Source organism: Triturus cristatus, chromosome 12 (assembly GCF_964204655.1).
Source record: "Triturus cristatus chromosome 12, aTriCri1.1, whole genome shotgun sequence".
Classification (NCBI taxonomy): domain Eukaryota; kingdom Metazoa; phylum Chordata; class Amphibia; order Caudata; family Salamandridae; genus Triturus; species Triturus cristatus.
The window spans coordinates 69238907-69383085 of NC_140595.1; the positions used below are offsets into that span (position 1 = coordinate 69238907).

Below are 144179 nucleotides of genomic sequence, written 5' to 3' on the forward strand. Positions count from 1 at the left end.
AACACTGCTCATGGCAGCATGGTGAGAGAGGGGAGGGGGGGGTTAGCCATTAGAGGTGTTGGGCTCACCTCAACTTAAGGTCAAAACAACCTCCGAAACTCGGAGAGGTAACCCGCCGCAGCTGGTCCGTATGACCCCTTAGACAGACTTCGACGGAAGTAATTCCGCCCCCACCCCCCGCACAGCGCCGCCTCCTCCCACGGACACCGAGCATCCACCCCACAAGGGAAACCTGAAACAACTCCCACACCGCTCAATGCCCACTCGCCAAAACCCAACGCAATCACTCGACCACAGAGAAATGCAGGGGTCAACAATGCCCGCAACTTAACCAGTGCCAGATCAGGGGCCCCACCGCATGCCCCGAGGGGACAAAGGGTGGCATTCGAATTAGCGACAAACCGGCAGAGTGGCACCCTTATAGCGGAGGGACTCACCGCCAAATGCCCTGCAGGCACCCATGAACGCGACGATGCATGGCTCACGACGATAAATCACGACGCCAGACAACCAGTCGAGACGGCTTGTCCGGGGCGCAAAAGAGGAAGGACAGAGGGTGGAGGAGGCCTATATACCTCCCCCCCCGTTCCTCGCGCCCCGGAAATGACACGCCCTGCGCGCCGCCGCCACAGGTTGCCTGAGTAGGGGGACACCTTCTCGAGGGGTCCCCATAATCAGAGGAAGAGGGGTGGGCTGGTGCCTTGCTGGCACTAGAGGCCCGCCCTTCTAGGGCACCCTGCGGGCGCCAGGGCAGGCGCAATCCTGTGATTCTGGGCAAATCACTTAATCTCCCCGTGCCTGAATGTGTAATGTAAATACGGTGCTCGTGTAAAGCGCTCCAATACCTTCGGGTCGAGTTCGCGCTATATAAATATGAAAAAAAAAAAGTCAGGGGTAGATCCCGCTCGCCGCATACCAAATCATAGGCCAACTTGGGCCCGAAGGTGCGCCAGAAGGACCTGGCGGGGTACCAAAGATGGTGTTTAAGGCATATTTCAGCTCTTGTTTGCTGATTGCCTGGATAAGTCGGGACGTATCAGTCAGCACTGGAATCTGTTCCCGAAGTATGGGAAATGAGTCCTTGGCTTAGTGGTGCCTGGGGTGTCGTGAGACTCCGAATTATGGGTGAGTGGCAGGACGATGAGAGCCATGTTTGGACCCCTTGCGATTCATTTTCGCACAGCACTCCAACAATGCTGATTTGCGTTTGGATCCAAGACACCAAAGACAGACGTCATGGGTGCCTGTCACCGATATCTGACAGTCTCCACGCTACTTAGACCTGAATTTTTAGGCTGGAGGCACGACTGCAGACTTTAGATGGAATATTTTAGAGAGAAAATTCTGTGAGATTGACTGTATTCAAGAAGCTTTGGACCCATATCATAAGATATGGAAAAAAAGGAACTGACAGTGCACCAAACTGGTGCATATATGGAGCCCCAACATCACAGGGCTGGATTAAATGCGGAGCTGCATCACACCATCTGTTGACAATCAAGGGAATGGCTAGTAAAAAGTTTCCTGATTCAATCTGACGCCAGGGGGAAATTCACAAGGTGAGGAATTTGCTATAAGACGTCTATATCAGATATGTTGCTCCTTGCTCAAATTAATGAAAATACAGCCAGCCTACACATCTGATAACTTGTCCTGTAAAGTATCAAAGTCATGGTCTCTACACCAGGGCATAAACATCTTCCAGCGCCTTCAATAAGTAGATGTGGTTGTGTCGCGTAGGTTGCACAGATCAGATCCACCATTCAGATGGCAAATCGAAACGACTCAGTTTTTGTTGAATCTCCACTCATGGAGGTGTAGATTGTGGATCTGGGCGTCAGACCTTGCCCTGTTGCTGAGACAGGAAGTCCACCTGAAGTGGTAGCTGGACCAGAGGGCATATGCTCAGACATATTTGTACACACTCGAAGACTTGGGCCCAGCCTCTCATGACTTTTGTCAGACCTTGAGACGGGTGAGGTAATGGTAGTAATTTGTTCAGCAAGCCTGTGGTCCTTTACGGACTCCTAATGATGATCTTGGTGGAAACTCCAGCACACAGCATCCTCGATAATGCATGTTCTCAAAGTTAGCAAAAGGATCCAGTCAGGAACAGCCTGCAGGTGTCCTAAGCCAGCACAGGAGGAAGGCGCTGTTCGTAATCCACCAGCCAACACCTGTTCAGTTTGTCTACTTGAGAGTTCAGAGACTCTGCCAGTTGGTTGGTCACCAGAAAACTCATTTTCTGATCCACCTAACTCTGGCTGTGTACGCCCTTCTGCACAGGATCCAAGACTTCACCGCCTTCTTGTGACAGCGCCACATAGAAGTCATGTTGGCCATGAAGGCCTCCATTTGATAGTCAGTAGGAAGGGGATGTCAGGATAGCTTGAAGCTACGACAGGTTGGAGACCACAGGCTTCTGATGCACCTCTCGCACATCAACACCCTCCAACTCAGAGATGATACATCCATTACTATTGGGGGTTCTGGGCTGGGTAAGTAGAGGGGCCTGCTGCAGGTCAGGTTGGTGTCCACTTCCTACCACTGAGGGTCCAGCACCATCTCCTTTGGGATACAAATTGTGTTGGACAGACTTACTCTATGCTGTGCCCACTGGCACACAGGACGAAGATGCAGCAGGCTAGGAGCCCATGAAGCCTCAGTGCCATCTTCATTGGTTCTCAGATTGAGCCTGAAACATCGGGGGGTCATATCCTGAGTGTATCGGATTAGTTGTGCTCATGGAAAGGCCTTGAATGCCACTGATCCACAAGAGACCCTATAAAGTGAACCCTCCGTAAGGACAGTGTGCAACCATCATCCGGAGGTTGACTGTGACTGCCTGACAACTTTGAGAAGCCAGTCATCGAGGTATGGGAAAACATGTATCCCTGACATGAGAAAATAAGCCAAGATCACTGACATCACCTTGGTGGACATCTGACTGGGCGAGGTGAGGTCAAATAGTAGGAAGTGTTCCGAACTCACCTGAATAACCGGTGATATCAATGGGACTGTACAACAGGTGTGTCAGGAATCCCCTCCCGCACATGGATTCCCTCCCACGATGCCACTTCCGTGAACCTGGTGCGCTTGGAGGAGAGCGGACTACAACTCCCAGAATGCCCTCCGGCAACAATTGCCTTATGCAACTCAAGAGTTCTGGTTACATAACACCAAGGGTAACGCCTAGTTTTCATGTTATGCAACTCAAGAGTTCTGGTTGCATAACACCAAGGGGAACGCCTAGTTTTCATGTTATGCAACTCATGAGTTCTGGTTACATAACACCAAGGGTAACGCCTAGTTTTCATGTTATGCAACTCAAGAGTCATGGTTATACAACGCCGAGAGTACTACTTAAGGAGAAGATCACTGGGACTCGGCGTCGGATATTCTGATCTTTGCAGGAGTACCTGGTTGAGGTACACGGACCCGTTGGTGAGTTGAGCGGCGGAAGGAACATTCTAAGGAGCGGAGGAGAGGTGCTGGTGTGTACTTCCTGCCCGTGTCCTGTCCCGTTCTGAGAGCCGTATTCAACGTCATTGGGCACAAGTCCCGTTGGTAGAGCCGAAGCACCCAACGGCCTGACAATTTGGAGAAAACGAGGTTGGTGCGAGCCGAAGCTCCCAACCCTCGTTCCTTGGGTAAACACACGCTTATAGCTAAGACGCTATCCAGGAGGTGTTTCCGCATCTTAGCCATCAACACTCGTAGGAGAACTGGGATAGGTAGAGCGGCTGCTCCCATCCATTCTCTGCGCCACCTTGGGTATCATCACTTAAACCCGGATACAAGAGACGCACACTAGGAGGTGTTCCCAGCGTCTTTGTGTTGTGACAGTACTCTGGGGGATACTGGTAGGTTTGTCCCAACCCCGAGAAAGCCAGGACGTTACAAGGTGTATGAAAACAAGTGTCCTACAACAAAGGGCATTATTCAGAATGAACACGAGTAAACATTTTGAAATGTGTCCTTCCGTAAAAAGGCATTTGGAGGCTGGAGTTTTATGATGGCACGGAGTACTTCATCTTTCGTGGGTATGAGGAAGTAGCGGGAATAGTTCCCCACTCCCACCCATTTCCAACTCTTACACTAGAAGTCTCTTGATGGTACACTACGTGCATGAGATAGGTAACATGGTCTGTGTAAACTATTGCTACAGGGAATGTTGAGTTCGATGAAATGTAACTATCTGTAATACCCATCAATCTGAGGTGATGGATTTCATGCGGGGAGGAAAATCATATCCTAACCCCCTACCTGTTGAGTGCTCCTGAAAGACCGAATTAGAGCAGCTTGTGCGTTTATGTCACAGTGGAGGAGGTAGAAGATTGTTGGCCTTGTTGATAAGGATGGTTTGGCCACAAAAGGCTTGAGTAGGTGTTGAACTGGCTGCCGTTGTCTGTATGCCAGTTCCTGTGAGTAACCCCTGAACGTCTAGTCACCGTTCAACTGACTTGGGAGGCTGAGCATGGTCTTGTCCAAGTGGCTGTCAGACTTCCATAAATGGCTCATTGAAGGGCACAGAGGCTGAAGAATTTCAGTCAACAGATTGGACTTTCTTTCAACAGTGGTCAGTTGTAGGTTAGGTCTTCCAATGCCCTCACCACTACGACTGAAAAGGAAGCGCTTTCTCAGTTGGTGTACCAGATGGATATTCTAACTCCCTTCCTGGAAAGGTATTCAACCCACTAGCATTTTGTAGGTCTGAAAAGGAATACTGCATTGGTGTAAAGAGTGCCGAATAAATTGACCGCTTCCCATCTTCGTCGTGGAGAATGATTTTAAGCTCTTGAACCACGTCCAGATCACAGCTGAACATGGCCTCCAGCCTCTGATAGTATTGGTGTTGTGGAAGGCGCTGTGGTTTGTGTTCTAGTGAAGTTGGTTGCGTCTTGGTTATCTCATAGCATGACACAGGCCTGTTGCGGGTAGATATGGGCTTGAGGGCTGATCCATCACTGGGATAGTCGGCAGCACGCTGGCACACAAGCAGAAGAGACCATGTGGTCCTTAGGACTGAGGTAGAGGTCTGGACCATTTTACAAAGGGGTCAAGGGCTGATCCATCACAGGAACAGTTGACAGTGGGGCTGGCAGGGATGCGACCTGTTTGTCCTTGGCGCTGGGGTAGAAGTCTGTATCTATTTTGCCAAGGGGTCGGGAGTAGACCTGGTGTGGTTACTCTTCGCCAGGGAGAGAAACTGCCAATGGATGTGTGAATGGTAGCACCGGCAGCTACATGCTGTCCAAAAGTGCTCCAGGGGAATCAGCAGCATCTTGAAAACTAACATCATGGCCTCCTTGAAGGTCTCTATCTGCTGGGTGGTCAAGACAGCCCAGAAAATTCAGGGTGCGCAGTCTCAGAATGAGCTAGAAGTTGGAGGACACTTGAGGAGAAGGGCCCTTAAAGTGACAACTGCAAATCCTTACCAAACTTAAAATGGGGTGCTAGATTTTCTTGTGTACCAGGGACATTGACTTACTTTATGGCTTTGAGTGGGACAGAAATTTTGCACTCGCACAGCCCTGTGACTTAGGAGGGAGGAGCAGAACCGCTGCTTCAAATGCTACCTCTTCTTGTGCTCTGCTATTAAACTTTGCTACCTTCATTCTGAAGATCTTTGGGGCATCATGGCACATTTGTCACATGACTTCAAGTGATGGCAGGAGCCCAGGCACCAGGGACGCATGTCATGAGTGTCCATGACCGACATCACTGGCATAGCTTGAATTCTTACATTTTGGGACAAAACATACTTTATCTATGGTACACTTTATTGAAATTTGGGCTAATCGTACAACCAACAAAAATGGGAGTAGAGCTCTGGATCTGCGGAGGGCTCAGAAAAGAAAGGACCTGACAGGGCACAGGGATGGACCCTATATACAGTTCTGCTAAGTCACTTTGTTTTAAAGCATTCAGGATTCGATCTGGAGCTTGGTAACATTAAAAAGGTAGAATAAAAGTAAATTGATCTGTCATTAGAAGTATCCATCAGAACAGAAATGTAATATATCACTGTATCATTGATGCAGTGTCTTTTCAAACCTGTATACCAGAATAAAACGTGTTTGACAAAAGAACATATCTAAATATTTACACAAACACATCTACAATACTTTATTTTCAGTTAATTATGTTTGAAATTTTACAGTTCCTTGTCCGATCTACTCTTACCTCCTTAAAAACAATGTTGCTACAACTAGCTCCATTTTAATGTGAAGTGGCTACAGATTAGACTTATGAAGTGCCTGCCTTTAGTAAACCACCTCCCACTGTGATTGCTATGAGGGACAAACAACTGGAAAATCCACACAAAGGAATGATGGAAATGGAAACAGGAAATCACACACCAGAAATTATTACAAGTAAATGGACTTGGACCAAGCCCCATCCTCCAAAACAATCAGTTCAGTGGAATGAGTTCAATTGCTAACAGTCAGAAGAACTATGAGGATACAGGAAAAAGTTCCTGTGCTGCATGTTTGACCCACCACTCATCCGGTAAAGGCGTTTGCTTAGCACACTGTACATTTCATATAGGGAGGCAGAAGGGAATGGTACTCAGCCACAAACTCCAACTACCCTTCCCTTCTATCACTGAATGCTTTGCCAGCTGCCGTCAGTCTCCTACAACCATAGTTGCCCATTAAAACTGAACAATATTCTATTCATAAGTGAACAGAGAAACTTATCTACTACATTTCTTAATTTTGGGAAATGAAAGTGCTTTACGACAACTGTGATGAAAAAAGATCAAGCAGTTTGGTTAATTGTATCGTTTTATTTTATCATATACACTTTTGAATTCCATACTGAGCAAAACATATAAAAAAAATTGTATGTTCACATTTCATAAAGTGCTTACATGAACTAAGTTGACAAAAACAAAGTCTATGTCATGAAAACAACATGGGTACAGCGCTGTAACAAATTATTAGCAATTCTCACTACCGGTTTAATCTGGTGCCTAGAGGACATGGAAAGATGCCAGGCTTTTTAACTCTAACTAGATAAATTGTGAGGCAAAAGGGAGGGATAGGGTACATTTATTTTAATTTAATTACTCTGACTTTATTCCCAGGAGCAGTGCACCCTGTCTACTAGTGAAATCTTCGTTCAATGTGGATGTCATCACTGGTTAACAGTTTTATTTCCTGGGAGGTAGAAAAGGACAATTGACAGTTACATTTTTTAAGCTTATCCAACCGGCAACCAAAGATTCTGTGATGAATGTTCAATGGATAAAATTACACGTTCAGCTGCCCCTACAGTATAGGGATCCCTGATGTCTGCCTTTTACATGATCCCAAACTGTGTTGATGACTGCCAGATTCTATAATGTCTTTGTGGAAAAGAAAAAAGATTCTTAAACATCGTTATTTTCAGCCTAGAGAGGGGGTCCACTTTCTGTTGTTTCAAGGTATACATCACAAATTGATTTACATCTTTTGACGGGTGATCTGAATGACATTTGTGAAACTATTATGATTTATTGGGGGAGATAAAGATAGCTCTGCCAATTTCAAAGAATTAGTCTGCTATCAATAAGAATAAGGCATACAGATGTACTATTATATAATGTGGATATCCTATTCAAACCAACGGCAGCCTCTCTGCATCCAACAGGAATCAACAGATTTTACTTGACAGTATTTCCTAAATGTTTAGACCCAAAATCTTTAATAATGTATGTATGCTGAGTCCGCCAACCATCAGACTCAAAATTTATATAGAAGTAGGTAGTGAATTTTAAGGCATCTCTGAGAATGACATATAGTAAAGCACATGTTCAGAAAAACACGTCTTTGGGCAAGGAGCCAACGCGTACATGAATAAACCTTGCTTTCAAACAGCAAACGCAATGTTAGACTTTGTGCCAAGCAACCAAACATTTTAATGCATACTCTGTTCCCAGTACTCAGAAGGCATATCTGACAAAATGTGGAAAAAGATCCCTTCTGTTTTACTTGTAGCAACTGTAGGAGAAGCCTATGAACAAACAGGTTCATTTCAAGAAATATTTATGACATCAGAACATGTATTCTGATGTTCTGTACACAAACCTTCGGTCACTAAATCACCATGACATCAAGATAATTGCTAATATAATTGAAAAAACAGGTAATTCACACATTTTTCTTTAAAAAAAACTATGCATGTCCACATGGCATGTGGGTAGAACGTTAACTGCCATTCTGCAACCAACTGAAGTTCTTTAATTGTCATAGTGGAACCCGGAAAAAACTGTGAGGATCAGAGGTCTAAAGCTTCCATTCATTCTTCATCATGACTACGAAGTAGCCGTCATTGTCGATAGAGGCGCTCACCCCACTGTAATAATTCATGAACTCCTCAGATGTCACCTGTGGTAAGAAAGGAAACATCCAATTGTAAATTTGACAATGGTGAACATATTTGAGAAAAGAATATATGCCATTTGCATGAGGGATGTATAATTTGTCTCAAGCAGAACATTTCTAAAAGCAAAAGGGAAAATCACTTTGGAAAGTGCATTATTCATTTTTACTACGGTGATCTGGATCCAGTTGGACTTGGGCATGCTCTTCAAACAATGATACTACCAACGCATCTCCCATATTTTCAACAATGCCGTAATTGATCAAAGTTTTAAATTTAAATCGATAGCCAATGGAAAACTCCACCTAAAGAAAAATGGTCCATATTGGTGAGTAGATCGAGAACAGATGTTCTACACTCACAATTATTGAACAGAAGGCTACTGGCACTTATACTCAGGGATGCTTTTAAGTGCTGTGCCATTTTTTATTTTACAAATTATTCCACCCGACATGCATCAACCCAGTGATAAAAGCAACAAATATATTTTGAGAATTGAATTCTGGCTATAATATTTGAAAACAGAGTGATTTAAATTGCCTTTACTAATGTGTATCAGAAAATGAAATGAACACTATTTGTTCATATTGCATAACAAAGAAACTCAGGACAACATACGATGGCTTAAAGGAAAACCACCAATCCTCATCAGGTCATTTGATGGGTTTGAGCATGTAAGATCAGTAGCAATGATCTGTGTACTCTTGCTAAGCAAAATATAACACTTTGATTTTTTATTAATATAAACATACAATTCTTGTTCCTGGTCAAATGAGAGTGAAAGCAACATAAAAATGCAAATAATCAGCCCATGATGTAATCCACATAATTGTACTAGGAAACAATAAAGCGCAAGTAGTTATCAATTAACGCACCAATGATGGCTAGCATTCATTTAAGAGTAAAGTGAGATTTTGTTAAAATAGATATAAAGATGACACAACTATTTGTGTTTGTGAGATCAATTGAATGTCTAAAGATGGCAAAATTCTATGCTGAACCTACCAAAAGGCCAAAATATTTTCAGGTCTCACAAAAAAGCACATTTTTGGGTTCCCATCTGGTGTATATTTGGTGACATAATCAGCTCTCTGCCTGACATTCATTTTTGTCCTATTTTTCCGCCAAACAAAAAAATGTGGAAATTGGATTGACTTTGTGTATATTGATTCATCAATAAAATATTTAAAATTACTTCATTAATCATGGGTCTATTGTTATAAGAAAAGGAATTTTGTAAATAAATTATAATCTTTTGATAGAGCTTTAAAACTTTTGGCAAGATAGTATTTTTTACACCTACAATCAGAACCATGTTAGAAAATTGAGGATGCTGATATATAGTCTAGTAGTTAAGCTACTTGCTGTGTATTATTAATTGGCAAAAAGGCTGATTAGGACTATTAGGGCTACTATTATCAGAGTCATGAATTAGAAAGTTAATGTCCAATCTGGGTACATTGTAGGACGTCTTTTTGGGATTAGCAGTGTATTTTAAAATGAGTGCATTTTGCTTTGTACTCTTTACCATAGCTCTCATATTTACATTGTTGTAATACAATGTCAACGGCTCTACCTAGTCAATATTGAAACCTGGCGGACACTGGGAATAGTGCAACATCACTGCAAATGGCACACCATATAGGCTGATAAACGACAGTGAAAGGGAAATCATTGTTTTAAGTCCTATCAAATGTTGAAATCCAGCTAAACCATTTGATTACATACACACCCTCTATCAGGCATAGATTGTTTTAGGCCAAAGGTGTTCACTTCCCCCAGAAGAAGGCTTGCTATAGATCCTCCTGTTTCATGCTGTAATACCCCATTCTCTAAGTTTTGAAGGAACAACGTTTAAATGAGTAGCAGGAGGTTTTTCCTAGTGAGGTGGACCACTGTGAATTGTAACTTGTTTATGCACAGCATATATCCTTTGCAGCAGTAGAGTTGGAAAGCTTACAGGGCCCTAGTTTAAGCAAAGGAAATGGGCCCCATTTCCCCAGGTGGGTAGTGAAAAAAAGTTCCTATTAAGTGCACAGAGCCCCTGACACCAGGTGCATTACTAATTTTTTTTTAAAAAACTTGTTTTTATTGGCATTTGTTAGTACAGTTGTTACATAGCAATATTGGATCGCAGTGTCATTAAGTACATATTTCCAGTCAGGTGATATCCATCTTGACAGTTATAATTACTTTTACTTTAGTTATATGCAATGTAACAGGTGTTTGCCTTATCATGGAACAAACCAGGGAGGGGGAGATCAAACTAGGGGTTGTCATGGACTATCAAAGGGGGCCAGCCGAACCATATCACATGCGGTTCGTCAGGTAACTGGTGAAGCAACACAGTGGGAACCCCTGGCAGAGGGTATGATTATACCAGGTGCATTACTGATAGCAACATCCTTCGAAATGTGACTCTAAGGAGGTGCCAGATGCTTCAGAACGCATGTTGAATTATGTTTGGGATTGATTTAACTTATTGGAGTTTTTTTTAATAAAAAGAAAACCTTGTAATCAAAGTTTCAAGTGTCTTTTAGAAATGTACTTTTGTAACATTTCAGACACTTTGGGAGTACGGCAGTATGCAGTTCCACGTGTCAGAGCTTTGGGATTTTCACCTAAGAATCAACAAGTCTGTATAAACTATATATTTTAATGTTACTTACCCTTTAAGAATATGTTTGTGGCAAGAACTGATGTTGATTCACTTGCTTACCATAAGTCTGCCATCTAGTGTTGGGCTTGGAAGTGTGCAAATTGTTTTTTTTCAAATAAGTCTTTTGAGTCACAAAGTTCCCCCTCTTGCTTACAATGCGCATGGTCCTCGACTCCACTGTTAGCCTGTTTTCCGCTTGGCGGGTGAGAATGCAGTGTAAAGGATGATGTATCCTAGTGAGGTGACCAAGGAAATATAATGTAAGTACGATGAGTACAAACTCCACAGGTTTCCAGTGAGGAGGGCAGGCACATGTGAATCGACAGCACTACATGCCACAAACAGATGCTTACAAGGTAAGTAACATTCACCGTTTGATAGCATATGTGGCTGTAGATACACATGCTTAGCATAGACTGTAAGCAGTTCTCCTCCCAAAGTGGTGGCTAACCTATGAGGTGGGTATTTGCTTGAAATAATGAGCAAGAACCGATTGGCATACATTGGCTTATTGACCATGATTTCTACACATTAATGTTAGGTAAATGTGTGTGGTGTGATCCATGTAGCTGCCTTACATATGTCAGCCATGGGTATATTTCCTATGAAAACCATGGTAGCCCCTTATTTGCAAGAAGAGTGTGCTTTTGTAGGGATAGGAAGAGCTTGTTTAGCTTTTGCTTAACAAGTTTGGATACATTTTACAATCCAAAGTGATATGCCTGATTTAGAAATTGCTATTCCTCTGTGTGGCTTGTTGAATGCAAGAATGAGTTGTTAGAGTCTTTTTGAATGGTTGAGTTCCATCACTATCATACACAAGTGCCCCTTTTACATCTAGTGTGTGTAAAGCTTTTTCGGCAACTGAATCGTGTTGAGGAAAGATATTGGCAACTCAAAAGATTGGTTCAAGTGCAATTGAGATAGTACCTTTAAAAGGAATTTAGGGTTGGTACGTAGTACCACCTTGTCTTAATGAAGCTGGAAGAATTGGCTTCTTGAGTTAATGCCCGAAGCTCACTGACACGTCTGAGTGAAGGGATTGCAATGAGAAATGCACCTTTTCATGAAAGGAGCTGGTGAGGGCATTTGTGGAAAGGCTCAAATGGGGGTCTCCCATTAACCTTGTTAACACAATGTGGGGATTCCAACCTGGAGTGGGAGATACCCTGGGCGGGATAACCCATGGGAGGCCCTGTAAAAAAGCTTTCATTACAGAGACCCTGAAGCTAGAGGTGGGTTCTCTATTTTGTAGATATGCGGCAACTGCAGTTAAGTGTATCTTTATGGAAGTGAAAGCTAAACCTGAAGTTTGTAAATTCAGCAGGGAACAGACAATGTACTGAGCCTGTGCTGTTAATGGGTTAAAATCCTTTGAATGGCAATAGTGTAGAAAGTATTTCCACCTGGCCGCATAACAGGCTACAGTGGTGGGCCTTCTGGATTCTTTTAGACTCCATGCACTCTTGGGATCAATTCAAATATCTGAATTCTAGGCCAAATCGCAAGATTGAGAGATCTGAGGTTTGGATCCATACTGCTTCCTGGTTTTGTGTTAGAAGGTCCGTCAGTTGGGAAGTATCTGGTGTGGAACCACTAAGACTTCTAATAGTGTGGTAAACCATGGTTGCCTGACCCCTGTGGGAGTCACTAGGATGAGGGTCAGAGACATCTGCCGTAGTTTGCCCACCACATATGGAAGCAGTGGAAGAGGCGGAAAAGCATAAGCAAATATCCCTAATCAGCTCATCCATAGTGCGTTGCCCTTGGACTGTGAGTGTTGGAACTTGGTGGTGAGCTTGGGCATTTGGCGTTTTCAGCTGTGGCGAAGAGGTTTATGTCTGGGTGACCCCACTGTTGGAAGAACGGGTGGAAGATCAGTGGGTAAATCTCCCACGTCTGTACTTGTTGCTGTCTCCTGCTGAGGAAATAAGCAAAATCATTGTTAGGCCTCAGAAAATCTACTTGCCCACTTGCTGTGGCGAGTCAGATTTTATAAGGTCGAGCTATTTATAGGACCTACTTGTCCGTTCTGGCGAGTGAACTTAAACTGGAATGGAACAGGTGTTCTGTTCACTCAGAAAGTGAATGAGCAATAAAGATGCCTTTAACTCTTGTTTCTATCTTGACACACTTGCTGTCTGTTTAAGGACAGATGGCAAATGTTAGTTTGTCTTTTTACTAATTCCTGCTTATCTCATCCTGGAAAATTGTGTTTACTTTTCTTTTTCTTATTACAGTTAGAAGTGTTTGTCAATTGATCTATCTCACAATCTGGATCTGGATTTATTACCAGCTTATCCTTTGAGAACGTAAGAAAGAGATCCTTAGTGCATGCAGCTCATTAAGTTTTCACGAAGAAGTCAAGGCAATAAGAAGCAGTTTTCTAGGAGGGGAACTTGCATTCTGCCATGTGAATAGGTGTAAACACTAGTGCCATGAGGAGTCTAAGAACTGTGTTGAATTCTTGAGGGACTGGTGGCCAGCACAATGGAAGTTAAGTTTGAAATAGCTTTTTTTAAATATATTGTTTGATAATACTTTGATAGAGGATAGATGGACGGCTGAATTTGAACACTGAAGCAAGATGCACGTTGACAAAAGCGTATCTGAGGCTGCATTTAGCGATATGCATTTCACAGGGCACTATAAGATGAGGTTGCTAGTTCTGCTAATTTAAACTTTGTTCAGTGCACTGGATGCAGTAGTGTTTCAGTTGGCGTTGCATGTCCTGGCAGTGGATAGAGAAAATGCTTTTATCTATACCTCTCTGCAGTCTTGTAAAGTTGTTGTAGAATTCATATAGAATGGAGGCCACCGATGATGTTCAGGAACCTGATTGTTTGGGGCAATTTGTCCTCCTTACCCATATATAAGAACTTTCAGCTGCACAGAAGCAGAACTAGAACAAGCATTGGCATAGCCAATAGGTCTTGCCTTTGGGACCATATAAGTGTTTTGCCAGACCCATTGGCTTTGCCAGACTCTTTGTTTTACCCTATGGTCACAGGTTTGAAATCTGATGGGCCGTTCAGCTTTCCATCCCTCCGAGGTCAATAAAACAAATATCATTAACATCTGTTATCTATCAAGCACACTAAAGGTCTCCACGTCAATGGATGTGTGTTCTATAAATATGCCTTTTACATGTAAAGATAGAGATAAGACCAAAGAAAAAGAGTTGTTCTCATGCTTAAGAAATCGTGGAATATATTCTTAAAACCATTGAATAATCAAAGAAGATGGGGAGAAGGAGGTAAGACTAAAGAAACAGTGCAAAGAAATATTATCTGCGGTTTTATTTTTCGTAGAGAGGGGGTTGACTGCGCCTTATATGAAGACACCAGAACACACTAATCCGACGGAACTAAACATTGTATCTATTAGTGCAGGGTGCTCATATCAGTCAATGCTATTTTATAAATGCGAACTCTTTATCGTGTCTTTCTACAACGAAGCCCGTGCCCCGCACCCATGGAACAATGTGGCACTAGTCTAGAAAAACAGCACCACACTGCACAGGCAGGAGCGAGACTAGACTAAAAGACACTGCACTGAACAACATGGCGCAACAGACTTGACAACATGATGACACTATCTGGCTTGACGACAGGTACGCGCTGGGCGAAACTAACGGCCAAGTTAAAATGTTGAGAAAGCTCCTAATACAATACCTCGAGACTGACAAAGCACATAGGTACGTAGCTGTTCTTAGAACAGCAGGTGCAGTGGCACTGGGGCGTAAAGTGCCCATCTCACGTCAATTGACACTATTTTATGCGCTCGCACAAGGAGGTGGAGGTCCAATTTTCTCCTGCTTGCACTAGGGCCCATGGTGGCCCACGGAAAGCAAAAAAGCAAAAAGCATTTGCAATGCAATAGGTCTCGCATTTGTCAGAGTTAGACCTATTGGCGTTGTAAATAACAATGCCTTTTATCTGTGTTTTGGTTTGGAGTGTAGTGGATGTATGAACATAGACACAGTTGCAGCACTGCCTAGAGGGCTTAGAATGAGGAATTACCGATGAGACCAGAGAAGCAGGTAGCAGCAATATGTAGAGGACTTAGAATGAGGAGTTATCGACGGGATCAGAGAAGCAGCTAGCAGCACTGTCTAGAGGACTTAGATTAAGTATTAACCATGGGGCCAGAGAAGAAGCTGCAGCACTGTGTAGAGGACTTAAATTAAGGAATTACCGATGAGACCAGAGAAGCAGGTAGCAGCACTGTCTAGAGGATTTAGAATGAGGAATTACCGACAGGCCCAGCTCATTTCATGAAGATATAGCCCGTGGTGCCCCATTTCCTTTCCCATGCACTTGACCGATTGATAAACCGAGAGTTTTACTGAGCTGCTTGTGCAAAGACTGCGGGGTATATTTACAAGCCCCATGCACCGCCAGTGCAACACTAGCTGTTGCCCTCCCAATCGCTCCTTTGTCCTCAGTAAAGATTGACAGAGATCCCTGCTGCTCCAATCCTTAAAAGACGATATGCACAGGGTCCTGATATGGGTAACTTGTTTACAATAGGGTAGACCCAATAGGGTCTTCAATTATGATGAAAGCCCCAGACCCTTTTGGGCTAAATCAGGAGTGTCCAACCTTGCCTAAAATGAGAGCTACTTGTAATCAGGGAAAAATCATCCTGAGCTATAAACAAATTTGATAATTGTGACACCAGTAACTACTCCTGATAACATTACAGTAGTGACCACGTCACAACAGCATATCAATAGTGATCCTCCCAGCGCTTCAGACCAGCAGAGATGTCAGGAAAAGCATTATCATTGTGAATGTCTAAACTTGAATAATAAAATACCAACCTGAAACAGCAAGTGCTCGCTAGTACAAAGGACAAGGCCACAGCAATACATCTTCCTAACTCAACCTGAATTATTATTCAAAAATCAACTTAAAACGTTTTAAAACGTATATTTTTTTTATCAAATACGACTTTTCTTTTTGACTTAACAAACTCACTCTTCTAAAGAAAAGCTTGTCTGTCTGAAAGAAGCATACGTTTTTATTAATTACTTAAATATACATGTGCCTCACATAGAGGCTCTGCCCTAGATGCCCAGGTATTACGATCAAATGATATGGATGTCTACAATAATCCCATGAATTCCTAGAGTACGGCAGTAATGTCCACCATTATGCCAGGCCCACTCTTGTGCCAAGGTTATACATAATAATGACCAGGATGAACACAATATTTCACTATTGGCCACCATTATGCCAGGGATGGCTACAAGTCGTTAGATGATGGTCACAACATACAAAAAATCGCTGCCAGTATCCCACACAAGACCAGAATGCCTAAAATATGTGAAGGGTGACAGCTATTATCTCACGGTCACAGTTATGCCAGGATTGGACACAATAGTGCCAGAGATTAACCTCTAATGATGGAGGGGTACCATAAACATATGGTGTTCTTAGGAGCAACACCATCTGTCAAGGAGGAATACAATGCAAGGCACAGAGGAATACACAAATACAAAAATGTGTACACATGCATACACACCAAAGCATGTGCATTTCAACACACAAATGTGCACTCATGCATGTATGTACATCCACAACCATTATCCAGGCCTTGGAAAGGAGAGGCATTCTTAACTGTCTCCGCTGTAAATCCTCCCAGTCTCCTCGGCTCCTGGTCTGCTGATGCACTCAAATCACTCACCTCGACTCTGGCGTCTCTACTCCAGCATTTTAGTGACTCCACTCTGGTTACTGCTGTCACTGTCATTGCCCCTATTTGTTGTTACCCCTTACGAGGAGGCAGCCATAGCGAAGTCTACGACTGGCATTTAGTTAATTTTAGATTGAGATGGTGTCCATAATAACACCATCTCAACTTTAATGCTCCTTCATTAAGCTGATTGAGTCCACTCAAAGCAAAGATATATAGTATGAGTGAGGAGCCAGCCTTATGATGAAGCGTGCCATGCTAGCGTGACTGAGGGCTTTGCGTCCTTTATGTAAACAAACACCACATACTGACCAGGAGAGTAATATACACACACAAATGAGGGTTTCTTCATTTTATTCCTTATTTGCTTTTCACTGGACTATCAATTGTGGTTATATATTGATAAATTGTAAAGGGATTGCCTTAGGCAGAGAGCCAACAGGTAGCTTTGCATAGACAGCATTGCACAGCCAGTCCTTCAAGCTGCCTCACACCAGCAGTCCTAGTGACAATTGTGTGCAAACGTGGCCTTGTGCACCAATGCCCGAGCAGCCCTAAGCCCTCTCTGCTATCCTTGCACACTTCTGGCAATAAAGACAACATTGCGCTCTGCCAGTCCAGCAGACGGCCAGCACTCGTCAATACCAGCCATTGCCCCTTCGCAATGCCGGCGGGTACAGAGCCTGCCAGTCACGCATAATACCAGCCATGAAACGTTTACTGTGACAACACCCTTGCACTATACTAATCGTGTTGCTTTCTAGTCCTGCGCTTCCCGTCAGTCTTACAAAGAGACAGGCCTTTAGGCAGCCTCATGCCTGCTAGCCTAGCGCATTGCCAGTTCTGTGTTGTCTGTTCACTGTCAACTATGACAGTTTTAAAAACATCTAAGCGCCTGCCTGCCCTGCAGACTTTATGAAAGCCCTGCACCTTGGGCATGTAAATGACTACGTAAACAAACCGTGTGAAGAACGGCGGCTGAATAGCACTATGACCTCTTGGCTTTCACAACAATAGCGTTTTGACCTCATACTTTGTTTTTTGCAGTTCTATTTACATAGCGTGAACTCGACCCGAACGCTTTACATGAGCACCAGTTACATTATATAAGGACACAGGAATATTTTTTGGAGGCACGGGAAGATTAAGTGATTTACCCATAATCACAGGATGTTACTTACATTTTGCCACACAAAAATACATATCCCTGAAAGCAGAGTGACATTGGCTATCTAAAAACAGCAGGAAAAGTGTACGGTGCTGCACATAACATGGGACCTGCATAGGATCACAGCACAGAGCAAATGAAGAGAACTTATTACGCAAGTGTTTTAGCAGCATTTCCTTCTTTTGTTATCATTTTAAAGCGCTATTATCTCTGCTGAAGAAGCAATTCACTTGAATGAGGGATGGATGTTGAACAAATGTAGTGAGCCAGTCACAAATGAAGAGGGAAGCAACAATGCAACTTTGAGCAGCTGCGCAATGGGTGGTGAAGGTTAGCTGCTGATGTCACAGGCTCATACAAAGTGGCGCAAATTGTTTTAACATTCAAATGTATCACAACCTTACCTAATACTTTCACTCGCAAGCAGCATTGTGGAACTTATGTGCACAGCGTGAAATCATGTTGCATTAATTTCTAGGAGTTTGTTTAGAGGAAACACTGATGTTAACCTCACAATCTGGAGAGAGTAACCCGAGAGTGCACTTACCCGGGAGTGCACTTACCGGGAGTGGTGCTTGCGTGCGCAGTCTTCACTTTTCAACCACTGCACTCATGTTTGTGGCGCGTCGCTGCTCGCTCCCGCAAGGTGGATGCAGCCACAAGCCACAAGTGCAGTGCTTGAAAAGTGAAGACCGATGGCTAAAGGCCCTCCTAAGCAGTGCATGCGCACTGCCTAGGCGAGACCTAAAAATGAAGAAATTTGATGTTCCAGTGCTGCAAGCTCTAGACTACTTGCCGAAAATTGAGGGCATTTATGTGAAAACTATTTTCAGTCTCTGACCATATTTCTTGTGTCCTCAGTTCTTACATGTGACCACGCATCCTTCACTTGACATATTTTTTGTAAGTTTAACTATGATTCAGCAGACCGTTTGTAAGATGTATGGCATTCTACACATCAATGCTTGTTTTCAATAGTATTTATTTTATTTATTTATTTATTTGAAAAGTTTTATATAGCTCTGGCTAAACCCGGAGGTATCAGAGCGCTTTACATGGGGAGGTACAGTTGCATTAAAACATAGTTACATAGTTACAACAGTTTCAGGTACGTAGTTACTGGAGATACAAGAGTTACAAAGGGATGGCTCCGGTATGGGGAGGGAAAGGCTGACAGGGGAGAGAGATTCGGTGAAGAGAGGGAGGGAATAGAAGAGGAAGATAAGGAGTGAGGGAGGACAGAGAGGGCAGGGGTAGGAAAACACAAGGGGGCGACAAGAGAAGGAACAGTGTCTGACGATCGGATGGGTAGGTGATGGCCAAGGGGGAAACCAGAGCCAACTCCTCAATAGCTGCGTAGGGCAACTCCACCGGTCATCAGCTCAAGGTTGCTCGGTCGCCAAAGTACATCAGAGGGTTAAAGTATCAGCCTGGAAGAGATTATCAAAAGGTTTCAAGGAGAGCGCCTTTCACGGTGTGAGGTGCTGTGTTTCCAGCGATAATGGGAACATTCCCAGAGCTCCGCTATGTGAAGAATCCCTTAACACTGTGGACTCTCTCAGAGGGGTGTCTGAGACTCCAGGCCATGAATGTAAGGATTCCTCTCCAACAAGGGGAGAAGGAATGCTTTGGTAAGGGGAACATTCAAGGAGGCCAATTAAGGCCTTTTTCTGCTATGTGTGAAACCCTTAACACTGTTGACTCTCTCAGAGGGGAATCTGAGACTCCGGGGCAAAAATGCTGGATCCCTCCCCAACAAGGGGAGAGGGAGTGCTTTGGCAAGGGGCACAAACATGGAGGCCATTTAGGGACAGTTGGGCGGTAGGGGAGGACTAATACAGCAGACAGGGGGAAATGAGAGTAGGTACGCTAGTACAGACGCCTACTGCCCTAGAGCAGCTAACGATGAAGGTAGAAGGGAAAAACTATGAAAATAAAATAAGTAGTCTGCCGAACGGAACGTAGCTTAATCAAAGTCAATAACCCTCATGGACTAAAATGGGAGGGCATAACTGGCACCTCCTCAATCCATTATACTACCGCCTGCCTCAACTGAACAACTAATTCCTGCTGGATGGATCTAATCCGGAGACTGCAGTGAGAGGTAAGCAAAATGTAGGATGCCATGAGCCCTAGAAATGATTTGTACAGCCTCATTGGAACAATGGAGAGTACTAAAATGGTTGCAGCTAGATCACCAGTTTTACAACTCAAGCAAAACAAACTCTTGCCCTTGCGGAGTGCCGAGCATGCTCCAAGCTAAGTCAGGGTAGTTTCCTGAAAGATTCGGGTTAAGTCGTGATAAACTCCATTAGTTAGAATAATATTAGAAAGGTGGTCATTCATTATGCTGCTTCTGGCTGTGGACCTTTTTAATAAGCAAGATTTTTCATTACAGCCAATGTTGAGTAGGTCAACTGTAACTGGCTCTAGGCATTTCGTGAAGACTTTTGCAGCTGTTCTGACAACAAATTGAAGGCTTTTGGAGTTAGTGCTGCCCAGCTACAGCTAATTCAGATACTGCCTGATGTCTAATGGTGTGGTGAGTAGGAATATGAAAATAAGCATCTGGGATATCTAGAGATATCAGTAATTCCACTCCTTGTAGTAGAGGACCTCCTGAACCGTAACTATCTGGAAGTACTATGACCTAAGAAACTTGTTAAACTTTCGAAGATCAAGGATGTGTCTCCAGCTGCCTCTTTCTAACCAAGAAAAACATGAAGTTGAGGCCTTGAGTGTATTGAAGTTTCAGCACTTTCTCTATCGCACTTTGAGGAAGCGTTCTAGAATTTCTTGTTTCTATAGCTGGAAATGATCAAATGATGACGACTCTCCACAATTGACCGTCAAGACGGCGCTTTCCAGGATGTGTCCACAATGCACTATCACAATTAACCCAACCATCAGACGTGATCTTCTCCCATTCCACAGCAAAATCTCAAATGTTCCATTGCACTGGGTTGCAGGCAGTAGTTGGAAGTCTTAATTATGGGTGTTTAGACCTCGAGCCTGAGAAGTTCCTTTTCTCATTTGCAAAGGCTTTCTGTAGTTTTGTTGCTAAGTCCTGGCTTACTCTTTATCATTGTAGGGTTTAATGTATTGACCATATTATCTGTTCCGAGATTAAACTGTGAACTCCTGGAGCCTTGAAATTCAGAGAATTTGTGAAACTGCTGCAACCCAAGGAGAATGATGTTTCTGTTTTGAAGCCCTCTAGTCCCTCATCTATAGTCTTGCCGAAGACTGTCTGGCCATCAAACACATTTACAGCACTTTCCCCTTTACCTTGGGGTGAAACAAAGTAAATTCTTATGCCGACCTTGCTGACAGAGGAGTGCTTCTTCACGTAAATGGCAAAGCCTACATTGGACACATCCATGGCAGCATCAATAACTTTATCTGAGGCCTTTATTCCTTTCCTCATATTTGCTTCAGCTGTATTCCATTTGTTTTCTGGTAGGAGCTCTAGGGGTAGGGTAATGTACCTTGATTTCTATAGTTTGTAGCAGCCCAAGATGGATCTAGCATTAACCGCCCTGATAGACACGGTAAATATGAAACTATTTGTCCCAGTAGTTAATACTTCTATATTCCATATATGGAGGTGTGGTGGTGGGCTTCATCAGGTTCCCCAATCTTTGCTGTACTGCCAAAGCAATTACAAAGTCCTGGCATAGATAGCCCGATGGGCAGGCTGGGTGTTGTATCTGCAGCACTAAAACATCGAACAACATCTGAAAAGGTAAACACCGTCTTCATAAGCTTTACCACCTCTTGCAAACAAAGTGAAGGATAGGGATGTAGGAGAGTAGGGTCTGCTTTCTATGTTCACCCCCACTTTTTGCTTTTGCTTTACTGGTTTTCGACTTAGATGTGGCTGTGGGCCTGCTAACCAGACCCACAGCCCTGCTGTTCTCTCTCTAAATTGATACTATGTACTTTAGGTGCATGACCCATTTGGATAGGATCACCTTATTGGTCCCTGTACAGTGTACCTTAGGTACCCAGGGCATAGGTGTACCCTAGGCCTACCAGGGGCTGCAGCATGTATTATGCCACCCCTGGCCTGGCCTTCCATTATGACACAACTGGCTGATCACTCAGCTGGGGCAAGGTTGTGTAATCACTCCTTGCTTAGGTGTAGTATTCCTATACCTAACTTACATATAGACACATGTGTACCTATCAGCCACTCCTATGGCAGGCCTTAACAATCCTGGAGGCAGAGTGCTTGGTAACATGTGAGATGGTGCTCTAGCATGAGCTGAGCCTGTCTGCAGCTTTCGGAACCATGTCCTTATAGCTGTTCTATGATATAGCCTACCATATACTCTTAAAGTGCCTTATAATCTTAAACGGTTATGGTAACTAAGGTTTGGCTTTATCAAAACATGTCGTGTAAGGTGTCTAACACTTTGGAATAATACCCCCATCCCATTTCTGGGGATGAGGATATTATCCCTCCCTTCTAGAGGGAGAAGACATGTTGTAACCTACTTACCCGGTTAAAGTTAACCAGAGCCCCAGCATCACAAAATGGATGCTGCTGCCACAGACACGAGTCTGACCTCCTGCTGCTGGGAGTGATCCCGGCAAGGGAGGCTTTGACAATAGGTTTCCTATCCTTGGGAGGTGCGAGCACCACCCCAGACAGGCCTTAGTGTATTGGGGCAGGGAGGGATGAAAAGAATGAGACATGCCTGGGGCACACAAGGTGTCCCGTGCATAGTCCAGTTCAAACCGGTGCTGGGGCACTCCAGCCCCAGTCCTGGCGCGAAACTGGACAAAGGGAAGAGGGTGTAACCACCCCCCTCCCAGGTCCCACCCATAAGGCGTGACCTAGCAGGTAACCCAGCCCCCCAGGTTAGTATAAGAGTGGTAGCTGGGCCCCAGGAGATTAGATTATCCTGAACCTGCAACTTGAACAGAAACTCTGGACCTTCGACATTCGACGAAAGAAGAAGACTAAAGAATCTCCCTTGTGGCCAAGGAGTGGCTACCCTGTGCAAACAGGCACCATCAAGAGACTACCCTTTGCTTTGCTGAAGTTCTACGAGGGACCGACTGCAGAGCCCGACCAGAGCCTTGACTTCCAGACTTCTCCGACCCTGATCCACATCCACAGCCGAGCTGAGATCCGTGGAGGCGACGAGAGACGTGGGACCGGCTACCTGGGAAAAGTGGCTAGTATCTTCCAGCGCAGCTTCTGAGGCACCCTCGAAGTTGTGCACCGGGGATTGAGAAGCCCCAACCCCAAGCACCATCTGCACCGAAGATCAGCCCCCCACACTCCACGAGTCCTGCGTGGGGCCCTTCTGCATTTTCCTGCTTGCCGCGCCTGTCCGGTTGCTTGCCCGTTGGCTAGTGGCCTCTGTGACGACGCATCCTGAAATCTTCACTGCTGGTTTGGCTCCTCCAGACTGGCTCCCGCTTCCTTGCAAAAGAGAAGCACCCCAGACCTTCCTGGTCTGCACCAGAAGCAAGTCCTCCGTTCTTCGTGGGTTCCGCTTGCCAAGGCTTGCTGAGTCCTAGTTCGACTTCGACGCCGCCGACAGCAAGAGCCTTCGGGGGACAGCTCGCCTCCTGGTCCTGGTCGTCCTCGACGTCTCCTGGTCCCCGTGGCTGCAGCGACAAGCTTCACCTTCACCTGCAATCTTCACGACATCGCCTGGTTCCTTCCTGGTTCCACGTGGTCACTGGCTAGTGACCTTGACTCTGTCCCTTCTGCTTGCAGGTCTCCTCTCTTCTTGATCCCAGCCTTGGGATCCACCGGACACTCTTCACTGACTGCCTGTCAGCAACCTTCCTTCAGGCATCCATAGAAGTCCACAACGAAACCCGACGCAAGTTCACACCTATGCACCCGCAGCCCGTGGGCTAGGTAACTTGGGTACTTCGGTGCTCACAAGGGTAGTGACTATCCTAGGGTCTAGTTTCCGAGTCTCGACTCTCTAGCTGCTTCAGAAGTGTCCTTAAACTGTTAATTTCTAACTGCTAGTAATTCTATCGACTTTTACGCATTACGCGCGAGTGTTTCCACTCTGCACCTGAATCCCGTGGGCCTCCCACTTCCTAACTGTTGCTAGTGTAGTGTAGCCCCAGCGATTCCCTAGGCCTATCCTATTTCCGTGACAGTGGTCCTTATACCACTTCTTTAGTATATGGTTTGCGTGGCCCCTAGGGCCTAACTGTATTACTTACCTGTGTGACTTAATGTAGGCTTAAATAAGACTGTGTTGTACTTACCTCTAATCTCATAAAGAGTGCTGAGGGTTTGTCTAGAATAAATACACTTTATTTTATATATATATCTGTTGTGGTGTCCTTTCATTTGGTATTCAAGGGATTATATATGGTATCACAGCTGGCTTCACATGCCATTCAGAGTTTAGCCTAAGACTGCTCTTGTCCATGCTACCACTAGGATAGCTGGTCTATAAGGTTGACTTTACAACCAATCACCATAAGGGTTGTTTGGACTGATATAAGGTGTACACTAGAACTAGTGACATCATACATCAGGCCAACTTCTCACAAGGGATAGCTTTTGTGGATTTGTTAGGTTGTTCTGTAAAATCATATAAGAAACATGGTGGTTGTTCTGTTGATGTCACGGGATGGCTAAAGTTCTTCACTGCTCTCTCCAAAAGAGCAGGTAACTTGGATATGTCATCCAGTGGACCATCTTTTGCAGTAGGTGCCTACTGAGCACTGTCCGTTCTGTAAGTCTCCTCATAATCTTTGGTTTGAGGTTCCTCATCCTAGTCATTTTCAGTTCCAAATTATCATTCACTCCTCAATTTCATAAACCGTATCTTTGATGTTCCCTTCAGCGAGACAAAGAGGTGGCATAGGCTGCCGTTGTGGAAGGAGTAGTTTCTTTTCTGTAACTCCAGTTCTGTAGTAGGGGTATCTCTGTTATAGTCATAATCTAGTGAATAGTCCCGCCCATGTGCGCGGACCCCGGAGCAATAAAAATAATCTCTTAAATTGTCAAGCCATGCAGACCTGCAGCTACACTTAAGAGAGAATTCAAAGACAGATAATGCAGCCTATATCCACAGGCTACACTGTCCAGTACTTCAACTAGAAAATTCCACCAACATCCACAAACAGCACTGCCTGCCCAGCTTTTTCCACAGAGAAAAACCTGCCTCCACCAGCAAAAGCCTCTGGAATGATAGAGAGGGAGGAATGGACAGACAAGCCCCATAGGCTGCCATTATGTGGCTCAGAACAGGATACTGTGCCTTTAAGAAAGCTTTCCAGAACTTTTCCAGTATCCCAGAATGCACAGCAGGTCCCTTCTACTTTCAGTTCTTTTTTAAGGCGTAGCACGCCAGACCTGTAGCATTCCTTATATTAACATTCATCTCTCCACCGGGGAGGCGGGCGGGCGCTTATGACTATAACAGAGATACCCCTACTACAGAACTGGAGTTACAGAAAAGAAACTACTCCTTCTGTAGTAGGGGATCTCTGTGTATAGTCATAATCTAGTGAATAGAATGGCAAGCCCATCCCCACACAAAAACGGAGGTGGAGAAGATTACAAAATAATACCACTACTGTGCGAACAAATTTCGCAGCGAAGCCTGCCCAACCTGAGCATCTGCCCTGGCATCCCTGTCCAGACAGTAATGCGCAGCAAAGGTATGGACCGACTTCCAAGTGTCCGCCTTGCAGATTTCTGCAATCGGAACATTACGCAGCAAAGCAGTCGTGGCAGCTTTGCCCCTGGTGGAATGAGCCTTAGGTTTACCACCTAAGGTCTTATTAGCCTTTTGGTAACACAATTGTATACAGGACACAATCCACCGAGAGATGGACTGTTTGGAGGTAGCAAGACCGGTCCTGACTGATCCATAATTGATAAACATTTGGTCTGACCTACGAATATCTTTGGTCTTATCAAGATAAAACTTCAACACCCCCCTAACGTCCAGGGAATGTAGAGACCTTTCCGCTGGAGAAGAGGGATTCTGAAAAAAACGTAGGTAAAGTTAAGGTCTGGTTGACATGAAAATCAGATATAACCTTAGGAAGAAATTTAGGGTGAGTACGCATTACAACCTTAGCAGCATGAAATACAGTATAAGGTTCTTGGCAACACAACGCCTGAAGTTCACTCACCCTGCGGGCCGATGTAATGGCCACTAGGAACACCGCCTTTCAAGACAGGTGCTGTAACGAAGCCTTGTGAATAGGTTCAAAAGGCTCCTTCATCAATCTGGACAGCACCACATACAATTCCCATGAAGGCGAGGGAAGTCTGACAGTAGGAAACACTTTCTTCAAGCCTTCCAAAAAAATCCTTGATGACAGGGATCTGAAAGCAAGGAAGCCTGTGAAGGGCATTTCCTGTAAGCAGTCAAAGCAGCGAGATGGACCTTAATGGAATGGAAATTAAGGCCAGACTGCGCCAAATGCCAAAGGTATGTAAGGATAACATCTTCCTTACATGTCGTCGGGTCAAAGTGCATGGACTTGCACCAGATGCAGAATCTCTTCCACTCGTTGCTGGTAGATTCAAATGTCCACATTGCACAATCTCAGGAGCCATGCCGCCAAACTCAAAGACGAGAGGTTGGGGTGCACCAACTGCCCCTCGAACTTCGTGATAAGGTCCGGCCTGCACGGCAGCCGTATGTGAGGACGGAGAAACCGGTGAAGCAGTCCGTGAACCACCACTGTCTGGGCCATCCCGGGGCAATCAGGGTCATCCGCGCCCCAGACTGGGACAGCTTGATGAGCACCGCCGGAATCAGGGGAATGGATGGAAGAACGTACAGAAAGCTGTTCGACCAGTCGATCCATAGCGCATTCCCCAGCGTCCCCCGCTGGTAGGACCTAGATGCGAAGTCTCGGCATTTGCTGTTTGGCGGTGGCGAACAGATCTACGTCTGGAGTCCCCCACCTTGCAAAGACGTCCCCTAGTACTTCGTCGTTTTTGACCCATTCGTGGTTTTCCTGAAGTAGTCTGCTCAGTGCGCCCGCCTGAACATTCTGCACACCCGGCAGATGCGTGGCCGTAATTGTCAGTCCTCGGGCCAGAAGCCAGTGCCAGATCGACTGTGCCTCCTGCGACAGAGTGCGTGATCTCGACCCCCCCCTGCTTGTTGAGGTAATACATCGTGGTTGTATTGTCTGTCTGGACGAGCAGCGAGTTGGTCTGGAAGGACGGATGGAAGGCCTTCAATGCCAGGTAAACGGCTCTGAGTTCCAGGTAATTCATGTGGTACGTCGACTCCAACGGGGACCACTCTCCGGAATGCGCTCCCCAGCCATGGAGCGACGCATCCATCACGATACTCTACGTGGGAATGTTCTTGTGGAAGGAAACCCCCCTGAGGAGATTTTCCGCTGAACACAACCACTTCAGCGACTGAAGAGCATGCAGAGACAGCCGTATCTCGTCGTCCCAAGAACCTGTCCTCTGATCCCACTGATCCTCAAAGCACTCCAGCAGTGGTCTCATGTGCAGCCGTGCGTGAGGAAGATACATGATGCCATCGATCCCAGCAGCGAAGACACTTCCTCACTGTTGTCGATGGAGCGGTCATAAGGGCCTGAGTCTTCCGAAGGAGTGACAATCGTCTCTCCTCCGAAGGAGACACGCTTACTGACAGCGTAGAGATGGAGGCCCCCACGTACTGTATGCACTGGACCGGCGTCGGGACAGACTTGGACATGTTGACGTGCAACCCCAGCTTGAGAACTCGAGCCTTCCGAAGGATCGAAGAGTGTCTCCCCTCCGAAGGACACACATTCGTTGAGCCAAGACAGACCTCGTGAGGTTGGTGCGGAGGCCCAAACGAAGTAAGAGAGAGAAAGTCCGAGTGAAATGCAGGCGCGCTACCTGAAAGTAGCTGCCTTGACCAACCAGTCGTCCAGAAACGGATAGACAAAGACACTGTTACTCTCATATGCGCAGCCACTACGTCCTTGCGTATGGAACATTCCGAGGTGTTGACTTCAGGCCGAAAGGAGGCACAAAGCAATGATAATGGTCGTTGCCCACTGTGAAAAGCAGGAACTCGCGATATTTTCCCCGCCAGGGGTACGTGAGAATCTGCGGCCTTCAGATCTAATGCGCATAGTCAGTCTCCCTGATGAAGTTGAGGGGAAATCTAATGCAGGGACCTCCACCGGAATTTATTACTCTTTGACCCCACGAGTCAGCTTGTCGCACGCCGAACACGGGTCCAAACTCGGTCATGTCTCCCTTGCACACTAGAAGGAACAGTGAGTACCATCCCATTCCATTCCATTCCGTCCCAGAGGAGCCGATTCTATCTTCCTTTACTGGAAGAGGGTGGTGGCCTCCTTCTACAACTCGCGCATGTAGCACGATTGAGTTGGAGGGAGCGCTGGAGGAGAACTGGAAGAGTCGCACGATATTCAGCACCTGAATGATTCAATGGCGAGACCGCAGAAACAAAATCTGGGAGGCATAACGCCGCTGGAAAAGGCGGACGGCCTTAAGCCGTTCTCCATGCCCCTCCAAACCTACAGCCTTCAAAGCCTCTGCCTCGGCCTTCATTCGGGCCACCTCGCTATCCGCATGGGAGCAAAAGAGTTGCGCCAGAGAACGGGAGATTAGAAACACACTGCTGTGCCGCAGGCTTCAGAGATGTCAGACGAATACAAGTATGTCGCCGTAGAACAAAACCATGGCAACGCCCGGGCTTCGCCTGAAGCTAAATATCTGCTGCAGAGCCGAAGAATGTATATCCGCAATCATCAGGCCCTATAGACTATCCCTGTCTCTGGGCAGGAGATCCACACTTTGGTGAAGGAACTCACACAGGGATTTATCACAACGGCCCAGCAAGAGGTTTCATCTGTAGAGTCTTACACATCACTGATGTCAACTATACAGGAAACTCCGAAGCCAGAACCTACTGGCCGGTGACGGTGAACGAAAGTCAAGTACCACACACCAGTGAACAACCCGCTAATGGGGAAATCCGTAAGAGCAGGAGAGCACCTCTCCATACTCACGTAAGATGCATCCCTGACATGCCTGACCCGAGACCTTCCATAACGGTGACGACGGGACATTATGGAAGACAGCGGAGTCCATGGGACCGACGCCCCAACACGAGACCTCGTTCTAGGGACATCAAAATTCCACAGGAGGGGATCGCCGGCTGAGGAGCCACAGGCCCCTCGGCGAGTGGGAGATGAGCCGGAGATGAGCCGGTACGCAGACACTCCCAACTAAGCGAAGGGACCAAAGTCCCTCGCTTCTGAGCGGACCACGTGTAAGTAGCCCCAGACTCCGAAGGGTTCCTCGGCGTCCATCCCCAGCTCAGCGTCGAGAGTCGACGTTGCCGGGAAAACGAAGTTCCCGCCTATGATGATAGGCTCACTACGGAGCGAGGTCCAGAACGGGACCTAGACATCGAGCGCCAGTAATGACCCCTCAACGTCACCCATGACATCACCATCACTGGGACGACACCATCACTGCGACTTCGCCATCACTGCAACGTCACCACCACAACGGTGTCGAACATCACTTCACTGCGCCTCGACGTCGAGCATCACTGCGCCTCGACGTCAAGCATCACTGCGCCTCGACGTCAAGCATCACTGCGCCTCGACGTCAAGCTTCGCCTCGACGTCAAGCATCGCCTCGACGTCAAGCATCACTGTGTCTCGACGCCAAGCATCACTGCGTCTCGACATCAAGCATCACTGCGTCGCGACGTCAAGCATCACTGCGTCTCGACGTCAAGCATCGCCTCGACGTCAAGCATCGCCTCGACGTCAAGCATCGCATCGACGTCAAGCATCGACGTCAAGCATCGACGCCAAGCATCGACGTCAAGCACCGCCTCGACGTCAAGCATCACCTCGACGTCAAGCCCTCGACGTCAAGCATCTCCTCGACGTCAAGCATCACCTCGACGTCAAGCATCACCTCGACGTCAAGCATCACCTCGACGTCGAGGCCTACTCCTTGACGTGGGCTTTTGATGTCGCGTCGACCGGAGTCCTGGGTCGACGGAGAGCATATCGGTGTCATACCTGCTCTCAACGTCACCGTCCTCGATGCTGACCGGAATCGCGTCGTTTTAAAGTCGTGTTCCTACTGGGGAAAACCCCCGAGGACACAGCATGGGACGTGGTACAGGACCTACCCTCTCCTTACCCAGAGGCTGAAGAAGATGCCTAGACAGGTGTCAAAGACAGAAGACACAGGCAAGCACAGAAGACAAACTCTGTGAGCTTCAGCTTTGGCCTTTATTTCCTACCGCAGTCAAAGCACTTGTCAGATTGTATAGAGACAAGAAAACTGCAGAAATTCTGCCAAAAAACCACAGCAGAATGTAGATAAAGGCCAAAGACGTCGAGTGAAACTTCAAAAATCCAGAAAAAAAAATCACTAAAAATGAATTAAAAGCTCAAAAAATGAAGAGCTAATGCTCCAGGGTCCTGCTAGCAGGAGCCGGAAAAAAGAACTGAAAGTAGAAGGGACCTGCTGTGCATTCTGGGATACTGGAAACGTTCTGGAAAGCTTTCTGAAAGGCACAGTATCCTGTTCTGAGCCACATAATGGCAGCCTATGGGGCTTGTCTGCCCATTCCTCCCTCTCTATCATTCCAGAGGCTTTTGCTGGTGGAGGCAGGTTTTTCTCTGTGGAAAAAGCTGGGCAGGCAGTGCTGTTTGTGAATGTTGGTGGAATTTTCTAGTTGAAGTACTGGACAGTGTAGCCTGTGGATATAGGCTGCATTAACTGTCTTTGAATTCTCTCTTAAGTGTAGCTGCAGGTCTGCATAGCTTGACAACTTAAGAGATTATTTTTATTGCTCCGGGGTCCGCGCACATGGGCGGGACTATTCACTAGATTATGACTATACACAGAGATCCCCTACTACAGAAGGGGAGGTTTCTAAGGTCAAAGTGGCTGCATTTGAGGAGGAGTAACTGGAGATTGTTGTACATGACAACAGACTGACTGACAAGAAGCATAGGTTGCCGTTAGAATGCAGTTGGATTTGTCAGCTTTGCACATAATTATTACTTCATCTGCTGGAAAGGCTTAAAGAAATCTCCTATGACATGTGCCATCTGTAGTACGCTGTGATAGTGTACACGCTTGGGATGCTACCACTCGTAAGGTGGTTCATAGTCATTATACCTCCATGGGTCATAAGGACCCTTATCTGAACAGTGGTACTCCTCATGTGGTGGGTCAGACTACTATTCTGGAACGTACTGAACCCTCAATGTAGGGGACTGTAATCAGTCAAAGACTAGTCTTTGTCTGAAAGGATGGCTTCTTCATCCTCTAGTCAAAATCGCCGTAGTAACTTAATGGATGAATGAAACTGTAATGAAGCTTGTGGGCACCTCCAGCAATTCTGGAATTGAGCTCTTGCCTACATCCAAGCCTGTTGACTGGAACAAGACAGAAGACAGCAGAGGTCCCAGAGGTGAAGAAGCAGCTGACATTCATTGATAACAAAGTGCTCATGGCCGTCAAAGCTAACGACAAGATGGTCTACGACAATGTACATATAGATGGTGGTTTGAAACCTGAAATATTTTGCTCTTAGATGATGTGGTAAGCATGAAAGGCACCAGAACATCTGCTGTAGCTTTTCTGTGCCACTTTTTTGTGTTTTTTAGAGCAAATACATAGTTTGTAGGTGAGTCCTTGCTGAACATGTCCGACGTCTCCATGAGTTCCCTCTTCATCTTTTTAGCAGATGTTGCTAGAGAGGCACCTTTTTGAAAAATAATCCAATGTGAAGTGGTCATACCCAGTATTGGGAGACATTTTTGTGCTCTTAGAGCAATAAGGCTAGGTACCTGGTCTCTAAAAGTCTTACCAATGCTGCAACTGGATGCCTTCTGTATCTAATCAAGACAATAAAGGCCTTTCAAATGCAGATCAACCACAAAAATGTTATTTAGTCCACGAGCCAAACAGGCCTTGAAGACAGATATGAACAAATGTTACTTACCTGTAAACTGTGGTTCTCCAGTATTGGTGTCTTTCATAGATTCACATGCTTGAATATTCCCCGTCGTCGAAGTGGGAGTCCCACGGTATATATAAAAAGCAATAAGTATCATGTATATATACATATACACATACATAACCACATAAGAGTATATACATACCCAAATAAACTTATATATATATATAGTTCAAATAACATATCAAGTTAAAATACCATAGGATAGCATTGAGACATAGGAAAGCATTGAGAAAAAGAATCACTTTGCTAACATATCACTGTCATTTTATAGTCCAAACTCCAGCCAATCAGGCGCTAGCACCCTCTAGAACCTTCTCCTCAGAGGCCCAGACCCTCAGATTTTCGAGCACGAGAGTGACCATAGAGCCGAAAGAGGAGAAGAGAGCCTCTGAGGGGAGGAGGGTGGGTCGCATGTGAATCTATGAAAGACACCAATTCTGGAGAACCACAGTTTACAGGTAAGTAACATTTGTTCTTCTCCAGTATTTGGGGTGTCTTTCATAGATTCACATGCTTGAATAGAATAGTAAGCAGTAAACAGTATTCGGCTGACCAAGCCGTATTGATATTGCATGTAATACAATGACAATGTATTTAAAACGCAATCAATAATACCCCAGGAGGAGGGAAGTAGCAGAGGCTCACCTTATTTAAACAGATTTCGTAGAACTGCCTGTCCCACAGCCGTGTCTGCTTCGTTAATGGATTCCAGACAGTAGTGCTTCGTAAACGTGTGCCTGCTGGACCACGTAGCTGCCCGGCATATCTGATGGATGGGCACACCAGCGAACAGGGCAGTGGAAGATGACATAGCCCTCGTTGAATGGGCTCTCACTCCCGAAGACAGAGGCTTACCAGCCTTTTGATGGCAAAAAGAGATTGCTGATGAAACCCAACGGGCAATCGTAGGTTTGGTGACCGATTGTCCTTTGCAAGTACGCCCGTAGGCCACAAACAACTGGTCAGATTTGCGAAAGGATTGAGTTCTGCTAATGTAGAATTTAAGACATCTCTTCAAGTCCAGAGAGTGTAAGCTTTGCTCCGCCGGGGTTTGTGGATGCGGGAAAAAAGTCTTTAAAAGCACCGGTTCGTTAAGATGGAAATCGGATGGTACTTTAGGTATAAAAACCGGATTAGTGCGGAGGATGACACAGTCCGATCTGAATTGAAGGAACGGAGGCTTTATTGTAAAAGCGTGAATGTCACTGACTCTGCGGGAAGAGGTCAGAGCAAGGAGGAGGGCCACTTTCCAAGTTAAAAATTTGACATCCGCTGAGTGGATAGGTTCGAAGGGCGCCTTCATAAGCTGAGCCAGCACGATGTTCAGGCGCCACGTGGGTGGAGGACGCCGAATGGGCGGGAACATGCGGAAGAGACCCTTGAAAAATTGTTGTATGACTCTGGATGAATAGAGAGAGGACGAGCTATCTTGTCGGAAGCGAGATATTGCCGCTAGAAAGACCTTTAAGGTAGAGTGCGATAATCCAGACTGCGCTAGTTGTAGGAAGAACGGCAGAATGTGTTCTGGAGGAGCGTGCACAGGATGAATGTGGGTGGAAGCACACCAAAGACAAAATCGCTTCCATTTAAGCTTATACGTTTTCACTGTGGATGGAGCTCTTGCCTTAGCTAACACCTCCCTGCAGGCTGGAGGAATGTTCAAATGAGCAAATTCAAGGTGCTCAGGTTCCAAGCCGACAAGCTGAGAGAGCTGGGATTCGGATGGCATATCCGACCATCGTTCATTGTCAGCAGATCCGGCTTCAGGTGAAGAAGGATGGGCTCGCGTTGGGATAGGAGAAGCAACTCCGAAACCCATGCTTGCCGAGGCCACCGTGGAGCTATTAGAAGTACATGGCACGGTTGTTGTCTCATCTTCCGCAGCACTCGCGGAATCAAAGGAATCGGCGGAAAAGCGTACGCAAATATCCCGTACCAATTGATCGAAAGGGCATTTCCGCACGACCCTTCGTGGGGAAACCAGCTTGCGTAGGACTGGCATTTTGCATTCTGCGGGGTTGCGAAGAGGTCGATTGTCGGGTGACCCCAAAGGTTGAAGACAAATTCCAAAGTCGGTTGATGTAACTCCCACTCGTGGGTTGATGATGCTGACCGACTGAGTGCATCCGCCAGAGTATTGGAAATGCCGGGCAGATGAATTGCTTGTAACGTCATCTGATGGAGTATGGCCCAACTCCAAATCCTCTGCGCCAGACGGGAGAACAGTGGAGATCTTGTCCCGCCCTGTTTGTTCAGGTAGTGCATGCACGTGGTGTTGTCCGTCTGAATGAGGACTGACTTCCCTTGGAACTGCAGGCGGAAGGATTTCAACGCCAAGAAAATGGCCATCAGTTCCAGTCTGTTGATGTGCCAGCAACGCTGAGCCGCTGACCATTGGCCCTTGACGGATAGATCTTGAAAATGTGCGCCCCAACCCTCCATGGATGCGTCCGTGGTAAGGACGAGTTCTGGGGTTGTCGACAGAAAAGATGTTCCTGCTGCGATGTTGGCTGGATGGGTCCACCAATGCAGCGCTTGAGCCATGCGGGGTGACACCACGATCTGATCGTTGAAGGAACCGGAAACCTGGCGCCACTGCTTGTCTAACTCCTCTTGGATGATGCGACTCTTTAGTCTGCAGAGAGGGATCAAAGCGATGCATGAGGACGCCATTCCCAGAAAGGATTTCAATATGCGGACTGAAACTGACTGCTTTGCTGCGATGGAGCTCGCAAGCTGTTGAATCCGTTCTTGACGCTCTGCTGAAGCGAAAGCCATGGCTGTGCTCGTATTGATACAAGCGCCGAGAAAGGTCTTGCACGTAGTCGGCGTGAGTTGAGATTTTTGTACATTGATCGACAACCCCAGGGACTGGAACAGATCGAGACAGCGCTGGGTATCGAGGGCCGCCTGGTGGGAGGATTGAGCTTTGATGAGGCAATCGTCCAGGTAGGGGTATATCTGAATACCCTCTTGTCGTAAGTGAGCCACCACCGGGGCCAGGAATTTTGTAAAGACCCGCGGGGCTGAGCAGAGTCCGAAGGGTAGGACTTTGAATTGGTAATCCTTGTGGCCCACTCGAAATCGTAGGTATTTCCTGTGGCGTGGTAGAATGGGCACATGGAAATATGCGTCCTGCAGATCGATCGTTGTCATGTAATTCTCCTGAGAAAAGAATTGGAGGATGTCCTTCAATGTGAGCATCCGAAAGGACTGAGTCTTGAGAAATTTGTTGAGCAATCTGAGATCGAGGATGGGACGCCATTCCCCTGATTTCTTTAGTATGAGGAAAAAACGGGAATAGAATCCCAACCCTCTTTGATATTTCGGAACCACTTCGATGGCACCCTTGTTTAACATTATTTGGATCTGTTTGAAAAGTTCTTTGAGATGGGCGGGTGGTGGCCCGGATGGAGGTGTGCGTGGAGGAACCTTCACAAACTCTAGGGCGTGGCCCCTTGAAATAATATCCAGAACCCAGCGGTCCGAAGTGATTGAGGACCAGGTTGAAAAGAACTGGGAGATTTTTCCTCCAACAAGAACTAGAGGATAACTGGGAAAAGGAAGTTTTTTCCGTACACAGTCACTGCTTCTTGGTTGAATTCCCTCTGTAATTCGACTTTCCTCTATATGACTTGCTAGTTTGCTGTCTGTAGGACTGCTGCGGTTGTGAAAAGTACCGTTGTTGCCCTTGGTTGTACGAGCGGTATTGGGACGAGGAGCCACGAAAGGATGATGATGAGGAGGTGCCGCGGCCGCGCGCACCTCGAAAGGGCTGCTTCCTAAACTGTAGAGTGCCGAGGGAACGAGCCGTATCCGTGTCCTTTTTTATGGTTTGCAAGGCATCTTCCACATGCTGGCCGAATAATGACTCCCCGTCATATGGCATGTCCAAAATCTTAGCTTGGACCTCTTGCCGAAAAGAGGTTGATCGAAGCCAGCCCTGTCTTCTTAGGACGGCTGCTCCCGCCAATTGGCGGAAACCGGTGGATGCGATGTCAACAGAGCAGTCAATGATCTCGGATGACGCCCTCTCACCCTCTTGCAGGATCTTCTGAGCTTCCGCTCTAGAATCCTCCGGTATAAGCTTGACCAATGCAGCCATGTCCGACCACATCTGTCTATCATAACGGCCGAGGATTGCCAAAGAATTCGCAGCCCGGACCGTTGTTGACGCCATGGTTGAAAACTTCTTGCCTATGGCATCCAGGCGACGGCCGTCGCGATCCGGAGGCGCCGACATTGGAGATGATGGATTCTTGGAGCGGCGCTGTGCCGCTTGTGTGATCACTGAGTCCGGCTTAGGTTGAGACACCAAGCAGGCTGGGGAAGAATCCGGAGCTTTATATTTTTTCTCCAGGCGTGGGAGCACCGCCGGAATAGAATTAGGTGTCTTCATTAACTTTATGCCTTCATTCCATATGAAGTCTATGATTGGCACAGCTCGTACTTGTTTCTGAGGCTGGGACTTGAAGTCGTACAAGAAACAGTCCTCTTCCCTAACCACCATGGGAAGGTGAAAGCGTTGCGCTGCTCTCTCCATCAGCTGATGGAACCCTGTTATGTCGACAGGTGGCGAGTTGACTGGTGACCTTGGCGGTGATGCGGGCGAATTGATTTGGTAATCATCCCAGTCCGCCATAGAGTCGTCCTCTGAGAGCTCACCCTCTTCCGTATCCAGATTGTCCATATTATCATCCTCTGCATTGGAAGGCAGTGCAGGTGTGGAGGGCGTGGGTATCGTTGGCAATATAGGATGAGGTGGAACCTCAGATGGCGCTTCACGTGGAGAATTTTGAGAGGATGCTGGAAAGCGACGATTATAATCTTCCAACATATATTGGAGGTTGGAAATAAGCCGCACAGGAAGCTGCACCATAGGAACCGGAGCAGAGGAATTTTGCTCTTCTTCCTGTTCATAGTATTCATCCTCCTCAGACTCTTGGCACTTTATATGTAGCTCAGAAGGACTATGAGCATCCCGAAAAAGAGACTGATCGCCCTCATCCGAATCGTCCTCATCCCCTGAGGGAAATAGTTGACGAGGTGGCCGTGGTCCAGGTGGTAACATAACTGGGTCTAGCATGGCCTTACGACGTAGCATTAAGGAGCTGTCCACAGACCCCGGTGCTGGCGTTGACATTGGCACCAATGGCATTGTCGCAAAATTTTACCCCACCGTCGTCGAGGCGACCGTCGACGAAGTAATCGTCGACGGAGCTGTCGTCGACGAGGAGGCTGCCGTCGACGGGGTGGCTGCCGTCGACGGGGCTGTCGTCGACGGTGTGGCTGTCGTCGACGGTGTGGCTGTCGTCGACGAGGATGTCGTCGACGGGGCTGTCGTCGACGATGAAGATTTCCTCTTCTTCTTTTTATCCATCGTCGACGGAGTTGTAGACGTCGACGGAAGCGCCAGCTTCCCAGTCGTCGACGAAGAAGTGAGTGGTATCGTTGACGAGATAGTTCTAAGAGCACACATACTACCGTCGACGGAGAAGACGTCGACGAAGTCAGTGTTGTCGACGAAGGATATCTGCTCGATACCGTCGTCACCGTCGTCGACGAGGCTGATGAAGTAGCCGATCTCGTCGACGGAGGGGCCGTCGACGGGCCCGTCAACGGTTTTGACAGTTTCTGACTGGAAACATGTACTGACGGAGTCAAAGACGCCTGAGAGCTACGTCTCGGGGGCGCAGACGTGGTAACAGAGACTTTGCCTGTAGACACTTCCTCAAGGTGAAGTCTCTTCTTTTTCAGAAAAGGAGATGGCAAGTCCTGGACACTTCCACGCTTTGAGGAGACTCCTGTTTTGACAGAGGCTACACTTTCCACCTCAGAAAGTGGGTTGTCTGTATCCTTTAGTTTTTGAAGCCATATTAAAAGGCGACCTTCTCTATCTTTCAAAGTTTTGTGAGAGAAAGTTCTGCAGATCTTACAGTTAGCCACCTTATGATCAGGATACAGACAATAAATACATTTCTCATGGGGATCCTCAGAGAAAAGTCTTGACTTTCCGCAAGATGAACAAGGACGGAAAAGAGATTTCTTACTTGCAGACATGATGAGAGACAAAAAACCTCAAACCAGATGAAGAACTGAGCAGAGCTCAGGGAGACTCCCTTCACACGACGTGCGGTAGAAAATCTGAGGGTCTGAGCCTCTGAGGAGAAGGTTCTAGAGGGTGCTAGCGCCTGATTGGCTGGAGTTTGGACTATAAAATGACAGTGATATGTTAGCAAAGTGATTCTTTTTCTCAATGCTTTCCTATGTCTCAATGCTATCCTATGGTATTTTAACTTGATATGTTATTTGAACTATATATATATAAGTTTATTTGGGTATGTATATACTCTTATGTGGTTATGTATGTGTATATGTATATATACATGATACTTATTGCTTTTTATATATACCGTGGGACTCCCACTTCGACGACGGGGAATATTCAAGCATGTGAATCTATGAAAGACACCCCAAATACTGGAGAACTTTTCCGTCTGAAGAAAGGGTGCATCATCACTGAAGCTTCACCGCCCCAGAAGAAAATAATCCTTAAAGAACATTTACTGGGAAGTAGTTAGTGAAGTTGGGCTTGGGTTGGTGTCCAGGGGAGCTGAAAAGATGAAAACCTGATTTTTCTGAAGTAAATGTAGCAAAGACCAGAGTACTGTCTTGGAACTCTGACACACTTACATGAGGTACAAAATCTGTGCTATGGTGGCCACAAGGGGAGTGAGCATGATGTGTGCTTTCAACTCATTGGCTAAACTTGGGTGTTCTTCAATTAAGTGAATGTGCTACTGAATCGTGGGATAGTAACACCTGTTATTTAACATCCTTGGGCACAGCAGAAGTGTTGTATAATACATAAAAAGTTATTTTTACTTCTTTGTTCAAAAGAGCAGCCTTTATTTTATATATAGGTTTATAAACATACAATAATATCTACGAAGAAATACATGCTACATACCATTCCATCTTTCTTATCTGGTGAATCAAAGTTGTCCAGAAAATGCTTGAACACTTGATCTTCATTCCACTCTCCGTTTTGGTACTTCTGGTGACATTTTGGATTATAAGTGCCTCTTAGATCTGCAATAGTCACAACGCCATCACCTGACTTGTCTAGCTTACTGAAGGCATCATTGATGACTTTCTTTCTCGTCTCAGACATGGGTGGCTAAAAAAAATAACAAATGTTATTGTTGTAAACAAAATACTATATAGTACACCTTTTCATTTGAGCTCAGAATCTCCGGTAGACACAGAAAAGGTGGTACAAATTGATTCACACCAAATAGTAGCAGCACCAACCTGAACCAGATCTTTTGCCACACTTGGTCCAGGTGCACCCAAATTTATCAACCATTGATAACATTTCAGCCTTTAAGGAGGCCAGGATGATGATACTTCACATCCTACTGGCATCCTCAGGTGCGCCTTTGGTGCCATAGGGGCCTCTAGTCATACTTCTGCCCATGGGCCTTCTCATGCCACCAGCGCTAGCACAGGTGCCGGGTCCGACTTAGGCACCAGTCTTTGAGCCCAAAATTGATATCAGCCAGCACCAGTCCTATGTTACACTATGAGATTTTTCAAGGAATAGTCAGTGGTCATTCAGCTAGCTCCTTAGTCTCCTCTACAACATCAGTATTACCACAAGACGGAGGATCTATTTGGCTACAATTTTGAAGCAGTCCATGGCCTATAAAACCCACCTTACAACTCCCATGATGACTAGGCTGTGAACAGTCTCCTGCCCCCACTCCCCCATTGCGCTGATGAAAGTCTTTACCTAGGCCTACAGAATGCCGGTGGGCTGGACACCACAACTGAGATCGAGCTGGAATAACTACCTGGCCAAACAATAGCAGAAAGTTCCCTCTTTGCAGGAACAGGGCCCAGAGCTTCAGAGCCACTAAATTGCCTACGACTGAAACTGAAGCCAATTGCTTACTGACACACTCCAAACCAGATCGCCATCATCACAGCGTCTGTTCCCATTCAAGGAGACACCCACAGACACCCTCATGGGCACTTGATCAACTTATGGTAGGCTCCTCCGGCCAGTCCACCTGTGGCCTGGTGACATAGACTGCCCACGGGTGAACCTGATTTTTTGATAAAACACCCTACGCCAGAAACGCTTGTGTGGTGCAAGCATAAACGAGTAAGGTGGATCCAAATGCCTTCCCTTTCAAACACCCCTCATAGGGAATCGACTGATAACATATGCCATGCTATTGGCAGCAGAGTAATATTTTGGCAACATGCTTAGATGTGGGCAACTAGGTTTTCTGCAGACATTCAGGCGTCATTCAAGGACATATCCTTGTGGCGGATTTTGATTTTTGTATTGAGAATTGTTGACTCAGAGCATTTTCAACATAGTTGTGCCACAACATACTCTGTGGGGTTACTGTTGCAAGTCTGACATTTCCTCCAGCAGTATAGAATCTTAGGTGTTACTCCAGTAACTAACACCGCATATGTTCTAATCATGTTATAATCGTGTAAAGCACATACTACCTGGACACCTCTTACAAAATTGTTTTTTAGACATTTAATATGAAAGTTCTTAGAGCATCCGATAAAAACACTGATCCACAACTGCAAAGTTGACAGCTGTAACATGTGAGACAACATTCAACTCAACCTGATAGTTCACCAATGACCCGCAACGTTTTGAAAGGCTGTCAAAATACAGACTAGTCCTTCACTCACTCTAAAGGTGTATCCCAAAGTTTGAGTGTTATCGGAGTGGCTAAACTCTTCAGCTTTATACTGTGTTTAAATCCCTTATTGTTCAATGAAGAGATTCTAGGATACTTCCCCAATGCGGTCAAATCTCTAGCACTGTCACTACTTCTCTTGTTACAGTTTTTAACATCATTCTGAAACCCCTCTGGGAGGGATAACTCTGAATGTTTATGTTCATTTTGACCTCAACATTCTGACTTCTGTAAACTAACTCTGCTATTAAACACTTAAGATTTATAATCGTGCCCATTGAAAACTACAGACGAAAGCTCAGAAGGAACCGAAGGTTGATACAAATTTTCACGTATTCTTCTAGATGATCAAAACCTGCAAATCCACAAACCGTTTCAGCTGATGCTTTCTTCATTAATCACAGCATACAATCAACATTCTCAATAGCCACTTGTGAGACGTTCTTCAAAGTTAACATCAAAATTTCCAGGATGTCCTCCACACACTATGGGTTCATCAGAAAGTGCAATTATTTATTTACACCCCTTGATACAGCTCATAAAGATGACACCCTTCGGCCTCCCTGACCATGTATGTTGCAATTAGCCACGTAAGATAAACATTTGGCATTAGCGGAAGGCGGGTATGGCTATATGTACATGGCCTCTGAGCGAGTCATATGTAAGAGCATGAAGTGCCCACAAATAAACAAAGTATGGGGACCCTGGTTACATTGCTATGATTTGGAGCCTGAGGTCGATGAGAGAGGTAATTTGGGATAGCGAAGTACAGATGCTGTGTCCTGGGTGTCTGGTTAGAGATGCACCTAGGGTTGAATGCCCTGTGGTGCTTTATAAATCTTGCCGATGCTTCCTTGCTCCTGATGAACAAGTTACTTACCTTCGGTAACGATGTATCTGTAAGAAACATTAGTTAGTTAGATTCCTCACCTTAGAATATCCCCAGGCGTCAGACTGGATCCGGAAGATTTTTCGTCAGCAATACCCCTTGCGCGTCGCTAGGCGTCGTCTGCGGCTCCACGTCCGTCGTCGGAATGACGTCGTCGGAGTACTTAGACGCCGCCCTCGCGCGCTGACGTCAGTTCTTGTACATAGCTTTCCGCGCCAGAAACGCAGAGCCATGCAAAGACCGACACTGGTGCCAAAAATCTAGGGGCCTGAAAAGGATAACCTTAACCCTAGATGTCAGTTCGCAGAACGGGGAGGATGGGTGAGTTGTTGAGGAATCTAACTAACTAATGTTTCTTACAGATACATCGTTACCGAAGGTAAGTAACTTGTTCATCTGAAAGAAACACGTTAGTTAGATTCCTCACCTTAGAATAGATACCCAAGCAATACCATCCCCGGTGGTGGGTCTGCTAACCAAGATCACACCAGAAAGTCCTGGAGGACAGAACGGCCAAAGAAGCCATCCCTCCGGACTTGGCTGTCAAGGCAATAATGCCTGGCAAACGTGTGTAGCGAAGCCCACGTCGCCGCCTGACAGATGTCCTGCAAAGGGACACCCCGTCCCAAAGCAGTAGTAGCCGCTGTGGCCCGAGTAGAATGGGCGCGCAGCCCAACAGGAGGGTCCTTTTTTACCAAGGAATAACACATTTTGATGCACAAAACGACCCACCGAGAGATGGTCCGTTTGTGCACAGCTTTCCCCTTCTTAGCACCCACGTATCCAACAAAAAGTTGGTCGTCCACCCGGAACTGCTTCGTGCGGTCCAGATAAAAGGAGAGCGCACGTTTTGGGTCCAGACGGTGGAGCCTCTCTTCCTCTTTGGAAGGATGCGGAGGCGGAAAGAAGGTGGGCAAGGTGACAGATTGCCCAAGATGAAAGGGAGTCACCACTTTCGGTAGAAAGGAAGGACGAGGCCGAAGGACAACCTTGTCCGGATGAACAGAGAGAAAAGGAGGCTTTGAAGATAAAGCCTGGAGCTCACTCACCTGTCTAGCCGAGGTGATGGCTACCAGAAAAGCAGTCTTAAGCGTCAGCAGACGAAGAGGACAATTATGAAGAGGCTCAAAGGGAGTGCACATGAGAAATGTGAGAACAAGATTCAAGTCCCACTGAGGCATTACAAAAGGGACAGGAGGGAACGTGTGAGTAATGCCTTTAAGAAAGCGTGTAACTACAGGGGACTTGAAAAGAGAAGGCTGATCAGGAAGCCGCAAGAAGGCAGAGATGGCAGCAAGATAACCTTTCAAGGTGCCCAGGGCAGAGCCCTGCCGGGCCAAAGAAAGAAGAAAGAGGAGAACCTCAGAAAGAGGGGCGGAAAGGGGATCCACAGCCTTTGCTGTGCACCATGCCACAAATGTGTTCCACCGGCAGGCGTATACCGTCTTTGTGGAGGGACGCCTGGCTGCCAGAATGATATCACAGACTTCAGGAGGCAAGTCAAATGGCATCAACTGCCGCCGCTTAATCTCCAAGGCATGGAGGTGGAGGCTGGACAGGTTCGGGTGGAGGACCGTCCCCTGCTGCTGCGACAGAAGATCCTCCCGAAGGGGCAGACGTATCGGAGGATCGGTCAGCATACTGAGTAGCTCGGGATACCAGTACCTTCGTGCCCAATCCGGAGCCACCAAGATGACTTGGGCCCGGTCGTGCCTGATCTTCTTCAGCACTCTGGGCAGAAGTGGTATAGGCGGAAAGGCGTACAACAGACCGCAACTCCACTCGTGACGAAAAGCGTCGCCGAGCGAGTGCCGCCTTGGAAATTCCAACGCGCAGAACTGCTGAACATTGCGCGTTCTCTTCGGTGGCGAATAGATCTAACCAAGGCTCTCCCCACTGCTGAAAGAGACCTTGCGCCACTTCGGAGTTCAGACGCCATTCGTGATCCATCATGCACCGGCGGCTGAGTTCGTCTGCTCTGGCGTTCAGAGAGCCCGCCAGATGTTGAACCACTAGGGTGACGCCCTGGTGTTCCAGCCACGTCCAGAGGCGCAGAGCCTCCTGACAAAGGGTCCACGACCCCACCCCGCCCTGTTTGTTTCAATACCACATGGCGGTGGTGTTGTCTGTGAACACCTGCACGACACTTCCCCTGACAGAGGGAAGGAAGGCTTTCAGTGCAAGTCGGATCGCTCTCAACTCCAACAGGTTGATGTGGAGACGAGACTCCGCCGGAGACCAGAGGCCTCTGATCTCCGCCTCTCCCATATGGCCACCCCATCCCAGGAGGGACGCATCCGTCACTACGACATGCTCCGGTTGGGGAAGGGAGAGGCTCTTGCCCTTGACCCAATCGCGGTCCGTGAGCCACCACTGCAACTGCCGGGCAGTGCCCTCCGAGATCAAGACATGGTCGGACAGGTTGCCGTGATGCTGGGCCCACTGAAACTTCAGGTCCCACTGCAGAGCCCGCATGCGCCGCCTGGCGTGATGCACTAGTAGGATGCAGGAGGCCATCAGCCCCAGAAGCCGCAACACTAGCCTGACCGAAACCCAGGATAGAGGCCGAAAGATGGGAATCAGGGCCTGAATATCACGGACCCGCTGTTCCGGCGGATAGACCCGGAACTGCGCCGAATCGAGAACCGCTCCGATGAAGAGGAGCTCCTGAGAGGGACTCAAGTGTGACTTCGGCACGTTGATGGAAAATCCCAGCAAATGCAGGAGATCCGCCGTAGTCTGGAGGTGGGAGACGACTGTCTGGGGCGAGCCCGCCTTCAACAACCAGTCGTCGAGATAGGGGAAGACTGGAACCCCTGATCTGCGCAGATGAGCTGCGACCACCGCCATCACTTTCGTGAACACCCGAGGGGCACTGGTGAGGCCGAAGGGGAGCACGGTAAACTGAAAGTGCTCTTGGCCCACCGTGAACCGCAGGTAACGTCGGTGGGCCGGCAGGACGGGGATGTGGAAATATGCGTCCTGCAAGTCCAACGCTACCATCCAGTCTCCAGGGTCTAGGGCAGCTAGAACCTGAGCCAAAGTTAACAACTTGAACCTTTCCTACCGGAGGAAGGCATTGACGTTCCGGAGGTCCAAGATAGGGCGTAGGCCCCCTTTGCCCTTCTTGGGAACCAGAAAGTAGTGGGAGTAACAACCACGACCTACGTCTGGGCTCGGAACGCACTCGACGGCCCCCTTGGCCAAGAGGGCCGAAACTTCCTCGTGGAGAAGATTCAAATGATCCCCCGAGATACGGTGGTGCTGCGGTGGCATGGCTGGAGGGGTCGTCTCGAAGGGGAGGGAGTAGCCCCTTCGGACGATTTGCAGCACCCACCTGTCCGATGTGATGGACCGCCAGTGGAGCAGGTGATGGCGAACTCTGCCGCCCACTGGCGTGGAATGGGCCTGAAAGCTCGGACTAGGAAGGCTTTGAGGCGGATGCTGCCGGGGTGGATGTGGGCTGACCGCGTCGTCCTCCAGAACTGCCTCGGCGGAAACCACGTCCGCGACCGCGCGCAGGTTGATTCTGCGGCTGGTGGCTAGGCGCACGTGAGGAGGCACCCCTTCCTTGGCCACAAAAGGGGCGAAAGGCGGAAGTTTGCGACCGCGGGGCCGAGAGGCCCAAGGACTTGGCCGTAGCCCGGGAGTCCTTAAAGCGATTCAGCGCACTGTCCGCTTTCTCGCCGAAAAGGTGAGTGCCATCAAAGGGCATGTCCATGAGGGTGCTCTGGACATCGCCCGAAAAGGACGTGGACCGCAGCCAGGCGTGACGTCTAAGCGCCACTGAGGTAGAAATCGCCCTACCCAGCGAGTCCGTAGTGTCAAGCCCACATCGGATAGCATGTCGCGCTGCATCCCTCCCATCGGCCAGAGCCTGGGTAAGTCGTGTCTGGACCTCCTCCGGACACAGGGGCAGCACGTCCTCCACCGCATCCCACAGAGAGTGGGAATAACGGTCCAAGAGACAGGCGGTGTTTAAAGACCGCAGACCCAAACTAAGGGAGGAGAACAGCTTTTTGCCGAACTGTTCCAGTCTCTTGGAATCCCGGTCCGGCGGAGCGGTCGGGAAGGAGGATTGGGAGGTAGAGGCCTGGATAACCAGGCTCTCGGGGGTAGGGTGTTGGGACAGAAAACTGGGGTCGCCCGGAGCAGGGCGGTGGCGCCTGGCGACGTTCCTGTTCACAGGAGGAACTGTGGAGGGCTTGGACCAGGTGCCCTGCAGAACGTCAGTGAGGGCCTCATTGAATGGCAGCAGAGGCTCAGTGGAGCTTGCTGCAGACTGAAGCACCTCAGTGAGGACGTTAGTCCTCACAGCCACGGCAGGTAGCTCGAGCCCAAGGGCTGCGGCCGCCTTGCGCAGCACCACAGAGAAAGCAGCACCCTCCTCCGAAGCCACAGTCGGAGGAGAGATGAATCCAGTGTCTGGAGAGGTATCCAGACCACTGGCCTCCCCCAGTTCATCTGCCCAGCCCTGTGACAGTTGAGCCTGAGCGGCCATAGGATCCTCGGATCCCTCCCATTCGCCCCCATCATCCGATTCCTGGTATGCAGGAGGAAGGATCGGAGCCGGGCGATAGACAAAATGTGTCTCCAGCGGCGCCGAGTCGGCGTCGGAGGTGGTACCGGTGTCGACGCCGGCAGAGGAGGCGTGACGAGGTCGACCGGCGTCGGCGGGGACTCGGGAACGGGTCCCTTGGGCGCTTGCGGCGTCGAGGCCGGAGCCGTCGACGGCGCCGGGGCCGGAGCAGCCGGCAGGCAAGGTTGCCCAGTCGGGTCCGCGGGGCCCGAAGGCGCGCCAACGGGCGTCGACGGCGGAGCCAGGTTCCTTATGGCCGAGAGGAAGGCACTGACTTCCGCCGGCGTCGCGTCAGTCCCAGGGACCGGTGGGTATGGGGACTTGCGCGGCGCCTGCGGCTCCGCCGGAGCCGTGGGGGTGGAACCACCCTGACCCTCGGCCGAGTCGCGCGACCGGCGAGGGGAGTCCGAAGAGCGGTGTCGCCTCTTGGACTTCTTCGAGTGCTTCAACTTACCCGAAGACTTGGATCCCGACGACCGATGATGACGTCGGCTGCGGCTCCGCGACCGATCCTTGGACCTCCTCCTGGACCGGGATCGAGAGGGGCGCGGAGCCGAGTGGCGAATCTCGAGAAGCTTACGGGACCGCTCCCGTCTAGCCTTCGAGGTCAGGGCCTTGCAGTCCGAACACGACTCCGCGTCGTGGTCGAGGCCCAAGCAGTAAAGGCACCGGCGGTGATGGTCCGTAACCGACATCAAGCGGCTACAGTCAGCACAGGCTTTAAAACCAGGCATCCTACCGGCACCGGAGTCGAGACAAGATCAAAAAGGATCGAAAAAGTTAGTCAAAAAATGACTAAAGGGGTAGCTCTCCCGGATCTGCGCTTACTGGCGCGGAAAAAAGAAGAACTGATGTCAGCGCGCGAGGGCGGCGTCTAAGTACTCTGACGACGTCATTCCGGCGCACGACGCCGACGACGGACGCGGAGCCGCAGACGACGCCTAGCGACGCACAAGGGGTATTGCTGACGAAAAATCTTCCGGATCCAGTCTGACGTCTGGGGATATTCTAAGGTGAGGAATCTAACTAACGTGTTTCTTTCAGATGCTATGGACTCTGCATGCTCAATACTTTAAACTATGTATCCTTTAGAATCATCGCTTTTCATGCTCTATGTTGTAATTTTATTAATTTGCTATTTTTGAAAACCTAATAAAGACATTTAAAAAAAAAAAACATTTGGCATTGGCTGTATATAAATCTGCCCACACCTAGTTCATACATTTTCTGAAATTTCTTTTCATCTCTCTGAATTCTCTGTGTACCTCTCACATTTCCAAAATAGCAGGCAGCATAATCAACATAGCTAACAACTAGCCCTGGGCAGTGAACTTCGCTCTATTCGCGGAGTTTTCTGTACTCCGCGGAGCTCGTGGAGTGCAGAAAACTCCGCTTCGCGATGTGCAGCAGAGTTTTTTCCCCGCTCGCGATCGCGAACGGTAAGTTCTCAAACGCGAGCTGCCGCTCGGGTAGAATTTCTACCAGAGCGGCAGGAATACCAGCACAAATTGCAGTTCGCACTGCACTCCGCCACTCGCGGAACTTTGCTGAGTTTTTTTGTAACTTCACTAAGTTCCGCGTAGCAAAACTCTGCAAGCTACACCCAGGCCTGCTAACAACCTGATTACGAAGTAGGAGCATGGAAACTTAGATACTGTAGGGAGACTGGTCTATTGACTATGCTAAGCAAACTGTGAACAACTGCATAGCAAGACATTCAAGGAGCAATAGAAGCAATATCCAATGTACCAGCTAGCAGGATCCACGATTGAGGAGTCAGGTTACATCCACTAGACAATCTGTGGCCTGAAAGCATGACATATGGAAGGAGAATAGCCCTACAGTATACATTATATGTGGAGTAATTTGTGCTGCAGAAGCATAGATCCTTTTTCAACATAACCTTGCTCTGTGGATTACCAAACATTTCACGGTGCCTAGTCATGGATCTGTATCGATGCTGAAGATAAAGTGAATGAGTTCAGTCTCAAATTCCTACTTAAATTCTCCTTTTTCCACTCATGAAGGCTTTTGGAGGATAATGAGCATTAGAAGGATCTCGGCGCATTCTTTGGATAAGGTGGTAATTGTGCTTTCTCAGGTTTCTGGCACTAAATAGTCATTTGAAGGGTTTTTCAAAGTGCGTACTTGTTGCTCATCTGGAAACTCGCGTCCCTGATGGGGAGCAGTAGGAAACTGAGGGTGTCCTGTTTCATTATCTGTTATTATAACACCACTGAAGATTGTGCTGAGGGAATTTTTAGACCTTGACAGTTGGGTGTCTGAAGTGAACACAGAGCTTCAGTGTATGTAAACAGAAAACCTATGTCCTCTGCTAGATTCTGTAGCTGGAGGGGGGATGTTTGATTGGTGAAAAGTTACTCTCATGTGTTTTTGTTTTTTAGAATCCAGATTGTAGCAAGAACCCTTCCTCTCTGAGCAAGGTGTCCAGCAATTCAATGTATTCACTGATGTTCTCTCAAAGAGATGATGGACGGAGCGCTGAAATGTTTCAGACACTCACCTCCACAGTCACAGATCTGGGTTGAATCCATCATCGTTCTTTAGCTCACTTCGCCACCCCAGTTCAGACACAGCTATATGCAAATCAGTCTTGACCCTGTGCCTCATGGGAACAGTCCAGCCCGAACTGCCAAGCCATGTCTTCCTTGCACCGGAAACAAGCATCCTGGGACCGGTTTCGGGGTAACACCCCTCATCAGCCAGGCTAGCTTGAATCCAGTGGCAGAGTGAGCAAGAGACCCACGTCTGGGCATATCCTGCCAAATTACGGCAAACAAAGCAAACACAAAGAAATTATGGACGGAGCGCTAAAACTTTTCAGACACTCTTTCAGTCGAACTGAGCTAAAGAATGATGATGGATTCAACCCAGATCTGTGACTGAAAAGTTTCAGCGCTCCGTCCATCATCTCCTTGTGTTTGCTTTGTTCACTGATGTTCTCTGACATACCTTCTGTGGAACTGCAGGATGTGTATCTGAACCAGAGGGTGAGTAACCTGTAGAAAGTATGCTTTTACACCGGTTTTGCCTACAGAGAGCAGTGAGCCTCTTGGTTCTCTCAGACAAAAAAAAAGATAAGTTATTTACCTGTAACTACCGTTTTCCAGTATTGGTAGCTTTCATAGATTCACATGCTTGAATTATTCCCCATCGTCGAAGTGGGAGTCCCACGGTACTTTCTAAAGTACACAGAACCTATAATGGGTAGAAGACAGTCATTAGGTTGTCTTATCCACATCATTTAAGAAAGAAGAACCAAACTACAGCCAGTCAGTCGACAGCACACTCTCGCACACTCCCTAAAGAGGCACCTTCCCTCAGATTTTCAAGCACTAGGGGGAACTGCGTCCTTACGCAATAGGGAGAGTCTCTCCGGGGAGGAGGCTGGGTTGCATGATAATCTATGAAAGATACCAATACTGGAGAACAGTTGTTACAGATAAGTACCTTATTTGTTTCTCCAGTATAGGATCTTTCATAGATGTACATGCTTACATCAGAATAGATTGCAGTTATAATATAAACAAGATCATGCTAAACATAATACCATAGCGGATGGTGAGTGTAGATGTAACCAAAAAAGGCTCACCTTATTGAAAACAAATGGTGCAACACTGCTTGTCCCACAGCCGCATCACTGTGTTTTGGTGATTCTAGGCAATAATTTTGTGTGAATATATGACTATTTTTCAATGTTACCGCTCAGCATATACTTTCAATTGGCATCCCAGCAAATAAAGGGGTCGAGGTAGACCTGCTCTAGTAGAGAGTGCTTTGACCTTATTTGTCAGAGGACTTTCAGCCTTAGAATGACAAAATTGAATAGCAGCTGAGATCCACAGAGCTATTCTTGCTTTGATTACTGGACCACCTTTGTGATAATTTTTTATATGCTACTAGTAGTTGATCTGTCTTTCTGAACTGCTTGGTGTAATGCAAATAAAACTTTAGACATCTTTTAAAATCCAGTGTATGCTGCGATTTCTCCGCTGCCCTTTGTGGATTCGGGAAATAAAGTTTTGAGTACAATAGGTTCGTTTAGATGGAAATCCAGAGGGACTTTGGGAATGAATCTGGGATTAGTCCTCAAAATTCAACATCATCCTTAAACTGTAAGAAAGCTTCCTTAATGGTGAAAGCTTCTATTTCACTAACCCTTCTGGCTGATTTAAGAGCCAACAATACTACTTTCCATGTTATAAATTTTATCTCTGCCCTCTGTATAGGTTCAAATGGACTCTTCATTCGTTGCCCCAGTACTGTGTTAAGTTGCCATGTAGAGGAGGAGACTTTATAGGAGGGAGGACTCTGAAAAGCCTTTTAAGGAACTGCATGAGGACTCTATTCCACTATAAGGATAGAGACCCAGATGCACATCTGTGCCTTGAAAATGCTGCTAGACGCACTTTATGTGAAGCGTGAATTAAGTCTGATTGTGCCAACGATAAAAGGTAAGATGAAATTTGTTTTGGTGGTGAATTTTCATTCTTTGACACCATAAAAAAAAAAACACTTCCACTTAAATGTATACTCTTTATTAGTGTTGACAGCTCTGGCTTTCGCAAGAATGTATCAATAGTAAAGCATCCCCATGAACGTGGGGTGGGGTATGTCCCCCGGGCACTGGTCCGACACTCTTCATGGTACCAAAAATACACAAAAATCCGGTCAGACCACCATGTCGACCAATAGTAACCACTCAAGGCAGCTTACACGAACCGGTGGGGAAATTCCTTGATCGCCATTTACAACCATGTGTTACCACCATGAAAACATATATGAGGGACACAACCGATTTCCTACACAAACTCAATCAAGTCACCATCACAGAGGATGAAGAAATTACTCTATGTACAGTGGATGTTAATTCACTTTATACATCCCTCCCCCATCAATTAGTAATAGAAGCTGTTGAACATGCCTTACTACATACGGACTATGAAGTAAATCTAAAAATCTTCCTCATGGAACTCATGGAATTTACCCTATTACACAGCTACTTTAGGTGGAAAAATGAGTGGTTCCAACAAAAAACAGGTACTTCCATGGGAAATTGTGCCGCTCCGGCATATGCAAATATCTTCATGAACCGTTTTAAGGAGGAGCACATTTTAACTATACAACCTTGGACAACCCATCTAAAACTATTTCTCAGATTCATAGACGATATCTTTATCCTTTGGACAGGTCCAGTCACCATGCTCTCAGATCAATTACACAAACTCAATCAAGTCGTATACAATTCACCTTCAAAATCCAGCCACAATCCATAACTTTTTGGGATGTTAAAATAACCAAGACAGCTACAGGTTTTGAAACAGATCTACGCAGGAGAGTAACTGATAGAAATAATACTCTCCATTTCCAAAGTTTCCATCCACACCCTCTCAAGCATCATCTGCTGTACTCTCAAATCTTAAGAATCAAGAGAATAGTATCCAATCCGACAACAGCAACAGAACAGCTAGAAATACTGATACAGAGATTCAAATCTCGAGGATATCCTGACCAGGTACTACAACAAGCGAGGGATCGTTGTTCACTTATAAACAGACGAATTACTCAATACTCAGACTAAACCGACTAAGGACCAATTCACCGTTGTATCTAACACAACCACACCCACACCCACACACAACCACAAACACACTCAACCACACCCACAACCACACACACACACAACCACACCCACAACCACAAACACAACCACACACACAATCACACATACAACCACACACATACAACCACACACAAAACCATACATACAACCACACACAACCACACACAACCACACAACCACAAACACACAACCACACACACACACACACACAACCACACACACACACAACCACACACAACCACACACACAACCACAACCACACACACAACCACACACACAACCACACATACAACCACACACACAACCACACATACAACCACACACACAAAACCAAACACACCCACAACCACACCCACACACAACCCCACATACACCCACACACCCACAACCACACCCGCACACAACCACACACACAAACCATACACACACACAACCACACCCAACTGCACACACACAACCACACACACAGCCACAACCACACACAACCATACACACAACCGCACACACACACAACCACACCCAACCCCACATACACACACACACCCGCACCCACACACAACCACACACACAACCACACACACCCACCCACAACCATACACACAACCACACCCACACACCCAACTGCACACACACAACCACACACACAACACACACAACCACAACCACACACAAGCACACACACACACCCAAACACACAACCACACACGCACCCACAACCACACACACGCACACAACCACACACACAACCACACACAACCACACACATACACACAACCACACACACACAACCGCACACATCCACAACCGCACCCACAACCACACACACACACCACACACACACACACAACTACACACACACAACCACACCAAGCATTGGCATAGCCAATAGGTCTTGCCTTTGGGACCTTATAAGTGTTTAGCCATGCAACAGTTGATGTGGTTGCACCAAGGATATTGTGCTGCATAACTAAATACTTAGAAGGTCCCAAAAGCGAGTCCTATTGGCTATGCCAATGCTTATTTCCCTTGTCATTCTTTTTCCCTTGCCAGCTTTTATCCCGCCACCACATAAGTCTGAGAAAATGGGGATATGACCCAAATCTAAAAATCCTTTACTGGTAAATGGGCAATAAACTTGCCAAGGAAAAAGGTACCTGTAACTGCAACATGTAAGTTCGCCAATACAGTCAACGTACAAACAGCAGATCAAGTGTTTTATAAGAGCGAAAAAACTGCAGTGCTCACAGAGCTAACTGAAAACTGTTACCAACCTCAGGTCCAAATGGGCATTCATAGTAGTGAAATCGACCAAATGCAGATGATCAAATACACTTTGCTTACCGGCGTCTCTGGTGTACGTAAACACCTAACAGATTTCCACCAACATCACGAGAGTGACGCATCACGAGCCTCACCTAGCAGCTATTTTCCAATTAAAATAAATACACAGAGAAGGGGCTTCTAATCGCTATGAGGAAATCAAGGCAGATAATGAAAGAACAAAGCAATCACTTGTGAAAGTAGCCAGCAATATACATACTCTGACTTCCCAAATTGAGGAGGTGGAGAAGTGCAGCTTCGATGCTGAGAAAAGCATAGAACTTACTACAAAGACTGTGGAAGGACATTCACCACAGATGGCGGCTATGCAGAGAAAAGCTGAAGATCTGGTAAACAGTCTCAGATGTAATAATCTGTGAGTTATATGTGCCCCAGAAGGAACTGAAGGTAACAATTCCAGAAAATATAACGTGAGATTATTTCAGAAACGTTTTCCTAAATTATCTGACTGGACTATTTATTATTTAAGAATCAGTATTTCGTATGTAGTTAGGTGGGTTGGAGGGCAGGCACACTGGGCGGTCCTAAATCTGGGGATGATTTTTCTCACTTCTAATTTGAGGGGTGGGTAGTATTTGTTTTGAGTTGTTCTGGGTAGGGGCGGGCCTCGGATATTGGTGTTCCCGTGTACTAGTTATTACAGCATTATGTGATTGAAGTTGTAATTAAATTGAGGGGAGCAGACTATAATATATATATATATATATATATATATATATATATATATATATATATATATATATTCACTGAAAAAACCATAGGTTTCACACATTTTATAGTTAGCGGAAATTTTACTGATAAAAAACCAATGAAATTCCCCCGTTATAGTTAGTGCAGGCAACTATAACTCACGCGACCGCAATCCTCTGCTGATGACATATGTGTCTTTATGAAAAAAAAATATTTGTAATATATGTATAGCTAAAAATTTATGGAAGAAGACATGGGCAAATAAGTGTCTAAATACAGTATTAGCATCAGCAGAGGATTGCGGTCGCGTGAGTTATAGTTGCCTGCACTAACTATAACGGGGGAATTTCATTGGTTTTTTATCAGTAAAATTTCCGCTAACTATAACATGTGTGAAACCTATGGTTTTTTCAGTGAATTTGCAAGGTTTTTTAAATGCTAATTCCTAACTATAACGTGTGTGAAACCTAAGGTTTTTTCAGTGAATTTGTACGTTTTTTTAAATGCTAAGTTACTTTACGCCATTCGTGGCGTGCGCGCCCACTTAACGCAGTTCGTTCCGTGCGCGCACGGTGCACTTCGCGCACCGCGCGCCCACTTTACGCAGTTAGTGCCGTGCACGCACGGTGGGCACGCGGTGCGCTACGCGCACCGCGTGCCCACGTTACGCTAGATGGGCCATGTACGCACGATGCGCTTTGCGCACCGTGCGCACATGGAGGACATATGATGCGCTTCGTTGTGAAAGGTAATATTTTAATTTTTCACTAAAATTTATAGGCCATGCACAAATGGTGCCCTTCAGGCACCATTTGCACATGGGGTGGGGAGAGTGTAGATATTTTTTTTTTTTTATAATTTTGAACGTACGCGTATGGTAAGCGTAATCGGCGAAATTATCGAAAAAATGAAAATTCCGTTTTTGGCTTTAGGGGAACTTTGGGGACTCCCTCAACATGGCTAGGTGCTTAGGAGCTGTCTAAACAGCCCCTTTACATGTTTTTGCTCTTTGTTTTTTAACCCCCTCTCAGAGTGCGAGAGAGAAAATGGCGGCCGCAACTTTCTGGTTTCGACCGATTCGAATGTTTACTAAGATCTAACAGCCAATCAGAATCGCGCTCGCGCACGTCACCGTACGCGTACGGTAAGCGCACCGTAAGCGCACCGTAAGCTGGCTCAGATATATATATTGATTTAAAGGCTATTTTCTCAGAATCTGCTGAACAGATTTACACCAAACCTACAAAAGGCACTTCCTTGACCTGTAGACTACCTCTCTGCCAAATTTCAAGGAACTCTGTTCAGCCGTTCGGGCTGTAGCTGTGTCTAAAGGTCCTATGGAAAAATGCATGGGAAAAATGCGTTTTGGGACCCCCCTTTTATCTCAGCCCCCGCTTGACGAATCCCCCCGAGACTTTCAGGGTAGGAGCGGAGCGTAGCGCCCCATTAGTTTTGAAAATTTCGCGAGGATTCGTCGACCGGCGCCAAAGTTCTTCACAATAGAATGTTGCGGTTTTCCTATGGAAACAGGGTCCTAACTATAACTACCTACTGGCGACTGCCAGTAGGTAATATATATATATATATATATATATATATATATATATATATATATATATACACACACACACACACACACACACACACACAAACACACACACACACATATACACCCTTATGAATGAAGATACATATAATCCACAGGTCCTATGCTTGACTGAAACAAATATTGCATATAAACATCACTCCGTTCTTTGACAGTCAGGTTACCAACGGATGAACAAGTTACTTACCTTCGGTAACGATGTATCTGTAAGAAACATTAGTTAGTTAGATTCCTCACCTTAGAATATCCCCAGGCGTCAGACTGGATCCGGAAGATTTTTGTAGCAATACCCCTTGCGCGTCACTAAGCGTCGTCTGCGGCTCCGTGTCCGTCGTTGGTGTCATGCGCCGGAATGACGTCGTCGGAGTACTTAGACGCCGCCCTCGCGCGCTGACGTCAGTTCTTGTACATAGCTTTCCGCGCCAGGAACGCAGAGCCATGCAAGAGACCGACACTGGTGGCAAAAAATCTAGGGCCCTGAAAAGGATAGCCTTAACCCTAGATGTCAGTTCGCAGAACGGGGAGGATGGGTGGGTCGGTGAGGAATCTAACTAACTAATGTTTCTTACAGATACATCGTTACCGAAGGTAAGTAACTTGTTCATCTGAAAGAAACACGTTAGTTAGATTCCTCACCTTAGAATAGATACCCAAGCAATACCAACCCCGGTGGTTGGTCTGTGAACCAAGATCACACCAGAAAGTCCTGGAGGACAGAACGGCCAAAGAAGCCATCCCTCCGGACTTGGCTGTCTAGGCAATAATGCCTGGCTAAAGTGTGCAGCGAAGCCCACGTCGCCACCTGACAGATGTCCTGCAAAGGGACTCCCCGTCCCATAGCAGTAGTAGCCGCTGTGGCCAGAGTAGAATGGGCTCGCAGCCCAACAGGAGGGTCCTTTTTTGCCAAGGAATAACAGGTTTTTATACGCAAAACGACGCACCGGGAGATGGTCCGTTTGTGCACAGCTTTCCCCTTCTTAGCACCCACGTAGCCAACGAAAAGCTGGTCGTCCACCCGGAACTGTTTCGTGCGGTCCAAATAAAAGGAGAGCGCACGTTTTGGGTCCAGACGGTGGAGCCGCTCTTCCTCTTTGGAAGGATGCGGAGGCGGAAAGAAGGTGGGCAAGGTGACAGAATGCCCAAGATGAAAGGGGGTCACCACTTTCGGTAGAAAGGAAGGACGAGGCCGAAGGACAACCTTGTCCGGATGAACAGATAGAAAAGGAGGCTTGGACGATAGAGCCTGGAGCTCACTCACCCGTCTAGCCGAGGTGATGGCTACCAGGAAAGCAGTCTTAAGAGTCAGAAGACGAAGAGGACAATTGTGAAGAGGCTCAAAGGGAGCGCACATCAGAAATGTTAAGACAAGATTCAAGTCCCACTGAGGCATTACGAAAGGGACAGGAGGGAACGTGTGAGTAATGCCTTTAAGAAAGCGTGAAACTACAGGGGACTTGAAAAGAGAGGGCTGATCAGGAAGCCGTAAGATGGCAGAGATGGCAGCAAGATAACCTTTCAAGGTGCCCAAGGCAGAGCCCTGCTGGGCCAAAGAAAGAAGAAAGACGAAAACCTCAGAAAGAGGGGTGGAAAGGAGATCCACAGCCTTTGCTGTGCACCATGCCACAAATTTGTTCCACCGGCAGGCGTATACCGTCTTTGTGGAGGGACGCCTGGCTGCCAGAATGATATCACAGACTTCAGGAGGCAAGTCAAATGGCATCAACTGCCGCCGCTCAATCTCCACGCATGGAGGTGGAGGCTGGATAGGTTCGGGTGGACGACCGTCCCCTGCTGCTGCGACAGAAGATCCTCCCGAAGGGGCAGACGTATCGGAGGATCGGTCAACATACTGAGTAGCTCGGGATACCAGTACCTTCGTGCCCAATCCGGAGCCACCAAGATGACTTGGGCCCGGTCGCGCCTGATCTTCTTCAGCACTCTGGGCAGAAGTGGTATAGGCGGAAAGGCGTACAACAGACCGCAACTCCACTCGTGACGAAAAGCGTCGCCGAGCGAGTGCCGCCTTGTTAATTCCAACGCGCAGAACTGCTGACATTGCGCGTTCTCGTCGGTGGCGAATAGATCTAACCAAGGCTCTCCCCACTGCTGAAAGAGACCTTGCGCCATCTCTGAGTTCAGACGCCATTCGTGATACATCATGCACCGGCGGCTGAGTTCGTCTGCTCTGGCGTTCAGAGAGCCCGCCAGATGTTGAACCACCAGGTTGATGCCCTGGTGTTCCAGCCATGTCCAGAGGCGCAGAGCCTCCTGACAAAGGGTCCACGACCCCACCCCGCCCTGTTTGTTGCAATACCACATGGCGGTGGTGTTGTCCGTGAACACCTGCACGACACTTCCCCGGACAGAGGGAAGGAAGGCTTTCAGTGCAAGTCGGATCGCTCTCAGCTCCAACAAGTTGATGTGGAGGCGAGACTCCACCGGAGACCAGAGGCCTCTGATCTCCGCCACTCCCATATGGCCACCCCATCCCAGGAGGGACGCATCCGTCACTACGACATGCTCCGGTAGGGGTAGGGAGAGGCTCTTGCCCGTGACCCAATCGCGGTCCGTGAGCCACCACTGCAACTGCTGTGCAGTGCCCTCCGAGACCAAGACATGGTCGGACAGGTTGCCGTGATGCTGGGCCCACTGAAACTTCAGGTCCCACTGAAGAGCCCGCATGCGCCGCCTGGCGTGATGCACTAGTAGGATGCAGGCGGCCATCAGCCCCAGAAGCCGCAACACTAGCATGACCGAAACCCAGGATAGAGGCCGAAAGATGGGAATCAGGGCCTGTATATCCCGGACCCGCTGTTCCGGTGGATAAACCCGGAACTGCGCCGAATCGAGAACCGCTCCGATGAAGAGGAGCTTCTGAGAGGGGCTTGGAGGTGGGAGACGACTGCCTGGGGCGAGCCCGCCTACAACAACCAGTCGTCGAGATAGGGGAAGACTGGAACCCCTGATCTGCGCAGATGAGCTGCAACCACCGCCATCACTTTCGTGAACACCCAAGGGGCAGGCCGAAGGGGAGCACTGTGAACTGAAAGTGCTCCTGACCCACCGTGAACCGCAGGTAACGCCGGTGGGCCGGCAGGACGGGGATGTGGAAATATGCGTCCTGCAAGTCCAACGCTACCATCCAGTCTCCAGGGTCTAGGGCAGCTAGAATCTGAGCCAAAGTCAACATTTTGAACCGTTCCTTCCGGAGGAAGGCATTGACGTTCCTGAGGTCCAAGATAGGGCGTAGGCCCCCTTTGCCCTTCTTGGGAACCAGAAAGTAGTGGGAATAACAACCACAACCTACTTCTGGGCTCGGAACGCACTTGACGGCCTCTTTGGCCAAGAGGGCTGAAACTTCCTCTTGCAGAAGATTCAAATGATCCTCCGAGATACGGTGGTGCTGCGGTGGCATGGCTGGAGGGGTCGTCTCGAAGGGGAGGGGTAGCCCCTTCGGACGATTTGCAGCACCCACCTGTCCGAAGTAATGGTACGCCAGTGGAGCAGGTGATGGCGAACCCTGCCTCCCACTGGCGAGGAATGGGCCTGAAAGCTCAGACTAGGAAGGCTTTGAGGCGGATGCTGCCGGGGTGGATGTGGACTGACCGCGTTGTCCTCCAGTACCGCCTCGGCGGAAACCACGTCCGCGTGCAGGCTGGTTCTGCGGCCGGTGGCTAGGCGGACGTGAGGAGGTGCCCCTTCCTTGGCCACGAAAGGAGCGAAAAGCGGAAGGTTGTGGCCGCGGGGCCGAGAGGCCCAAGGACTTGGCCGTAGCCCGGGAGTCCTTGAAGCGAGCCAGCGCACTGTCCGCTTTCTCACCAAAAAGGCGAGCGCCATCAAAAGGCATGTCCATGAGAGTGCTCTGGACATCCCCTGAAAAGGACGTGGACCGCAGCCAGGCGTGACGTCGAAGCGCCACCGTGGTAGAAATCGCCCTACCCAGCGAGTCCGTAGTGTCGAGTCCACATCGGATTGCATGGCGCGCTGCATCTCTCCCATCGGCCAGAACTGAGGAAAGCTGTGCCCGGGCATCCACCGGGCACAGGGGCAGCCCGTCCTCCACCGTATCCCACAGAGAGTGGGAATAACGGTCCAAGAGACAGCCGGTGTTCAAAGACCGCAGGCCCAAACTGAGCGAGGAGAACAGCTTCTTACCGAACTGTTCCAGTCTCTTGGAATCCCGGTCTGGAGGAGCGGACGGGAAGGAGGATTGGGAGGTAGAGGCCTGGATAACCAGGCTCTCGGGGTTGGGTGTTGGGACAGAAAACTGGTGTCGCCCGGAGCAGGGCGGTGGCGCCTGGCAACGTTCCTATTCACAGGAGGGACTGTGGAGGGCTTGGACCAGGTGCCCTGCAGAACGTCAATGAGGGTCATTGAATTGCAGCAGAGGCTCAGTGGAGCTTGCGGCAGACTGAAGCACCTCAGTGAGGATGTTAGTCCTCACAGCCACGGCAGGCAGCTCACGCCCAAGGGCTGCGGCCGCCTTGCGCAGCACCACAGAAAAAGCTGCACCCTCCTCCGAAGCCACAGTCGGAGGAGAGATGAATCCAGTGTCCGGTGAGGTATCCAAACCACTGGCCTCCCCCAGTTCATCTGCCCAGTCCTGCGAAAGTTGGCCCTGAAGGGCCAGAGGGTCCACGGACCCCTCCCAGTCGCACCCGTCATCCGATTCCTGGTAAACAGGAGGAATGATCGGAGCCGGACGATAGACAAAATGTGTCTCTAGCGGCGGCGGATGCGGCGTCGAGCGGCGCCGCACCGGCGTCGGGTCCGGACAGGGGCTGAACCGGGCATCGACGTCGACCGGAGTCGGAGGTGCCACCGGTGTCGACGCCGGCGGAGGAGGCGTGACGAGGTCGACCGGCGTCGACGGGGGCCCATGCCTGGGCCCCTCGGGGACCTGCGGCGTCGGGGCCGGAGCCTCTGACGGCACCGGAGCCGCCGGCGCGCTAAGTCGCCCAGTCGAGTCCGCGGGGACCGGCGGGTATGGGGACGTGCGCGGCGCCTGCGGCTCCGGTGGAGCCGTGGGGTGGGACCACCCTGACCCTCGGCCGAGTCGCGCGACCGGCGAGGGGAGTCCGAAGAGCGGTGTCGCCTCTTGGACTTCTTGGAGCGCTTCGACTTACCCGAAGACTTCGAGCCAGACGAGCGATGAGGTCGACTGCGGCTCCGCGACCGATCCTTGGACCTCCTCCTGGACCGGGATCGAGAGGGACGCAGAGCTGAGTGGCGAAGCTCGAGAAGCTTACGGAACCGCTCCCGCCTAGCTTTCGAGGTCAGGGCCATACAATCGGAACACGACTCCGCGTCGTGGTCGGGCCCCAAACAGTACAGGCACCGGCAGGCCTTGAAACCAGGCATCCTACCGGCACCAGGGTCGATAAAGTGACCAAAAAGAGTCAAAATATTTAGTCAAAAAATGACTAAAGGGGTAGCTCTCCCGGATCGGCGCTTACTGGCGCGGAAAAAAGAAGAACTGACGTCAGCTCGCGAGGGCGGCGTCTAAGTACTCCGACGACGTCATTCCGGTGCACGACGCCAACGACGGACACGGAGCCGCAGACGACGCCTAGCGACGTGCAAGGGGTATTGCTACAAAAATCTTCCGGATCCAGTCTGATGCCTGGGGATATTCTAAGGTGAGGAATCTAACTAACGTGTTTCTTTCAGATTGTATATATTCCACAACAGGTATCTATCTGGGGGTAGCTATACGTTTAGTCAGACAGCCCATAATGTAAAGTTGTCAAAACTGCTTCTCTTATACAGGGTTGCTGGGCACTTGACCAATTATAACTTCAGGAGCAGACTTTATACTATATATGTAATCTTTGGCCCAAATACATCTGGCTCCTGTTAAACCTGGAATTATCAGGCAGGGTTGGGTACTTAGTTATATTAGAGGATTGTGCATTATGGGTTATAAGATTGACTCCACAAATGATTGTGTTAACATCTGTATGATTAAGACCAGACCATTACAGTGGATTTGATAAGGGTTTATGGGCTTGTAGGTACATGGAGATCTTTGGAAAAAGACAAGCCTGGATAAACATATTACTTTGCATCTCATAGGCATTATTCGTAATTAGATATGATCTCAATGAAGCAGGCCCCGATACCAGCTGCTGTCTATGCCCCAAGATCATAACACTGTGTACATTATGCTTAAAAATCCATACACTAATCAAAAAAGGAAACAGTGGACTTCCTTGCATGCTCTACTTTGTCTTTACTTACAAAGCTATGATGACTACCACTCTGCCAACATTTATAATATTTAACACAGAAGCAAAACTCAGAGATGAACGATGTGGAATTAATTAGGCTTCAAAAAGAATACATTAGGTCAATATACAATCAGGATACATTGGAGAGAGAAGCCTTTCTATCTGTTATTAAATGTTGCATCCTGGCGAACCTGGCACTATGGAAAAAGTTGCTTCTCGTAGATAACCCAGAGGTCATTATATTATAAATCTAGTACTAAAAACCTTGCACATAAAACAAAAGAAAAACTATTGCAAAATATGATCAAATGTATTTGTGACAACTAAGGTAATATATACATCCTGAGCCACCAGCTATACTCCTTTTTTTATTTTGATCAAACCCTAAATAATGCAGACTCTGTATGCCAAGGCAAAGGAACAGAAACATATTTGCAGACAGCTACAATTCTACCACTGAATAATGCATACCCCAGAACTGAATAGAGATATGTTGAACAAGGTCAATTTAGCCACTCAATCACTATCTCCAGAGGAAGCTGCAGCTGAAGATGCACTACCCTTAGAATTCTTTAAAGTATTCTATGACATCGTAGCCCCCACCCTTTTGAATTTCAAAGTCTGAAACCAGAAAACCTGTTATCAGTCCTTACTTCCCCACATGACTGTTAATTTCACTTTGCCTCCTATTCCTTTATTACCACATGAGAGCCCCTTAACATACACCAGTTCAGGATGTGTTATGTACAAAACCTTCTCTTGTGTTTTATTTAATAAACTATAATGTTGTTCCAATTATATAACAACCAAGGCTACACAAAAGGTGCACCTGACAAATGACTTGCCTGTTGGTTCACTGATGGCATTGTTTTCAGGATAGGGTTGGCATGAATGTTTCCATGATCATGTATTCAAATTGATCTACTAAGGTAAAACGCTCATCCATGTTAATAAAGTACACTTTCTTGTAGTTTACAAAAAGTATATCATGATATTACATATTAAGCGCAGGATATCTTTAAAACAAAAAGGTGTTCCTAAAGATATGTTGTCTAGGACACCTTCTTTTCTTCTTTACAGTTAAGTTACTTAACGTGTAAATAAAGTATGCACGTTTGTTTCAGAGCTTTCTGAATGCTCCCACTCTGTCAAGTGAATAGCAGCCGAGTGCTGCTGTTTACCAGGGGGCCGCAATTAAAAGATTAGGCCGTACTTTGAGTATCCCTGTTTTAGACACTTGGGCCCAATCATCACTATTGCTATTATCACTACTCAATTATGTATCACACACCAGTGGGCTTCTAACACCCCCCCCCCCCCCAACAATTAACAAATGATGGATATTGCTAGGTTAAATATATGAAATGGAATCAGCTATACTAAAACATTAGTTGAAGCGTTGGGCCCCGCACTCTGGTTACAACTGTTTTAATATTATATACAACTGGTTTACATGTATGATGGCATATAGTTTCGATTATTTATAATATAATCTCTATTTATACTTCTGAGGTTATATCAATAAGTCTGCAATGGGGTTACAGAAGCTGTTGTCTAAATATTCTGAGTTTTGGGGGGAATGTTGTTTGTCTATCAATCTCTAAACTATTAAATTCATGGTCTTTAACCCCACTAGATCTTTAAGTACTCCATATTATTAAATTCAGAGATACTAGAAAGTGTTGTTGATTTTGATTATTTAGATGTTAATGTCAAATCAAACTGCTCCTGGGCATAGGCAATTAGAAAAGATTAATGTTATACAGGGCGACAGAGTGAGCATATCTTTCCTATTATCCAAAAAAACAGGTTCTCAAAGTATTTTTCCAGTAACTAAGTTATACAAGGCACAGGCCCAATCTGTATGTTTCTGAGGTATGAGGGTACCATACATCGCCTAAGATAATCAAAACATTGGTACTTTTACCACCCACTACACCATCTACTCCTTTAATATTGGACCTAGGAATTTGAGGTACCGAACATGTAGCTAAGTTAAGGCCAATCGTCTACTGGATTCAACTACAGAGCACCATAATATTAAGTGTTTATAAGTAGGCCATCTGTGAAATAATGGATACCTCTGGATTATATAAATTTCTTTAGCTTGACCACATTAAAAATATGCTTGAATGCCTGTGTCTGTTCCATTAATGGACTCATTAGGACAAATAGATCATTTTACCAAATGCTTAGTAATGCAGTAGTAATGGTCTTTCAACTAAATTGTACACAAATCACCTATTTAGAGGTACAATCAAGCATTTGTGGCTATTAAACGCAATCCTGCATTTGAAATGTATCTAGATGAGATCTAACCCTTGATGGTTCAGATTGTACTTAAAATATCAACAAGGCACTCTACAGTTAGCTGTGTTCACTGCAAATAGGTCGTCGGATATATGTGAGAAAGTGGCTCTGTATATATTGTTCCCAAATAGGTACAGCGTGTACAGAGTCCACAGTCCCCAGAGGTTTGGCAGAGGTTAAAGTTAGATATAACCTTACCGTATAAAGTGGTAGCTTGGTCGAGCAGTAAGGCAGTATCAGAGGACAGTGCAAAGCATTTGTTGCACACACTCAGTCAGCAAATGGTCTCACACACTCAAGAACTGAACTCTAGGCCAATGGTTTATAAAAGAAATATATGGTTGTTTTATTTTAGAACCAACAATAGGTATCAAAATATACTTTCTCAGAATGAGATGTTTCGTTAAATACTTTGCACTAGGCAATTGACTTTTGCAGATAATAGTTACAGTTTTGTTGCAATAGGCAACACAATTTCAAACACAATAATACATTGAGCTCAATGGGAATTTTAAGTTATGTGCAATTGATTACTTTCAGGATTACTTTTCTAACTCCAGGATTGGATCCTAGATTCAGTCCTGGGACAGTTCTTGGAAACAAGTGAGTAAATTCGTTTTAGTTACTGATGTGATTTTTAAGCAATATTTTGCTATTTTTAAAAGTTGACACTGAACTTTTTCTAATCAAATTACCAATGTTACCCTATGGAAGGAAATTCACTTAGCAGGTAAGTGGGGTTATGGTTACTTTTTCTAGGTCAGTGTTGGATCCTAGATCCAGCACTAGTGTACCACCTGTAAGCAGTTGAGAAACTGCGTTTAAGTTACACAGGCGGTTTTTAAGGAGTATTTATAAGTTTGCAAAATCGACACAGAAGAAATTTTACAGAAAAACAGTCAATGGTTTCATATGGGAGAAAATTCAAGTTACGGGTAAAGTATGTTCTCGTTACTTTTGTAATCCAGTGCTGGGCTCCTAGGCTCAGTACTGGGGCATCTATCTAAAACAGGTAAGTAATTGCGTTTTCACAGTTGGTACGATTTTTAAAGAATATTTGTAGTTTGCAAAAATCGACACACAAGAAATTTCACAGAAAAACAGTCAATGGTTTTCTACGGGAGAAAATTGAGTTAGTGGTAAGTACGGTTGTAAGTGCTTTTCAGGGTCAGTGCTGGGCACCAAGATCCAGCACTGGGATCTCTCCTAATAGCAGGCGAGTATTTCCGTTTTCGTTACTCGGTTGATTTTAGGTGAATATTTTAAAGTTTAGAAACTCCACACTTAGAAGAAATTTCAGAAGAAGCCAGTCAATGTTACCCTATGGAAGAAAAGTGAGTTATCGGCTTTAGGGTAAGTACTCGACTGGCAGAGTTAAGGTCCTGGGCACAGACTCAGGGGTCTCCCAGGGTCAGGTAAGTACAGTTGTTACACCCTCAGCGGCACAGGGGCAGCCGGGTGCAGAGTGAGTTAGTCCCAATGTTATCCTATGGGAGGCAGGGGGGGGCCTTGGTTGGTGGCTGCTGACTAGCAGGCCACGCGGCTGTAGGAGCTGGGCTCCTGGTCACTTGCTCAGGGCAAATGGGGAAGTAGGTAGGAGTAGATGTTGCACTGCCAGGGCCACTCGGGCGGCTGGGTGCAGGGTGCATTTGAGCCTTTGGGCGCTCAATGGATTTCAATGGGAAAGCTCAAGGACGAACAAAGGCTGCAAGCTCGGGGACGGAGATTCTTCAGGTGCCACCACCACTTCGAGAGGTAAGTTGGAGGATAGGTAGGTACCCAGGAGTCGGGCACAGGGGGCCGCAGGGCGCCTTTTGATTCGGGTAATCTTACCCTCTGTTGATCGCGGTTGGGGGGGTCCCTGGTTCTGAGGCTGCCGGCGTCGTCAGGAGTATCGAGGTGGGTCCTTGGGTGCCAGATTCGGGGTCACAGTCGCCAGGGAGACGTCCTCGGGGTCTTTGTCCACTCTGGCACAGGCCAGGCTTGGCGTGTGTAGCGTGTGCAGGGGTCACGGTTCCGGGCTGATGCCAGGGGTTAGAAACTTGCTTTGAGCAGAGCCACTGCTCTTGGGAGTCCCAGGTGGTCACAAGGTAGCCAGGTCCTCCGGGGTTTGTGAGGTTGCTGGCCACAGGAGGTGCCGGGATTTAGCAGGAGCAGGTTCGAGGGTCGACAGGCCGGTAGGGCTGGGGCCAAAGCAGTTGGTGTCTTCCTCTTCTTAGCAGCTGCACGGCAGGTCTTCTTTGCTAGTTTAGAATCTGGAATCTGAGGAAGGAAGGTTCAGGGTACCCCTAAATACTAAATTTAGGGGCGTTACAGGTAGGAAAAGGGCAGGGACCACTGGGTCCCTGTCCTGGGGTGGGTACACCCCCTATCTTGCCACTTTCCTGTGGGAGTGGGGCAGTGGCCAAATCCTGATTGGGTAGGGCTCCCCATCTTCAAGATGGCGAGAGCCCGGAGATGTGCTTCACCTCGCCTCCCCCACCTGAGGGGTGGGGTTGGCAGGGCTGGCACATCCCCTGTCCTTACTTGGAGTTTCCGGCCAATCTTCCCGCCAGAGCGGGGGTCAGAACCGGTGAGGGGCCAGTTGCTGAGTACAGCAAGTGGCCTGGAGAAGCTCACAAAGGCGGCATGCCTGTGAAGCTTCTCCCTGCCCATCCTGGGGGAGGAGACCTAGCACTTCGCCCAGGATGTGCATTGTTGCAGGCCCAGGAGAGCGGGGGGCTCTCCACCCAGGGGTCCAGCAACATTTCTGCTGTGTGGCAGCCTAGGCAGCCTCTCAGACAAGACGTGGATTGTAGGTTAGGTTTCAGGGGGCATCTCTAAGATGCCCTCTGTAGTGCTTTGTACATTAAATCTCACACTGGCATCAGTGCGGGTTTAATGTGCTGAGAAGTATGGTACCAAACTTCTCAGTCTTCAGTGTTGCCATTATGGTGCTGTGGAGTTCGTGTTTGACGAACTCCCAGCACCATATACTCTTAAATGGCAGCACTGCACTTACAGTGCCCAGGAATGGACCTGGGTACTGTAGGGGCACAGGGCTTATGCTCCTGTGCCCACACCACTGGCATAGGGCACCCAGCTAGAGGGGTGGCTGATGTATGCCAGGGCAGTGTAGGTTGTGGGCATGGCACACAGGGATGTGTGCCATGTCGACTCTTTGTTTTGTCTTGTACCCAGACACTCAGCCTGCAAGGGCAGTGTGTGTTTGTGTTAGGGTACAGGGCTTCTAAGGGTGGCACAATAAGTGCTGCAGCCCTTAGAGGCCTTTCCTGGTCACAAGGCCCTAGGTACCTAGGGTACCATTTACCAGAGGCTGACATGTGGCCAGGGTTTGCCAATTTGGGTTTTAGGGAAGGAACATAGGCCCTGGGCACCTGATTGGCAGGAGTCCAGGGCACACTCAAAAGTACATTCAGCAATTCAGCAAAAAGTGGGGGCATACCATGCAAGAAAGATGGCACTTTCTCACAATATACGTCAGATCAAACGCTGGACACACATTTTCAATTGTTTTGCACTCTGTTTCGGAAATGTAGGTTTAAGTGTCTAATGGCTGTGATGAAGAATATGGGTATTTACAAATCTGCATGATGCTCTTTAAAATCAGATATTTCAATACTGATGGTCTTTCTGGTTTCTTGTTATTTATTACTGGTCATGGAAAATAGACAAAAATATTTATTTTTGAAGGACCATCTGTATTTTAATATGATTTTATCTACATAGTGTACCCTTGAAGTACTGTGCACAGCTGTATTTGTGTATTGTGATTTTTTAATGTTCATTTTATCTATATTATTTATTTGATACTGTATCTAATGTTTTATAGATATGCCTTTGAAAGAAACTTAACTGAATGAATGGAGAAAAGATTACAGTGACTTTCCCTAAATTTATAATGGTCCGAATACAAATAAAATAGCAATTTGCCCATATGTGCATTCCTTCATGGTTTCTGGTTTCTGCAATATTTCCTTGAGGCAACCCATATCAGATCTAGGTTTTTAACTACCATGTAGGGCTAAGATAATTACTATGTTGACCTGGAAGTAGTTCAAAGTTATTCCTTAATACATGGACCCATTTAAAGAGATTTAGCTGTTTCCTGGTAGTGGATAGAGACAGAGTGTTTGGTTTCCTGGTGTGTGAACCCTCTGAGCAATGGCGACTGCTTGCATCAACAATCTGTGGACGGAAGGTCACGGGAGAGAGATAAAAGCTCTGAATTGGAGGGCACTCTCCATATGTCGGAAGCGGCTAGGAAGGCCTCACTGGCATGAGTATAGGAGGTGGCTGCACAGCTGCAAGAGAGTTAAAAACATATGAGCATGAAGTACAGATTAGTTGATTATTTCAATAGCAGAACCAAGACTTAATGTTACTGGTTTTGGTGGTGGATGTTGCTCTGACAAACACGCCTGTAGACCTTGATACCAGGAGGAAGTCTCCGGAAGCCTTCGCAAACCCAGCGGAACAGGAACTAAGGAAGCTAGCAATATAGAAGATACAGGGAGGTATCACAAGCAACAGTAAGAAAGGAGAAGGGAACCGAAGGATGGAAGGGACCCAAATGGGAACAAAACAAAAGACAGGAGGGGCACTGTATCAGGTGCAAACTAGTACGACAAGGAGATCCACAACAACAAACAATATTTATCCAGGCAATGCTTCCATGTTTGCCAGACCCTTAAAAACTGACCCTAACAATTCTACCCCGGAAGTGTTTAAAACCCAGGAAGTGAGTATAATTTGTAAGTCTGCATCTGATTAGCAGTCTTCATTTTCAGTTTTCATTGCCCCATTCTGAAAAGTCTCCAAACCCGACTTGTCCGACGCCTATCTCCTGTGAGCTTGAATGCTGACACAGAATTTTCAAATGACAAGCCTTGCTGTATATGGCCTTGCCCAATGAGATCCAAACCTACTAGGCCAAAGAAATCAGAAGAAGTGATCTTGTGCATTCGGTGGGTATTCCACTGGAGTGGCAGAGCTCGAGGAACCAGCACATCTTGAGAGCATTGTATCTCATCCTTTTAATTTGCCCCAGGGAAGGGCCTGTGCTCCAGTGAGACCATGAGTGTCTTCATGCTTAAATTTACTACTTCCATGCTAAGAGGCAAAGGCTGAAGCACAGTGACGGGCCTGGCTCACAAAGCACTCTGTGGTGCTGTCTACCTGCATGGTGATTAGCAGCACGGAAGAGAGGTAGACAGTCAGAACCAGCTCCTCTGATGGCAATAGTAAGAATGTTGAACTAACAAGGGCAAGATGACCGTGACAGCTTGGGTCCTGTGCAGTATTGGAAATAAGTGTGTGGGTGCCACGTGTGACGCAGTGGCACCTGCCTATGGAACAATGAAGTTCACAATTGAGCGTTTCAAAAACAGAAAAGAAAACTAAAGATGTCTGAGACTCCATGGAAACCAATGCCTTAGGGCAAAGGAGTGTTCCCTAAACCTTTGAGCGTCTTGCTTAATATTCGTATTTTGTGGTGCCCAAGAAGGAGCAGAGGCATCACAAGACGAACTTGAATACACCTAGGTTGCCAAAGAGGGGAAGACACTCCCTCCTCAAGTCTCCAAAAAGGTCCTACCTCACATTCAGCCAAGTGGATACCTGGGTCTCCCAGGTGTCAGAATGCATGATCCAGGGAGACATTTCTGAGTCTATAGGGTGTAGAGACCTTTGATGCTAACTTCTAAGAGATTGCTGGACACAGTATAAACGTTAAAATGAGATTGTTAAACATTTGGTACGCTACTGACATACAAGAATGAAACACTGCATCTGTTTAATGCCAATGAAACAGTGCATATTCTTGTATCATCCAAAATGAACTGGTAAAGTTGAACATTAGGCTAATATGGTGACATTCTAACCAAGCCGTAGGCCTAATATTCTAGAATTGTGCCCCTCATGTTGCGCTTGGCACATATAAGAAAAAATGTAGTTTTGGGGATTAGAGCTTGCTAGTGCGTACACCATAAGCATAGGCCACCCAAAGTATATATAGAGTAATAATTGATTTGTGTAATTCCTTTCCTTGCAGTGCACATTCTGTAGGTTGTGAGGGCCTTTAGAGGTTGTTCATAAAGGCATGTACACCAGCCAGTCTGTATACATTGTTAATTGGCACATAATATTTAGTTTTGCGTGTAATAAACTACTTATCCTTTTCATAAGAAAATCAACCAACTGTACAGAGATTTACTGAGCAGTGATTGTTGCACTACTGCGTAAGGAGTCTCCCGCCCACAGGACCCAGACCTAGCCTGTTCGAACAGCCCTGTTCCTATTGCAATAGGACCATGGGTGAGTTGCATTTGGTTGTTCTCTATCTAGAATGGCACGGTGGTCAACAATGAAGATGGTCTAAAATGGGGCCTGAGTAATTGTGATGAGATTGTGCCGATGAAGACGCTGGTCAGAATACAGATGTGGTTATGTGGATTTATTGGGACAAGTAGCGCAGAAAGAGCAACCACCAACCTTACATGCTGGCAGCTAAGTTGCACCTGTTAACCCTGGAACCGAGGTAAGCTTACGTGTAGTTTGACGCCCCTAATGTTACACAGTATTGTGATGACTGTACCCAGGCACAGCATAGCAACAACGAATTACCATTGGTGTCAGTACTTCTTGATCTATAGGGGCGTGGAAAGTCATGATGCTGTCACCTAGACGTCCTACTAGGTATTTTCTGTGGTTTAGGGTTTCCTTTGATAGAGGGACCAACACTGGCCTGGCTGGGAAAGGCAATGGTAATGCAATTGGCGGTGGCACCGCTACTGAGGTTAAAGCCACAATGGTCGCTGTTCTGTCTCTTCTCCAGGGATATTGTTTTTTGAGGTTCATCAGAAGGGTTTTCACATACTGGTATTGAGTTAAGTTTCAATACTTGCTGGTGTATAGTGCATAGATTATACCATACAGCAATTACTCAATGTAAGGGAATTGATTCCTCAATATTAGGTCACTTGATGTTGGAGCCTTGGCCGCTGGCAAGATACTCAGTGTTGAAAATGTTACACTAGCCAGTGTCACCATGTCAATCAGGAAACAGATCAAGCTCTCATCTTTTTACGCCTTAACACCATGCCCTTGTGATTCAGTGTATGCAGGAATGGTGGGGATTGTGTGTATCCTTTTAGTAAGGGATCTGGGTGTCAGACTGGGTCCTACATGGGCCTAGGCAGAATAGTTGCCTGCTTACTTACTTGTGCTAAGTGGAGGCTCCGTGGTAGAAGGCTCACAGAGTTTGTCAATGAGGCATAGCTTGGCTGTAGGGCACCCTCGACCCATGTCAACTCGCCAGCAGTCTACCACAAAATCATTTGAATGTCAATCCGGATGGCAAACTATGAAAAATGTGTTTTGGTTTCACCAGTCGTTTTCAATTATAGGTAGAGGGTTCATCAAAGCCACTCATCCTCTTAATTGGGAAGGAATGCGAGAAGAGGTTCGCCTTGATTGAAAAAAATGGTTACAAATCCTACCTTTTCAAAAATAAACAATGGTTGATAGTCAAAGAGGTTGAGCAAACTGGAAAAGGTACTTTAAAAACATATTTTGAAATATATTTAAAGCCTTGACAGACAGATGTGTGTGTTCTTGCTCTTTGGAGCGGAAAGATTATAAACTGACTAACTGACTGTACAAGGCATTCTGTGGCAAAACAGATTCTTATAGGAGCTGGCTCAACATTTCTTTTTATGGAATATGCAATAACTATGACTCCATTTCCTGTTTTGTTTTTCATTGGCAATATTTGAAAAAGGTGGTTGTTCTCCACCAAACTGAATTTATAGTGTTACATACCAATAACAAATGGGGCTTCTTTTCCATATAAAAAATATTTCCATAAAAGAAATTTGACAATTTAAAATGGCTCCTTGGAATCCAGCACAAATGCTGAGATTTACTACTTTTCATGAGAAAAAAAAATCAATGAACCTGACCTGATGAAGAGCACATTTGGTTTCAGCCCTGATGATCCTCCTTTTGACATATTATATGGAGTTGCGTAATCAGTTAGCATTCTATTTTTACTTATTTATTGCTGCTTTGTTATGCATGAGTTTACTTTAAAAATAGAGCAATGATTTCAGTTTGTGAAATTTGAAGAACGTTTTTAAATTATAACACTAAATTTAATTCACAAAAACAAATTAGCTGGGACTTTGCTTGAGATATAAAAACTACAAACTGCTAGTAACGGGCACCATCACCAACTGAACCAAAACATCCAGTCAATTAACACACAAACAACCAGACATAAGGGATTGATAATAACATCAATGCATTTTAAATGGCTTTTACAGTTTTTATGTATCATTCATAACGTCTACTAGAACTAAGTGGAATTGATATGCGATAAAATTGATCCAATTCTTGGTATGAAAACCAAAATAGAAAGTTTATCAAGGTCTTCTTTATCCTGAACAAATTAAATGTGTGTTAAAGTTCGATGTTGCAACTCTCTGGGGCTAAATCTACAGTTACCATCCGTTCCCAACAGAACAGGAAGGAAAAACGAAGGCAGCCTCTGGGGCTGAGCCAGATCTTATTAAAGCTTCTGGTTTCCATGGCATGGAAAACGTTGCAAAGGAAAACAAAGCGTGTACATCTCTTGTGCTTTCCAAGGCAAAGCATGTTTGTTGTAGGTTTGCATGATCACTACTATCACATGGCAAAAATAGCTCACCACAGCCCTATAGGCTCAATGAACTTGCACATGGCTGGTTTCAATCTTCACCTTCAGTTATTCGACTTGTGTCCTTATTATCATTGGTTTGCCTCCTCAGGCTATGGGTATAGTCAATTCAACTTTACCCCCATTGGCATGTAGAAAAAAGTGCCTAAAGAAGGGCCTGGTTCCTTTAAGCTGTTTTTTTGACTGACCTCTGGACAGTGCCAGTGTACATTAGCCTCCTGATAATTATCTTAGCAATACTGGCTAAAGGAGACAAGAGATTTTACTCTTGTCTCCTGTACGGTAATGTAGAGAAGTACAATTAAAGTTATCTAGGCCTTGCCCCAAGAGGGCCTTCAAATTTCAATCCTGTGCACAGAGATCAGAATCAGATTGAACATGTAGGACAAACCCTAGCAATGTTTCCCAAGCCAAACTGAATTCAGGATGTCGTGCCACATTTCTGAGTATGAAATCGGTTAAGGAGCTATTTACCAAACTCAGAAAATAGCTCATGCCACTGGTCCTTCACCATGGGTATCTTGGAAACCCTACCCCACGTTATATTCTAGCACAATAAAAGACAGTTTCGATCCTCTCTTGAAGTCACAAATAGATACAAGTTTCTCACCTTGTGACATTTTTATTTAAAAAGAAAATACAAATCTGAAAACCACTGATAAGATTTTCGGGGCATTGTAATTGCTGTTTCTTTGGCAGCAGTAATGCATAATTGTGATTTCCTGAATTCAAAAACAAACCAAAATGTATATACAGTAAACTGATAACATGCCTTTAATAAAGTGAAAAAGGCACGGGTGGTCAGGGGCACGGGTGATTACCCTCTTTCAAAAAATACGAATAAAGTTATTGGTGAGGGGGGAATGTCTATATTATCTTCAGAACAACATGGAGGTGCTTTAGGGATTTACCAGTAAGAATTCTCTTTCTGTTGATGGCTCTATCAAAATCACATGGGAAGCGGATTTCCGATTCTTAAGTCCATTTGTCATTTAGCCAGTAGCCAATGTTCTAGATTTGCTAAACCAAAGACACTGAAACTGCTGGAGCAGAAGACCATTGACTTCACAGATCTACCGATGGTGACGGTGCCTGGAATTCACAAGTTAAATATTGCTTAATTTGTTAAAAAATAAACAGAAAGCTTATCAGTGGAATGCTGACTGGCGAGACTTAGAAGGCCGTCACTAACTGGAATAACATTCACCTCCCTTCGTTAATTTTGACAAAGTTACAGAAACATTAGGCCTTTTTAGGGTGCCTTTGCTTGAGAATCAGACAAAACTCATTCTTTACTTCAGACTCCTATCATTTCCGTTGCATATCACAAAAAGTGCGGCATTAACCAAAATGTGTCAGTGTGTAGAAGAAAAATGTAAAAAATTATGTTGGACTAAAAGACAAAGGCTGCGTACGCAAACACCAAATCGGTCACAGTCAAAAATACCTTGTATCTCAAAGAAGCAAAAGAAATAGAGTAAGAATAAAATCTCACAAAAATGTTGAGAGAACAAACTTAACTAAACAAGAATGTAGGTTTCAAGAAGTGGTCTGCATTCAAGAAAGACGCATGAGGAAGCTCATGCTCAAAAGTTGCTACTTGACGGCAATCATCCTAAAACAATGTTTAAACTGAGTTTGATGATCATTCGGTAAATGTATGCTTCTGCAAAGATTCTCATGCTAAAATCGCAACTTAGTGAGTATGCTTGTAATCAAACTTTCAATATTAACTACCTAAGGAAGCAGCTTGTATTCAAAGATGAAAATATGAACATTGTTCCCATATGTTGAATGCTTTCTAAACAGCACTGATGTACAGAATTTGGCCTAAGTGCATTTCTATCTTTTAATTACATATTTCTGAAGAAAGGTTGGGATTTGATACCCTGTTTGTTCCCCATACGTAGAAAGTCCCAATCGTTGCCATCCCTGTTTCGCCCTTTTCCTTGTTTCCCCCCTCCCCCTATTTCCTTGTTTCCGTTCCTCATTTAGTTTTGTTTTGTGTTTCATTTTTAGGTCTCGACCTTGCTATCGCGTAAGCGATCGTAAAGCGAGACTATAGAAAGCGGGTTTGAAAAGTGCTCCCAAAAAGCGGATTGCATGGCTAGCACGCGCACAATCACGCGCATCGTGCCGCCATGCAATCCGCCTTTTGGGAGCACTTCAAAGGGTCCGCTTCCCCGCCTGGAATGCGCTCCCCCGCCCCCAAGCGCGCGCGCGCGCGCCACGCTCCACCGGGCTTGTCTTGTTTACCATCTGGTTGTTGTCGACACAGTGAGCTTCATCTTTTAACATGGCGGGCGCCAATTCTTTTTAATTCACCCCCTCACTTAGCGCTCCGGGACCAAGGACCAGAGAAAGTTCTGTGTGTTACTGCAATCAGTCACACGCCCACAAAAAAGTATTACAGCTAGCACGTGGACTGTTTTAACTTACAGATGTTAGTTTGTTGTGTTTGGCAGTCCGTGGGTTGCACTGGACTGACAAGTGGAGTTGGCGTCCAACCCTCATAATGCGTGCGAGGCACCCTAGATGTACGAGGTGTTTGCGACGATCGAGACTGTGCAGAGAAGTATGGCCTTCTTTAATCCAGTCTTTTAAATGTGTGTGATACTGTTAGGCGCATGCACACATTTGTGCTCTTTGCTTTAAATCCTGTAACCACAAAACAACGCATTGCAAATGCTTGTTATTTAAAAGCATATGCGCACTTGGGGTGAAATCACTTTGCACATTGTGTGTGTCTGCATGCACAGATTTCCTGTATAGGCTGGTTCCGGTTTGGTGAGTGCATATGTAGTTACGCTTGCTACAATTAATGTTGCAATGCCTTTAACTTATATGTTTTGTGTAGCTTCTTATTTTGTTTTGAGACCGTGCATCCTGAGGCACAAATGAATGCTAGAGCCGCGTATAATTCTATTTGAACACTTAAACACTCACCAAAAGTTAGATGGACTATGGAATGGGATTTACCACACGTGGAAAATACCATTATCACATATCTCTTAATTCCAATCCCTTTTTTTGCCCAGGGACAGGAATTTAACTTTACACTTTAAAGGCGGGCGTAAGTGTAAGACTTGATAGCAATCAACTGTATTGGGCGTCTGGAAATGTATCTCTGTTGAGCTTGGCATGGGATGTTATATCACAGTTACCTTAACCGCCATACTGTGTCTTCCATGATTATGAGTATATATCACCGAGCAATATAAATAACGCCCTTGCTGCAAAATAATTTGCTCCGATAAAATTAAGTTAAAAAAACTCTCCATTCTGCCCCTAATATTGGTCTAAATCTTGAGAAAACTGTTTATTTTTGCTGTGTATTGTACACCAGGAGATAACGTTTGAATTGATTTTAAATCCAGTCTATGTTAATGTCTATTTGTCTGGTTTTACCGACCACATCAGAGTTTGTATCTACACTCCCGTTGCTCTGTCACAGCTTGGCGGGTATCAGAAGGCAGAGAACTGTATTGTTTTTAATTGTTTTCTTTTAGGCCTCTCTCAACCACAACTTTATTGTCTTGCAAGCCTCATGTAATATATGTATTAAAAAATACATACTGCTCCTCCATTGCTTCCTTTAGGCTGTTCTCTGGTCTGCAGGATCAGTCCCCAACATCAAGATGTTACTGTGGTTGCTCCCAAGGACCTGGGCGGATGTGGTCATAACTCCCTTGTTGTTTCCATCTAACCTTTTGTAGACTCAGGTTAGCAGGAGTAAGTCCTGGATATAATGCATGCTTCATCAGCAGAAAGATGTAACAGTGTTTGCTCCTAAGGACCTGTGCGAATGTGGTTGTAACTCCTTTGTTGTTTCCAGTTATCCTTTTGTAGACCGAGTTTAGCAGGAGTAAGTCATGGGTATAATGAATGCATCACCAACAGCAAGATGTGATAGTGCTTGCTTCCAAGGAACTGGGCGGATGTGGTCATAACTCTAGTGCGGTTTTCGTTTACCCTTTTCCTTCCAAGAGCTGGAAATATTGACTCACAAGTAGACGGGGGCCTGAGCCGTTCTGCTCTAAAATTTTCCTCACAAACTCACAACCGCCCCCTGATTCCCTTTCCGTCTCATATTCCTTCTCCCCTGCCCCATTCTTCTCTAGCCATTCCTTTCTCCCTGTCACTCATGCACACTTGCTCTAAACCCTCTTTCACTCTCTCTGTCTCTCACACACATATACTGCTCCAATATCACGCTTTCTCCTGTCATTTGTGTTATTTTCCAGCTCCTCTCCCTCGTAACCTATCGCTATTGTCCTGTTTCTACAGCCCCACAAGAGTATACGAATGGCAACAGTGCTATGAAAATGTGATCACTCCACTGCAAACAGAAAAACAAAAGTAAACAAGCATTTGCAATGCAATAGGTCTCGCATTTACGCGAGTTTAAGCTATTGGCATTGTAAATGACGATGCCTTTTATTTATGTTTGAAAAACGAAAACGCAAATAAAAGCTATTGTTATTTGCAATGTGAATAGCTCAAACTCACGTAAATGCGAGACCTATTGCATTGTAAATGCTTGTTAAATTGATGACTCCCATTTGAACGCTGCTTTGAAGTGGCACTGACATACCGTTGTGTGGCTTTTGTTTGGCTTTTTGTTTTGAGATGCTTTGTCTTGCGCTGTTCTCTCCCTGTGTCCTCTTATCTTCCGCACTCTTTTCAACTTGTTACATTTTTCACCTTCTTTACAAGCTAACAGCAACCACCACTTTCCATTTTTGATTTAACATTCATACATTCTATACTTTATGATACTTTTGGCTTCCTCCTTCAGTTGTTGGCATCTTTTGCCCTCACTATGTTTCTACTGGCTTTTGTGGTGTATCCTACCACCTCATTTTGGGAAGCACAATAAACTATTTTACATCTAAAATCAGTCAGCAGGCAGTCCAGTAGCACTGGGAAGCAATCCCTAACAAAAGCATCTGAACATAGAGGATAAAGAAAACAAAGTGGATATATTTTTTTAAAATCCATTTTCCCCTATGCTTTTCTAAAATCGGTTTTATGTTCCTCTGTTGCTCCTGGAGAGTGTATTTGGCATTCAGCCTGACTGCTATGACCAATCCCTGCCATGGGAGACACTTCTGTTACTCTTAGTGGAGAAGTGTGGCTCAATGGTTAGAGCGGCAGACCCTGAAGCAGAGTTCTGGCCTGGGACCAGAGTTCAATCCCCCGCCTCGGCGGGTCTTGGAGTCTTGGATTCAATTTCCTCGGACCTGATAATTCTCGCCTCGGTGCCTATTCTAATCATGAATCCCACGCTGCAACTCTGGGCAATAGCTTACTTAATCTCCACAACGGCCCCAGCAGTGCTGGGATGCCTGGCTTCACCATGGGGGTGCCCAGGAGTGGACATTTCACAGGGAAAGGCCAGGAAGGGTTCCTCAGCGGTATGAGTAAAAGCGCCAGGATACCCCCCGTTGGGGGTGGCAGTGCGCTATACAAGTACATACACATTTACATTTAGTGGACTCAAAAGCATTCATCTGGCTGCCTGTGACCAGGGGACACCGCATGCTGCCTTGGTGCTCCTATGTGACCCCAATGGGCTTTTATCTGGCCAAGTCTAATGACCTCAAGTCAGGTGCCACTCCCTGTTGCTAGATCCAACGGGTATGTATGCGATTACCTGTAAATTGTAAATTGTTCCTGTGTCTCTGCTGGAGAATGTAGTTGAGAGCTATTATGTGTGCCTGTAACCAGAGCTTGCCACAGGTGAAGTCTCTGTCTCGCCTGTGTCTTGATTGGTGGGCATTTATCTGCATGCCTATAACCAGTGTATGCCATGTGTTGCTACTCTGTTGATCCCAGAAACTGTATTCAACACTTATCCTGATTGCCTGTAACCAGTGCATGCTATTCACAATGCCTCGGTCTATCCTCGGTAGCCCTTACCAAGCAAAGTCTGAAATCGGCCTGTCGTTGCTAGCTCTTGATGATAAACGTATGAATATCAGTTACAAGCTGGGACTTCGGCTATAGCCAAAACTGCAATTTTGTCCTGACTTCGGTCTTTTCACTTCACTGTCTCTTCATTTAACCTGACACTCCTTCTACAAACACCACTAGATGTCACTTCAGCTGACTACCACCTATAACTAACCTGACACCCTACTCTTACTGACACAATTACATGCCACCTTAGCCGACTATTGTATATACCTAATAAATCAATACATCTCCAGTTTAATCATAAATCGTCTACCCTGGTGTCCCTGTCTCACTCGACTGGAACCTCATGGTATCTCTTGGTGGTCTAGTTCTACAACAGGGGCTTGCATTCTGTTGTTTTATGTATTTATTTATTTATTTGGGTTTTATATAGCGCTAGCTAGACACGAAGGTAGTAAAGCGCTTTACATGTTATGTAAGTTTGCTTGAAGTACATAGGTATATACAAACATGGAAAAAGTACCGAATAAAGCAGAAATAAGGGAGTCAGAGTAGTTACAATATGTATATAACAATACAGCATGAGGTGATGGAGTTAGAGACAAAGTTGTTCCCGTGTTGATTCCATATTGTACTTCTAAGTGGTTTAGCACAACCACCATGGCTGGGAATCTGTTGCTTCTGGGATGACTGCATCTAGTATTACTTAAGTACCACTATCTGCATAGCTGCATACAGGACTGCTCACATGATCATTGTAGGAATCTGGCTCATTATATAGTATGGAGTAAACAGACCATTTAAAATGGGGTCCAAGGGATATATATTTTAAAGACCCACACCTGATTTTATCCCCAGCACCAACTGAATGTATAACTCCAAAATCTTAAAAAGTGGGAACCGTCCTAGTGGCTGTGCATAGCTATATGTCACCCTCCAGTGTGTATCAGAAAACTCCCATAATCAAACCTATTTATGACATTATGAGAAGAAAGTGAGCAAAGTAATGAGTCAATATGTACAACATGTTTGTGTAGAAACACCCTATTACAGTCAGTATATCCCAGTTATTGCTCACTAGTGCCAAGGCTACAGGGAGGTCCAAGGAATATCATCATTTAATCCTCCTGTATCTGTCCTAAGTTTGTAAATCCATTTTTGCTCTTTTCTGAAAAGGTAACTCGACACATCACTTATGTGACTGGGTATATATGGCTTCTCAAGGACAGTCCATTGAAAGTCCGTTTCTAAATGTGCACACTCCAGGAAATGTCTCCTGAGTTTAGTGTTGTTTTTCTTACAACGAAAAGAACTCTTGTGTTCTAACATCCTGGTGCGGACTTTGCGGGTCGTCATACCCACATATCGTGTGGAACAAGGACATGTCAGCATGTAAATCAGATTGGAGCTGATGCAATTACTGTAGTTACTCTGCAACCAAGGTCTCGTGGTGCCTATATCTATCTCCTTCGTGTGTTTTGTCTGAGAGCAGACTGAACAGATGCCGCAAGGATGATGCCCAACAGCTGGTGGAAGGTTCCACAATGTTCCACCAAGTTTCCTAGGGAGCTCTTTTGGGCGTGTGTGAACAAGTCGATCCCGAATGCTGCTTGACCTTTTAAACGCAAACAAGGGTTGCGCGATTTTCTCTCTCCCATGGTTCAGAAGGCGCCAGTGTCTTTTGACAATCTTCTGGATGGCATTGCTTCTAGTGTTAAAGGTGCTCACGAAAGTGAGTCTAGTCAGGGGTGGTTTAGGGATTGGAGCTTCCAAGAGAGCCTCCCTATTGTTGTTAACTGCTCTCTTTTTTGATCTTTTTATGAGTGAATTGGGATAGTGTCTGTCCCGTAGTTGTCCACAGAGATTCCTAGCATGCACCTCAAAATCATCTCTATTGGAGCAGTTCCTGCGGACCCGCAGGAACTGGCCATATGGTAGATTCTGGCGCAGGGACTTCGGGTGATCGCTCTCATAAAGGAGAAGTGAATTCCGCGCCATAGGTTTCTTGTACAATTCACTCTGCAATCCTGCAGTAGTGACATAAATCGACAAATCTAGGAATGCAATTCTTTCCTTATTTGTTTCCATGGTGAATTTAAGAAACTGGTTTCTACTGTTTAGCCATTGGTGGAATTCATTGACAGAATCTACCGTGCCTCTCCACACCACCAACACATCGTCAATATAACGCTTCCACCACCTAATAGAGGTGTGGAAGGGGTTGGCGGGTGTCAGTACGTGTTGTTGTTCGAACTGGTGCACATATAAATTCGCCAGGCTCGGCGCGAAAACGCTGCCCATGCTCGTGCCCGAGACCTGGAGAAACAACTTGTCCTCATACTTGAAGAAATTCATTTTCATGGCTATAGTTGCCAAAGCCATTATAAATGGTACAGGGGTGATAGTTTCACATATATTATCCCTCAGGATTGATGTTACGACTTCCAAAGTCTCATCCTGAGGGATAGATGTGTACAATGACTCCACATCGAAAGAGACCAGGAGGTCTCTTCCAATATCATAATCAATTTCTGGAAGGACACGCAAGACATCTTTAGTGTCTTGCACATATGTCGGCATTTTCTGTACAATTGGCCGCAGAAAATAGTCGACAAAAGTTGACAACGGCTCCAGGAGAGACCCTATTCCTGAAATAATAGGCCTACCAGGCGGTGGCCTCTGTGATTTATGTACCTTTGGTAAAAGGTAGAAATAAGGAATAGTTGGGTGTTTAGCAACCAAATAAGTCGCCTCACTTTGAGTGATCCAACCCTCAGATAAAGCTTCTTCAACCATATCCTGTATCTGTTTAGTCACCTCTTCTGTAGGATCTGTAGACAAGGGAGAGTATGCCTGTCTATTGTTTAATTGTCTATAGCACTCAGTCTGGTAATCCGCAGTGTTTAAAATAACTATACAGCCGCCCTTATCTGCAGGCTTTATAGTTATTAAATGATCCTCTGAAAGAGATTTCAGTGTCATTTGTTCTGATTTGGTAAGGTTGTTGAATGGCCTGACTGTTGTGCTCCACAGTGAAGCAATATCACCCACAACAGCTTGCTCAAAAGCTAAGACCTGTGGAGGAACCGTGTGAGTAGGTGGCTGAAATTTAGATTTTGGTCTAAGACCGGTGTTTGTGTCACAATCAGCATTAGTCTGATCTTTGAAGAAATAGTGTAATCTAAGTTTTCTGAAAAACTGACTCAATTCGCATTGGAAAGTGAATGGGTCCCCATGATTCGTCATGATGAAACCCAAGCCTTTATTCAGTACTTGTTCTTCAAGTGGAGTTAGTATTTTGTTAGATAAATTGACTACAAGGGATTGTTCGATGGGCCTGCTTTCTGGTTCTTGGCAGTTTGGCTCAGTGTACCTGCATGTGGACCTGTCTGGTCTTCCCATTGTACACCTGTATTTTGTGCTGCTCGCCTTTTGCCTCTTGGTCGGCGTGGACCAAACCCTAAAAAATGTTGAGAATTATAGGCATTTGGAAACCCTTGGAAATTCGGCGGAGGTGGAGGTGCAGGGTAAGGCTGTTGGTTCGGTGGAAAACCCCAAGGGGTGGGTGGCCACCATTGCTGGTATGGATCAATATGTTGATTGCCATATGATCAAATCCTGATACAACAATAAGGTGCGGAGCTGAGTGTCCCACTGATCAGGAGACCAGCTTCATTTGCACATGGGTGTGGCCAAATGATATGACTGATCATTGAGTCTAATTTGATGGAAACCCTTTACAATCTGTTGTGGATTAATCAGCCATTTTGTGAATAATCAATGATGTACCGGTCTTCTTTATGCATGTAGTGTTAGCCTTTTCTTTCTTCATCTTTATTAATACGTTATGTATGTGCGTTAAAGATATTTTGAGATCTTGTTGACTCAGTATCGATAGTGTAGCCTCTCTAATCTGGCTGTTAGACCCCCTGTATTTCGTGTGTTATACATTCATTATATAGTATGCCAAAAACTGATATATTGTGCAAAGAGTTCAGGTATCTCTTATAAATGGACAGGGGCTCGCTCTAGCAATCCCAATGTGCTTTTAAAGGGGGAAGAGTGGTCGAGCAGCCTTAGACTTATCAGAGAGCAGTGTTAGACCTCTGCAATACACACACAGTCAATAATCGATGCACATGACTCAATAAGGAGATCTACACCAATTTATAAAAATAACAGGCAAGCCAGCAGGGTTAGCGCCAAGTCAGCTGCTGGTCTTCTGTTCTTGCTTTTGCAACTCTTCAGCGTCCTTCTTCTTCTTTCAGGTCAGCAGGATATGATTTCCTGGTGACTGGGGCTCCCTAAATACTAGATTTAGGGATGTTAGGGGAGTGTAGGGTAGTAGCCAATGGCCTACCTACCCTTGGGGTCACTACGTCCCCTACATGGCCACTTTCTGTGGGAAGTGGGCATAACCCTGTCTTAGAGTTCGTAGTTCTAGTTCTGCCATCACACAGATGTCAGAATTTAAAATTTTGCATCCACATCAGATAGTCCACCTTAGGGGTGGAACTAGCATGAGGGTGAACAAGCCTCTACCACCAACTTTTCCCGCCAGTCCAGGTGCCAAATGGGCCCCGGTCTGGGGGTGGCATCCCTAAGGGAAACCAGTCGCATAACAAAGGTGGTGGGCTCTTTGAAGCCCCCTGCCTTGCAGGCTTTGAAAAATCATAAAAATATTACTAGACCTGCAGGTCTAGTGACTTAAATAATCTACTCGATCTAAATGTAATGCTCTTGACTCCTAAACTGGTTTCAAATGATGTGATAGTGGGCAAATATTTTAATTCACTGACCCGCCATTTTCTTCATTATCACATATATGAGCACCTTCAAATATGCGAGTTCAGCATATCTGTTCGATTTAATAGACTAAACTTTATATAATACAAATATAGCTGCATATATGATACACACGACTGCTGACTTGCCTCTTAGTTCATTAACAGCATTTTTATCGAGGTGGGGGTAGGAATGTTTCTCAAATCATGTTTAAAAACTATTGCTTTTAATAAATATATCACTAAAGCATGAAGTGGTAGCACACTATAATTTGTAATCAGTAGATTTTACATTGAAATGGCCACAAAATTTCACACCGACATGCAGTTTTACTGATAAATCTATATAATTTAATAACAATAATGTTTGGAAATAGAGTTTCTGCAAATATGTGTTATTTGCACATCACCAAGTAAAGTTTAAATATTCGCTTGCATCACACTTCGTAATTACAAAACAAAATGTGCTTTTGTAATTCTTGAAATATTTTTAAATGTGTGTATCAGTCATTTACAGGCTACTTAAATGTTATGTGTTAGAAAAAAAAACTGACATCTTCAGACAGCTCACTTGATCATTACCTGTAACTGCAGTAAGAAAAAAAAACTCAATTTTCCAAACAGACAGCAAATGTGTCAAGATAAAAACAAGATTTAATGGCATCTTTATTGCTCATTCACTTTTCTGAATTAACAGAACACCTGTTCCTTTCCAGCTTAAGTTCACTCGCCAGAAGGGAGTAGTAGGTGCTAAAAATAGCGCAACCTGTTAAAATCATTGTGAATGGGCAAGTAGATTTCTCGAGGCCGTCTTGGGATTCAAAGTTAGAGATCATCCTGCAGGATGGGGGTGTTAACACCCTCTGCCGGAGCAGGCTTTGTTCATGACCTTCTGAGAGCGTTGGACCTCATCCCTGGGGATCAGAAACTCATCTGTGGTGGCAGGCTGATAAGGGCCAGTCAGTCAGTACACTAATAGTTGGTAGGATTTCAGGGGGCACCTCTAAGGTGCCCTCTGGGTGCATGAATTAATAAATCCATAACGGAAATCAGTGTGGGTTCATTAATACAAGATGTTTGATATCAAATATCTTTGGTTTCAGTGAAGCCATCATGTAGCTGGGGAACTCCCTTTCACCATTGTCCAGCACATCTACTTAAAATGGCTTCCCTGGTCACTTGTACTGGCAGTAATTGAGCTGCATGCAGTGTCTTCAGGCATGGCACATAGTGCTGAGTGCCATGTTGTGTTTTCACTTTTGTCTGCACCAAGACATGCAGCCTGCAATGACAGTCTGAATGAGTTAGGTGAGGGGTCCCTTGGGCTGCAGCCCTTAGTGACCCTCGTTGGTACTATTAGGGACTACAGGGGTGCCAAAGGAATTGCCAATTGAGGGAACAATTGTACAGTTTTGGGGAAAAGAGCTGGCACAAGGGACCTGGATAGCAGGAACCTAGTGCACTTCCAGTCACAATTGCATCAAATACCTGGTAAAAAGTGGAGAAGGGCATGTAAAAAAGGGGCACCTTCCTACAATTACTACATGAACTAACTGAATGCCTGTATGACAGACTTCATAAAATCCTCTTTAGTACTAACTGCATGACTGTTTGTGACGTTTCTATATTAAAGATATCACAAATTTCAAGGCGAACCACATACACACTTAATGATAACTAGTCAAACTGTAACTCAGTTTGCTTGACCAGTATCCCTAATGTTCCAAGTTTTCCACTGAGTGGTATGTTTCTCGGCCACAAAGTGCTTTTGTATCTCAGTACCTCCTGGGCAGTAGAAGTGATATATATAGATGCTAACAGTGTGAACCATCGCATACAACTCTAAACACATGACTTTACCCTACGTAAATAAGGACTTGCACAATACATTTGTATGCAATACATACTGCAACATTAATGACACTGAATGAAAACAGCATGACAAGAGGTAACCCTTATGCATGATTAAATCATTAACATTGGGTTCACAAAGAATAGCTTGTTACCTGACTGCAAAGCGCTTGGCACCAGGTTGGGGGCAGTAAGTGCTTTATAATTACTAATATCATGTTCGTATGGTGTGCATATGCCTCAACCAAATGCCAAAATAGGTTGCACCTATTTGCTTTGCCAATGCATGTTTCTGTTTGCTGTCCAGTGCAAATTGCACTCGCCTATGGCTGCCTCCAGGCTTCTGCCAGTCACCATACCCTCTTTGTGTATGAAACAAATACGCCACAATGGAGCTCCTGGACCTAATGGCCTGCCTGGCTCCCTCTTCAGAGAGGACATCAACTTCTGGGCTGAGAATTTGGGACAGTTGTATGCTGAGTGCAGGTTTTTGGAGGATGTCCCAGACTCCTGGAGGGGATCACTATTACATCCAATTTACAAAAAAGGGCCAAGCACGGACCCTAGGAACTACCACATGATTGCCTTATTGGACATTGAGGGCAAAGCTTATGCAAGCACTCTCCTGACGGAACTAGCAGACAGGGTCAGCAAGGAAGATCTGCTCCCTTTCTATCAGACCGGATTCCGTTCAGGAGGCTCCAACTTAGACAATATCATTACCCTCTCATACTTAGTACATCAAACAATGGCTCGTGGCAATCAGATGCTTTTTTGCTTGTTTTATCGATTATACAGCAGCATTTGATAGGGTAGATCGCAACATCCTATGGATGAAATTGGCCTGCTGGTACATCTGCCCGAAACTGTTACAAGCCATAAGATCGCTGTATACGCAAACTTGGGTGAGAGTTAAACTCTTGTGCGAATCTGCTACAGCAAAAATTATCACAGATCACGGGTTAAAGCAGGGCTGTGTCCTTGCCCCGTTGCTCTTTAATCTATACACAGCAGATTTGGGTAGCGCACTGCACGGAGCAACTTTAGCGTCTCCTAGGATTGGGAGAATTAGGATCCAGCTGATACAATATGCAGACGACCCGGTCCTTTTGGACCATACCAAAGTCGGCCTTCAAAAAGCCTTAACAGCACTCTCAGTGTATAACTCTAAAAATAAGCTGGTTGCAAACCCAACAAAATCGAAGATAGTGATCTTTGGATGCCATCCGAAAAAGAAGCTTATGATATGGAGTTTGGGTCCACTAATATTGAACAGTACACAATTGTACAATTAGCTCGGAGTCTGGTTCAGTGAGACTGGCCGGCCACAGGCCCATCGCCAAAAGCTCCAGCAGAAAGGAAAAATGGTTACCTATGCCATCTGCAAACTTAATGCCACTTTGGAAAGTCCAACAACTACGGCCATCCAACGAGTCCTGAGGGCAAAATTATTACCTTCCCTCAATTATGCGATACAGGCGTTCCCAGGCAAATTTTCGCAAGACCTTGAAAAGATCCACTGTGCAGCTTACAAAAAGTTATTCTGTCTTCCAGCATGCACAAGGAACACTTTAATTCGCCTGGAATTCAACCTTAATCGACAATCTTTGGAAGAACTGGCAAGTCTGGCAAAATACTTTTATTTAACCACTGTGGCTCCAGAGAACTCAATGAAGTCTGTTATAAACAAAATATTCCAAAATCCGGGCAACCCGTGGTCAACTGGTCTTGCCTCAGCCAAAGATATTTTGAATCTAGCTATAGAGAACTGGGATCCTAATATAATTAAGTATACCACTATTAAAACATCAATAAAAAAGCAAGTAAGATCACGCTCTTGTATAATGGACATCGAAGCTCTGACAGCTAGAGGCTTCCATGAGACCCAAAGTTCCCCTCAAACATCGTATGGCCTCAAACCACATCTCACACAGCCGGTGGGGAGGCAACCCCTACAAAGGATTCTTGCAGCCAGACTACACGCGCTCCCTCTAAAATATCTGTATCCTTCAGTGAAAGTAAGACCAGCGATTACGGAGTGTCGTCTCTGCTATACAAGCGTGAATCAGTGGCTCACATCTTACTATGCTGTCCTGCCCTGTTGCCAGTCCGCCGAATCCCCCTAAGGCCCATTCTCCTCCAACTGGGCACGCGGACGGCAAAGGAGACACAGTGAAGCATATGGCCAATTTTGCTAAGTTCATCTATCAGGCCGTCAAGCCCTAATGGACAGGTCAACCTCGGCATTGCATGGAAACCATCCGGATGAAGGTCCTATGCAGTCTGGCTCCCACTGAAAGTTTGCCCGGCGCATCTAAAGGACTAATATTTATTGCATTTTTATAAAACAAAACACCAAATGGTGATTTTAGGAATAAGACGTGTATAAATATCATTATATTATTCAAATTTAACTATCCCTTTTATATTGATCGTTCTTTTGTGGTTTTTATTAATCACACAAATAAAGAATCATTGTACCATACCCTTTTTTTGTCTGATGCAGCCACTTTTTGTTGCACTCTATTCTCTTTCTTCGTCGGTCTCCACCTATGCTCTAGAGTCTTTCCTAAATAATAAGGACACCCTCTCTGTACTTAGATGATCAGCTCAGGCAAGCGATAGATTTTTGGTAATTCTGCAGCGTATGTGCAAAACAGTTTGCCAAACAATTAGGAATTAATATTTTGCAAGACAATTCACATGATGTTACTTTAAAGAAAATGATTTCCAAAATAGCAAAAGGCAATAGAGAAAATCAACTGACTTTTACATGCATTTGAAAAAGATTGAACGTACTCTCAGGGCCTTCAGAAACTCTTCAAAATTAATGTTCCCGTTGCCGTCTTTGTCAAAGAGCTTGAATACGATCTCCACCTCGTCACTGTCCAGAATAACACCATAATCATGTAAGCCCTTAGAGAATTCCTCGATGTCCAAGGACCTACTTCCATTATCATCCATGATTCGAAAAGCCCTGCAATGGACAGAGTTAAGGGAGAAATCAAGTTTTTATTTTAATAAAGTTACCACAGTCCGATGAGTCTTGTCTCCACCACACTGTTGGTCTGCTGTATGTATCAGTTTTAGTGTACTCAGCCCACAGAACAGTAATAAATGTACTGTGCGGCCTCGTCTAGTAGCAAATAATCAGAATTGTGGAGAGTGAACTACAGCACTCTAGAATTATGTCTGTAGTTATTTATTATAAAGTGAACAGTATGGCATCAGTTAGCAGATGCCTATATTTTACCACTGTGTGCAGAGAAAAAAACAACACTTTGAAAGAGTGTCGATGCTATGCTGGGTCGCAGCTTGACCTTTAACATTATTCCACAAATGTATCTGTGCCATGCAGGCTATGTTTTTCACATCAAGGTGAGATTACATAAATACCATGGCGACGAAAGCATAACTAACTTTTGATTTTATGCCATTTATTCAACTCTCAACCAAAGGCTTTACCATCATATAGCCACATTTAAAAATGCAGAGGCAGGAAACAATGATTCTCCTAAAATAATTAGCAAGTTCTCAAAACTATGGGAACCATATTTAATTTTAATTGCAAAATAAAAGTGTGAGAAATTGGGGTTCTAGTTGATGGGGGAGAAACTCTACTCACCTAACAGCCACAATCCTGGTCAGGGGGAACCACAAAAAGTCAAAACATTAACCTGTGTTTAACCCTCGAGTAGGTAGCCACAAAAGCTGTCAGGCTTAACTTAGAGGCAATGTGTAAAGTATTTATGTAGCACACAAACAGTGAAAAACTTAAAACACAACACAGGAAAAATCCCACACCAATTTAGACAAATCAGTGTAAAATGCAATAAATTTGGTTAATTTGACAACAAAACGACAAAAATCCAGCCAGTAGAACCAGAGATATGCAATTTCAAAGATTAAAGTAAGCATAGCGCCTAAAAGCACAAAGGGCCACTCACGACTCTGGTCGCACAAGACTGGGTGAAAGTCACAAGTTCTGGCTGACGGTGATGGAGCCAGGTTAGTCCTGCTGAAAAAGTTAACTCCTAAAGTCCCACAAGCAGAGTATCGTTCGTGGTGGAGAGCGCTGTGTGGAGCAGACAAACCGTTGCAGATGGTCGTTGCTGCAACATGAAGAGCATGCCGTGAGTTGAGGGCAGTCCTCTCCATTGTGCCAACAGCAGGCTGGTCATTGTGGACAATGTTCGCAGGAGATTCATGGTGGTGGTCACCGCAGGCTGTCAATGCTGTAGCGCAAACTGTGTAGTGAGCCCCTAAAGGTTGCTGTAGCGCGAAGAGTTGGGGGTCACCAGAGCTTCATGTTGGCGGTCGACGAAGACAGCAAAATCGTGGTGCAAACAGGCACGTTCGCAGTCGCAAAGAGCCCAAAACTGCAGGATTTCTCCTTTCTTCACGGAGGAGCTCAACTGATGGCACACAAGGGTCCAGGGCCTGGGAGTAACTTCTTGGGGATCAGGAACTCACTGCAGCAGAGGCCAGCAGCGCTCACAAACAGGTCCAGCTGCAGGTCCAGTTGCACTAGGTCAGCTGAACAGTTGCAGAGAGGCCTCTGGAGCTTGTTGTGTCCCTGTATCTTAGAACAGGAGGTCAGTCAGCTAACCCTTTGAGTTACTTCAGCCTGGGATGAAAAGAGCGGATCCATTCTTCTCAGCAAGCAGAGCAGGCCTAAAGCGGCAGGGTGTCCTTTTTTGTAGTATCCACAGTCCAGGAGTGTGCTTAAGAGGAGTTCTAAAGATCCCTCTTTTCATACCTGGTGCCCACATTGAAGACGGCGAAGCTTCTGGAGTTTCTTCTTACAGAAGTGTCTGAAATGTCCTGCCTCCCTGCTCTGGTCCAAACTGGAGGCACAATGGGCTAGTGTGAAGTTCTTATGTGTCCTTAGCCAGCCCCATTAAAGTGGAAGCGTGGATGTGATAGCTCTACACCCTCATAGAGTCAGAGTTCTCCCATCCTGCCAACACTTAGCCCCCCTCTGTGATACTGTCTGGGAGTAAAATGCAATGGCCAAGTACATCTAGTCTGTGTGACTCAGGAACAGGATGCAGGCACCAAATGTTTAGTACCAGAACTTAAAATCCGACTTTAGCATCAAAGAGGATTTTACATTTCAGTTCCACAGATACCAAACATGACTTTCCTACAGTCTCCCAAACAAAATGTATCATTCAATAAATGTAATAAGGTAACCCAATGTTATGCTACGGGAGAGGTAGGCCTTGGAATAGTGAAAAATGAATTTGAGAATTTCTCTACCAGGATGTGTAAAGCTTAAAGGTGCATGTCCAACTTTTTTAAAACAACGAGCCGCGCCCTATGGGCTTTTTAGGGCCTACCCTAAGGGTGACTTATATGTAAAAAAAAGGAAGGGTTAGTCCTGGCTATGGGCTTATTTGGTCAGGTCCAAATGGCAGTTTAAACTGAATACACAAGCTGCAATGGCAGACCTGGGGTATGTTTTAAAAGGCTACTTAAATGGGTGGCACAATCAGTGCGGCAGGCCCGATAGTGAAAGACACACAATTGATGGACGGAATATAGAACAAATCAAAACATTCACCCTCAGTCATGAGATCTGGATTAAATCCATCATTCTTTTGCTCACCATGCCACCCCAGTTTAGACCTGGACATATGCAAATCAGTCTTGACCCTGCACCTCATGGGAACAGTCCAGCCTGAACTGCCTAGCCAGGTCCTCCCTGGACTGGAAACACGCATCCTAGGACCGGTTTCGGGGTTTCCCCTCATCAGCCAGGATAGCTTAAATCCAGTGGCACAGTGAGCCCGGGACCCACGTCTGGCCATACCCGGCACACTTAGGGTGCGGAAGCAAAAGACACACAATTGATGGACGGAATGCAGAACAAATCAAAACATTCGCCCCCCAGTCAAGAGATCTGGGTTAAATCCATCATTCTTTTGCTCACCATGCCACCCCAGTTTAGACCTGGCCTTATGCAAATCAGTTTTGACCCTATACCTCATGGGAACAGTCCAGCCCCTAATGCTAAGCCAGGTCCTCCCTGGACTGCGAACAAGCATCCTAGGACCGGTTTCAGGGTTTCACCCCTTATCAGCCAGGATAGCTTGAATCCAGTGGCACAGTGAGCCCGATAGTAGCATTTCATTTACATACCCCACTTTACTAGGAGCTCACAAGTACATTAAATGTGGCAATTCAGCTTACAGGGATTTTACCATGTTTAAATGAGTGAGCACATGCATTTTAGCAGTAGTATGGCTAACAAAAACGAATTCAGCATAAAAGAAGGAGCGAAGGCAAAATGTTTGGGGGAAGACCAACCTAACTACGGCTGAAAGGTCTAACAAACAGCTTAGCTCCATTTAATAACCCAAACTTTTAACATGTCCCAGCACCAGAACCAAATGTTTCACCCCCTTGTGTGAAGCGCAGTGGGTGCAGGCAGAGTGTCTTGGCAGATCGTGTAGAGGCTCAGTATAAGTAAACTCTGCACTGATCAACTTTATACCAGCTTGCTAGACATCTTAAAACTTGCTTATTGTTTTCCCCTATTCTATTTATTTTTCAAAATATTCACACTCAGAAAGAAGGGCAAACAAGTCTTTGGATGTCTGCCACTGGAAGCCAAATTTAATTTTCACAGCTGCCAGGTTACAACAGTCCTTCTACCCCACAACCACACCCACCACAAACACACACTATACGCCTTGATGAAATACAAAGCAAGGCATTAGTCCACTCTCTGAACTTCCGCATCACACCACATTGGTACGAAGCCAAGATGTGCCTTGATGCTCTGTCAGCTCCACTGCTGGATAAATGTTTTCCCTTTGAACGTGTTCCGTTATTGTTTGTTTTTTCAAAGTTATTTTTTCTGACATAAGGAGCATAAGCGCCAAAAATAATAAACGGATCTAAATACTGTGGCAAAATAACACATTTCAATTGGTAAGTTCCTCCTGCAGATCTATACTGATAAAAGTAAGTCCTTCAGAATTGTGTGGTTATTTCATCACTTCCACAAACTAAATATTAGACTCTAACGAAAGTATCACAAATATATAGAAATCAAACTCTAATCTATCAACAAAAAGCCTTTGCTTACATATGTGCAATGTAGTCTGCCGCCTCAGAAGGATAGCAATACTACAAACTTTGTTCTGGTTATTCGACTAGAGTATCTCCTAACCTAATATAAGATGCATTGTGTGTACACATTCGCTACGCTGGGCAACTGCGAAGATTAAATATTAATGTTAAAGGATGATTTACGGTTCATTGGTGTAATTTTGTGCTCTAAGAGATGATGCCCCTAACTAATTTCATATATTAGGCCTCAAAAAGCAGACCTTTGTCCCAATTGCACAGCCAAACCTGGTAGAAAATCTCGAGTGTTTGTTTGGTGGATCTCGCCTCAGCAATTCTGAGGCAAAAGCAGAGAAAGCTAACATTGGGGTAAGAGGCTATTAATTACTGCTAATTTCTATTAACTAAGTGTTCATAATATGAGGGCTGTTTGTAATACTCTACCTGCCCAGACCCTTGATTCCTGCCGACCCTCTTGCTAAGCACTGTAGCCTCAGCTTTTCCACTGGGTCCTGGCACTTATCCATCTTCTTCTTGGCATTGGAAACCATATCTCGCTCGAGGAGTGCTCTTCCAGACATCTTGAAGAAGGGTGATGTACTAGTTAGCTATAAAATATAATAGGTCACTGAAAAGTGATATACAATATGTAAACTATTTTCAAACAGATTAACACCAAAAGAAATTAGAAGTCTTCCAGAATATTGCATTACCATGACAGAACTAGGAATAGCTGACACAACAAATCCTCTGGACACCGGCAATCGTAGGGGAAAGAAACATTTTCGAGTGACTTTGTTGTTTAAGTTTAAATGTTTTAATTACAATAATCAAGGGATGATAAATAAGGATGGAAAGCACAAACACAGTATTGTAATGCAGAATGTCATATATTAGTTCAATGAAGGAAGAGTAAGAGATTCAGAAAATGGAGTACAGCAAACATACGTCACACTTGTTAAACACAAGTACATTGGTAGTGTAACAGATATACTGTATTACATAATAAGTAGATAAAAAACCTAGCTTAGAAATTTCTCACTAAACATGTGATATATAATTCAAAAGCTATCCTTTGGGGCGGCTGTGAGCAAAGCAGTTAAGTGAAGGTGGCATGAAAAACGTACTATTGACATATTAAGAGAGATAATGAAACTTAATTCCAGGAGTAATTGTCATGTCTACTCATAGACAACTAGCCAACATCTCAATTTCAAGGAAAGGATTACATGCTGGTAAAAAGACAATACAACAGTTACATTAGTAAAGTTGAATTTTTCAACCCATGAAAACTAACAAAACTAAAAGCAAATGTTCTGTTTTTATCAAACCTCCTGGATACTAAACAAAGTAGTTTAGTATCCATTTCCATCGTAAAGGAGTGCGACAATTTTTTCTTAAGATGACAGCAGTACAAACAGACATAGAAGATGTCACTTCCGGTAACATGCATACCAAAATAACGTGGTGATAGTTGGCATTTGATTCAGACCTCTTTAAATGGCCTTAACATTTTTGGGGAATTCAATCATCTCCCATGAAGACAGCAGTGTGATGGCTTCATTATTGTGACTTCTGAGAATAATACTGCCATCCTTTGTTTCTCCTGACAACTACCTTGAGAACGAAAAATAGAAAATTATACAGGCATCGGCTCATCTTGTTAGTGGAGCCTTTGGAATGTTCTTTTATCAGGACTTGGTCACTAAGAATAATATTCCTAAGAATGTTAAGAAGGCTTCTTTTTGAAAGCTCGGTGCAAGACAACAGGAATGGAACAAGCTATTTCCTGATTACCATACCCAGTTACGTGTGAAGAAACATCAAATTAACCAATGTTTGGATCAATATCTGCTTTGTTGCTACTGTAGTACTACTCAAGTTAATTGAGTTTCTTACCAATTGCCGAATTTACTTAGAAAACAGTGCTACTAATGTTTCTTCCTTTTCAGTATGCAAAGTTTCCATCAATGAGTTTTTCATTCTTGGCCCTGTCTTAGCCCTTTAATTCCGGCAGCTAATTAGAAGAAATGGGTGTGGCCTAACCTTATGAATTGTACTTTTCAAGATAAAAGCTATCCAGGGAGAGATTACTACTTGTTGTTCCCAATTCAAGGTGGAATTAAGTATTTTCCAGCTGTGTCAATGGCTCTTAAGGAGACACTTTACTACTTTCACATATACTAATAAATGCAGTCTGAGAGGAGTTCACACTCTATTGGATAATAGAGGAGGAAACTTCTGATCAAGTACGGCACGACTACTAACCATCTTGCTTTCCGTAAAAACCCAGATAATATCTGTAGCTTGTTCACTGTCCAAAACATGCAAACTAAGGAATACCTCACCAAAGAAATTAAGGACAACAAGACAATCAGAAGCTATGTAGAATTCAGAAAGGCCATTAGCAAAATAATTATTCAAATTCTCAAGCTGGTGATTTTTCATGAAGTGATCTAATGATAATCACTAGAGCAGTGGTCTTCAAACTTTATAATGCCGAGCTCCCCAGTGAAAAAAACAAAATCATCACGGCCTCCCTCACAATTATTCACACTTATTCTATTCAATTAGCAATGTTTAAATAAGTCTACTTTAAATATGTTGTAGACTTATTTAAACATTACAGTTAAGTCCTATTACCATTTTAAAAACGCAATCAAATGTGTGTGTAAGGAATCGGGGTCCGAAGCGCCTACCCAGAGCTTAGAAACTACAAATCCCATCAGCCCTGGAAACAGGAAGTAGGCGTCTATTTAACGACGCCACGCCCGGCAGGAGGCGTGCGTTATTCTGAAGCAAACGGAAGATCGGAGGATACAGCAGCCGGACTAGGCTGTGTTGTAGCATCGGAGAGGTACCCCGGAAGAGGAGCCCTAGACAGACCGAAGGTGAGAGATTCCCTTCAGTGCTCGGCAGAGCACGAACCTTCGCACGCCTTAGAGGAGCCGCGACCCACACCCGGTCACTAACCGGCTCGCCTCTTGGACTCAGTGCTTGGAGGAGCACGAGACTTCGCACGGCTCGGAGGAGCTGTCGCTCACACCTGGCACCCGCACCGGTGCCGCATCTTGGACTCCGTGCTCGGAGGAGAACAAGACCGGAGCACAAGACTTCGCTCGGCTCGGAGGAGCTGTTGCTCACACACGGCACCCGCACAGGTGCCGCTTCTTGGATACAGTGCTCGGAGGAGCACGAGACTTTGCACGGCTAGGAGGAGCTGTAACACCAACCCGGCACGAACGCGGGTGGCTATTGGGATTCCCTAGCTAGACTAAGTACTCAAAGAGGGAAAAGCTCGGACGAGCATCTGGCTTGAAGGTAGACGGAGGCAGGGGCCCCGGGGAACTGTGTTGGGAAAGGCACAGACAGACTACCTAAAGCGAACCACTTGTTCTAGGACAATCAGCGTGTTGATCCTCACGCGTGTGAAGGAGCGCTACGTCGTTTGAGGTCTCCGGCGGTGGTGTACTCACCGTGGAAGCCATCCTTAGTTGATTTGGATACTTTTAAGGCGGTGGTATTACGGAATGGAGTCATGGTCTGAGAGAAGACTGTAGCTCCTCCTTTAAAGGTTTTGTACTGACAGAAAAAAAGGGCTAGTTCTTTTGGAAACGCAGGGAGTGCCTGTGTACTTTGGTCATTATTTGTTTATCCTGAGAGCGGAATCTCAGGGATTGGTATTGCGGGAAAATACAGGAACAAATGGTAATTCTATGTTCTAGTGAGACCTAAAAGAGAGTAGACTGTACCATGTGAACTGTGTTTGAATGTTTCTTCTTTTGTCTTTTCAGATTCTTGTCCCAGCTGTCCCTTCCCCTCATCCTTTCCCTCGCCTGATCACCTTTGGGCTCCGTAACCTTTGGTTGGAGTCCGGGGATATCAGGAGGTGGACCTGCATTACGTCGCCCGGATCCTGAGGAGATCTGTAAACCTAACAGAATAACGCACCCACGATAGGTGCTCCTCCCGGTACGGGGGTGTACGGCATGGCCTCCTTAGAGGATGTAGTGCAGGCACTGGCCTTAGTCCAACAGGAACTAGTGGCATCGCGAATAGAGACGGCAGCATTGAAGGACAGGGTAGATCGGCTGACCCGTAACCCTTTTGATGCTTCAGTATCAAGTGGCCAACAGATTCATGTGACGGTGCCCCCGCCTATACCCTTGGCTAGCCCAGAGAGGTATGCGGGGCATCCACAGAAAATCCAAATATTTCTTACACAGGTTATGCTGCATTTTTCTTGCAAACCCTCTTACTTCCCTACCAACCACTCCAGAGTGGCGTTCGCAATTTTGTATCTGGTGGGAGACGCAGCGTCTTGGGCAGTCCCGTTAGTCAGGAACAACGACGTCATCCTGTCAGACTGGGACGCGTTCAGAGCCGCTTTCGAAGGGGTGTTTGATAGACGAACAACCACGTTTAGCCCAGACAGAGAGCTACTATCCCTGAGACAAGAGAGGAACGATCTGGTTACCTACCTCACCTCATTCAACAGGTTGGTGGCGGAGGCGTCGTGGCCAGAAGAAAAAAGGATGTCCCTGTTCTATCAGGGTTTATGTGACGAGTTAAAGGATGTGGTGGCCCAGATCGACCCCCAGCCTAACACCTGCGCTGCTTTGATGAATCTGGTCTTGCGACTGGATGGTCGCATGACAGAAAGAGGGGGAGACAGGTACAAAGGGGGCGGGTTTACTTCCAGGTATTCTCGGAAAGAGCAGGCCCCCACGACCCCAGCCAGTGAACCCATGGAGGTAGGGGCTGTCCGAGCACCGTTGTCTCGTGCAGAAAGGGAAAGTCGTCACACCCTGGGGCTGTGTATGTATTGCGGGAAACGAGGGCATTTCGTACGCGAATGCCCCTCCAAGCCCAAATCCCCATTAGTTCCTTATAAAGGAAAAAAGGCAGCAGTATCAACCGTGGGAAAGGAAGCAGGTAACCAAGAGCATACCTCGTCTTTGACCAAGGCTGACACGGAGTGGAAAATACCTTCTCTAGCCACTAACAGGTCTACGGACACAGAAGCACATATAGTGCTACAAGCAGGATTGGAAGTAGGTACACAGGTGCACCAGGTGCTAGCGATGCTAGATTCGGGCGCCACCGGCAACTTCATTGATAGTGGGTTGGTGAGCTTGCTATCCATAGGGGTGGTGCCTCGGAGGTCCCCAGAGGAGGTCCTGGCAGTGGACGGCGATCCCTTGAAATCTGGTAGGATCACTCTCCACACCGAGAACCTGAAGATGTCCTTAAGAGACGGAACTAGACAACACCTAGAGGAGATTGAGTTGAACGTCATAGAGGCCCCGCAATACGAAGTCATCCTGGGGATGCCATGGTTCTGTTGCCACAATCCAACGGTGGATTGGAAGGAACGAACTGTGCGGTTCCTTTCGCTAGGGTGTGAAGAACGGTGTCTAAGGGAGCATCGATCGCAGGCCCTCGCTCTGACATATCCTTTTTGAATCGCGACAGCCGCGGAAAAGGACGTGGAACTGCCAGTGGAGTACACCAGTTATGCTGATGTCTTCAACAAGACGCAGGCGGAACGCCTCCCCCCACATAGGTCATATGACTGTCGGATAGACCTGGTGGAGGGGGCGGTCATCCCCACATGTAGTGTCTATGCGTTGTCGGAACCGGAAACACGCCATCTGAGAGAATACCTAGATCACTACTTGGCACTAGGGTTCTATAGACCATCCCGCTCCCCTGCAGCGTCGCCGCTGTTTTTCATAGCCAAAGCAAACGGAGAGCTGAGGGCGTGCTGCGATTACAGGATGTTAAATAAAAACATCGTCAGGAACAGGTATTCGTTGCCACTAATCAGTGTCCTGTTGGATCAAGTGCGAGAGGCAGTTATGTAAACTAGGCTAGACCTACGTGGGGCCTATCATTTGGTGCGTGTCAGACAGGGGGACGAATGGAAATCGGCGTTTAAAACCCGTTTTGGGCTATATGAATACCTGGTGATGCCGTTTGAGCTATGTAATGCCCCGGCGGCAGTCCAGTTTTTTTTTAATGAGTTGTTGAGAGAGTATATGGACATCTTTGTGGTTGTCTACATTGATGACATTCTGATTTACTCAGCGACAGTGGAGGAACACTCACGTCACGTTATCATGGTACTGGAGAAATTAAGGGCCAACAAATTATTTTGTAAGCTCAGCAAATGCGAGTTTGGGGTAACGACTGTGGAGTTTTTGGGAGGGATTCTGAATCCTGAGGGTTTAAGTATGTCTGAACGGAAGGTAAAAGCGATCCATGAATGGCCCACTCCGCTTTCTGTTCGGGACGTTCAGTGTTTTCTGGGGTTCGCTAATTACTATCGCCGTTTCATACAGGATTTCTCTCAGATCGCAGTACCCATAACTCGGCTGCTTCGTAAGGGAGTGCCTTTCTTGTGGACGACGACGGCCACTACAGCGTTTGAACATCTGAAGAAAGCGTTCACATCGGCTCCTGTACTCCGGCACCCTCAGACGGATGTTCCGTTTATTGTTGAGGCAGACGCGTATGATGACGCCATAGGGGCCGTTTTATCTCAGAGAGACAAAGTCACGGGTCGGCTGCACCCAGTAGCGTATCTATCCAAGAAACTAGACAAAGCGGAACTGAATTATACCATAGCCGAGAAAGAACTCCTGTTGATAAAGAAGGCATTCCAGGAATGGCGCGACTATCTGTGGGGGGGCGCAACATCCGGTAACTGTATACTCAGATCATCGAAACCTTCAATACATGAAGACAGCTCGTCACCTGACACCAAGACAAATGAGATGGACACTTTTTTTGTTTGCGGAGTTTGATTTTTGTATCACATTCAGGCCAGGCACCGACAATCGGAAGGCAGATGCCTTATCCAGACAGTCCATTGGGGAAGGCACCCTATCACCGGCGCCGGTAGCTACCATCAATCCCGCCAAGGTGATCTGTGTATTAAGGGCCGAAAGATTTTTGGACGAGGTACGGGTCAGCCGTTCCGTAGATGATTGGAAAAGGTGGTCCGATGATGATAGGGTACGTACCATCAAAAGAGGACTTCCTTTTCACAGAAACCGGCTGTTCCTTCCTAAAAAGATACTACAGAGAAAGGCGTTTCAATGGTGTCATGTCTCTCCTTTGGCAGGTCATCCGGGGATCCGAAAAACAATGGAAGCAGTGACCAGGTATTTTTGGTGGGACTCCCTGACCAAAAACGTCCGTCTCTGGGTAACCCAATGTGAGGTGTGCGCTAGAACAAAAGGAGAACGATGCAAAAAGAAAGGGAAGCTGCTCCCTCTGCCCACTTCTCAACAACCGTGGCAGAACATAAGCCTGGATTTCATCACAGGACTGCCTGTCGATCAGGGGTGCTCGGCGATCCTTGTTGTGGTGGACAGCCTGACCAAGATGGGTCATTTCATCCCTTGCAGAAACCTACCTACGGCTGGACAGACAGCACCGCTGTTGCTGACCCATGTGGTGAGACTCCATGGCTTGCCTGCAGTGATCGTTTCTGATAGGGGCCCCCAGTTTATAGCTAGCTTCTGGAGGACTTGGTGTAAGGCATTACAGATTGAGTCCGCAAAGTCTACCAGCTTTCATCCGCAGACCGACGGACAGACCGAACGCCTCAACCAGTCATTAAAACAATATCTGAGGTGTTACGTGTCGAAGTCCCAGGAGTCGTGGGTTTCCATGTTGTGGATGGCAGAACTGTCATACAACGACACACTGCATAGCTCAATAGGAGTGTACCCGTTTATGGCCAATTTCGGGTACAACGCAAAGACACTCCCGGTCGTAATCCCGGTGGAGGTGGAAAACCAACCGTCTGTCAGGACCCGCTTACGGGCGCTACAAGTTCTTCACCGGAAAACTCAACGGGTACTACGGGCGGCCAAAAAGACGTACAAGAGGTGGGAAGACAAGAAAAGAATCGATGGTCCTACATATGCCGTAGGAGATAGAGTCTGGCTATCCACCAAAAACATACGATTCAAGTTATGCAGCGTCTTCCATCCCAAGTACATCGGTCCATATGAGGTGGTGCGGCAGGTTAATCCTGTGGCATACAAACTCAAGCTACCTGGCTCTCTCAGAATCCACCCGGTTTTCCATTGCAGTCTGCTGAAACCTGCAGGAGAGGCCAGAAGGAGAGCCCCTCTACCAGTGTGGGGGGACGGGGGTTTGGAATACGAGGTGAGGAGCATCCTCGACGCCCAATATCGCAGGGGCAAGTTATGTTTCCTGGTCTCCTGGAAAGGGTACACCACGGAGGATGATTCATGGGAACCCTCCGAGGCGGTGCACGCGCCGGCGGCGGTGAGTCGGTTCTACGCCCGGCATCCAGAGAAACCAGGTGCTAGGAGGCGCTTGGGGAGAGGGCCTACTGTAAGGAATCGAGGTCTGAAGGGCCTACCCAGCGCTTAGAAACTACAAATCCCATCAGCCCTGGAAACAGGAAGTAGGCGTCTATTTAACGACGCCACGCCCGGCAGGAGGCGTGCGTTATTCTGAAGCAAACAGAAGATCGGAGGATACAGCAGCCGGACTAGGCTGTGTTGTAGCATCGGAGAGGTACCCCGGAAGAGAAGCCCTAGACAGACCGAAGGTGAGAGATTCCCTTCAGTGCTCGGCGGAGCACGAACCTTCGCACGGCTTAGAGGAGCGGCGACCCACACCCGGTCACTCACCGGCTCGCCTCTTGGACTCAGTGCTCGGAGGAGCACGAGACTTCGCACGGCTTGGAGGAGCTGTCGCTCACACCCGGCACCCGCACCGGTGCCGCATCTTGGACTCCGTGCTCGGAGGAGCACAAGACCGGAGCACAATACTTCGCTCGGCTCGGAGGAGCTGTTGCTCACACACGGCACCCGCACAGGTGCCGCTTCTTGGATACAGTGCTCGGAGGAGCACGAGAGTTTACACGGCTAGGAGGAGCTGTAACAGCAACCCGGCACGAACGCGGGTGGCTATTGGGATTCCCTAGCTAGACTAAGTACTCAAAGAGGGAAAGGCTCGGACGAGCATCTGGCTTGAAGGTAGACGGAGGCCAGGGAACTGTGTTGGGAAAGGCACAGACAGACTACCTAAAGCAAACCACTTGTTCTAGGACAATTAGCGTGTTGATCCTCACGCGTGAAGGAGCGCTACGTCGTTTGAGGTCTCCGGCGGTGGTGTACTCACCGTGGAAACCATCCTTAGTTGTTTTGGATACTTTTGAGGCGGTGGTATTACGGAATGGAGTCATGATCTGAGAGAAGACTGTAGCTCCTCCTTTAAAGGTTTTGTACTGACAGAAAAAAGGGGCTAGTTCTTTTGGAAACGCAGGGAGTGCCTGTGTACTTTGGCCATTATTTGTTTATCCTGAGAGCGGAATCTCAGGGATTGGTATTGCGGGAAAATACAGGAACAAATGGTAATTCTATGTTCTAGTGAGACCTACAAGAGAGTAGACTGTACCATGTGAACTGTGTGTGAATGTTTCTTCTTTTGTCTTTTCAGATTCTTGTCCCAGCTGCCCCTTCCCCTCATCCTTTCCATCGCCTGATCACCTTTAGGCTCCGTAACCTTTGGTTGGAGTCCGGGGATATCAGGAGGTGGACCTGCATTGCGTCGCCCGGATCCTGAGGAGATCTGTAAACCTAACAGTGTGATTGCCAAACATAGTATTGTGGTCAGGCAGGCCTTATTAATGTGTAAAAGTATCCACAGTCTGAATATTAGAAATGGGGGTGGGGATTTTGAAGAATATTTGGAGTCCCTTCCTTTTTGACACCTTCTCCCAGCCAGGATATAAATGACAAAAGATGTTAGTGAAGGCCATTTACACAGACGCTTACTGCCGCTCATTTACTTCAGCTGAAAACAAAGCACTGTCATCAGCATAATGATTCTTTCTGCTAGAGCCTGGCGCCACCCCCCTGGGATCACTTGCTGCCCCCATAGGGGGGTCCACGCCCCAGTTTGAAGACCCCCTGTACTACAGAGCAGCAGCACAACAAGCAGAACTGAGTGGTGCCACTCTCAGCCTCGTGTACCAAGATTATACATGCTGGTCTTCAATGTGAGAAAAGTCCATGTCAACAACACCACTGGATGGACCACAATTAAGGGGAAGTTGCCCTCATGTCCTCTCCAATTTTGTGCAGCCTAATTTAAAGCCCTAACCTGTGGGTTTTACTAACACCAGCAACAGTTATACAAAAATCACTACAAAAAATCGTAAGCATATGCAGCAGCTTCAATTCGGACTCTTTTTTGTGTCTAGCTGCAATGTAAATTGTGGTTTGGTTTCAGACCACCGGGGAAGCCCCTCATCCTTCCATTAAAAAAACACATTTTACTAGCGGTCTTAGATAAAAGCCTAGATTTCATTGAGGCAATCAATATTCCTCGGCTATACATTAATTCCCTACTTCACCCATCCATTTATGCTGCTCTGTTTTACTGGTTTCAAAAACTGGAGCAACCTCTGGGATTTACAGCCAGCATCTGGTCCTAAAAGAATAGGTTTTTTTTCTTTGTATCCTGGATTTACTGGCACTGTTGTTTCTGCCTGGGTATAGACCTAGTTATTTTAATAGCTGTAACTGTGACTTGCTAGATGCAGAGGGGTTTCTTATGGGGGCAGCTAGGTGGTCATTGTGTGTTATACAGTGTGGTTTTGGATCACTGAAAATATACTTTTTCATACTATTAGAAACGTAAAGCAAAATAAATGTGCCTCTGTGTCTATAATTAAATTAGAATTTCCTTTAAGTCATTGACCACAATTTGCATTATGTTTTATATTTTTCCAAATAATGAGCAGCTTTCATCACATGATGTAGGCCTGCCACTCCCCCATTGTACTGGTTTCTGTGATCTCTGCTCTGTGCGTTTTAGCTCTGCCTAGAAACAGGATTAAAAGACTTATCAGTACAAAAGGTATTAGTGCCACTGTCCTGCACTTGTCTGTACGCTGCCGGTATTTAGCTTTTCAAAGCATTTTCAGGAATATAATAGAAACAATTCAATACAAAATGATGACTTGTGATGCTACAAAAACGTAACATTTCACAAAAAAATCCACTGAATTGTCATACGGGGTTGGAGGGCTTTGATAGAAGGAAGTAAATTAACATAAATAATGTAAAAGGCATTTATAGCGAGAAGTGGATCATTTGGAAAGTATATTTCAACTCGTCCTGTCTTACATTCACCTGTAAAACTCAATGCAGAAGTGTGTATTTTTTTTCTTAGGCATTTCCAGTAACTTTGACTTGTTCCCCATTTACTAAACTGCATCTATTGACCTGAAGAGTAAGAGCATGGCTAGATGGAGGACAGAGTTAATTGAATAAGTGTTCTTTTTTAATGCCTAGTTTGCTCTCCGTTTAGCCTGCACACCCACACTGGCAGTAGGATGGACTTCATTATGTAGTATTAACTCTAATTGTGAAAGGAAGAGAAGAGAAGGAACACCAATAGGAGAAAATTAACTTACCCACAGGCACTTACATGGTTTTATGGTATGTTCTGCCAAAAGTTGAAACAGATCATTATTTCGCCCAAAACTGTTTTTGAAAATGAGCTGCCATGCTATTTACTATACACCAAAAGAAAACTTTGAGATTTAACTAGATGAACGACTACATGCAGTAAATGGGCACACTGGAATTCCGAGAGTACATCTCAGAGGTATGGTGTTTATACAGATTTGCTGAGAGTAAAACATGATGTTGAAGAGATCAGACTGGCCTAAGGATTTAAGGATTAAGACTTCTTCAGGATTTACAATTGTTTTCTTAGGGTTAACCCAACCATGATGGTTCAATTCAGCACCGTCTGAAAGTTTCAACTATCATTAGAGAAAGGGTTGCTGCAATCACTAAAGAGTTCAGAGCAATTAATGACATAGCTGTTATTATAGAAATATGTCTGTCAAGAAACTTCTGTGGGTTACAGTTCCCATTATAGGGTTAGGTCTGTGCAGGCTTGCATCAACTATTGCAAGAAAATTACAGATTGCTAGAGATATTAATCACCCTTTGGCGACTGAAAGATTTCAGGAGACACACCAAAATAGGCAATACTGACACCAGGAATTAGAATGCACTTATCTGGAAGAAAGAGATTCACACCTACACACAGGCAGATTCACTGACTCCACTCAACTGGGTTAGATGGAGGAGCATAACATATTGGGCACAAGATAGAAGGAACAAAATCATCGACCACACCCCACCATCCACCCCACACAGTCTGAATACAGCATAAGCTGATACAAGACCAGACAGACAACTTATGGAGACCTCAATGGAGATAACCAATAACCTGCACATAACCGCCTGCAGGACATAAGCAAATCAAAAAAGGTTACAAAAATATACTGCTTCATTAAGATCATAACTTGAGGAGCAAAGAAGCATAAGATTAAAAATTATGAAATGGTCTCAGGCACCCCCAAAGTTTCCCCACATCTACCACAAATGTACCATTCTAGGGGTACTGCAGTTGAGCACTGGCAGCATCAGAACATTACGTCTCTTTCTATCGAAAGGAGCCCCTTGTCTCTGGAGCCCATTTCCTAGGAAGGAGCACGCTTGGAAACTGTAATCTCATGCAAAGGCAGGCAGAGACCATTCACATTATATTTTGTTCCCCAACCAGACGCTCACACAAATGGTTAGTTTATCTTGTCATATACTTTTTTTTAATATTGTTTTTTTTTGCATAGGTGACACGTCTGTCATTGGAATTTTTCCTAAGTATATATGGGTGAGGGAAATCACCTCCCTTCGTCTCAAATAGACACCTCTCTACCCAGAGTGGCTCTGCCCTCCCTTGGCCCAACCTACTGGAAGACCCCTCGAGACACCGGATAGAATCAAGAGGTCAAAACTGTATGAGGGAATTGCCTTTAGAATTAAGGCCTATACAAATTTTATGCTGATCATGGATTATTCTGCGTTAATTTTGAATACGTAATGCTGATGATTTTTATTTTTATTTTTCACTGTGCATACTCGGCTTATAAATTATTCTGTTGTATTTCGGGCAGTTGTGTCTGTTACTAAAACTGCTCCTTTTTCTGATTACCGGGCTTCAATCCCCTCTTTTAAAACAGATACTATTACACGGTGTGATTAGATGACGATGATTCTTTTATGCATATATTGAATAAAAAGAGCGTCCATGCGCCGCCGCAGTCACATCTCACAAAAGCAAGAAAAACTCGTTGGACTTATTCCGAATAGATTTATTCCAAAGGTAGTGAAATAATAGCGACAAACAGATGCAGTTATATCTAATAATGGAAAGACCGTCGACAAACTACAGCAGGATAAAGGTAATACATAGAGCAAATGTGAAGTAAGTTCCCGTATTCATTAAAAATAACAGCACTAATGTAAATTATCAGGCGCAAGTTATTATCCAGGTATGTATTTAAATCTAAACAATTGTTATGGTATTTCGTAGTAATATTACGCTTCTGTAACTTTAATATTCCTTCAGTTGTATTACTGTCCCAGACTAATCCCAGAAGTTTGATCACATTACCCAGTTATAATTATTATAGTCCTCGAGCTCTCACCTCTGGCTGCTGCTTCAGGTGTGTCCGGGCTGCTGTGCGACTGCACCTGTGCCGCGCCCTCTGCCGGTCCCACCCCGCCCCAGGCCACGCCCCTCGCGTGCAAGCCGCAGAGCAGCCGCATAGCAGGCAGGGCTCGGGATGTGGCTGGGCGTCGCTGGAGATCCTGGCAACTGCTCCCTTGGGAAAACCGTGGGCATAGAGGAGGGACTACGTGTCAGACGAAGGATTTTCCGAGCTATGATCTAATTGGTTATGCAAATAATAACTATAAAACCAATGTTTTCAAAACTCGGTGCTTAAAAAATACTGATTTAATAGGCGAGTTTAAATGGAAGAGATATAGCGTAAACTTTACTTTTGAAAATCTACCACTAGAAAAAGTTTTACTGGTCTATGGTAATGGAGTTGGTTGATAAATGCAGTTTAATATATACATCTGGTTAATTTCAAGTTTTTAAAGAAAAATTAATATATGCCAATTTGTTTAACGATTATGCAGGCATTCATTCTCAGTTATTTTGGAGATATATATTGTATATTAATAAATACGGTAATAGATACATCGGTCAGTATCTTGATAATTACTGTGAGTGAGTTTTGTCTGAAAATAGAAAAGTTAATTATATTACATTGAATTGTGCTAGTCCCTAACTGTATAGAACGTAAACCATTTTATTCCAAGATGGCCGCTGCGATTCGCAGCTAGACGATGCAGTCTTTGCGCAGTGTCCTCGAGCGCGCTCTTCTGGTGCTTCTCGCTGACTGCTCCCTAACGGTTTTTTGTGGCAGTTGGTTAAGTGGGCGCGAGCGAAGTGGGCATTCGTGACCCGCCCATGTTTTTCTCACTTCTCCCGCGCTAAAAAACAATAATTGTGCGGGGCGCAGAGTTTCAGCGCTGGGTATTAGTTAAGGACAGTAAAAATGTGCAAGAAATGTCACACTTTGACGATAATATCAGTTACGTTATCCAACTTCTAAACTACAGTTTCGACTACGGTATGTTTGTCAAAGCTTATTTCACCAAGGGACTTTACGTCTATTCAGCTGCCTTCGCTGTTGATGTCAAATCTGCTCTTCTTAAATTAAAAGCTACAGTACAGGTTGCTATAAAACGTGCAAAAAGTTTTAAGATAAACAAGCATTTGCAATGCAATAGGTCTCGCATTTATAAGAGTTTGAGCTATTGGCATTGTAAAATTACAATGCCTTTTATTTATGTTTTGGTTTTAAAACAAATAAAAGGCATTGTCATTTACAATGTCAGTAGCATAAACTCGCATAAAAGCAGTGTGTGGAGTGCAGCAGTGTGCGGCGTGCAGCAGTGTGCGGCGTGCAGCAGTGTGTGGCGTGCAGTAGTGTTTCGTGTAGTAGTGTGAGGCATGCAGCACTGTGTGGCGTGCAGCAGTGTGCGACGTGCAGCAGTGTGCTGCGTGCAGCAGTGTTGTGCAGCATGCAGCAGTGAGTAGCAGTGTGAGGCGTGCAGCAGTGTGTGGCGTGCAGCAGTGTGTGGTGTGTGGCGTGCAGCAGTGTGTGGCGTACAGCAGTTTTCGGCGTGCAGCAGTGTGCGGCGTGCAGCAGTGTGCGGCGTGCAGCAGTGTGTGGCGTGCAGCAGTGTGTGGCGTGCAGCGGCATGCAGCAGTGTGTGGCGTGCAGCAGTGTGTGGCGTGTAGCAGTGTACGGTGTGCAGCAGTGTGAGGCGTGCAGTAGTGTGAGGCGTGCAGCAGTGTGGGGCGTGCAGCAGTGTGGGGCGTGCAGCAGTGTGGGGCGTGCAGCAGTGTGTGGTGTGCAGCAGTATGTGGCGTGCAGCAGTGTGTGTCGTGCAGCAGTGTGTCGCTTGCAGCAGTGTGCGGCGTGCAGCAGTGTGTGGCGTGCAGCAGTGTGCGGCGTGCAGCAGTGTGTGGCGTGCAGCAGTGTGTGGCGTGCAGCAGTGTGCGACGTGCAGCAGTGTGTGGCGTGCAGCAGTGTGCGGCGTGCAGCAGTGTGTGGCGTGCAGCAGTGTGCGGCGTGCGGTAGTGTGCGGCGTGCAGCAGTGTGTGGTGTGCAGCAGTGTGTGGCGTGGTTTGTAAAGAACAAGAAAAGCGGACATCAAAGGAAGGGTGGGAGGGAACGAGCATATGGGGTGTGAGTTATAACGAAAGTTAATTGTTGTAAGAGGGGATGCAGGAAGTGAGGCCGAGCGCGCGCTGGCGAAAGCAGTCTGCTGCTTTCAAGTCCGATGCCAGATGCCAGCTTCGCGCTTGAATGCCTCACATGCACTGGCCATAAACCGCATTCCTAAGGTCTTGTGCCCCTTACTAACAAGCATTTGCAATGCTCCTTCACAATCCAGCCAATAGACAAAAACGCAGGAATGCAAGGCAATAAAACATAAGGGATAAAGGCTACGGGCATCGTAACACTGTACTGTACCCCATAAACCAGCAATCCGCCCCATTTAATAGCACCATTAATAACCCTAGAGCCAATCATAGGGTTGTTCAATGGTACACCAGCATGGGGAGCGCGACTCTGCTAAGGTACACTTGAGGAGTCAGGCGTCAATTGATACATTTCCACTGAAGTAACGAGTCACCATTCACAAATGTGGACAGCTTTTTCTCCAGGTCTATTGTCATCCCATCCTTAACCACTCTAGTACCTGCGACTTGCAGAGAAGCATGTTCACTGTTCACGTTTAAGATCTGCATCCCTACTTAGAAATGGGGTTCCCTGCTGTTCTTTGTAACCTGAATGAGCTCGAAGGCGATGCCTGATCATGTATGGTTATTTACAGGACGGCAGTCAATGGGTCTTCCTAATTTCGAAGTTGGTTAAAGTAGAAACCGGCAATTCACTTGTGTTCAACTCCGCGTATTATGTTTTATTTCTTGGCCTGTCCTCGGGGCCTCTGCTGGCTGACGGCCTTGACTGCAGTGATTAGTTCGAGCATGTATGACATTGAAGCCTGGTCTAATAATGTTGAGTGAAGTGCAATCAGCGCCAGGCCTGTGCATTAATGCCCGCTGCTCTTTTGTAAATGAAAAATCCAGGGGCCCTGAGCAGTGCGGGTGCTGCGAGCGCGCTGAGCTGTGAACACCAATTACATAAAAGATGAAATGTTTTGAATTATAGGAGTGGATTGCTTTTCCACTAATTTCCTCTCTTGAGTCTCTTGGCCAAGACTTGGAGTCGATTCAGATTTTCATTGGCGTGAAAAGAAACACGAGACACCCGCGCTTCGGGCATTATGTAAAGTATTTCAGCAACAGATCCCAGCAACAAAGGCGCTTTATTAATTCATGTAGCCTGTGACAGAGAGGAAGATTGGATTCTGCGGTTCACCATCAAAAAGATGTTCTCTTTAAAGATACGTGCGTTTCCATCTGCTGATCCAAATGTTCAGTAAGATGATTATTTGCCTTCGACAGTGTACATTACATTTATAAGGTTTGCTTTCTAGATTCTCCTGCCCCTGGCTTGCAAGTTTAAATGCCAAAACAACGCTTGCATGTTTCTGTGAGACAAATGTGAGATATTGAGACTGGATGAAACCACATCCTGTGCAAACATAAGAGTGATAATTGAATTTAACATTGAGCCTGCGAGTCCGGATCCCCCGGGGCTGTATTGACAGCAGGGATGAAAGGGCAGAATTCACACCAAGTCTGATTGACTCAAGCACCAAAGTGCACTCGGCGGTGAAGATTGTCGCATTGACTGGAAGACAAAAAAAAACAAGCATTGGCCGCTAAAGCACTTAATGAGCCATGACGCTTTTGGGACCTTATAAGTATTTAGTTATGCAACTGTTGCATGGCTAAACACTTATAAGTTCCCAAAAGCGAGACCTATTGGCTATGCCAATGCTTGTCATTTATATCGATTTAAAGACTGCTATGCTCTCATCTTATGGAGGACTCATTAATGTTAGTGTTGAGAAGTAAGTGATGGTACGGAGCACCAACCACCAGCTCAAGTTAAGCACTGAGTAAAACACTGAAAGGACAGTTGATCAGTGATTGGCATGGTCCTAATCTAACCGAAGGGAATGTGCTGACGTGCCTTCCTTGTGTATAGCGCGGTGACTAACGGGGATGTGCCCCCTCGCCGATGCAAGTACTGGCCCCATTCGTGCTGAGATCTTCCCTGCAGGGTGTCAAAGTGCATGTCTTTGTTAATTGCACGAGGACTTGCGAAAATGCTGTCCACAAGTAAATCTTTAGGAAATACAACCGAGCTCGCGCACAAGCCTCCTCCTGACTGATTACTTGCCATTAACAATAACTTGCGCAAACGTTTGTCTAATACCAAACTGCTCCCGACTCTGGCTTGGCGCACTTGTGTTTTTATATACTTATGACGGCGTTCATGTAGGTTTGTGCCTTCGGTTCAGTGTATGAGTTGGTGTTCATCCGTGCGTGATTGCACAATCTAAACCAGACTATCTTCTCGCCAGGAGAGCAGCTGGCTTTGTTCACTCAGTGCTAGTTTGACTGAGGTAAGCGGTTTTGCTGGAGTTCTGCCTTCAGTTGTAGGGCTAATTGACGCTGCTTTTTACCCCAGCCAGGAATTTGTTTGATGCGACGAAGAGGGAGTGGGAGGGGGGAGTGGGGGCGGGCACGCAGGCTGCCAAATGGTGCGCTTACCCCAGCCAGGAATTTGTTTGATGCGACGAAGAGGGAGTGGGAGGGGGGAGTGGGGGCGGGCACGCAGGCTGCCAAATGGTGCGCTGAAAGTGATCGCGATCACATCACGGCGAAAGTGAAAGCAAACGAGTGCTTTCAGGCCTCCAAATGGTGCGCGCGCCCGGACGGCGCACATGCACTGTATTTGGAGGCCTGAAAAGCCACTGTTTGCACTTCCAAAACTCGCTTACTATAAGTCTCGCCAGAGCAGCGCTAAAGCGCTGGCTCAGGCGAGACCTAAAAAGGGCTTCCAAAATATAGATGTTAGTTATACCCAGACTGAACATAGAGCAATTTTGTTTTACAACTGTTCTTGAAAAGCTCACACTTCACTGGTCAGCTGGTAAAATACCACTCAAAAAGAATAACTCTGTGTCATCAGTAAGCAACAAGGGATTCCATCAATTATATCCAATACCAGATTACAACTCCCTTTTACGTTTAAAGATTAACCACTTGTGCACATTTACATTTCTTTTAGGGAAGCAGGCACCCTGGCAAGAAGGTCTGTTTAGCTGTCGGTTTCACAGCACAGGAGACTCCCTGCCTTACACTCCATCAAAGTATTTCAATTCTTGAAATAAACTGTCCTGGGACAATTGCCTTTTCATAGAAAATTAAGGGAGCTGTTCTAAAATTAAAAGTATGGGCACGTCGTGCCCCCTTCGCTCCTGCTCACTTCTGCCCCAGCACATCTGCATAACCAGATCCTAGCTGGCCAGCAGTGCACCAAAGATAATCAATGCATCATTGCCTAGAAAAGGCATTCAAAGCATAAAGCTTTGTCTAGCACATGGCGGCCTATTACAGTAACACACTGTGACACACCAGGCAGTCAGGCAGCTGCCCAGGCTACCACCGCGAAGCAGTGGGTAAGAGCAAGCATATGTACTGCACCATGCACTGCGTTTTGGCATAGAACTTTTTTTTAAGTGCCCAACTCCCCTGAACACAAAACCTGCTAGTACTTCTACACATCCTTTGCTGGATGTATTTTGTTTGGCCAAAGTGATCCAGAAGGGGCAGTTAACCCTCGCCTGGATTTCTTGTCTGGTTCCAGGGCCCGCCCCTTCATCTGAACCTGCATTGTCCCAGGAAACTAGAGGAAAGCCCCATACTTATCCTGTGCACCACATGGACTACAACACCAAATTGCTTTTTGCTTTAAGTGAGCTGACTGCATCCACCCCCACATGGCATGTTTGGATAGGGTGCCTGAACAACTATTTCCAAACCACTAAAGAAATTGACAGTGAGGTTAAACGAGCAATGCTGCTGCATGTTCCCTGATAAGATATCTTCTAGCTCTGCCAGAATCTGCCTAACACTAGGTGCAAACAAGCCTGCAACCGTACCATGGACACCCGTGTTTCTCACTTTAACTCTAGCTCTACCCTTGTGTTGAACATTTGAAAATGAGACAGGCATGATAAAAGAAGGATGTTTGGTCAATTTGGTGGATTTTGTGCTAGGGTCAGAGAACTAATTAGTATCTGCATGGAAGATGACCCTAATAAAGATGTGAGAACACAGCTAATACAATGGTGTCATCTTCACTTCAATCGGCACATACTGTGGAATCAACATATGAGGCTGGATGCCATATTAACTCTAGCCAGATTATTTGAAATCTTAAAACGCGCGTCCGGATCAAACGGAGTCAGCATTTAGTATGACTGAAATGAAAGAAGAATCAAAAGAACAACACCCTGTCAAACTGAAGGCTGTAAAAACAATTTGGGTGAGAGGGGAATCCATACAAGTCCCAGGCAAACAACGCAGAGACCCACACACTGAACTGTGGCTACTGTGGGATGGCACTCCATCTTGCAGCTGAGTGGCCACCACAAGCTAAGATGTGCTCCTGGTGGGGCAAAGCTACCAATTTTGCTTGAGTATGTATGGGGGCACAGCTGGGATGTCTCTGAAATGCAACACAGCCCAAAACTGCCCTTCATATAGTGGCCAACACCAGAGAAGAAGACATGTCCTTCTCTAAGGAGCAAGCACGGGTGCCTACCCTAATGATGACAATTAAAATGAGAAGCCTTCTTTTTTTTGCATCATTTGCATGTGAAGAAACATGCAGAACAAGTTGTCAACTAAACTGTAAGGTCCAGGTGTAGGAACTGGCCTTGGGGATTCTGATCAACAAATGGTACTAGGACAAATACAATAAACTGACACTACACCCAAAGCTGCCACCAACAACTTCCAAGATATACACATATGAAGGACGTGCTCACCTTCCTGTGGTGTGCACATTGAAAAAAGAAATCAAAAGTGGTGATATCATTAAGCCTCTGAAACTTGTGTTGAAGATATCTATGGCCATGCCTAGGAGCTGCATCCCATTTCTCCACTTGAGTTGTAATATGTGGAGTTATGTTTTAATTCTTTTAATGCTGTCATTGTGAGAAAGTGGCTCTGTATACACTGTTCCCAAATAGGTACAGTGTGTACAGAGAGAGTCAATCAATCAATTAATCAATCAATCAATCAAATTTGTAGAGCGTACTACATACCCGCAAGGGTTCCAAGGCGCTGAGGGAGGGGAGAAGCGGGGTGCTGTTGCTACTGGTCTAACAGCCAGGTCTTGAGTTGTCTCCTGAAGGTTAGAAAGTCCACAGTCCCCAGAGGTTTGTCAGAGGCTAAAGTTAGATATAACCTTACTCTCTAAAGTGGTAGCTTGGTCGAGCAGTAAGGCAGTATCAGAGGACAGTGTAAAGCATTTGTTGTACACACTCAGTCAGCAAATGGTCTCACACACTCAAGAACTGAACTCTAGGCCAATGGTTTATATAAAAAATATATGTTTGTTTGATTTTAGAACCAACAATAGGTATTAAAATATACTTTCTCAGAATGAGATGCTTTAGGTAAATGCTTTTGCAATATGCAATTGACTTTTTCAAATACTGGTTACAGGTTGTTGTAATAGGCAACACAACTTCAAACATAATAATGCATTGAGCTCAATGGAAGTTTTAAGTTATTTGCAATAGATTACTTTCAGGATTACTTTTGTAACTCCAGGACTGGATCCTAGATTCAGTCCTGGGACAGTTCTTAGAAACAAGTGATACAAGTCGACTTAGTTACTGTTGTGATTTTTAGGCAATATTTTGCTATTTTAAAAGTTGACAGAAGAAATGTCATAGAAAAACAGTCAATGATTCCCTATGGGAGAAAATTCAAGTTGCAGGTAAAGTATGTTCTCGTTACTTTTGTAATCCAGTACTGGGCTCCTAGACTCAGTACTGGGACCTCTATCTAAAACAGGTAAGTAATTACGTTTTCACAGTTGGTACGATTTTTAAAGAATATTTGTAGTTTGCAAAAATCGACACAAGAAATTTCACAGAAAAACAGTCAATGATTTCCTATGGAAGAAAATTGGGTTAATGGTAAGTACGGTTGTGAGTATTTTTCAGGGTCAGTGCTGGGCACCAAGATCCAGCACTGGGATCTCTCCCAATAGCAGGTGAGTCTTTTCGTTTTCGTTACTCGGTTGATTTTAGGTGAATATTTTAAGTTTTAGAAACTCCACACTTTGAAAAAATTTCAGAAGAAACCTGTCAATATTACCCTATGGAGGAAAATTGGAAAATTGGGTTATCAGCTTTTGGGTAAGTACTCGACTGGCAGAGTTAAAGTTCTGGGCGTAGACTCAGGGGCCTCCCAGGGTCAGGTAAGTACAGTTGTTACACCCTCAGCGGCACAGGGGCAACCGGGTGCAGAGTGAGTTAGGCCCAATGTTATCCTATGGGAGGCAGGGGGGCCCTGGTTGGTGGCTGCTGACCAGCAGGCCACGCGGCTGTGGGAGCTGGGCTCCTGGTCACTTGCTCAGGGCAAATGGAGAAGTAGATAGGTGTAGAGGTTACACTGCCACTGCCACTCGGGCGGCTGGGTGCAGGGTGCTTTTGAGTCTTAGGGCGCTCAATGGATTTCAATGGGAAAACTCCTGGTTGAACAAAGGCTGCAAGCTCGGGCACGAAGATTCTTCAGGTGCCACCACCACTTCGAGTGGTAAGTTGGGTAGTTGGAGGATAGGTAGGTACCCAGGAGTTACGCACAGGGGGCCGCAGGGCGCCGGGTGCTGGGGTGCCTTTTGGTGTCGGGAAATCTTACCCTCTGTTAGTCGCGGTTGGGGGGTACCTGGTTCTGAGGCTGCAGGCGTCGTCAGGAGCGTTGAGGTGAGTCCTTGGGTGCCGGACTCAGGGTCATAGTCGCCGGGGGGATGTCCTCGGGGTCTTTGTTCACTCCGGCACAGGCCAGGCTTGGCGGGTGCAGAGTGTGCAGGGTTCGCGGTTCTGGGCTGATGCCAGGGGTTAGAAGTTGGTTTTGAGCAGAGCCTCTGCTCATGGGAGTCTCAGGTGCTCAGAGCCAAAAGGTAGCCAGGTCCTCCGGGGTTTGTGAGGTTGCTGACCATAAGAGGTGCCGGATGTAGCAGGAGCAGGTTCGAGGGTCGACAGGCCGGTAGGGCTGGGGCCAAAGCAGTTGGTGTCTTCCTCTTCTTAGCAGCTGCACGGCAGATCCTCTTTCTTCTTGCTCTTCTTAGCTTCTCGGAATCTGGAATCTGAGGAAGGAAGGTTCAGGGTGCCCCAAAATACTAGATTTAGGGGTGTTACAGGTAGGTAAAGGGCAGGGACCAATGGGTCCCTGTCCTGGGGTGGGTACACCCCCTATCCTGCCACTCTCCTGTGGGAGGGGGGCAGTAGCCTAGTCCCGATTGGGCAGGGCCTCCCATCTTCAAGATGGCGAGCGCCCGGAGATATACTTCACCTCATCTCCCCCACCTGAGGGGTGGGGTTGGCAGGCTGGCACATCCCCTGTCCTTATTTGGGGTTTCCGGCCAGGCTTCCCACCAGAGTGGGGGCAGCAAGTGGCCTGGGGAAGCTCACAGAGGCGGCATGCCTTTGAAGCTTCCCCCTGTCCATCCTGGGGGAGGAGACCTAGCACCTCGCCCAGGATGTGCATTGTTGCAGGTCCAGGAGAGCGGGGGCTCTCCTACCCAGGGGTCCAGCAACATGTCTGCTGTGTGGCAGCCTAGGCAGCCTCCCAGCCCAGACGTGGATTGTAGGTTAGGTTTCAGGGGGCATCTTTAAGATGCCCTCTGTGGTACTTGGTACATTAAATTCCACACTGGCATCAGTGCGGGGTTAATGTGCTGAGAAGTTTGATACCAAACTCCTCAGTCTTCAATGTTGCCATTATGGTGCTGTGGAGTTCGTGTTTGACGACCCCTCAGCACCATGTACTCTTAAATGGCAGCACTGCACTTACAGTGCCCAGGAATGGACCTGGGTACTGTAGGGGCACAGGGATCATGCTCCTGTACCCACACCACTGGCATAGGGCACCCAGCTAGAGGGGTGACTGATGTATGCCAGGGCAGTGTAGGTGGTAGGCAGGGCACACAGGGACGTGTGCCATGTCGACTCTTTGTTTTGTCTTGTACCCAGACACTCAGCCTGCCAGGGCATTGTGTGGGTGTTAGGGTACAGGACCTCTAAGGGTGGCACAATGAGTGCTGCAGCCCTTAGAGGCCTTCCCTGGTCACAAGGCCCTGTGTACCTAGGGTACCATTTACCAGGGGCTGACATGTGGCCAGGGTTTGCCAATTTGGGTTGGAGGTTTCTAGGAACATAGGCCCTGGGCACCTGATTGTCAGGAGTCCAGGGCACACTCAGTCAAAGTACATTCAGCAAAAAGTGGGGGCATACCATGCAAGAAAGATGGCACTTTCTCACAGTCATTAATCTGTATGGTGGTCTTTTTGTGGTCATTCCAGGATGTGGTCTTTATTGGTATCTGTTCATACAGTTCTATGGAGCTGCAGTTGCAGAAGGTGTATATGCGCTTTGGTTGCATGTTTATTGGGGTTCTTTCAAGATGGTAATTCAGTTTGTGGGTGTCTGATTTTTTTTATCATTGTATAAGCATTTGTTTTTTTTGGTGTCTTTGAAGTGTTGTGGTTGATAGGAAAGTTGATATTGGAGGTGAGCTCCAGCGAACATGGGAGTTATCTGCAACCCTGACTTAACCTAAAGTTCCAAATATGACATCTAGACTGAGTGTGTCCAGTGTAGTGAGCTGGACCAGAAACAATTTGTTGGAGGTGGAAGGCTTCATGGTTGGTTGTGATAGCTGTGGTTGAGGTTAGATTCTTCTTGACAAACCATATTTTAAGGTTTCTTGGAATGTACAGGTTTGGGTGGTCCAGATGGGTCTTGGTCACTGTATCTAGTAAGACAAATTTAAAGTTTGCATTGATGTGTGGTGGGCTATATATTAAGAGGAAGGAATAAGTTATAGTTGGAGTGTAGTGGAGCTCACATCTTATCTTCAAGAATTTGTTGCTGTCTATGTTGTGGTTTTCAACTTGTGTTATTTTTAATGATTTTTTATTTTTATGGATTATGGCCAGACCACCGTTAATTTTGCCATTACGATTTTTGTTGATGATTCAAAAATCTGGTGGGATGGCTTTGTGGCACACGGCTCTAAACACTTCACTGAGCCATGTTTCTGGTATTCTTCCACTTCTGACATCAGAAAGCTATTTTTTTCATTTGAGTTTTAAAAATTGATTTGAGGAGCACATATCTTTCCTTACCCTTTCCCACAGTCTACTAGGGAACGAAGACTGCCACCGTTCATGCAGACTCCTGCTGGAGACCAGGGGTCCACTCTGGCTCCCGCAAGAATCCTTAGCGACCATATTAGAAGGGAGGGGCCACGCTGGGTCCTGCTTGATTCTTACTTAGGCTGTCAAAATCTCTTGCAAGAGTCCAGAAGACCAGACGGTCTGATTATTTTGGGGGGGGGGGGGTCCAAGGGGGTCTCTCTGTGACCCCCACCTGAGGGTACCCCTACTTTTGGTCACACTGCTCTTATTTTTTTTTAAGTTTCAGGACATGAGGACCGAGTTGACATGTCCAGTGATAGCAGACTCAACATTAACATTCATGTTGCAGCCACCCAATGACATTGTTCTGTCCCACTGGTTGGCTAGCACACGCGGACTGAATCAGCCGATGGGGGGAATAAGTTATTGGGACCAATGAAAATACGAAATGTTTTGAATTTACGGTCCCACAGGAGTTTGCAGTATATCTGTCAATACTTTCATACATTTTGTAACTTAAATTCTCAAAAACTACTGACCAGATTTACACCAAAATGCAAAAAGCACGCTTTCTGAATAAAGATCTACTTTTCTGACAAATTTGGCGTACTGTGGTGTACTTCCATTCAGCCGTTTTTTCTATATCATCGTGTATTTTCCCCTAGGAAAAATGGATGGGGAAGAAGTGTTTTATGACCCCATTTTTCTCCATCACCCACTTGATGGATCACCCTGAAACTTTCCAGGAAGGAGCTGAGTTGGATGAACTTTTTTGTGAAAATGTGTTGAAGATTCATCAAACGCATTTCGGCACTCTGCCTTTATCAATAAATGCAGAGTGCCGAAACGCGTCTGTCAGTGCGGGGGGGTTCCAGCACATTAAAAACAGCACTTTGATCAATATCCCGTGAGTGCTCTCCTTTTTGTAACGCCGACCGGAATGGGTTCGTTTAAGTGGAGTTTTTATTATATATATATTTATATATATATATATGCTTCCACAAGTCTCTGCGAGAAGGGGGGCTCCGACCCGGACAGGGTGGTCTCAACAACACAGGCGCAGAGTCTCTCCTGCAACACCAACTTAGGAACAAAAAAGTTGAGTCCTGAGTGCGCGGGAATTACTGCTTTTACTAGTGACACATGACAGCCCACTCGTAATCAGACGCGTTTCGGTGATTTAGTACGCCTTAATCATTGGTTAGCAACATAAATAATGAACTGCATCGAACTTGTCTTCTATTCCGTTATGTACCACATTTCCCATAATGAATATGCTACTTACCAGTATGCATCTGTTCTTGGCATGTAGGGCTGCTGACATTCATATCTGTGCATAGATCGCCGCCTAGTGTTGGGTCCGGATGTTTGCACGTTGTTGTCCTGGAAGAGTCTTCGAAGTATCCTGGGATAGGTGACTCCTCCCCTGGACTACAGTGCGCATGGGCATCCTCTCCACCCTCAGATTGTTTTTCGCCATTGTGGCAGTGATGGAGTAGATATAGAAAGTGATGACCATGCTTCCAGTAATTCTGAGAGCTGCAGCTGCTACAGGCGCCGGGGAGGAGGAGGGCGATATGAATGTCAGCAGCCCTACATGCCAAGAACAGATGCATACTGGTAAGTAGCATATTCAGTTCGAGGCATGTGGGCTGCTGAATTCATATCTGTGCATAGAATATATAGCAGTGCCCTCTTATTAGCGGCGGCTACCAGTGCCAGCTGCAGCGGTCTGAAAAAGAGTTTTGAGAACAGCCTGTCCTACAGCTGCCTGCTGTTTTGATTGCACATCTACACAATAGTGTTTGGTAAATGTATGTGTAGTGGACCAGGTGGCTGCTCTACATATGTCATGCAAAGGAATGTTTCCTAGGAAAGCCATTGAGGCCCCTAACTTACGTGTTGAGTGGGCTCGTGGGGGAATCGTTAAAGTACGTTTAGCCTTTTGATAGCAAATTTGGATACATTTAACGATCCATCTGGCTATTCCTGCTTTGGAGATAGCGTTACCTTTGTGGTGTGGGGCAAAGGCAACGAAAAGTTGTTGTGTTTTCCTAAAGGGTTTGGTCCTGTCGATATAATACATGAGGGCTCTTTTGACATCTAGTGTGTGGAGTGCCCTTTCTGCGACAGTTTGTGGGTTTTGGAAGAAAACGGGCAGTTCAATGGTTTGATTCATGTGGAACTGCGATACCACCTTTGGCATGAATTTGGGGTTGGTACGTAGTACGACCCTGTTGGAGTGAACCTGTATAAATGGCTCTTGAACGGTTAGTGCCTGGAGTTCACTAACTCTCCTCAAAGAAGTGATCGCTACTAGGAAAGCTACTTTCCAGGTAAGGAATTGAACCTCGCATGAGTGTAGAGGTTCAAAGGGTGGACCCATCAGGCGTGTGAGGACCAAGTTGAGGTTCCACATCGGAGCCGGTGGGTGGCTTGGTGGAATGACTCGTTTGAGTCCTTCCAAGAATGCTTTGATGGCAGGCACTCTGAATAGAGAGAGGTGCTGCCTGGTCTGCAGATAGGCTGATATTGCGGTCAAATGGACACGTATAGAGGTGTACGCCAGATTGCATCGGTATAGGTGTAATAGGTAACAAATAATGTTTTGGATGGATGCGTCTAGCGGGTTAATGTCATTATTATTGCAATAAATGACGAACCTCTTCCATTTGGCTGCATAGCAAGCTCTGGTAGTGGGTCGTCTGGCCTCCTTAATGATGTCCATACAGTCAGGTGGCAGGTTGAGGTAGCCAAACTCTAGGACTTCAGGAGCCAGATTGCCAGGTTCAGCTGCTGCGGATCTGGGTGCTGAATCTCTCCATGGTTCTGCGTCAAATGCTCGGGTTTGATCCGCAGCCTTTGATGCGGCACCACGGAAAGTTCGAGAAAGGTGGTGTACCACGGCTGGCGTGCCCACGTTGGAGCAACCAGGACGAGCGTCAGTGAGTGTTGACGCAGTTTGCGTGCCACCAGCGGTATCAGTGGTGCTGGGGGAAAAGCGTACGCAAATCTGCCGGACCAGTTCATCCATATCGCATTGCCCTGCGACTGCGGATGTGGGAACCTGGCGGCAAAGCTTTGGCATTTTGCGTTTTCGCTTGTCGCGAATAGGTCTATCTCTGGATGACCCCACTGCTGGAAGTACGGTTGGAGTACTGATGGGTGTAACTCCCACTCGTGCATCTGGTGGCTGTGTCTGCTGAGCAGATCCGCCATCTGGTTGTCTTTGCCGGGGAGGTGTTCTGCCATGAGGAACATGTTCCTCTGAATGGCCCACTTCCACATGCTCTGAGCCAGATGAGACAACTGTGGAGAGTGTGTTCCTCCCTGCTTCTGTATGTAGTACATGGCAGTCATGTTGTCCGTCCGGATCAACACGACTTTGTTGCACAAGTGTACTTTGAATGCTTTCATAGCGAGGAAGATTGCCATCAGCTCTAGAAGGTTGATGTGCATCTTCTTTTGTTGTTGTGTCCATAGTCCCTGCACTGTGTAATGGAGTACATGAGCTCCCCATCCCTGGAGAGACGCGTCCGCCGTCAGTATTATCTGTGGGACAGGCTCTTGGAACGGTCGGCCCTTGCAAAGGTTTTGTGGATTCCACCAATGCAGAGAGTTGTATGCCCGACCGCTCACCAACACTAGGTCTTTCAACTGTCCTTGAGCCTGATTCCACTGACATGCTAAGCACTCCTGAAGCGGGCGCATATGTAGTCTCGCGTGTGGGACTATGAAGATGCAGGAGGCCATCATGCCTATCAACTGCATGAACACTCGCGCGGGCAGGGAGTGTTGTGGTTTGAACTTGGAAATCAGCATTTGCATGCTGTTGATTCTCACTAAATTTGGCTGAGCTGTGGCTGCCAGAGTGTCTATAGTTGCACCTAGGTACTGTTGTACGTGTGCGGGCTGGAGATGGGATTTTGGGTAATTCAGTGAGAACCCCAGACTGTGAAGGAGGTGAATGGTGCGGGACATGTGGCTGCCACATTGCTGGGCTGACTTCGCTTGAACGAGCCAGTCGTCCAGGTAAGGGTAGACGTGTATGTGCTGCCTCCGTAGATGTGCCGCCACAGTAGCTAGGCACTTTGTAAACACCCTTGGTGCCGTTGTCACGCCGAAGGGAAGGACTCTGAATTGGTAGTGCTGTCCTTGAACAGTGAACCTGAGGTATTTTTTGTGTGATGGGTGAATGGGAATGTGGAAATACGCATCCTTGAGGTCCAGTGTGGCTAGAAAGTCTCCCTGCTTGAGCAGCGGGAGGACTTGCTGGAGAGTGAGCATGTGAAAATGCTCGGAAAGAATGTATCTGTTTAGGGGTCTCAGGTCTAATATAGGTCTGAGTGACCCGTCCTTCTTCGGTATTAAAAAGTACAGGGAGTACACCCCCGTACCTTGCTCGTGGACGGGTACGACCTCTATTGCGCCTTTTAGAAGCATGCTTTGCACCTCCTGCTGTAAGAGCGTTAAGTGCTCTGAGGACATAGGACGGTTTTTTGGAGGTATTGTGGGTGGAGTGGAGGTTAGTTCTAGACAGTAACCGTATTTGACAATATCTTTGACCCACCTGTCCGTGGTGATGGAGTTCCACGTGGACAGGAACCTTTGTAGCCTTCCCCCGACAGGTGTTATGTGGTCGGGAGGAAGGGAGAGGGCGTCACTGCTTGTTCTTGGGGGAGGACCTGGTGTTGCCGTAGCCGCGTCCTCTGCCCTTTGTACTGGAGCCACGATATCCACCCCGGGTGTTTTTATCGTAGGTGGTTTGTGTATTGCTCTTGTTGTATGTTTGCTGTGACCCCTGTCCTCTACCTGCTCCTCTATTTCCGGGGCGACGAAAGGAGCCGCTCCGAAAGGACTGAGTTTGGAGAGCCCCCATGGACTTTGCAGTGTCCGTGTCCTTCTTTATTTTCTCTAGGGTGGTGTCAACCTCCGGGCCGAATAAATAGTCGGGGTTGACAGGCTGGTTGAGTATGTTGTTTTGCACCTCAGGTTTGAATCCGGAGATTCGTAACCAGGCATGTCGTCGCAGCATGACGCTAGTGTTTATGGCCCTGGCAGCTGTGTCTGCGGCATCCAGCGCGCACTTGATGGATGCGTTTGTGAGGAGCTGTCCCTCCCTGATGAGGATCTCTGCACCTTCTCTGAATTGGTCAGGGAGATGTTGGATTAGTTGCTCTAATGTGTCGTAGTGCGCTCTATCGTAGTGAGCGAGGAGTGCTTGAGTATTGGCAATGCGCCATATGTTGGCTGCCTGGGCGGCAATCCGTTTGCCAGAGGTCTCTAACACCTTGGACTCTTTGTCCGGGGGAGGAGCGTCACCTGTTGTTTGTGAGTGTGCCCTCTTGCGAGCATTCGCAACGACAATGGAATCCAGAGGTAATTGGCCTCTGATGTAAGTAGGGTCCCCAGGCGCTGATCTGTATTTTTTGTCGATCCTGGGGTTTATCACTCTTGCCCTGGTGGGTTCCTTGAAGATGTCCTTTGCTGGTTTGAGGACACCCTTCAACATGGGTAGAGTTTTTATATTTCTTTCTGAGGATGCAAAAGTATCCATAAGAAAGTCGTCCTCGACGGTGTCCGAGTGAAGTTGCACCCCATGATTGGCCGCAGCACGTTCAATTAGAGCGTTGAACGCTGCCGTGTCCTCTGTGGGAGATGTTTTTGCTCCATAGAGTTGCGGGTCTTGTGCATCCATAGGTGCACCTGGGTCCACAGGGTCATCCCAAGTTTGATCAGGGTCTTGTTGGCCGTCAGGGTCCATGTCTCCGGGGTAGGGGACTTGGTCACCCATGTAGTCCCCCAACGCATCCGTGTCGGAGTGTGTGGGAGAGAAGGATTGTGGATCCTGGTAGGGTGAGTGGAAAGGTTCGTAAAGAAGTGGTTCTGAAGCCACAGGCAGCTTTCTTTTGAGTGGAATCCTGAAGGAGTCCAAAGCCGGCTCCGAAGTTATTTTCCGTTTGTGGATAATCATCCTGCCGGTGTCGGCGTCGATTATATGCGATGGAGACGTGTCCGCAGAGTGTTCGGCAGGCGTGATTGTGGTATGGGTCACCCGTGTCCTGATTTGGAACATTTTCGGGGCCGTGGATGGTGGCAGGCCAAAAGTAATGTTGGCTGGTGTCGAAGAGGCTGCTGGAGCTTTAATTGGCTCGGAGCCCGACGTGTCCTGGAGGACCATTTTCTTTTTGGTGCTTTGCGCAGCAATGGGTCGCGTCTGGAGCGCCCTTGAGTCTTTCGCACCGACCGGTTCTGTTGAGGCAGTCGTGGATTTTTGCGGCGCCGGTGGGTCATCGAGTCGAGGGGCGGGAGTGGCCGTCGACTTCTTCGATGATTGTGGCTTAGATGTCGCCATGGAAGCGGTGTGAGACGCAGCAGGCTGTTTGACCTTTGGGGTCGGAGTCGATTGCGTCGGTGCCGGGAGCCGAGCAGGTTTGGTGGTACCGAAGGCCTTCTTCCTTATGTCGACTCCGACGTCGGCCGCTTCGAGTTCGGCACCGAAGTCTCGTTTGGTGCACTCGGTGCCGATGTGTTTTGCTGGCGTCGAAGGTGTGGAGGGCCTCGATCCGACCAGCGCCACTTTCGGTTTCGGTTTCAAGTGAACCAATACTGCATTCGGTTTCGGTTTTAAAGAAGGGAAACCAGCCATTTTTGGCATTAATGGCTGCCGCTGAATGTCCGAGGCCGGGCCCGAGGGCGGGGCTGAAGAACTGCGGGATAAGTCTTGGGTAAGGCCCGAAGGTGATCCCTCGACCGGAGCCATAGACTGTTGCACTGGGCTTTCTTCAGTCTGAACGGGTAGGCCTTGCTCGTCACCCGAGCTACTCTCTTCGGCCCCTAAGGCCTCATCGTAGTCTCCTACCTCGGTGTCGTCTTCATCTCTGCGAAAGAGTGTTTCGTCGACGTCTCCCGATCCGGAGTCATGTTCAGAAATGGGACTGGAGGGTAGGTTCTCCACTTCTTCGACATCTTCGGTCTCGGCGTTGAAGATGTCGGCCGGGGCCGGTTCTGCTTGCTGCGCCTCGAGTCTCGCCGCTCGTCGATTCCGTAGAGTCTTCTTGGATCGAAATCTGGCACAGGCCATGCATGTAGATTCGTCGTGATCCGGTGAAAGGCATTTGTTGCACACCGGATGGACGTCGACGTGGGGGTATTTCGCATTGCATACCGGACACCTCTTGAATGGTGTCCTCGATTCCATCGCTGATGTCGAATCGACGGTCGGGTAAGATGCGAAAGTTTGTTCTAGAAGTTAGTAAACTAACAAAGATACTATCGATACCGATCGATAACAGTACCGATGCGAGCTAAAGGCCTTTTGGCCTGAAAACAGGTTTTCCTAACTTGAGTCAAGATAACACATCCGAACCCAATGGCGGAAAAAAACAATCTGAGGATGGAGAGGATGCCCATGCGCACTGTAGTCCAGGGGAGGAGTCACCTATCCCAGGATACTTCGAAGACTCTTCCAGGACAACAACGTGCAAACATCCGGACCCAACACTAGGCGGCGATCTATGCACAGATATGAATTCAGCAGCCCACATGCCTCGAACTACAATATATTTAATCAGGTAAGTTCGAAAGTTCGTGATTTTCATAAATCATCTTTTTGCAGTTTAAAATACTGAAGCAGTCCCCATAAACTGTCATTAGTGGCATTGCTCGTTCTGTGTTTGCCATGATGGTAAAATATACAAGTCTCAAAAGCAGCCTCCCATCGCAATCCACTTGAGGAGTTCAATGCTCCTCTAGCGTCCCTTACTCGCCTCCATGTACAATTCACAGTATCAGGCCATTACTTCTTCATTGTTGTGGGGCGAGCGGATCATCCCCCCACATTAGATGCTTCCACAAGTCTCTGCGAGAAGGGGGGCCTAAGTTGGTTTTGCAGGAGAGACTCTGCACCTGTATTGTTGAGACCGCCCTGTCAGGGTCGGAGCCCCCCTTCTCGCAGAGACTTGTGTGTCCATTTGCTCTTCAAAGGCAGCTTCCCCTTTAAAGCTCGCCTTTTGGGCTCACTCTGTTTGACCTTTCTGCCAGGGAGAGGTCACACCCATCCCACCTTCAGCCCAATTGTGTTTCTTCCTGAAAGTCTTTTACAACTCTCCAACCCTAAACCCTAAAAAGACCCTTGCCACCCAAAACTGCACACTCACCCTAAACCCTAAAAATACCCTTTCCCCAAACAAATTAACACACACCCTAAACCCTAAAAATACCCTTGACACCCAAAAACCCATAACCACCCGAAACCATAAATAAATACCCTTCCCACCCAAAAAACCTGCACTCACCCTAGACCCTAAAAATATCCTTGACACCCAAAAACACACACCCACCCTAAACCCTAAAATACCCGTACCACATAAAAACCCACACCCACCCTAAACCCTAAAAATATCCTTGACACCCAAAAACCCATAGCCACCCTAAACCCTAAAAACACCCTTGCCACCAAAACACCCATGCCCACCCTAAAGCCTAAAAATACCCTGGCCACCCAAAAATCACACCCACCCTAAAAATAGCTTTGCCACCCAAAACCCCATACTAACCCTAATATGTATGTGTGTGTGTGTATATATATATACCACTTAAAAAACCATAGGTTTCACACGTTATAGTTAGGTGGATATTTCACTCGTAAAAAACCAATGAAATTCCCCCGTTATAGTTAGTTGAGATAACTATAACTCGCGCGCCCGCAATCCTCTGCTCATGACGTCACATAGTACATCACTCATGACATGGTCAGTGGCATCACTCATGACATCACTGATGACATCATCCTTGTGATAAAGTGGCGGTCGCGCGAGTTATAGTTATCTCAACTAACTATAACGGGGGAATTTCATTGTTTTTTTACGAGTGAAATATCCACCTAACTATAACATGTGTGAAACCTATGGTTTTTTTAAGTGAATTTGCAAGGTTTTTTAAATGCTAATTCCTAACTATAACGTGTGTGAAACCTATGTTTTTTTCAGTGAATTTGTACGGTTTTTTAAATGCTAAGTTATGTATGTATTATAAATTTTTTTTAATGGTTTTTCACCGTGCGCGCACCGTGCGCGCACCTCCGTGATTTAAAAAAAAACCAATTTAAATGTTTTTTTCTGCCTTCGGGGTCCTTCAGGGACCCCCTGACCAAGGCTAGGGGGTCAGGAACTCTCTACCCTGCCCCCTTTTCACGTTTGCCACCTTCCTTTTCCACTCTCGCACTGAAAACAAACAAAATGGCGGCCGACACTTCCTGATTTCGACCGATACGAACGGTGACTGACATGTAACAACCAATCAGAATTACGCTCGCGCACGTTAGGGTGCGCGCACGGTGCGCGCACGGTGCGCGGCTATAGATATGTATGTGCTTTTAACTGCAATTTTCTCAGGAACTACTGAACAGATTGACTCCATATATGCAAAAGGCACATCCCTGACCTGAGGACTACCTCTCTGCCAAATTTCAAGTAATTCTGTTCAGCTGTTCGGGCTGTACCTTCGACTAAAGGTCCTATGGGAAAATGCATGGGGAAAACGCGTTTTGGGACCCCCTTTTTTCTCGGTCCCCGCTTGACAAATCCCCCCGAGACTTTCAGGGTAGGAGCTGAGCAGAGCGCCCCATTCGTTTTGAAAATTTCGCGAAGATTCATCAACCGGCGCCAAAGTCATTCAAAATAGAATTTTGAGATTTCCTATGGAAACACGGTCCTAACTATAACTATCTACTGGCGACCGCCAGTAGATTATATATATATATATATACACACACACACACACACACACACTTGCCAAATACTTACATTTTCGTTGTAAAGGGATGCGTGCTAAAGGCATATTCATTGCAAATGTTTGCATGGTAAAGGGATGTGTGGTAAAGATTCATGCATTGTAAAGCCTGCGTGGTAAAGGCATGTGTGGTTCCGACCGTATTGTAAAGGCTGTTTCCCATCATATGTGGAGACAAGTGGGCAGCTTACTCAGGACAAGCTAACTACCATCAACGACTCCTGCATATTTTGGATACGTGGAAATCAAGTATTCACGCTGGTCAGAGCAACAGATTAAATTACTGCGGAATTTATTGTGTGGGATTCAACATATTGGATTTGACCAAATTCACCAGAGTAGGAGCAACTGATTTGGCAGCGTGTGCCACAGTTGGCTTATGTTTGTTTCTAATGGTTGCCTCATAGGAGTTTCAAACTCTGCAGCAAAATTAAAATTCTGAATGTAATTCGATTGAAAAGTATGGGGGCACACTGTGTCACCGGAGGTTATGCTTCCTGGCAGAAAAGGGTCTTTTCTACACCTATGGTGCACAGTGATTCAAGTGTGACCACCAGGAACAGCGAGTGAGGAATTTGGTGAAGGCCTCACTGAGGCATCAGTAAGGAAACAATACTTACTCATGTCAGCAGGACCTGTAGCTGGCATAAACGTTTGAGCACCAGGTCAACAAGATTTAGGCATCACCATCAGTCCCATTGCATTAGAAAAGGTTATTTAGAAAGCAAGGTAGAGGCAGGTTGATGAAGGTGTACGGAGGATTCCCACAATTTCTGTGCAGCGTTTATTGAAATAGTTCAAACATAAGATTGTTTTGAAGGAGGGAACTAAACTTGTGGTGCATGAGATAGAGTTACCAGTTATACAAATTAAAACCACTGAGCGTGAGAAAGGTTAAATGATTTTGGTATGATAGAGGAAATAGAAGCACCTGAATGGTTGTCTCGAGTTCTTTTGGCACCAAAGATGGAGGAAAACTGTTTGCCTGTGTATAGACTTACGAGTTTTAAACAAAAACATATGGGTAAAAAGGCAGCTGCTGCCTAATAGATGAGTAGACTCTCTTAGGTGTGGCACAGCACTACAGGTAAATCGTCAGCATTCCATCAGGTGTTGTTGCAAGATGATTCCAGGTCTTTCACTTCTTTTGTAACTCCACTGGCAGCTAACTTCTTTGTTAGGAAACCCTTTGAATTGGCATTTGCAGTGGTGCGCTTTTGGTGGGTGATGAAGAGGGTTTTGGGAGCAGTAAAGAAAAATTATGTTATTCCAGGATGATACCTGAGACACTGATGGCAATTTTGGAGAAGTTAGAGAAGGGTGGATTGGTGGTAAAAAGAGAAAGGTCCAAGTTCACAGTAGCTACTAGGTCATGTTTGGAACACACCATTTCTGGGGAAGGTTTAAGTCCTAAACTTGATTTGGTGGAATCTATGGTCAGGGGATGAAAAAAAAAGAGCTATGCCTGTTTTTAGGATTAGTTGACTACTACTCAAAACTTATCAACAACCTTGACAGCAAATTATGCACCCTCAGAGTCTAAAAGATGATGGGAGAAAAATTGACTTGGCCTAATGAGTGTCATGAAGCTTTCATTGAAGTTTGGAAAGAATGGGTAAAAATGTCAACATCACAGCATTTTGATGTTAAGCGGAACACGTTTCTGACTGTGGATGAATGTTTGCGTGGTTTGGCAGTGGTGCTCATGCAAGTTAAGAGGAGAGAGTTGTATGTAGGATTTGCATCTAATTTTTTCTAAGGTGCAGCAATCCATCATTTCAAGTTTTTCCTTTGAGGTGTCCCCTTTTTGGTAAGTACTGATCATCGGCCTTTGGTTTTTATGAAAGGGCAGCGGGGAAGTTATTTTCTGCACAAGCAAGTAGATGGAGGAAGTAGAATATTTTTATTTACATAAGGCATTTGATCGCGCTTCTTGACTGTTTTATGAAAGGCATGAATTGGTCAACCAGCCTACTCAGATAAATTGGCTCTGTGAACCAGCATTGTGTGCAGGAGAATGGGATGAGGCCATGAGGAAGAATGATATGCTGAGCAAGGTGACGAGAAGGGAAGTGGAAAGCTGGTCGTGGCTACAGTAACTTATCTTAGGTGGAAAAACAGTTCTGGGTTATGAGTACCATTGATGCCAGATTGTTCAGGAATAATAAAGGGTTACCTCCTGAAGGAATCAGAGAGAACGTTGACAAGTTTTCATACGAGGACCACCTGGGTCGGAATTTGACAAATTCTTCCATTAGAGAACAGTATTAGAGGAATTAAATTTTCAGGATGATAGTGTGTGTAGACTGTGACAGTAGTGAAGAGTAAGACGCTAACACAAGCATCACTATCACCTTTTGAGGTTTCAGAGGAGCCATGGTCTAAGTAAGGAGTGGATATTATTGCCATTTACATTGCTATATCCATCAGAGAGTTATATAATTTTCGTTTTAGACCATACCAACAAATTTGTCTCTGAAAGATGTCTTGAGCTCAATATTTGATAAAACAATTTCTGGAGTTTTGAAGGATGAGTTTGCAAGAGAAGGCACTCCCAATGTCATTATGATTAACCACAGGGTATAATTTGTGCCAAAAGACTGTCTGAATTTTGTGCAAGATTTGGCTATATCACGTGAGAGAACTGCTCTTTATGCCCCTTACAATAATGGATTAGTTGAGCAAGTGTTTTAAAAGTTTGCACATACAATGGTGGATTTGAGGAGACAATTGAATGCCTGGCATAAATTAAGCTCCATGTGTTTGGATGGTGGAAGGGGGAATAACAGATCTGGAAAGGATGTTGAAGACTAATAAGATCAGGAGATATCAGGATAAGTTCAAAGCTTGGCCCAATAGGAGCCACAGGAAAAAACCTATAAGCTGGCACGAGGGTGACATGGTTTATGTTAAAAAACATGGTTTCCACTAAATGTATTTTGGACTATTTGAGTCCTTATAAGAGCACAAGAAACAAAATGAATGTGGTTGAGTAAAGTACTGGTGATATGTGGAGTATGTCTAGGTCGATTAAAGATGGTTTAGAATCAAGTAATGTTTGCACCAGGGTCCTCTCTGTGCACTGTGAGAAAACTTTAGTCTTGATGGAAGATTATACATACTCTTAATGTATGAAACTTAGGGGACAATTTATATCTTGGTGGTATAGATACCTCATCGCAAAAGCAATGGAGTATGTATATCACTAAGAAAATGGTCCACCTGCACTATTTAGATGCGAGCAGACCATAAGAGTAATCAGGGTGGAGACTACTCCGTCTCCACTGTGATTAAACCCGTCTAACGGCCCGGCGGAGTAAGGGCTGTTAAAGGCAGACCTGTAATTCCGCCCACTTGATTTAGATGTGCAGAATCAGAGTTCAGTTTTCACTGCATGTCAACGGCAGGAAAACCCTGGCGGTAGGGGGCAGTGAAAACTGCAAAATGCTCTCCTCGCCATGGAAAAGGACTTCCATGCCGGGATAGGCATCTTCTTTTTTATTTTCAAAATGTTCTTTTTGAAAATAAACAAAGAAAACATTTTGCTGCAGGGCTCTGTCCTGTTGATGGAGCCCTGTAACAAACTGCAAAAGGTATTGACAGGAACCACCACGATGGCGGTTCCTGCCAATGCTTTATAAATGACCACCAGGTCCACATTACAGACAAGGTGTATTTTCATTGTTTGCACCTGGGCAAACAATTAAAATGTGCCCTATTATGATGAATGTGCTGCCCCCAGGGCAGCCGCGAACTCACACTGCCCTGGGGCAGCGCATTCGGTAAAAAAAAAAAGCGTCTGTAAAGCAGCCGATCCGTGTTTTCACAGTGTAGACCACAACCCGCCTGCACTTTAACTAGAGATCCCCGTTGCAGGCGGGTTCAGTCACTGACTGCACCCACCTGCAATGGGATGTCTGGGGGGTCCACCATGTGACCCCCGCCAGAAGGGCTGCTCTCAGGGGACGCACTCACCTTCTAGGTGGCACACTGTGAGTTGCATGGAAGTCTTTGCATGCTCTGCCATGATGTGTTTTCAGATTTTATTTTTACTGTAATTTCCAAGGTATTATCACCATCTGAAAGTAAGCTATTGAGTTCTACATTGTTTTAATACATTTTTTCTATCAGTAGTAAGTAGGAGGTGGGTTATGGATGTGCTGTTGTCGCACCAAAGTAGTAGTTAAATACCACCACTCCACCATTAGAATACAGGATTATTTTTTTCTGCTTAACGTGTGTGGTGGCATTTGAGTATTAAACAGTGTTAAGGTATGTACTTGGGGGTCTCTTTACTACACAGTGGAGGGTAACAAAGGAGATAAGCAAATCACGAGGGAACAGTTTTACATTTTGCTTTATAAAATATTTTTTTTTTGTCAGTGGTAGCTTTCCCTCCTGCAATGGATAATACTCATTAAGTAGAATGAAGTGTAGCTTGAGTAGTGGCATATATTCTTGGATAGTTTTTGTGCAAGACTGTGAATGCCAGTATCTGCAAAACTGTGAAAAAACACAGATAAGAAAGTTGGTAGCTGCTCATATCAAACGCTTTTCTTTTGTTTTTGTCTGCCAAATAGCTGTCAGAATAGTGTCTGATTTTGCGTCGGTCCTGGAATCAGCAATTTGATGTGCTCAAATTGGCTCTTGGTGCTGCAAGAATGTGCTAGGCATAACATATATTTTTATTTTCATAGAGGTATACAACTTTTAGAAATAAGAAATACCTACAAACAGTAGAGACCATTAACACAAAAACACAAACAGCCTGGTTTTGAGTTTGGCGAACAGGTTACACCATTAAACATGATAGATATCCATTCCACCTTATTACAAGTGCATTATATTTTGGGAGACCGGAATTAATGCAATTTTGCCACCGCTGCGTTTTCTGTGTGATAATGAATTTGCCACATACTCCATCCTCTGCTGTATAGTCTGCGGACTTTACCCCCAAAAATAGTTTCCATCTCAAACGGTTCAAAAGATACAAAAAATGTGACACATGCTCTTATGCACTGGAAGGCCCTTTGCAACAACTGGTCATCTTTCAGGTGCTTATTGTTGTATTTGGGTATTAAACTGCTACTAATAAGCTGAACTGCTTTACTAGACAGTGTTGCCACTTGTAAAAATGACAAAAAATGAAGTGATACTATCAAAAAATGTGCCTTTAGTAGGCCGCATAGTTTGCCTTTTCTTTCCGCTCAATTTAGTCAACCTGGCTGCATAATTTGATCCTCTTGTGCCGCATGATTCTTTTGGCCCCAATCATATCCTTTGGCCCTTGTAGTGAGCTGGAGGGGATATCTGTCACAATTGTGATGGAGTAACTAATCCGTCAAACTCCAAATGAGGCCAAAAGTCTTAAATTCAATACAGAGAAAGCTTCCTTGGATAAGGCACCACTCGCTGTGCAATATTGATGTGGGGAGACGATGCCCAGAATAAACCCTGAAATGGGAACCGGATACAACCAGTTTTTATTAGTGCTTTGAGAATTTCTAATAAGTAGGACAAACACGCTCTTCCCAAATAACAACAGACAAAAAGATTGTCATCATTAAAATAATTTCAATTTCAGCATATTAGCTAATTTAAGGCATTCCTTTTCCTCAAGGTAGTTGAACAATGAGTCGAATGTTCTGTTCGATAGAATGGATATTGCCCTTTAAATTCTTGGTTTCAACAGAGAAATGTTTCGGTACTCCACAATGCTTACGACAAAAAAAATATGAGTATGGCGTGCTCCTTGGTAAATGATATGGGGAGAGGAGTTGGCCTAACAGCTAGGGCGGTCAACGTCAAATCACGGGAACCGGGTACGAGTCTCGGCAATGACACTGAACATCCTGTGATTCTGGGAAAATCACGTAATCTCCCCGTGCCTAACAAAAATGAATGTGTCCTCATGTAACACAACTGGTGCTATGTAAAGCGCTCTGATACCCGATACCGGGTCAAGTTCGGGCTATATAAAACTACGTTAAAAAAAAATATATATGCAATACAATACTGGTGAGCTAAATCCAAGCGCTGTGCCCCATTGCCAGTTTCCTAGTTATAAAAATCATATTCCTGCCTCCAAAAATTAGAAGTGCCCTTTACACTTACTTTCTTGGGCAGATGATTGTGATGCACCTTTGAGGTGAGCGGGTGTAATACTGTGTTAAAATTATGCACCATCATGACCAAGAAATGCTTACAGCACACATGAAGTGGCACTTGGAAGTCACCACACATGGCCATACACAAGACTTAGCAGGAAAATACTTGTGCAGAAGTGCCACTTGGAAGTCAGTTAAGACCTGATTACGAGTAGCCCAGATAATTAAACCTGTGAGTAGACCCCTGTTAGCACAAAGTTCAATAACCTGTCAATATTCTGGTTGTGAGGGCTGTATGGTCCCTGATATTTACTCTGTGCTATAAAGTCTGGACTGCTTGTTAAATTTCTGCAGTTTAAATTTGCTGGACTTTTCATCCTGCAAGCACAAAAATCTGCATGTTATTTGAAATATTGGAGAAAAACTGAATCTGTGCCTGATAGCAGTCCTGATAAATGTAGAAACTATGTCATTTTTTTGGGTGCAATACATACCTAATGCCCCTCCTGTTGTTATTGGGCCCATAGAGTCTGTTATGTGAGTGAGGCCAGTGGAAAAATTATAACCAAAGAGGGATAGCTCGGCAGACAGCAAGCCAGACTGCAGGGTTTCTTTTTAAATTGAAAATTGAGTTTTGTATTGTGCACTTTTGTATGGTTGGGAAAAAGTACTTGCTCTGATGGTCCCATTTTAAGACTGAGCTGAAAAAACAACCATGGGTAGAAAAATAGGCTGATCCCATCCCATACAATAGGGGAATCTGTGACTGAGGTCACTTAAAGGCTTTCAACAGTATTTTAGAAAATATCTTGGAATGGAATTGGGTCTGAGAAAGGGATCAAAACAGAGCTTTCTCGGAAGAAAAAATGTAAATAAGGGAGAAGAAAGAAACATTCTCATGCAGAAACAAACATAAACAAGTCTGTCATGGGAAAATAATTTTCCAAAATGCCAGAAGGCTGATGTGCATGGGGCAGATCAAACCGTTGTGCCAAAGAGCGTCTGGCCCAAATCGTGGCCATCCGTGTCCTCTTCACTAGGGGAGAATTCCTCACTGTTGAAGCTGGAGTTAGTGTAGCCATTTGTTTCAGGTAATCCAGAGGGTTCTAGAGAAGTTGTGATTGTGGCTGGTTCTGGAAATGATTCCATTCGCTCTCCTTCTGACATGTGTAAGAGCAGGGTGTCGAGGAGAGGTCTGCTCCGGCAAATGTCAGTGAGCAGTTGACTCCTGTGCCTCAGGTAGGCAACCATCTCGTCTTTATCTCTAATTTCGCTGAGTAGATTCTGAACGGTCTCCTCTGAGCGGCAGAGCTTTTCCTGCAGATCTGCAATTTCTCTGTGAAAACAAAGATGTGAATGAACATTAGCATTACAGAAGTAAAAAACATTTTTTGTCCAGACACCAGCAAAAAATTTTAAGGTGCGGGTCTGTAAAATCACACATTATATTTTTACAAATGTGCAAATTGAACAAATTTACAAACCTATCTTGCATCTACATTCTGCTGTGTGAAGCACATTTGCACCAAGTACCCATGATATGTTCTAAACTGTAGTAGTGGGGTATTAAAAAACCTACCTCAATTACGATCGAGGGATCTTGACTGCCTCTACGGGGTTTTATGAGTGGAGTTTTTACCCAAAGAAGTCCAAAAACATAGGACAAAGATGTGCATTTTCTGCGCACGATATTTACACAAAGTGTCTACAATTCTACAGGTACTGAATGAACCATTCACGTTCTTTTTTTGGTGTGTCTGAGAGGCCTTACCATCCATACGGGCTCACCGTCCCCAAGAGAACTTTGAAAAAGTGATGTCATTGGGAAAATTTAGTATTTTTTTCATCAAATTTTCTTTACAAATTAGCTCAAAAACACCACCTGTTACAGAGACTTTAAATAACTGGGTATGCAGCATCACGTTGCCCATCATTTTATAAAACAAGATATATTATATTCACTTCAATGTTCCATCCTTCCTCTTTTGTGCAAATTCTTACGTGAATGTTCTTGTTTCTACTTCAAACGGGCTGGGTGGAAAAATCAAAAATAATGCAGATCTCACAATCACAGGCCAAAGACACTGGAGGTAATCATGCAGTAATGCTACAACTTATAATCAGGTCTTTAGAGTTGCAAATGATCCTCTCTGCCTTGGGTGGGTTTCAAAAACGTATGCAGTCTTAAGACAAGGTTAACCTTGACCCAGCTTCTTTTGTAGATCCCGCCTATGTGCTATAAAGGCCTCTAATAAGGCAAACATGCATAACTGTGACAGTGCCCTGTACCTGACCTGCCGCACTCCATGCGGCATGCACAGCATGGCAACAATGGATTGTGCCTGTTCGAATGGGATCTAGAGATGGGCGAGCCACTGGAAACTCGAATGAGGCTCAAGCCAGATGCCTGGCTCTGGCTCAGCTTGAGGTCCTCTTGGAACCTCTTGCCCAAAATGAGACACGGTTGTGTTGGAGGCGTTGTGCCTACTGGCTATAGCTGCCTATCAAGTAACATGGGTAAGCAGTTTGATTCCTAGCTTGGGCTTAGCATCCTCTGAATCCAGGCAAAGCTTCTTTTTTTGTTGACTATCACATATGAGAGCACTTTCAAATACGTACGGTCAGCGTGTGAGCTGTACAAAGCTCTCTTGTGTATGATTTAATAGCCTATAATTTTACTCCATCTTTAATAAGAATCTAGGCCACATATAGGGTACACATGACAACTGACTTGTCAATTAGTTCACAAATAGCATTGTCATCAAAGTGGGGACAGTTATGCTTCTCAGTTCATGGTTAAAAACTCACATTGTAATAAATACTTCTCTAGGCAAAGATTCAATGACTTGATAAGTATTAAGTAGTAATGTGATGTACTAAGGTGCCACGCTTCTGCATGTTAAATAAATACACTTTCTTACATTTTGGAGACACCATATCATATTCTTACATGATATCTGTTGCAAGATTTACATGTCAAATTTTCAAGGCTCTGCTCATACACTGGCACTTAGAACCATAACCAACCCTTGGCTGTGGCCTGCCGCGGTCTGTTCATGTGTTGCCTCGCCCACCTCCAGTGGGAGACAAGCGTAGATACCCCCCTCACACATGCACAATCCAGGGATGAGTAGAGGCCTCCTGATCCGCTAACCTACACTCCTGATAGGCTCCCTATGCGCAGTCAGCGCACCGGACACTCAAGCATTGGCAAAGCCAATAAGTCTCACATACGATAGTTATTAGCTTTGTCTAGTTTTGTCTCCATGTTGCCCTGCAGCACAGATTCAGTAATTGGAGAAAAAAAAGCTCTATGTGAAAGCCAGCGCTGACTGCATTATAGCTCTTCATTTGTTTACTGTTCCCGTGAGGCAACAATGAGGGAGGGTGGCAGACAAGAAAGCAATTGGGAGGAGAAGACTGGTGAGCAGGGACAGTGGAACACTCAGACATTGACAGGTCAGCAGGACGGGTTCTGGGTAAGCAAACGAACAACAGAGTTGGGTGAGAAGGGCTTGATACGGACAGGCATACAAATGTGTGCTGAGGACGAGCAGATGGATAATGGAGGATGTGCTGGAGGGGCTGGGGCAAGCACATGGACAACGGACGGATAGAGGGTGGAGGAACATGGAGGCGGGAGAGGTACACTAGTTAGACAGCTGAAAAACACATACTTTTGAACAGTGCTTACACGAAAAGAAAAAAGTAATGCCTGAAAAAAGAGTAGTAAAGGACACAAGTAATACATCCTTGCTCCAGGGAAGGGATAACCATGAGAAGAAGAAGGAAGCCTACACGAGCTGAGTATTAAGAAGCAAGCAAATGAGTAAGACAATGAAGCCAACAAATGGTAAGCAATGGGCAGCCGCTCAGCCCACTGTAAGGTAACAAGAGGTTCTTGCAAGAGACAGCAAGACCTGAAATGACTATTTTAATTTCTGAAGCTCAAACCTGCAGAGAGCTGTTTTTCCTTTGGTGCGTGCTCGTGCGGTGCTACCATAGCACCCCCTATACAGCAGTTGCTATTACCCACCAAACGAGTGTGCACTAGTAGTTTTACACTTGTCAAATAGAGGTTTAGCTGATATGTGCAAAACAGACTTGATAATAGAAGTATTTTATGTGATGGCTTAGAATCTGTTTCATTAGTAATTGCTTAGTAAGTTAGGTTTTCTAGAAGCATGCACTTTTATTCTCCACATTGCTGGTGTTCATTCAGCAGATTACCCTACAGCAAAGTAAAATACAGCAAATATTGACTGTTAAAAAGTAAGCAGAGACAAAAGTAATAGGTCTGCTATATATATATATATATATATATATGTATGGTTTTTTTTACTAAAAAAAATAAAGGTTACAGGGATGTTATAGTTAGGTTCAGATTTGACACACATAAAACCATAGAAATTCAGCAGCTATATTTAGCTCAAGAAACTATAACCCATGCCCTAATGTAACTATAACTCCGTCATGCTGAGTGAAAACGATGTGCGGGAGCCATCCATACCTGAGATGGTATCCCTTATTAAGCTGGATCTGGGCTGACACCAATGAAATGTGCCGACTTTGTCCCTGTGCTGCATTCAGTGTACTTTGAGTTTAGCGTATTCACTGCAGGAAGTGAGGTATGTCTCTTAATTTCAAGTCTAGCCGGGCCAAGCATAAATATCTTTCTTAAAGAGTCATCAGCACTCCTTTTGTTCAAATATCCTCCTTGCAGGGAGCTAGCTGGAGCCTAACAGCTTTCCTCAATGAATGCGGTCTTACCGCCATTATGCAACAAAACTTGGTGTGTATGCATAGATCACTGCAGCACTGACCTTAACCCCATTATGGTATTTTAAAATGTAGCCGGAAGTGACAATTTAGCAAGTCAAAACAGATTTACCATCAACTTTGTCCTTGTTGCCATTTTCTTTGCGGCAGAGTTTTTCAATTTAAAAAATGTGAACGTTGATTGTCAGATTATTGGCTGGTTCAAGTCTGCAGTGTACATTATTGTCGAAGGCTAAGTGTGAGAATGGGTGTTGTGAAAACTTTGAAACTGGTGTTTCCTGTTATTAAACAAAAGGGATATGGAGGTGGTCGGACAATCAGCCCCTCCGCCACTCCAGCCATAGTTTATTTTATTCCAATGGTCATCTACCTGACCATTCCCTCATTTCCCAACTCCTTTCATGCAGTTTCGACTTCCCGAAATTTTCCAAAATTGTGCTTTTTCCTTCAGTTCCACATAGAATTTAAAATAAAGACAATTATTAATCTTGATATGCCATGAAGTGATGTCTAAATTTACCCTTGAGGTTACTCAAAAGCAGAAACTGACAAACCTGACTACAGATAGCAGGAAAGATTACTCATGGCTTATTCTTCTAAACTTGGTAGTAAGTCGCATCTACCCACAGACAAGTCTTTGTGAGCTAGGACCATTTTGACAAGCTTGAGCATGTTTTTCAAAGACCAGTAACTATATATGAGAAAAAATGAACACCTACCCTAAATAGGCAAAAGGCAAAAAAAAATATTGGCCTTATTTAGATTTTGTTTGAGTGGGACATTCACCAAAAAGTGGTGGATATCTGTTTCGCTATATTTAGAGTGTCGTTGATGGTAATGCACTCTTGGTATGGCGGGCGGAACATCCACCACTTTTTTGAGGGATGTACCATATCTTCTTTTTGGTTGAAGGAATTGCTTGGTGAGCTTATTGCTTGCAAAGGATTAATTCAGTGCTCTAGAGGTCTTGAATGTGATTCCCAGCAAGGCAGTTGCAGCGTTACATCCTTCCGATGAGGGTAAATTGACGACCATATATCAGGTAACAGAGCATCTATTATTTACCCTTTTCAGCTGAAGTGTGATATTTACTACTTTGTAAAAATACCAACTTGTTTTTTATGATAGACACTCCATACAAGTATATTAAGCCAAACTGTTCCAATCATTTATTTAAACATCTCCCTACGACTCTTTTCCCACAATTATTGAGGATCTTCTGAAATGCTCCTAGGCATGTCTGTGTATCTCCTGTAGTGAGGTCGACAGATGAGTTTTTATGAAAACAAATCTCACCTCTGGGATTTGCCATGAGTCTTTCTTAAAGTGTTCTCTTCGGTCATTTCGGATAGTCCGGCTCATTTTGCCTTGGATCAGACTTGTGTGCAATGGGCGTTTAGTTAGCTTGGCAATATAAGATATGTTCCCATGAACATAAGTAATTGCTCTGTGTAATACTTTAGTAGAGCATTAAAAAATATGGAGGAAGTTCAATCCTAGTATTAGTGCCTCGACTATGGGTTGAGTAAACTATTTTACTATTCGACAACCCTAGTATTCAGTCCTTCAACAAAGCCCTAATGAGGACCCCACTGAAGGAGGCTTTTGACACCCTGTTCCCAAATATCATTCACCCCGTCAAGATACAACTGGCCCTCACTGAATAGTGTCTAGAAACTAAGGGTGTCTCACCACCCAAGATGAGAGCCGGAATTCCTTCAATGTACTGATTTAAGCCACTTCTGCTTCATAGGAGGTCTATCCTCATGCTCAATAACCGGCTGATGAAAGTGACCAGGATGGGATATGATGGTGCAGTATTCAATTAATTAAATAAGTACACTTAGGAAAACAACTGGGAAAGTGCAAGAGGTCCTTAACCCGATGGTATCCCTGCCCATGTGTCCACCCCTCTCGCTCACTCACACCACCATACCTGTCTTTTTCTTCTGCAATCTCCCGGACAGCCATGTGGAATAGTTCATCCTTCCTGATCAGGCTCTCTGCTTGCTCCCTCACTGTCTCTTCGGCGGTTGCCAGCCGCTTCTCCAGCTCGGCTGCACGCTGGTGGACTGCCACCAGATGGGCATTGGCCTCCTTGATCTGCACCGCTGACGGCAAAGCCATGTGCCAAGCGCCCTTCAGAACCCGTTCTGTTCAGCTCCTCTGGACACAGGTGTCCATATGCAGAAGAGTCCCACCGTAGACACCAAGCTCATCCTGCTAGAACCTCAAGAGAACAGGACAACAACCACTACAGATGGCGTTTAAAGGACATCAGGAACCATGGAGCGGTGGTAGGGTATCACCCTGCTGACCTTCAATAGATTTCTGGTGGCCAATGGGCACGGATTAAGGGAACACCTCCAAGCTCAAATGTTGACAGTGATGTAATATGAGAATCCATAATGCATAGTTCCACCTTTCTAGATGATATGGCTGCTTGTAGGCTGCATTGCGGGTCTGAAGGTGACCCTAGCAGGGGCAAAGTACCCCACCAACAGAACGCCAACTTTTGGCCCCCACTCCACCGCAGGATTACCTCGGCACTGTCCTCGTCGCCACTCTCCTATAATGTTTTGGTGTGCCCACTTGCACTGCGAAGACCAGTTTCATCCTCGCGCGTGCCTCCGGGGATGGGAATAGTCGACGGAAATCGCGGCATGGTTTATTTTTTCCTTCAGGACATGAAAATATATTTTTCCTCCTCCAAGAAGAGCTGAACCACCCCCGCTTTGAAAAACGAAAGCCATAATTAATGCTTGCTTACAGTTGATCCGGCAGTCTTCGAATACAGAACGCTGATGAACAAAATGTTAATTATTCATAAATTGGTCCCAGTGTAATTCCATTCCTGCGCCCCCGGGAAGTGGTTTCCTCCCCTCAATGGCCATGAAGCATCCTTCCCCGGCAGTGGCGCAAATAAAAGTCCCCACGGATTGGTGGGCGGCAGTGCTCCATCCGATTGGCTGGTTTCCTCGCAGCCGATGCGCTTTATCTTTCTCTGCGTGCAGACTGGTCGGTGGGCAGTCTCCCAGCCTGGCTTTTCATCGCCTTTTGGAATGTTGTGTCACTGACCGGAAGGACAGGGGCAGCCCTAGAGGGGCCGTTTGGACTGTACCTTTTGCTCATTGTGTTTAAAACAGGGAAAATGCATAAAAAATGGAGCGTTTTTACAAAAGAACATATATCAACGTCCAGCACAGTGGAGCCAAGAGACAGAAATTCAAGTTATGGCTCCTCACTCCAGTGCGTGATCCTGGGCAGATCACAACGTCACTCTGTACCTCGGTTTCATAATCATCTAAAAGCCAGTCCTGTTTTTTTCAAACAACAGCTCTAAGCGTGAAGGGACGTGTATTATACCCATACATATAATATATATATAAATAGTAAAAGTGAAGTCAGAAGCCTCAACGTGCAAACCCCAAAAAAACAAGCATTGCAAAGCCAGTAGGTCAGGTATTGGCTGACTGCCTTTCGGATTTTTCAAGGCATTTTTTAAAAACGATTTTTGCAAAGCTTTATTACTGTGGCAGCTGGAGGGCCCTTGTCAATCCAACAAAAAATGCCTAAAAGCAAACATATATATTTGTCTCAAGAAGCACATATTGAATAGTAGCCACATGAACTAAAGCGAACTATTTTATGTACAGAATAGATGTGCTCCATGTCAAGGAGCAAAATGCCATAACTCACAGTGGATTTCGCCAATGGCTGAAGTGAGATGATTCATTTCCCCATTATGTGGTGGGTGAAGTATGAAGGAAAGAATGATAGACCATTGGATGAGGAGGGCTGTCTAAAAGTATATTATACATCTCAGTCTAGTAAAAAGGTATTTTCTAACTCCAAACCTAAAAGTGACAGTGAGAAATAACTCTGCCATGACCTGGATAAGTTGGCAGCAACATATGTACAGATGGCAGATGATAAAGTGAGATTCTGGAGCCCTTCGGTTGCTCCCTAACATCGCGCTTCCAAGCGTGATGCATCTTGATAGCATGTGTGGTGGCTTCCTTGAACAAATGGCCTAAGCATCCCGCATCCCTCAGAAAGATGTCCACACCAGAACTATTCAAGATGGTTTTGGATTATGAGTGAATCTTATTTTTTTGTAACCAATTGTATTGTTTCATAGCAATACAATAACCACCACATCCAGCCATTGCTGGTTGGCACTATCACATTATTACAGACATATAATCAAATCCACCACCATCACACAGAAGAAAGATTACAATATAAATACTACAGCGAGCCCAATCCAAGACCATTCCACCACCTGCCGAGTGAATCTTATTTAATGGACTTCTGCACAGCTGTCGTGTGGGTGACCTTCCACCAGTACTAGCATCTCACGGTTCGAGCAAATACAGCTACGAGACACACAACAGCGATAAGACGGATATTAACGAGTCACTTTGCATTAGCTAGAAGATTATTAGACCTGGAATTATACAAACCAGATTCTCCTTTTGAAACTTAAAATCTACTACAGCAGAATCCCTTGCGATTTGAAATTATTGCCGCGCATCAAACTCAACAGATATATGGAAAATAGCCTTGAGAAAGTCGTGGGGTAAACTTGACCAGGTTACAACGAAACACGTGTTGGCTGGAATGAAACATTGGGAGTTTTTGCACTAATTAAAGAAAACAAGATGGAAGAATGAAGATCTCATATGTACTTTCTTGCATAATAACTTGTCTATTTTTGTGAAAACACGTCACATACTTATGTTCTTTTACTAATTACACGTGTGCTAAGGATTTATACCGTACTAGTATCTCATTCAGCAGCACTAAAAATGCTGGGACTGGTAGTCTTAGTTTTCGGTGCCTATTATTTTCAGCGCAGTTCATGCATGCTGAGAGCTTATGTTATGGCGCAAATAGTGCACTGTATGTCACACAATCTGCATGGGATATATTTTATATGCCATACATATAGAGAACTGTAGACAAATTCTCTTCCAACTATAAATGCAGTTGGCAGCGTATCATAGACTAAGGGCCTAATTTGGATCTTGGCGGACAGCTTACTAGCAGTGCTTAATTTGAGCTGGTGGTATCCGGTGCTCAGCACCGGCACTTAATAAGCAACACTATCACTGTTCATGAGCACCAGTTAAAGATGCATTAATTTGCACAGAATCACAGGATCTTGATCAGACACCAAGACTTGAACCTGGTTCCCCAGCTCTGAAGTCGGCAGCTCTGGTCATTGTGCCACATCCTCTCCCCACTTTTATGGTTAGTAGTTGGTTCTGTTTCATGCGGCGCTAACAGGAGAAATCGGCTGGTGCAAGCTGCCTCATGACAAGACCCCCGGCACTTATTTTCTTACGAATTAACCACTGGTTACTAGGTCATAACGGTGACAGATATCCCATCCGCCGAAATATAAATCCTGTAGGATATAAGGAGATTTATATTTGTGACAGAGTGACCTGTCTGTCAAGATCTAAATCAGGCCCTGAATATCTCAGGTCAGATTCTCTAAGCATTATAACTTGTTATATCTCAATTACTCTAAGACCAGCATTCTGCTAATTGGTAAAGCCATCAATTCCATACTCTCTCTGTACTGGCCCCTCACGCTAGGGTTTCCACAGCAACGTCCTCTAAAAGTGTGGCATGTGGGATCTCAAACCTGTCTCCAATCCCTCAGGTCAGCAAACTCTGAAAGAATGTCTTCTAGCATGTGTGACCTCCATGGATTCCTACCTCAACTTATCGTGCCAAAAAGCATCGCTCTTAGCCTAGTCTTGCTCATTACTTTGATCGATTACTGCAGTGGAATCTATACTGGTCTTCCATACAAAACGATAGGTGAACTCTTACGAGTACAATATGATATTGCTTGCCTTATAATTATCCTAAAGTGTACCAGCCATATCCCACCTGCTCTGATGACACGTAACTGGCTTCCGACCTCAAAACGAGTCGCATTCTGAATTCTATACCTTGTTTACAAGACTGTGGGAGTGTACGCCTTTCACTCTAAACTGGTGACACCTTACCAGACGACTAGACATCTTGGTTGGGCTACCCAAAACAGTCTCTCTGCCTACCGAAAGGCGGCCTGGAGCAGAAGTACCACCTCCCTTGGAGGACTGTTTTCTTCTACCCCTTGACTACACTTTCCCAAATCTAAATATATCTTGAAACCCATCGGTTCAGAGATGTAATTGTGCTAGATTAACCCTAACAGCTACAGAACAATAATACAATAATACTCACATATATATGTGCCCCATCACTTTGCATGCTGGGGCATGTAGCATGTGGTTTCAATGTTAACTTTACATTAAGAGATGTACAAATCCCAGCATACAAGTGCCAGACCTGGTCTTTGTGACTCTCGTGTCATG

The 144179-nt window shown here is 45.8% G+C and overlaps 2 protein-coding genes across 3 annotated transcripts; both read right to left on the reverse strand.

Annotated features, from left to right (window-relative positions):
- Positions 1-6773: 6773 nt before the first annotated feature.
- On the reverse strand, positions 6774-105961 carry CAPS (calcyphosine). Of its 2 annotated transcripts, none has more exons than XM_085636809.1 (5): positions 105830-105961; positions 92710-92873; positions 87988-88165; positions 38868-39077; positions 6774-8375 (listed from the first exon to the last, which is right to left on the reverse strand). In XM_085636809.1, exons 2-5 carry the CDS (start codon positions 92844-92846, stop codon positions 8274-8276), a joined length of 627 nt encoding a protein of 208 aa, XP_085492935.1. In that variant the 5' UTR covers positions 92847-92873; positions 105830-105961; the 3' UTR covers positions 6774-8273. The 2 variants fall into 2 exon arrangements, with proteins under 2 accessions (XP_085492935.1, XP_085492936.1); XM_085636810.1 differs by having other exon boundaries at positions 92710-92846; positions 105830-105960.
- A 25619-nt stretch (positions 105962-131580) lies between these two features.
- On the reverse strand, positions 131581-140784 carry LOC146772527 (vimentin-type intermediate filament-associated coiled-coil protein-like). The gene is made up of 2 exons (XM_085639588.1): positions 139739-140784; positions 131581-134359 (listed from the first exon to the last, which is right to left on the reverse strand). Exons 1-2 carry the CDS (start codon positions 139927-139929, stop codon positions 134002-134004), a joined length of 549 nt encoding a protein of 182 aa, XP_085495714.1. The 5' UTR covers positions 139930-140784; the 3' UTR covers positions 131581-134001.
- Between the last annotated feature and the right edge of the window lie 3395 nt (positions 140785-144179).

Bases quoted from the DNA above. Each gene is read 5' to 3' on its own strand.
- CAPS (XM_085636809.1), bottom strand. From the start codon at position 92,846: ATGTCTGGAAGAGCACTCCTCGAGCGAGATATGGTTTCCAATGCCAAG. The intron at 88,166-92,709 runs GTAGAGTATTAC...TGTCCATTGCAG, and splicing joins GGAATCAAGGGTCTGGGCAG to GGCTTTTCGAATCATGGATG. The intron at 8,376-38,867 runs GTATGTAGCATG...TTCTTACCACAG, and splicing joins CAGATAAGAAAGATGGAATG to GTGACATCTGAGGAGTTCAT.
- LOC146772527 (XM_085639588.1), bottom strand. From the start codon at position 139,929: ATGGCTTTGCCGTCAGCGGTGCAGATCAAGGAGGCCAATGCCCATCTG. The intron at 134,360-139,738 runs GTATGGTGGTGT...TTGTTTTCACAG, and splicing joins ATTGCAGAAGAAAAAGACAG to AGAAATTGCAGATCTGCAGG.